Source organism: Vulpes vulpes, chromosome X (genome assembly GCF_048418805.1).
Source record: "Vulpes vulpes isolate BD-2025 chromosome X, VulVul3, whole genome shotgun sequence".
NCBI classification, from domain to species: Eukaryota; Metazoa; Chordata; class Mammalia; order Carnivora; family Canidae; genus Vulpes; species Vulpes vulpes.
Genome location: NC_132796.1, coordinates 121,194,941 through 121,339,119, shown reverse-complemented (window position 1 = coordinate 121,339,119; position 144,179 = coordinate 121,194,941). Strand labels below are relative to the sequence as shown.

At 46.5% G+C, this 144,179-nt stretch overlaps 3 pseudogenes; 2 read left to right on the top strand and 1 right to left on the bottom strand.

The window, feature by feature from the left end:
• Positions 1 to 53,066: 53,066 nt before the first annotated feature.
• On the bottom strand, positions 53,067 to 53,583 carry LOC112912304 (adenylate kinase 4, mitochondrial pseudogene; annotated as a pseudogene).
• A 22,706-nt stretch (positions 53,584 to 76,289) lies between these two features.
• LOC112912305 (NEDD8-activating enzyme E1 regulatory subunit pseudogene) lies at positions 76,290 to 78,114 on the top strand (annotated as a pseudogene).
• Positions 78,115 to 81,141: 3,027 nt separating this feature from the next.
• On the top strand, positions 81,142 to 112,279 carry LOC140596145 (olfactory receptor 3A1-like; annotated as a pseudogene).
• Positions 112,280 to 144,179: the final 31,900 nt, after the last annotated feature.

Here is a 144,179-nt window from a genome sequence, read left to right as displayed (position 1 = left end):
CCCACTAGACCAACTGAGGCTGTAAATTGAAAGCCCTAGTGAACCAGAAGTAGACTGCAACCTGGCATCAACATAGACCAGTCCTTGATTAGATAGACTATGGTTATAAGCCCCAAAATTCTGTCTACCTAGGAGAAAAAAATGCTTAGTCCTTTCTGGTGAAATATAAGTTCATTTTGAGCATCTGTAGTATTTTTATACATGTCTGACATTACTAGCCATGAGAACTGACAAGACCACATGACCAGATAACCAAGAGGAAAAACAGATAACCAAGAGAAGCAGACTTAGGGTGACCCAGGTATTAGAATGAGTAGAAAAATGCCTTTAAAATAACTATCACTAATATGTTCAGAAAAATAGAGAAGAAGGAGATTTTCACAGAGAGTTGGATGATTGGAAAAATTAAATGGGCGTCCTAGAACTGAAAATGCCAATATTTGAAATTGAAAGTCAATGGATTGGGGCGCCTGGGTGGCTCAGTTGGTTGATGTACAGCTTTTGATTTCAGTTCAGCTTGTGATCTCAGAGCCCTGGGATTGAACCCTGTGTTGGCTCTGTGCTCAGCGAGGTGTCTGCCTGAGGATTCTCTCTGTCTCTCTCCCTCTGTCCTTCCCCTTGCTCACACTCTCTCTCTAAAATAAATAAATATAAAGGAAGGGAGAAGAAATGTTGGGAAATATCAGGAAGGGAGACAGAACATAAAGACTCCTAACTCGGGGAAACGAACTAGGGGTGGTGGAGGGGGAGGAGGGCGGGTGTTGGAGGGGAATGGGTGACGGGCACTGAGGTGGACACTTGACGGGATGAGCACTGGGTGTTTTTCTGTATGTTGGTAAATTGAACACCAATAAAAATTAATTAAAAAATAAAAAATAAAAAAAATAAAAATAAAAAAAAAAAATAAATAAATATTTTAAAATCAATGGATGACTGGCCAAAAGAAAATATCTAAACTAAAACACAAAGAATTGATTTTGGAAAAACTGAACAGTGTAAAAGGCATGTAAGTCATGGTTAAGAGGTCTAATATACATGTAAGTGGAGTTACAGAAGAAGAGGAAGATAATGGAGCAGCATCAATATTAGAATTCAGATTTTTCAACCTCTGAAACTAATAATACATTAAATGTTAATTAATTGAATTTAAATTTTTAAAAAGAGGGCAGCCTGGGTGGCTCAGAGGTTTAGTGCCGCGTTCGGCCTAGGGTATGATCCTGGAGACCTGGAGTCGATGCCCATGTCAAGCTCCCTGCATGGAGCCTGCTTTGGTTCCTCTCCCTGTGTCTGTGCCTCTCTTTCTGTGTGTCTCTCATGAATAAATAAGTAAAATCTCTTAAAAATAAAGTAAATAAATTTTAAAAAAGAATTCAAATTTTTGAAATTAATGAAAGATATCAAGTCACAGATACAAGAAAGGTCAGTGAAGGTCAAGCATGATAAATACAAAGAATATGATACCTAGGCACATTGAACTAAGACTGCTACAATAGATAGACAGGGCAGCCTGGGCGGCTCAGCAGTTTAGTGCCACCCTCAGCCAGGGTGTGATCCTGGAGACCCGGGATCCAGTCCCACGTCGGACTCCCTACATGGAGCCTGCTTCTCACTCTGCCTGTGTGTCTGCCTCTCTGGGTGTCTGTCTCAGGAATAAATAAATAAAGTCTTTAGAAATAAAAAAGAAAACCAGTAATAAGATGAAGCTGAAATAAAAGTAATCAAACTGGATTTCAGGTGAAGTGACAGCAAATTGGGAAGAGATACAGAGACATTTCAAGAATCTTGGAAATTCACAAAGTCATTTAAAAAGAAAATACAATTTAGTCAATTTCAGGAAAAAAAAAAAAAAACAACCGAGACTCCTATAACTCCTGGTCCAGGCATCAATATTCTCCTAAGATACTTCCTTTGTTGAAAGAGGAACATTGAAGCTTAGGAGGGAACATCTGATAGGGAAAGATTTCAAGTATTTTCCTAGCTTTTCATTCCCTCTCGTATATATACTCCAATTAAATGTTAACTGGTAGCTGGTCATCCAGAAGCACAGACTGTCGTGGCTGTTACGTCCTTCGTGTGCCTTCCTAAATATCCATTTGTCAACTGCATCTTTAAGCTCACAAGTAAAAACTGACTGCTGTAAAATGTAAACTCACCGGTAAAAACTGATCTTCAATCAAATAGATCATGGAAACATTACGTCACTCCTACTGCCAACATAATACATACTAAAGACCCAGGGCATTTTTTTTAAAGAATCAGAATATTTCAAATTTTTATTTATTTTTTGAGGAGCGGGGGCAGAGGGAGAGAGAGTCTTTTTTTTTAAAAGATTTTATTTACTTATTTGTTCATAGATACAGAGAGAGAGAGAGAGAGAGGCAGAGACACAGGCAGAGGGAGAAGCAGGCTCCATGCAGGGAGCCCGATGTGGGAATCCATCCCGGGTCTCCAGGATCACACCCCAGGCTGCAGGCGGCGCCAAACCCCTGCGCCACCGGGGCTGCCCCTTTTATTTTTTATTTATTTATTTATTTATTTTTGAGAGAGAGAGTCTTAAATGGGCTCCACCCTGGGTATGGAGCTAGACATGGGGCTCGATGTCATAACACATGAGATCATGACCTGAGCTGAAACCAAGGCAGCTCACAATCAAATGAGTCCACCAGGTGCCCCAGGATTCTATTTTATTTCTTTCTAAAGATCCCATCCATTCACTTGAGAGAGAGAGAGCATGAGCATGACATGAGTGGGGGGTAGGCAGAGGGAGAGGGAGAAGCAGGCACCCCACAGAGCAGGGAACCCACTGTGAGGCTCGATCCCAGGACCCTGACATCGTAATCTGAGTCGAAGGCAGACACTGAGCCAACGGATCCCCCCAGGTGCCCCCCAAGATTTACTGTGAAGTGATCTCTACACCCCATGGAGGGCTCAAACCTACGGCCCAAGACCAGGAGCCGCCTGCTCCTCCGCCTGAACCAGCCGAGCTCCCCAGGACGGTTTAAGGAAGCCTCGTGACACCCTTCCCTTGAACCCGTAGCGCACCCCGACCTACCCCACCACACTCACTTCAGCAATTCCGACCCGCTTGCGTTGACACCCCGGGCTGGTTAATGCTCGCAAGAACAGGACGGCGGGTTGTTTCCCTCCTCCACGAGGACTTCCAATAAGTGACAGGGAGGGGATGAAGTGAGAGAGGGAAAGGAGAAAAGGAGAAGAAAGCAAAGGGGGCGGAGCCTGCCCGATGTCTATTAACACACACGGTCTCTCCTCCGGAACCACAGGCCATATAATAGCAGCTCGGGAAATGCGGAGCGACGGCATAAACCAGCACTCGGGGCGCCCGGGGGCCCAGCGGGTCAGCGCTGCCTTGGGCCCAGGGCGCGATCCTGGAGGCCCGGGATCGAGTCCCGCGTCGGGCTCCCTGCGTGGGGCCTGCTTCTCCCTCTGCCTGGGTCCCTGCCTCTCTGCCTCTCTCTCTCTCATGAATAAATATATTAAATCTTCAAAAACAAACACTCAGCTCCAGGCTCTTCATCTGCTCCGTGAAAGGATCATTACCCACAAGACAAAACCATGCGCCCCAGTGAGACGCCGAAGGGAATGACCTAACGGCAGCCTTGGAAGAGGACGAACTAAAGGAACCTACGGGAACATACAGATGGGAGGCGGCTATTCCATGGTCCTGGTGAGCCCGCCACTGCCGAAGCTGCCCAGTGTCCTCTGTACTGGCCCTTGCTGTGGAAAAGTGTGCAAACCGCACCGAGCTCCCTCTAGCTGCTCCCGGGAAGGCAACACTCTCATGGGATTTTAGGGGTATGGACGCTGAGGCTGCAAAAGGCCCAGTAAGGAGACGTCACATCCCCCGACAGAAGGCACATCCGACGCAGACAGCACCTCCGTCAGCAGACAGGACACCCCCTCCTGTAGCACGTCACCCTTCAGTCAGCACATCCCACAGCAGAAACGAAATTCCCAGTCACACAGCACATCCCTCAGCGGACAGCGCATCACTCGTCGGACATGGCATCCCCCGCCAGACAGCGCATCCCCCATCACACGGCACATCCCCCAACAGACAGGTCATCCCCCGTCAGACAGCGCATCCACTAACAGGCTATCCCCCGTCATTCACCACATCCCCGATCAAACAGCACATCAGCACATCCCCTGACAGACAGGTCACCCTCGGGCAGACAGCACATCATTCCCCGTCAGACAGCGCGTCCCCCGTCAGACAGTCCATGTCCCGTCAGACAGTTCATCCCGTCAGAAACGCATCTCTCATCAGACAGCGCATCCCCCGTCAGCATGTGCATTGCCTGAAAACAGGTCATCCCACATAAGACAGCGCGTCCCCCATCAGAGAGATCATCCCCCATCATACAGCGCATCCCCCATCAGATAGGTCATCCCTGGTCACACAGCTCATTCCCCGTCAGACAGTGCATTTCCTCTCAGACAGGTCATCCCACATCAGTCAGCACATCCCCCTTGAGACAAATCATCCCCCATCAGAAATGTCATCCCCCAAAAGACACCGCATGCCCCATCAGACAATCCATCCCCCTCAGACAGGTCATCTGCCGTAAGATAGGTCATCCCTCGCCAGACAGTGCACCCCCCGTCAGACAGGTCATCCAATGTCACTGCATCTCCTGACAGCAAACCCTCGTCCGTCAGAACATCCCCCATCAGACAGGTCATCCCCCATCAGAAAGGTCATTCCCGGTCAGACAGCGCATCCCCTGTCAGACAGCACATACACTGTCAGAGAGAGCATCCCCGTCAGTCAGCACATCCCGCATCAGACAGCACATCCCCCGACAGACAGGTCATCCCCCGTCACACAGCGCATCCCCCATCAGACGCCACATCCCCTGTCAGACAGCACATCCCCGTCAGACTGTCATCTCCCGACAGTAAGCACATCCCCTGTCAGAGAAGTCATCCCTTGTCAGAGAGCACATCCCCCATCAGACAGGCCATCCTCTGTCAGACAGGCCATCCCCCAGAAGACAGCTCGTCCCCTGTCAGACAGCGCATCTCACATCAGACAGGTCATCTCCTGTCAGAAACAAATCGCCCGTCAGAGAACACATCCCCCATCATACAACGCATCCACTGTCAGTCAGAACATACCCCCCCTGTCAGACAGGTCATCCTCCATCACAAAGGTCATTCCGGATCGGACAGCATATTCCCTGTCAGACAGGTCATCCCCGGTCAGACAGTTCATGCCCCATCAAACAGTACATCCCCTCTGAGACAGATCATCCCCCGTCAGTCAGCACATCCTCAATCAAACAGGTCATCCCCCATCAGAAAAGTTATGCCCGGTCAGACAGCGTATCCCCCGTCAGACAGATCATCCCCCATCAGAGAGCACATCCCCGTCAGAGCTGTGATTCCCTGTCACACAGGTCATCCCCCATCACACAGCACATTCCCTGTCAGACAGTCCATCCCCCGTCAGACAGGCCATCCACCGTCAGCCAATCCCCCATAAGACAGCTCATCCCCTGTCAGACAGCACATCTCACATCAGACAGGTCATCTCCTGTCAGAAACACATCGCCCGTCAGACAGGCCATCCTCCATCAAACAGCGCATACCCCGTCAGAAAGAACATCCTCCGTCAGTCAGCGCATCCACTGTCAGCACATTCCCCATCAGAAGGGTCATCCCCGATCCGACAGTATATCTCCTGTCAGACAGGTCATTCCCTGTCAATCAGCACATCCCCCGTCAGAGAGGTCATCCCCTGTCAGACAGGTCATCCCCTGTCAGTGCATCAGAGAGCGATTTCCCCTTCAGGCAGGTCATCACCCTAGAGTCAGCACATCCCCATCTGAGAGGTCATCCCCAGTCAGAAAGGACATCCCCCGACAGACACCACATCCTCCGTCAGACAGGGCATCCCCTGTCAGACAGGATATCCCCCTCACAGCACATCCCCCATCAAACAGGTCATCCGCTATCAGACAGCGCATCCCCCATCAGACAAGTCATCCCCGGTCAGGCAGCTCATGCCCCATCAGACAGCACATCCGCTCTCAGACAGATCATCCCCAGACAGACAGCGCATGCCCCGACACAGCACATCCCCAGTCAGTCAGCATATCCCCCGCCTGAGAGGTCATCCCCAGTCAGAAGGGACATCCCCCGTCAGTTAGGTCACCCACCGTCAGCGCATCCCCTGTCAGACAGAGCGTAGCCCTTCAAACAGCACATCACCTATGAGACAGCACATCCCCTGTCCGAGAGGTCATCCTCCGCCAGACAGGACATCCCCCGTTAGACAGCGCACCTCCCATCAGTCAGCACATGCCCCGTCAGAATGTGCATCACCCGTCAGACAGGTCATCCCTGGTCACACAACTCATTCCCCGTCAGACAGTGCATTTTCTCTCAGACAGGTCATCCCCCGTCAGACAGCACATTCCCCATCAGTCAGCACATCCCCCTAGAGACAGCACATGCCCTGTCACAGAGGTCATGCCCCGTAAGACACCGCATGCCCCATCAGACAATCCATTCCCTTCAGACAGGTCATCCCCCGTAAGATAGGTCATCCCCTGCCAGACAGCGCATCCCCCGTCAGACACGTCATCCACTGTCAGCTCATCCCCCGACAGAGAGCACATCCCCTGTCAGTCAGCATATCCCCCTTCAGACAGGTCATCCCCGGTCAGAAAGATGGTTTCCGGTCAGACACTGTATCCTCTGTCAAACAACACATCCCCCGTCAGACAAGTCATCCCCCTCAGACACCGCAACGCCCATCAGACAATACACCCCTCGTCAGACAGCGCATCCTCCCTCAGTCAGCACATCCCCCATCAGAAAGGTCAGCCCCAGTCAGACTATGTATCCCCTGTCAGACAGGTCATCCCCCGTCAGCGCATCAGAGAGCGCATTCCCCATCAGGCAGGTCATCACCCTAGAGTCAGCACATCCCATCTGAGAGGTCATCCCCAGTCAGAAAGGACATCCCCCGACAGACACCACATCCTCCGTCAGACAGGGCATCCCCTGTCAGTCAGAATACCCCCCACAGAAAGGTCATCTCCCATCAGGTTCACCCATCACACAACACATCCCCCGGAGTTCCAGGTGGCCCTGGAGGCCCAGGTGGCCCAGGGGGCACAGTGGGCCCCCAGGATGCAGCCGTCCCGATGGAGGTGGTGACAGAGAGGCGAGTACTGCAGCGCCGCAGGTGACGCAGGCAGCACAGGCTGCTGGCCCGGGCGGAGACGCCCTGCCGGGACCTGGGGCACCTGCTGCAGCAGGGCTGGGTGCACTCGATGGGCGACGCCCAGTGCACGGGCTGGGTGCGCAGCCTGCGAGCCAAGAAACCAGCCGCTCCAGCTGTGTCCTGTCTGAGAGGTGGCTGGGGGCCAGGAGAGGGGACCTGGGGAGGCCCTGGGACAGAGAGATTAGGAGGCCATCTTGGGGGTGCAGAGGAAGGAGGGGCGAGGGGGGCAGGGGCGGCCTGGAGGGGCCGGCCTGGGGCAGGGGGGCGACAGTGGGCAGCAGAGACGGTGGGACAGAGGGTCTGACACCCCGGCAGCAGGGGGCGGTCCTGGGGGCACTGAGGGCTGAGAGTGGCCAGAGGGGAGCAGGCCCTGGAGCCATCAGGAGGCCTGAGGCACAGTCGAGGTTGGCATGGGGGGGCCTGACCGAATGTCCACCAGCTTCCTCACGGTGCCTTTCCTGTCACCCCTGGAGGCAGAGGAGGCCCCCAGGACCTGGCTCCACGTGTCCAGCCGCAGCAAGGGCCCCTTGGAAAGGAGTTCGTGGTATCCGGGAACATCGTCACTGTGTTGGTTCCCAGAGGTTCCAGGGTGTGTGTAGGCGTGCAAAGGGGCTGGGGGCAGTCGCTGTTGTGCCGGGGGATTGGAGACTCCTACAGGGTCGCTGCCAGGAGGTACACGTGGCCCACGGGGCAGGCCCCACGTGAGGGGGCAGACACACATAGGGGCAGGAGGACCCCATTTCATCTGATCTGCTTGCTCGGTCCCTCGCGTGAGGCCGACTAGGGGCCGAGGACCCTGGCCACCTGCACACGGGCATGGCCTCTGTCGTGAGCAGCTTTCCCTGCTGGTGCGCACCAGGCAGCCCGTCAGGCCCCACTTTGTCCATAAGCCGAGGCCGGGAGAGGGGGCTCCCACCGACCTAGTGCCCCTCCTGGGCGGTGCGTCCTTCCCCAGGGACTGAGTCCTATGCCAGTGGCCCCTGGATTGTGGCCCTGAGGGCTCGTCCTGGGCACTGGGCCCTGTGGGCCCCGTTGGTTCCCCGGGGTTGGAGGGCAGGGGCTGCTTGCTGTTTGTTTCCTCGGGAGCCATGCGGGGAGGGGCAGAGGGGGAGAGACTCTCAAGCAGGCCCCATGCGCCACGCGGAGCTCCCACAGGGCTTGACCTCGCAACTCTGAGATCATGCCCTGAGCCAAAAGCGGGAGTCGCGCGCGTCACCGACTGAGCCACGCAGGCCCCCGTGGACGACGGCGAGCCCCAAGATCTGTTAAAACACAAAATAAAACTTAGTCGCCTCGGACTTTATGTTCGGCTACTGCGTCTCCACGTTCTCTCTGCCCTGCCCGTGCAGCACCATGGTTCTGGCGAGGCCTCCTGCTTGCGGGTGTGGAGGGACAGGAAGTGATTTCTCTGGTGCCTGTTCCTCCTCTTACAAGGACACCAGTCCTGTCGGAGTAGGGGCCCACCCTTAGGACTCCGTTTAACCCTAATGACCTCCTTAAAGTCCCTAATTCCATCCAGATGCATGCCCATAAGGGGTTAGGATTTCAACACAGGACTTTGTGGAGGCAGGGAGATACAGCTCAGCCCATAACCTACCCCAAACGGGACATTTTAAATGTTTTAAATTTTTGCCCATATGCTCACTAAAAACACACCTCAATACCTTTTCACTTTCTTTTGATCGTTAACATGGCTTGCAACCAGTCCTATGACGTTGAGCCAGGGATACCTCCTCTTCTGAGAACCGTCCATTCATATCATTTACCTGTGTTTTTTAGTTCAAATAGACAAGTTTTACTTATTGATTGATGAACGCTCTTTACATATTAAGGATACCAAATCTTGTCATCATTTGAAAATACTTTCCGTCCTAATTGCTTCCCTGCATCCTTGTTCACTTCTTCTCTAGACAGGGGTATTTCAAATTTAAAATTTAAAGGGGTATTTAAAATTTTGAGGGGTATTTCAGTGAGATATTTTTTCCCATTATGATTTCTGTAGTTTGTGTCCAATGGAAAGCCGTACCCACTGTAAAAGTGTAAAATTTGTCATCCAAAACATCTTTTGGTACTTTAAAATGTTAACACACCAGGAATTTATTTTGGTGTGATAAATGCCATTGGTCTAACATTGTCTCCTCCCTTGCCCAAGGTTAGTCAGGTGTGTCAACATCATTTATCAAATAATCCATATATCCCTACTGAATTGAAATGTCATTTTCACAAAAGTCTGAGCCCACATCTGACATTATTCTTGCACACTTGTTTCTTTGTCCAGTTCAGGTTGAGCGTTCCGGGATGGCCTCCCTGAGGAAATGGCCTGAAGGACACAGTAGAGAAAATTGGGATTGGTATGGGAGAAGGGAGAGAGACAGAGACGGAGGAAGACACACAGACAGAGAGACTGGATGGGCTCAGCTTGGATTGCCTTGGCAAGGGTGCAGGGAGAAACCTGAGGACAAGAAGGGGATGAGAGAGAAAATGTTGGGGCATCAGTGGGTAGATTAGAGGCCTGTTGCATTGGGGAAGAGCATTTGGGTTTTTCCTTTTCTTCTTCTTTTTTTTTTTTAATAAAAAGGCTTTATTAATAATGCTGTTATGAATATTTTGTTTCCAAAGACGGCATACACACAGATATGAGTAACTATACGCAGTCCTAGTTTTAGTCGTGGTAGAGATTTCAGGTTATTGAGCTCCTACATTTGTAGGGACTGTAAATTCCCCCATGGCATATTTATCCAGATTTCTGTGAGGAGAGCATATTACCCGGTTAGGGGATGAGGGAACATTCTTCTGCTATACAGTAAAGTGAAAGATAGGAGGAGAAAGGGCAAGATAGGGGGCCGCAAAACAAAGTTGATGTCCCAAATCAAGCGCAGGACCCATGTTCTCATGGGAAGGGAGGGTTTATCAGCCAGGACACAAGCAGTGTTCTAAGGATCCAAGCCAGAGATGTGACTGGAGAAAAAGATGTAAAACTACGAGTCAGGAGCCAGAGTGACACCAAGCTTGAAAGCGTCCATAAGGAACCCCTGAGTGGCTCAGTGGAGTAAGCATCTGACTCTTGGTTTTGCCTCAGGTCTTGGTTTCGGGGATGTGGGATCGAGCCCCACATCGGGTTTGGCATTCAGCGGTGGGTCTGCTTGAGGATGCTCTCCTTCTCCCTCGCCCTCAGGGCAATACATAGATCTTTTTTTAAAGAGAAAGAGTATGTAAAGAACAATGGTGAATTTATTGGGATTATTCAAGTCAGAAGAGAAAGAAAGCTGGTCTTGAACTTGCCTTTTACAGAAAAATAAATTTCCAAAAGAAATAAAGCTGAAGCAGGAGAAAAGAAATGAGAGCACACAATTAAATAGGAAATATGAAACCATTAAAATAAAGGGAGAAAGCCCTGATGAAGAAATGTATGCAGGATACAAAACCCAGAAGCCACGTGTGAACAAAAATGAACCAGTGTCTGGATACAAGGAAGTGTCAAGTGATTTGTGGTAGAGACACCATAAAAGCATCCAACTGGGACTCAGGTGAGAAATTTATTCATGAGTCAAATAGTAAAAAAGCAGGATGCAAAATCCAGAAGGAAAAATTGGATAGACAAAAAAACACCAATGTCTAATTACAAAAAGGTCCTGAGCTCTGTTATGGAAGAAAACATGTTAAATAAGATAAAACGACAAGCAACAAGTCAGGAAATCCTCAGTAACCCAAATGGTAGACTAAGGCTAATGTCTTTGAAATGCAAATAACTCCTAGAAATAAAGACATAAGAAGACAAAGAGCCCAGCAGGACATTGTACAAATGGAGGGAATGTGGAATCCGCGGGAAAAGAATCAGAAGCAGCCAATTAGGGGCACAGTACTGCTGCAGGTGGGGGAGTCTGCCTTGTGTGCACGGGGGTCTCGGTTCTCGGATCCCCCAGGAAAGAGTGACAGGAGGACCCGCGCTCACAGAAAGCCAGCCAGAAGGAAGGTGACAGCACAAAGGAGCTTATTAAGGACAGCACAGTCTCAAGGCGGGAGAGGAGGCAGGCCCTGAGCCGGTGACTGCACCTGGGCTGGGGGGGGGGGGGGGGTTCTTTGTATGTTTGCAGAGGTCACGGGTCATGGCTGGCGGCGGGGTCTCCGACCAAAGTTGTGTCCCATCATCTAAGGGGCTCCTACCGGTTGGGGTGGGGGTGAAACCCAGTGTACATCTGTGATAGTGAAGGCATCGGTGACCCTGGGGCTGAGGTGGAAGAGGAGAGCAGGGGTCTGCAGGTCTGGCTCCTGGTCTGTCATCAACTCTCTCCCTCCCCCGTCCTCCCTCTCCTCCTATGTCCTCCTTCCCCTTCCCCTTCCATCCCTTCTCCCCCTTCCCTCTCCTCCTTCCCCCTCCTCCTCCCTTCCCCTCCTCTCTCTCCCCCTCCCCTTTCCCCCTCCCCCTCTCCCCCTGCTCCCCACCTTGGAATCCCCAAGGCCAAGACATTCAAAGCCACAATCAGGATGCTGTGCCCTCAGGCTTCTAACCTGTCCCCTACTGTCACTGCCCCTGCCTGCAGCTCAGGTCTAACCTGCCTACTTTATCAGTAGGGTGCAGGTCACTATATCCTGGAGAAAAACCTGCAAGAACACACACAAAACTGTTCCTCATGGTTACCACAGACCCTGAGGTGATGAGGCATTTTTACTATCTAACAACACGCCTTGGTGTAAGGCATGAATGATTTTATAGTGAGTGTGTATCCTAGTGGGCAAAACTGCAACATGTCTAAGCCCCGGGAAGTGTGAACACCCTGTGATTCAGGATTTACTGTCCTCCCTGGAACTCTGCTCGCCCATACCTTTGTAGTTCCAAATGAAGCCTGGAAGCTCCCAGCAAAACGTTCCCAGGGGTCTCTCTGGGTGGTGAGACCCCAGAGGGCATGTTCCCGGTGTCACCTTATAAGTTTCTGGAAGTGCACAGCTCAGCCAATGACCGTGTTTCGCCTCTGAAAATAGGAAACAAAGTGTTAGGATGAAACACCAGGACGGAAATGCTTCCAGGGCACAAACAGGACCCGGGACGCGACGGCCACTGCAGAACTAGAGAAGTACAGGGCAACCTCACTGGCCCGTGTCTGGGAGCTTGGTCGGTGAGGGGGAGGTCACAGAAGAAGTGGGTGAGGAGGCGAGGCCCGCGGAGCTGGGGCAGAGTGGCCAGGGTGCCTTGGGTGAGCGCTGGCCAAGGCGAGCAGGCAGGCGGTGGCCCCAGACACTGACTCCGCACCCTGAGCTCCGAGGGCCAGGTCAGATGGAGCTCATGCGATCGGCAGCATCCTGCCTCAGTTGGTTCTGGAAGGGACAAGGAGAAGGTGGTGGCAGCTGGCCCAGGACAATGGCAGTGCAGGAGGAGCTGTAATGGAGACAGGGGAACAGGGAAGGCTTAATCTCAGGAAGGGGCGAGATGCTCCAGGACCCTTGCAGTGTGAAGGGGCAGATACACACCTCCTCCCCTCTCACTTGAATTTTATTTTGTCCTCCCTGTTAGAGGACTGACTGCTGATGATCCTGCCCAGCTCCAAGTTCCTGTCACCTCCTGCCTTGACCACCTCTCCCTGGTGATTCGGACCATGCAGCGCAGTGTACCTCCGTTTTCTGCTAAGCCGCAGCAGGCAAGAGGGGGCCAAACCCAAGTTCGTGTCCCATCCTAGGCACCCCTCGCTAGGGTACTCATTCCTGTAGTAGTTGCTGCTTTATGGGCTTGGGGTGCACATGTTCTATTTGGTGATTAAATGTTTATTAGATATAGGAAATAAAACAGCTTCCAATCTGCATCCGAGTTTAATTTTAGCTTCTCCTCCTCCGAATCTTCTTGCCTTTGTTCTCAGGTTGGAAACGAGGTCCTGGGATCCAGGTACCGTAGTATAAGGCAACTGAAGACAATTTAGGAAATGGGAGAAATAACTGTGTCATTATTCACAGTAACTAGTATCACCATGTGAGAATATTTCCTTAGTTTTATCTTTTCATTTATATATTAATGTCTAACATCAGAATACTAAGTAAGATTTTGTGGCTAATTGGCATTGATTCCGATCTGGGAAGAAAAGTGCTAGGACAACCGGTTAAGTGGGTCCCACTCCACCCTCTGGACTCACCTATTATCTGAGGCCTCATTCCCCGGGGTTCCCTGGGATTTCCCGAGCGCCTTCCTCTGTGTGGCTCTCTCTTGCATCATCTGTCCCCAAAGTGGTTTTCCAGCTCATTATGCTGCTGCCTTCTTCCCTAGTCATGACGTGGGACCTTGAGGGAAAGACAAAGGGGAACTGGTCTCCCTGAAGTGGGGAGGAGAGATGAAGTGGGGTCTTCTCCGCCTGTCCCTGCAAGATGCCCTGATTTCACAGCACAGTGGGGCTGCTCTCAAGGCACACAGTGGCCCGAGGAGGGGATGGGCAAGGCCCCAGTGCAACAGGTGAGTCTCTGGGATGGACACAGGAAGAACAAGGCATTGTCTGGGGGAGAACCACCGCTGTTGGCAGAGAGACACTGCGCTGTGCAGAACTCTGTGACGACACATTTATGAATTTGTCCCCGTCTGTGGGTCTGTGGATAGGTCTGCCGGAAGTTGGGAAAATAAAGGCAACCGTGTCTTGTCTGTGAGGAAGGCATCCAAGCAAGAGGGTGACCAGTGTCTAGAATGGCTTGTGACATTGAGCAGTGTCACCAAGGAGAGCCCCAGTCTGGGCCGCAACTGTCTCTGTCAGTCCTGTTCTTTCTGACTTTCTGCTGGGCAGGCAGCTGTCATCTCAGGTGTGTGCAGGGGGGACCCCCAGGCAGAGAACGAGGATGTTTCCACACACGCTCATCTAGAAATCTGAAACATCACCTGTTTGAGTGAAAGATAAAAATCATATGATCCATAGACGCAGAAAAAGGAATCGACAAAAGACAACATATTTTCATAGCAAAAACCTTCAATACATGGGGGATAGAATTAGCATTCCCCGATATGAAAAGCAAACCCCACAGCTAATATCATACTCAACAGTGAAAAGTGGAAAGTTTTTCCTTGAAAATGAAGAACAAGGTACGGCTGGTCAGAGGCATACTCGGTGAAATTTGGATTCTTAACTTTCAGATTTCTTGAGAATTGGTGTGTGGCCCAGCAAATGCACATCCAACATACTTGTACTGGGAAACAATGTGCAGTACACACACACGTAAAGTTTAGATTTTGAATTTAGTGTTTTAAGGACATCAAGCAAGGTAGTTGATAGTATTGATGGGATGTCCTATGTCACGGCCCAAGAATCCTCTTTTTTTTTTTTTTTTTAAGATTCTATATGTGTATTCATGAGAGACACAGAGAGAGCACAGGGACATAGGCAGCGGGAGATTTCATCTTGTTTTATCGGTTCCCTCCCCTCCCCTATGATCCTCTGTGTTGTGTCTTAAGTTCCCCGTACGAGTGAGATCATATGATAATTGTCTTTCTCTGACTTATTTTGCTTAGTATCATACCCTCTAGGTCCATCCACGTTGTTGCAAATGGCAAAGGCAAGATTTCCTTTTTTGATGGCCGAGTAGTCATCCATGGAGTGTGCGTGCGCGTCTCTCTCTCTTTATAATGCATATATATTGTCCATTTGTCTTGGCTCTTGAGGACACTGCTGCTATAAACATTGGGGTACAGGTGTCCCTTCGGATCACTGTGTTTGTATCTTTGGGGCAAGTACCGAGTGGTGCAATTCGTGGGTCATAGGGTAGCTCTATGTGTTACCTTTTGAGGACCCCCCCCCACACTGTTTTCCAGAGTGGCTGCACCAGCTGCTTTCCCATCAACAGGGTAAGAGGGTCTGCCTCCCTCCACATGCTTGTTTCCTGACTCATTAATTTTAGCCCTTCTGACCACTGTGAGGTGGTGTCTCGTCGTGCCTTTGGCTTGTAGTTCCCTGACGCCGAGTGAGGTGCAGCATTCTTTCATGTGTCTGCGGACCATGTGTAGGTCTTCTTTGAAGAAACGTCTGCTCATGTCTTCTGCCCATGTCTCAATTGGATTATGTGTTCTGTGGGTGTCGAGTTCCAGAAGTTCTTTATAGATCTTGGAGACTAGCCCTTTATCTGCTAAGACATTGGCAAACATCTTCTCCCGTTCTGATGGTTGCCTTTCGGTTTTGTGGGCTGTTTCCTTTGCTGTGCAGAAGCTTTTTATCCCGATGAAGCCCCAGCAGTTCACTCCTGCTGTTGTCTCCCTTGCCTCTGGAGACGTGTCTAGCAAGAAGTAGCTGTGGCCAAGGTCACAGAGGTCACTGCCTGTGTCCTCCTCCAGGATTGCGGTGGATTCCTGTCTCACAGGAAAGATCTTTGAGATCTTTGCCTGGTCATTATCCTGGCTGTGGTTGGGCACCTGGGCATCGTCAGCCTTACTGTCATGGACTCCCGACTTCACCCCACCCCATGTACTTCTTCTTAGCCAACCTGTTACTGCTGGACACTGCCTATATCTCCAACACAGTGCCTCGGTGCTGGCACGCCTGCTGGCGGCAGTGTGGCCTGTGCCCCACGGAGCTTGCCTCACGCAGATGTTCCTTCTCCATGTCCTGGCCTCTCGGAGTGCTTCCTGCGCACACCTGTGGCCAGCGACCGCTCTGTGGTCCTTTGCCTGCCGCTGCACTACCAAGACCTCTTCGTGGGACAGGGGACCGGCACGGGGCTTGCTGCCACCGCCTGCCTGCTCGCCTTGGCCAGCGCTTACCCACAGCACCCTGGCCGCTCTACTCCAGCTCTGCGGGCCTCGCCTTCTCGCCCACTTCTTCCGGGACCTCCCCCCACCAACCAAGCTCTCTCGCTACTGCACGCGGGCCACGGAGCTTGCCCTGTTCGTCTCCAGTTCTGCGGTGGCTGTCGTGCCCCGGACCCTCTTTGTGACCTTATGCCTGCATTGTGGCCGGGTCGTCAGGATTCGCTGGGCTGGGGGCCGAAGGAGGCCCTTTCCACCTGGCAGCTTGCATCACCCTGGCGGCGTTACCTCTGTCTCTTGGCTCCTCTGCTGCATCTGGTACGCGGCTCGCCAGCCCGCAGCCTTCCTTCTTCTCAGGTGATGCTGGGTGGCCTGACGCCTTGGGGTCACTCCAGCCACGCATGAGTCTGGACTGGCCTGTGGCCCACCCATGAGCTGAGTCCTCTCTGTGGGCTGCGTCTCCCCCCCGGCAGCGCGCATCTCCCATTACCATCGTGGTATTTGATCCTATCACGTTGTTTCCTATTTACAGAGCCGAAACACAGTCATTGGCTGAGCTGTGCACTTCCAGAGACTTATAAAGTGACACCGGGGACATGGCCTCTGGGGTCTCACCACCCAGAGAGAACCCCTGGGAACATCTTGCTGGGAGCTTCCAGGCTTCTTTGGGAACTACGAAGGTATGAGCGTGCAGAGTTCCAGGGAGGACAGCAAAACCCGAATCACAGGGTGTTCACACTTCCCGGTGCTTAGACATGTTGCAGTTTTGCCCACTAGGATACACACTCACTATAAAATCATTCATGCCTTACACCAAGGCGTGTTGTTAGAAAGTAAAAATGCCTCATCACCTCAGGGTCTGTGGTAACCACGAGGAACAGTTTCGTGTGCATCCTTGCAGGTTTTTCCCCAGAATATAGTGACCTGCACCGCTGACTCTTTTTTACATCAATAGGATCCTACTGATAAAGTCGGCAGGTTAGACCTGAGCTGCAGGCAGGGGCAGTGACAGTAGGGGACACCTTAGAAGCCTGAGGAGACAGCATCCTGATTGTGGCTTTGAAGGTCTTGGCCTCAGGGCTTCCGTGGTGGGGGAGTAGGGGGAAGGAAGGAGGAGGGGGAAAAGGGAGCAGGGGTGAGAGGGAGGGCTGCTGACAGACCAGGCTCCACAAGTGCAGGCCGCGTGCTCTGCTCTTCCACCTCAGCCCCAGGGTCACCGATGGCTTCATTATCACAGACGTACACTGGGTTTCACCCCCACCCCAACCGGGAGGAGCCCCTTAGATGATGGGACACAACCTTGGTCGGAGGCCCCGCCGCCAGCCATAACCCATAACCTCTGCAAACATACAAAGAAAACCGCCCCCCAGCCCAGGTGCAGTCGCAGGCTTGTGGCCTGCCACCTCTCCTGCCTTGAGACTGTGCTGGACTTAACAAGCTCCTTTGTGCTGTCACCTTCCTTCTGGCTGGCTTTCTGTGAGCGCGGGTCCTCATGTCCCTCTTTCCTGGGGGATCCGAGAACCGAGACGCCCGTGCACACAACGCAAACTCCCCCACCCGCAGCAGTACTGTGCCCCGAATTGGCTGCTTCTGATTCTTTTCCCGCGGATTCCAGGTTCCAGCCATTTGTACAACTTCCTGCTGGGCTCTTGGTCTTCTTCTGTCTTTATTTCTAGGAGATATTTGCATTTTAAAGACATTAGCTTTAGTCTACCACTTGGGTTACTGACGTCGTTTTCCTGACTTGTTGCTTGTCGTTTTATCTTATTTATCATGTTTTCCTCCATAACAGAGCTCAGCACCTTTGTGTAATTAGACATTGGTGGTTTTTGTTGTTTATTCGATTTTTCCTTCTGGATTTTGCATCCTGCTTTGTTTGCTATTTGACTTATGAATGCTTTGCTCACTGAATCCCAGTTAGATGCTTTTATGGTGTCTCTACCACAAATCACTTGACACTTCCTTGGATCCAGACACTGGTTCATTTTTGTTCACACGTGGCTTCTGGGTTTTGTATCCTGCATACATTTCTTCATCAGGGCTTTCTCCCTTTATTTTAATGGTTTCATATTTCCTATTTAATTGTGTGCTTTCATTTTTTTCTCCTATGTTAGGTTTGATTCTTTTGGAAATTTATTTTTCTGTAAAAGGCAAGTTCAAGACCAGCTTTCTTTCTCTTCTGACTTGAATAATCCCAATATATTCACTATTGTTCTTTACATTCTTTTTCGCTTTAAAAAAGATTTATGTATTGACTTGCGGGGGAGAGAGAAGGAGAGAATCATCAAGCAGACCCACCTCGGAATGCTGAACCCCATGTGGGGTTCGATCCCACATCCCCGAAATCATGACCTGAGCCAAAAGCAAGAGTCAGATGCTTACTCCACCGAGCCACTCACAGATTCCTTATGGACGCTTTCAAGCTTGGTGTCAATCTGTCTCCTAACTCTTAGTTTTACATCTTTTTCTCCAGTCACATCTCTGGCTTGGATCCTGCTTGTGTCCTGGCTGATAAACCCTCCCTTCCCATGAGAACATAGATCCTGCTTTTGATTTTGGACATCAACTTTGCGGCCCCCTATCTCGTCCTTTCTCCTCTTATCTTTCACTTTACTGTATAGCAGAGGAATGTTCCCTCATCCCTTAACCGGGTAATGTGCTATCGTCACAGAAATCTGGATAAATATGGCATATTTATCCAGATTTCTGGATATGCCATGGAGGAATTTACAGTCCTTACAAAATTAGGAGCTCAATAACCTGAAAACTCTAACACCACTAAAACTAGGACTGTGTATCTTTACCCATATCTGTGTGTATGCAATCTTTTGAAACAAATTATTCTTAACAGCATTATTAATAAAGGCTTTTTTTATTAAAAAAACAGAAGTAAAGGAAAAACCCTAATGCTGTTACCCAATGCAACAGGCCTCTAATCTACCCACTGATGCCCCAACCTTTTCTCTCTCATCCTCTTCTTGTCCTCAGGTTTCTCCCTGCACCCTTGCCAAGGCAATCCCAGCTGAGCCGATCAAGTCTCTCTGTCTGTCTTCTTCCGTCTCTGTCTCTCTCCCTTCTCCCATACCAATCCCAATTTTCTCTATTGTATCCTTCAGGCCATTTCCTCAGGGAGGCCATCCCAGAACGCTCTGTGAACTGGCCAGAGAAATAAGTGTGCAAAAATAAAGTCAGATGTGGGCTTAGACTTTGGTGAAGGTGACATTTCAAATCAGTAGGGATGTATGGATTATGTGATAAATGATGTTGAGACACCTGACTAACCTTGGGCAGGGGAGGAGACAAAGTTAGACCAATGGCATTTTTCACATCAAAATAAATTCCTTGTATAGCAACATTTTAAAGTGCCAAAAGATGTTATGGATGACAAATTTTACACTTTTACACTGGGTAAGGCTTTCCATTAGACACAAACTACAGAAATCATAATGGGAAAAAAATCTATCACTGAAATGCATCTCAAATTTTTAAGGACCCTCTGTGTAGAAAAGAAGTGAACAAGGATGCAAGGAAGCAATGAGGAAGGAAATGTTTTCAAACGATGACAAGATTCGGTATCTTTTTTTTTAAATTTTTATTTATTTATGATAGTCACAGAGAGAGACAGAGGCAGAGACATAGGCAGAGGGAGAAGCAGGCTCCATGCACCGGGAGCCCGACGCGGGACTTGAGGTCTCCAGGATCGCGCCCCGGGCCAAAGGCAGGCGCCAAACTGCTGCGCCACCCAGGGATCCCAAGATTCGGTATCTTTAATATGTAAAGAGCATTCACCGATCAATAAGTAAAATGTGCCTATTTGAGTTTAAAAACACAGATAAATGATATGAATGGATGGTTCTCAGAAGAGGAGATACCCCTGGCTCAACGTCATAGGACTGGTTGTCAAGCCACGTTAAAGATCAAAAGAAAGTGAAACGATATTGAGGTATGATATTAGTGAGCATATGGGCAAAGATTTAAAAGACTTAAAATGTCCTGTTTGGGGTACGTTATGGGCTGGGCTGTATCTCCCTGCCTCTGCAAATTCCTGTGTTGAAATCCCAATCCCTAATGGGCCGGCATCTGGATGGAGATAGGGACTTTAAGGAGGTCATTAGGGTTAAACGGAGTCCTTAGGGTGGGCCCCTACTCCGACAGGACTGGAGTCCTTGTGAGAAGAGGAACAGGCACCTGGGAGCTCACTTCCTCTCTCTGTACACCCTCAAGCAGGAGGCCTCCCCAGAAAGCAATGGTGCTGGCACCTTGCTCTTGGAGTTTGAGTCTCCAGAACTGAGAGAAAATACATTTCTGTTGTTTAAGGCACTTAGCATGTGGTCTTTTGTCATGGCGGCCTGAGCTGACAAATACAGGGAAGGGGGAGGTCAGAAGGTGGACACTTGCCTCTACAGTTGGTTGGAGTCGAATTGGCGCGACCTTTTTGCAGGACAATTTGGTGAGACACTTTTACAGGGCCTTCCCTCGAGGTGACTGGCTAGCTTAGGCGCTACAGCAGGCGAGTATTGACCTCAAGTTTGTGAGTTTGAGCCCCACATTGGGGTGGTGCTTATTTAGGACGGGAAGAAGGAGAGGGAGAAAACAAAAGAAAAGGGCTTATTCCATGACCCAACGCATCCTCTTCTGAAAATCTACTGCACTTAACACGTTAACCAACAACAAATGTTCCAGTTATTCATTTATTTCAGCATAGTTTATGGTACTGAAAAATTAGAAACAACCTAGAGGGAGGCCGACCTACAGGAGACCGGTTAGCACAGCCGTGGGACGTACCTTCTGCGGAAGGTCGTGCAGCCGCTGAGAATACCGTGGAGGCCGTGGGCTTCTCCGTGTCCACCCAATGGCCCCCTTCTGGGTCAATCTTGGGAACACTATCTGGAAACGGGTGGCCCTTCCACTTGTCCCTCTCCTGCATCTGCCCCCTGCTGTCCCTCCTCTCCTCCTTTGGAGTCTTACACACAAAAGACTCCTGTTTCTCCTTTTCTACCATAATGTGGCTTGTTCAGCCGGGAGCCAATCCCTTAGCAAGGAAACAGACCCATGTCTCCCTTGAGGTGAAGGAGGCCAAGTTCTCAGGTCATGGCAGGGGGGTTAAATAATGAATCAGACCATGGTTCAATAATAGGTGAGACATTCCTACTGCACGTGGGGAAAGAAAGAAAGAAAAAGAAATCCAAGAAACTGGGCAGCCCCAGTAGCCCAGTGATTTAGCGCCACCTTCAGCCCTGGTGTGATCCTAGAGACCCGGGATGGAGTCCCACGACGGGCTCCCTGCATGGAGCCTGCTTCTCCCTCTGCCTGTGTCTCTGCCTCTCTCTCCCTGTGTCTCTCAGGAATAAATAAATAAAATTAAAAAAAAAAAAAAAGGAACCGAAGCAAAGAGGACATCCACGTTTGTGGCTTTCGCCACAGGGAGTTTCTGGGTCTGTGTCTCCGAGCAGTATGGAGCCCTTTCTGTCTTCAGGCAGGGCAGGGCCCAGCCTCTTTGGTGCTTTGGAGTTCTCCTTTCTAGCCCCAGCCTACCCTCTGTCTATGCCAGCCCACCCTCTGCACCACCCCCTACGGTCTCCGCCGACCTCAAAGAAGGTCAGAAAGTGCCACATTCCAGCTCCAGGGTTTCGGGGCCCTTGTAGCTTCCCTTGCAAACCCAGTCTTCTATCTTGGCAGGAGTCAGACCTCCTGGCACAGGGACGTGGGAAAACTAGAATTCCGGTGGGTGCGTGGGGGGGCTGCTTTCTGGGCGGCAAGCAAGGACCCAAACCCACGGCCTTGAAAACGACCCAGAAAAGTACATTCTGGACTCAGCGACTGCACCTGGTGGATCCGGCTTGGTTCGGGCAACTGGCCCCGAATTCCCCGGGATCCTGCCTTCAGTGGAGAAGAGCCTAAGCGTCCAGCAGTCACAGCCGAGTCCTTCTTTTGTGCGTCCCATGTCCCACCGCTGAAGGGTCTTCAGGAAGAGGACGACCTCGGGTGTTCAACGAAAAGAATTCAGAAAGCATGGAGCGGCGAGCTTCCGGGTGGGACCTCAGCCTTGGCGGCCGGCGCCTCCACCAGAAGGGGACCCTGAAGCCCGACCCTGTGCCCCAGGCTGGGGAGTGGGGGCCCAGCGACAGGACGCAGTGCGGCTCCTCCCGTCGGGGCCCGTCTGCACCCGCCCGGCGCGGCTCCTGGGGTGTGTGCGCCCCGGGCCTCCGCCCGCACGGGCAGGGCAGAGAGAACGTGGAGACGCAGTAGCCGAACATAAAGTCCGAGGCGACTAAGTTTTATTTTGTGTGGTGACAGACCCTGGGAACCGCCCTCGTCCTCGGGGGCCTGGGTGGCTCAGTCGTTGACGCGCGACTCCCGCTTTCGGCTCAGGGCATGACCTCAGAGCTGCGAGGTCGAGCCTGTGGGGGGCTCCGCGTGGTGCGTGGGGCCTGCTTGAGAGTCTCTCCCCCTCTGCCCCTCCCCGCATGGCTCCCGAGGAAACAAACAGCAAGCAGCCCCTGCCCTCCAACCCCGGGGAACCAACGGGGCCCACAGGGCCCAGTGCCCAGGACGAGCCCTCAGGGCCACACTCCAGGGGCCACTGGCATAGGACTCAGTCCCTGGGGAAGGACGCACCGCCCAGGAGGGGCACTAGGTCGGTGGGAGCCCCCTTTCCCGGCCTCGGCTTATGGACAAAGTGGGGCCTAAGGGTTGCCTGGTGCTTTGACCTGGCTCAAGGGGAATGTGCTGTGTGATTGGGGACGTGCTGCCTGACGGGGATGCACAGCCTGACAGGGAATGTGCTGATGAGGGATGTGCTGTCTGTCGGGGGACGCACTGTGTAACAGGAAAAACCCTGAGTGACAGGGGATGCGCTCTCTCCCAGGGGATTGGTGTGTCACGGGGGATGCACTGCCTGACAAGGGATGACCTGTGTGACGGGGGGTGCACTGTCTGTCGCTGGAATTGCTGACTGAAGGGGGATATGCTGTGTGACAGGGGATGTGCCGTGTGATGGGGGATGACCGGTCGGACGTGAGATACCCTGCCTGAAGGGGGATGTGCTGACTATGGGGAATGTGTTGTCTGACAGGGGATGTGCTGTCTGACTGGCTATGTTCTGTCTGTCGGGGGATGGGCTGACGGTGAATGACCAGTCCGACGGGGATGCACTGTCTGGCGGGGGATCACCTATCTTAGGTGGGATGACCTGTATGAAGGGGGATGGACTGCCTGCTGGGCATGCGGTGTCTTATGCATGATGACCTCTCTTACAGGGGATGTGCTGACTGATTGGGGATTCGCTGTCTGATGGGCGATGACCTGTCTGACCGGGGATGCGCTGTCTGACGGGGGATGACCTCCCTGACGGGAGATGCGCTGTCTGAGGGAGAATGACTTGTCTGACCGGGGATGCCCTGTCTGACAGGGGATTGCTGTCTAATGGGGGATGAGCCCTCTGTCGACGGATGTGCTGACTGACGGGGAATGCGCTGTCTGATGGGGGATGACCTGTCTGATGGGGCCTGTGCTGTCTTACCGGGGATGTACTGTCTTATGGGGGATGCTGCGCTCTGTGAGGGGGGATGTGTTGTCTGAAGGGGGAGTTAGGAGTCTCTCATGTTCTCTCTCCCTCTCTGATATTTCCCACTCATTTTCTCTCCTTTCCCCTTTATTCCCTTTCACTATTTTTTATATTCCCCAAATGAATGAGACCATATAGTGTTTGTCCTTCTCCGACCGACTTACTTCACTCAGCATAATACCCTCCAGGTCCATCCACGTTGAAGCAAATGGTGAGTATTTGCCTTTTCTAATGGCTGAGGAATATTCCATTGTATACATAGACCACAGCTTCTTTATCCATTCATCTGTCCATGGACACCGAGGCTCCTTCCACAGTTGGGCTATTGTGGACATTGCTGCTAGAAACATCGGGGTGCAGGTGTCCCGGCGTTTCATTGCATCTGAGTCTTTGGGGTAAATCCCCAGCAGTGCAATTGCTGGGTCGTAGGGCAGGTCTATTTTTAACTGTTTGAGGAACCTCCACAGAGTTTTCCAGAGTGGTTGCACCAGTTCACATTCCCACCAACAGTGCAAGAGGGTTCCCCTTTCTCCGCATCCTCTCCAACATTTGTGGTTTCCTGCCTTGTTAATTTTCCCCATTCTCACTGGTGTGAGGTGGGATCTCATTGTGGTTTTGATTTGTATGTCCCTGATGGCCAGTGATGCGGAGCATTTTCTCATGTGCATGTTGGCCATGGCCATGTCTTCCTCTGTGAGATTTCTCTTCATGTCTTTTGCCCATTTCATGATTGGATTGTTTGTTTCTTTGGTGTTGAGTTTAATAAGTTCTTTATAGATCTTGGAAACTAGCCCTTTATCTGATACGTCATTTGCAAATATCTTCTCCCATCCTGTAGGTTGTCTTTTACTTGTGTTGACTGTATCCTTTGCTGTGCAAAAGCGTCTTACCTTGTTGAAGTCCCAATAGTTCATTTTTGTTTTGTTTCTTTTGCCTTCGTGCATGGATCTGGCAAGAACTTACTGTGGCCAAGTTCAAAAAGGGTGTTGCCTGTGTTCTCCTCTAGGAGTTTGATGGAATCTTGTCTCACATTTAGATCTCTCATTCATTTTGAGTTTATCTTTGTGTCTGGTGCAAGGGAGTGGTCTAGTTTCCTTCTTCTGCATGTCGATGTCCAATGTTCCCAGCACCATTTATTGAAGAGACTGTCTTTCTTCCAGGGGATAGTCTTTCCTCCTTTATCGAATATTAGATGACCGTACATTTCAGGGTCCACTTCTGGTTCTCTATTCTGTTCCATTGATCTCTGTGTCTGTTTTTGTGCCAGTACCACACTGTCTTCATGACCACAGCTTTGTAGAACAACCTGAAATCTGGCATTGTGGTGCCCCAGCTATGGTTTTCTTTTTTAATATTCCCCTGGCTATTCGGTGTCTTTTCTGATTCCACACAAATCTTAAAATAATTTGTTCCAACTCTCTGAAAAAAGTCCATGGTATTTTGATAGGGATTGCAGTAAACGTGTACATTGCCCTGGGTAACACTGACATTTTCACAATATTAATTCTTTTTAATAAGGCTGGCTCCGCGAGGAGCCTCCGCCCGAGCCCCTCGGAGCTGCCCCCGGCCCCGCAGCCCCCTCCGCAGGGAGCCTCTTCTTCTGCCCGAGCCCCTCCGAGCTGCTCCGGTCCTGCCATGCGCGCTGCAGCCCTTTAGGGAGCTCGGCGCACTCTCCCCAGGGCGCAGGTGCCTGTTAGTGTCCCAGGGAGCCCGAGGGCATCCCCGCCCTCCTGGGTCCTGCTCTAAACTCCCCGCGAGCCCCTTTCGTCTGGGAAGGTTGGTGCAGCTCCTGCTCCTCCGGGATGGGGCTCTCCTGTCCTGGGGACACTCGCCCCGGCCTCAGCCCGGCTCCTCGCGGGGCCCCTCCCCCTTGGAGGCCTTTTTTTTCTTTATTTCTTTTTCCCCATCTTCCTACCTTGATAGAAGCGCGAACTCTTCTCACTGTAGCATTCCAGCTGGTCTCTCTTTAAATCTCAGGCCGAATTCGTAGATTTTCAGGATGATTTGAAGGTTATCTAGGTAATTTGGTGGGGACAGGTGATTTGGAGACCCTACTCTTCCGCCCTCTTGCCCCTCCTCCTTAATAAGTTCTTAATAGATCTTGTATACTAGCTCTTCGCAGATGACATGATACTATGCATAGAAAACTAAAAAAACTACACCCCAAGATTGCTCGAACTCATACAGCAATTTGGCAGTGTGGCAGAAGTCAGTGACATTTCTATACACTAACAATGAGACTGAAGAAAGAGAAATTAAGGAGTCAATCGCATTTACAATGGCACCCAAAAGCATAAGATACCTAGGAATAAACCTAACCAAAGAGGTAAAGGATCTATACCCTAAAAACTATAGAACACTTCTGAAAGAAATTGAGGAAGACACAAAGAGATGGAAAAATATTCCATGCTCATGGATTGGCAGAAGTAATATTGTGAAAATGTCCATCTTACCCAGGGCAATTTACACATTTACTGCAATCCCTATCAAAATACCATGGACTTTCTTCAGAGAGTTGGAGCAAATTATTTTAAGATTTGTGTGGAATCAGAAAAGACACCGAATAGCCAGGGGAATTTTAAAAAAGAAAACCATAGCTGGGGGCATCACAATGCCAGATTCAGGGTGTACTACAAAGCTGTGGTCATGAAGACAGTGTGGTACTGGCACAAAAACAGACACATGGATCAATGGAACAGAACAGAGAACCCAGAAGTGGACCCTGAACTTTATGGTCAACTAATATTCGACAAAGCAGGAAAGACTATCCACTGGAAGAAAGACAGTCTCTTCAATAAATGGTGCTGGGAAAATTGGACATCCACATGCAGAAGAATGAAACTAGACCACTCCCTTGCACCAGACACAAAGATAAACTCAAAATGGATGAGAGATCTAAATGTGAGACAAGAGTCCATCAAAATCCTAGAGGAGAACACGGGCAACACCCTTTTTGAACTTGGCCACAGCAACTTCTTGCAAGATACGTCCATGAAGGCAAGAGAAACAAAAGCAAAAATGAACTATTGGGACTTCATTAAGAGAAGAAGCTTCCACACAGCAAAAGAAACAGTCAACACAACTAGAAGACAACCTACAGAAGGGGAGAAGATATTTGCAAATGACGTATCAGATAAAGGACTATTATCCAAGTATGGACATTTTAGCAATATTAATTCTTCCAATCCATGAACGTGGGTTATCTTCCCATTTATTTGTGTTGTCTTCAATTTCTTTCATTAATGTTTTATACTTTTCACTGTACAGATCTTTCACCTTCTTAGTTAAATTTAATCCTAAGTATTTTATCATGTTGATGTGATCGTCAGTGCAATTATTTATTTAATTTATGTTTTGGATAGTATGCTGTTAGCGTATAGAAACACAACAGATTTTGTAGTGTTGGTTTGGTATCCTGCAACATCACTGAATGCATTTATTAGTTCTAACAGTTTTGGGGATAATTAGGGTGGTCCTTAGGGAATAATTTTACTGCTTTCTATATGATTTGGATGCCTTTTATTTCTTTTTCTTGCTTACTTGCTCTGGACTTTCAGTAATATGTTGAATAGAAATGGAAGAGTTGGAGAGTGCCTTGGTGGCTCGGCTAAGCCTCTGACTTTGGCCCAGGTCATGATCTCAGGATCCTGGAATTGAGCCCCACATAGGACTTCACACTCAGTGGGGAGTCTGCTTCTCCCTTTTCCTCTCCCTTTCCCTTTTCCTCTCCCTCTGGCTTTCCCCCTGCTTGTACATGCTCACGCTGTCTCTCAAATAAATAAGTAAATTCTTTTAAAAAGTTGTTAAGAGTGGGCATCTTTGTCTTTTTGTTTTGCTTTGTTTCTGATCTTAAACGGAAAAACTTTCAACCTTTCACCCCTGAGTATGATGCTAGCTGTGGGCTTGTCACAGATCACCTTTATTATGTTGAAGTACATTCCTGGTATAACATAATAAGTTGAGATTTTTTTTTTTTATCATGAAAGGATGTTGAATTTTGCCAAATGCTTTTTATATATTTTTTAAAAATATTTTATTTATTTATTCATGAGAGACACATAGAGAGACGCAGAATCATAGGCAGAGGGAGAAGCAGGCTCCTTGCGGAGAGCTCCATATGAGACTCGATCCCACGAGCCTGGGATCACAACCTGAGCCAAAGGCAGATGCTCAAACATGGAACCACCCTGGTGCCTCCGTCAAAGCCTTTTTTTGCATCTATTGAGATTATGATATGATTTTAATCCTTCGTTCTGTGGGTGTGGTGTATCACATTGAATGACTTGCAGATGTGGATATCCCTGCATCTAGGGATAAATATCACTTGATCATGGTGTATGATCCTTTTAATGTGCTGTTGAATTCAGTTTGCTAGTATTTTGTTGAGGATTTTTGCATCTATGTTCATTAGAGATACAGTCCTGTAATTTTCTTTTTCTTTTGTTTTTGTAGTGTTCTTACCTGGCTTTGGTATCTGGAGAAAGCTCGCCTCCTAAAAACAGTATGGGATCACTCCTTCCTATTCATTTTTTGAAAGAGTTTGAGTAGGATTGACATGAATTCTTCAAATATTTGGTAAAATTCACCAGTGAAACTATCTGATTTAGAGCTTTTCTGTGTTGGGAGGTTTTTGATTACAGATTCAATCTCCTTACTCATTATTGATCTGCTCAGACTTTTGTTTTCTTTCTGATTCAATCTCGGTAGGTTGTGTGTTTCTAGGAATTTATCCCTTTCTTCTAGGTTACCCAATTTGTTGGCATATAATTGTTCATAGTTGTCTCTTAATGGTCCTTTGTATTTTTTTTTTTAAATTTTTTTTAATTTTTATTTATTATTTATGTATTATAGTCACAGAGAGAGAGAGAGAGGTAGAGACACAGGCAGAGGGAAAAGCAGGCTCCATGCACCGGGAGCCCGACGTGGGATTCGATCCCGGGTCTCCAGGATCGCGCCCTGGGCCAAAGGCAGGCGCCAAACCGCTGCGCCACCCAGGGATCCCTGGTCCTTTGTATTTCTGTGACATCATTTGTAATGTCTCCTCTTTCATTTCTGATTTTATTTTTTTTTGAGTCTTCTCTCTTTTTTTTGAGTCTTAGCTAAATGTTCATGATTTTTGTTTTTCTTTTTAAAAAATAGCTTTTAGTTTTGTTGATCTTTTCTGTGTTTTTTGTCTAGGCTTTGTTTCACTTATTTCTGTTCTAAGCTTTATTATTTCCTTCCTTCTGCTAACTTTGGACGTAGTTCTTTCTATAGTTCCTTGAGGTATAGAATTAGGTTATTTGAGATCTTTCCTTTTTCTTAATGTAGGTATTTATTACTAAAAGCTTCCTTCTAAGAACTACTTTTGTTGCATCCAATAAGTTTTTTACACTGTGTTTGCACTTTTGCATGCAAAACTCCACTAGGAACAAATTCTCTCACTCTTTATCTAAGGATGTCTTAAAATTTTTTCAACTTGAAAATAAATGTATTCACAACATATAGAGTTACATTCCTTTTTACCACTCCCCACAGCCCTGGCAGTGCTTCAGAAACTCTAAAAGGTCACAGTGTGGAAATATCTGCAACATGAACACAGTATGCTCTAAAAAGAAAGAAATTCTTTGACCAAAGTGTCCTCCAGATCTCCATGTGGATGTGCTTATTTTCTTTGAACATCCTTTTAAATTCTTCTTAACTCTAGTCCCAAAAGTCCTTAAAATACACCCATGTTTGAGGAGACTAACAAGCAAATACATGCAAGAATGTGTTTATTTAATTTTATTTTCAAGTCTAGTTTTTGTGGAAACAATTACTGGTTGACAGTTTTTTTCTTTCAGCACTTTGAAAATGTCAACAGTTGTCCTCTGGCTTTCCATTGAGTCTGAGGAGTTGTCAGCCATTAAGGGAAATGTTGTTCCCTTGTACACGATGAATTGCTTTTCCCTTGCTGCTTTCAAGATTGTTTTGTCTATAGCTTTTAACAGTTCAACTATGGTTTGTCTAGGTATGGATCCCTTTCTGTTTGTCCTATTTGGAGTTTGCTGAGCTTCCTGGTTCTGTAGATCAACATTTTTCATCAAATAAGGGAAGATTTCAGCCATTTTTATTTCACTAATTTTGTCTGCCTCTCTCTTTAACTCCTTTCTTTCTGGGAGTCTCATTACACTTATTTTATGACACTTGATGGCATCCACCGGTATATGCAGCTATGATAAGTCAGATTCTCTTGACTGCTTTTACCCATGGCCCAAACTTTCTATTTTCTTTGTGTCAAGTTGTCAGGTGGCTTCCAAACAGCAGCATCGTTGCTCTAGGTTTTGGCTTCCACATTTCCATAGATTCACCTGGTAAGAAAACAATGAGCGCAAATGGATTCAGAAATTTTGTTACTTACACCAAAAGTAAGATCAGTGTAGCGTCAGATCATGTGTCTGGTATCAGGATGACACCAAACCAGAGGGACCAGATGACAGGTGACCCAGGCGGTGGAACACTCTGCCATTGCGGAGTCACCTCTAAAATTACAGCCAGGCAGGTTTGTAGACTTGTATAGAATTCTGAAGCTGCAAGCTGAGGGGAGACAAGGTGAAAGTTTCGTGTGCAACTGTAACAGGGGAGATAGATGAAAATGGCCTTGTTGAAGTGTCCCATAAGATGTGGATGGGAAAATGCCTCACAGAAGCTCCATCTCAGCCTTCCCCACAACCTTGCTCCAGGAGAGTCACAGGGTAAGACACATGTCAGACTGTAATCAATTCTTGCCTGTGTATCCTATGTGGACATGTGCAAGATCATCAGGGTGCCACACAGAATTACCGTTCCCCTACACCTTATATGTTTGTTGTTGCTTTTGTTGAAAAAGGGCATTTTAGATGATGTAGCAACTCTGGCTTCTGAGTTTTTCTGAGTGTTTGTTTTTTGTTTTGTTTTGTTCTGTTTTAGTAACTTTCCGAGGCTTAAACTGCGGAATCTGTCACTCCCACAATCTGTCTTCTCCTGAAGTACAGCTGCTGTTGTTTCTCTTCAGATTTAAAAAATTCTTATTTTTATTTACTGTTCTTAACACACAGAGAGAGAAAGAGCGTGAACACAAGCAGTGGGAGTGACAAGCAGAAGGAGAGGGAGAAGTAGGCTCTTCAATAACTGTGCAGCCCAACGTGGGGTTTGATCCTAGGGCCCCGGGATCACGACCTGAGCTGAAGGCAGCAGCTCAACTGACTGAGCCACCCAGGTGCCCCTTATTTTTATTTTTATTTTATTTTTTTAAAATTTTTATTTATTTATGATAGAGAGAGAGAGAGAGAGAGAGAGAGAGAGAAAGAGAGGCAGAGACACAGGCAGAGGGAGAAGCAGGCTCCATGCACCAGGAGCCCAATGTGGGATTCGATCCCGGGTCTCCAGGATCGCGCCATGGGCCAGAGACAGGTGCTAAACCGCTGCGCCACCCAGGGATCCCTATTTTTATTTTTTTTAACCTGACTTCCTAGTGTCTGCATGGCTTTGTGGCAAGCAAGTATTTTGGCAGAGATTATGCTGAAACTTCTTGAGCCCAAAACACTTTCGCTACTTGCAGTTTGATCTGAGAGAGGGTTGGGAGTGTGGTGTCTAAATGTGGTGTCCCTTCCGATTGGATGGGGGCCCCCAATGTGGGGTGATAATCAGACGGAAGCTGGTGCCGGGAATGGTGAAAAGAATTCACCTGAAGCAGAACACAGGAAATAGGAGTTTATTGTATATACTGTAAGGGAGCCGTGGGCAGGACAGCAAAGGAGAGGCTGCCTGCAACAAGGCAGTGGGTAGTGCTGTTTCTAAAGGGGGAAGGTGAGGAGGGATGGTGACATATAGAATTCTTCCTTTTTTGGTAACTCTGCCTGGTTGTGACTACCCCACTGGATAATTAGGGCCCATGGATATATCTTGAGATGGGTCACCTGATGGGCCTATCTGTTCAGCTAGGTAGGTGGTTGCTGTGGACTTTAATGATTTAACTACTGTTATTTTCTTCCAAGATTTTAAAAAAAGATTTTATTTATGTATTCATGAGAATGCAGCGAGAGAGGCAGAGACTCAGGCAGAGGGAGAAACAGGCTCCTGAAGCAGGCTCCCTACAGGCTCCTGCCATGGGACTTAATTCCAGAACCCCAGGATTACAACCTGAGCCGAAGGTAGACGCTCAACCACTCAACCGCTGAGCCACCCAGGTGCCCCTCTTCCAAGTTTTTATTTAAATTCTAGATAGTTGCTGTATAGTATAGCATTGGTTTTAGGAGTAGAACTTAGTGATTCATTATTTGCTTATAACACCCACCCAGTGTTCATCACAAGTGCCCTCCATAAGGCCCATCACCCATTTAGCCCACCCCCCCCCACCTTCCCTCCAGCAACCCTCAGTTTGTTCTCTATAGTTAAGAGTCTCTTTTGGTTTGCTCTTTCTACATTCCATTGCTCAAGCCTGTTTGCCTAAAAGTAGCCTCTACAGGGGAGTGCATTCCAAGTTTACACAGCTTTCACAACCATTTTTTTTAAAGTAGGCCCCATGCCTAATGTGGGACCCAGTGAGGGGCTTCAACTCATGACCCTGAGATCAAGCCATGAGCTGAGATCAAGAGTAGGACGCTTCACCGACTGAGCCACTCAGGTGCCCCTTAGACAGCTTTCAAATCTCCCGTAGCTTTCACTTTCTGCTGGGCTCCCGTGGATCTCCCCGGCTCATGTATGCAATTTCCTAGTCAACTAGGGATGAGTGAAATCTTATTTTGACCGTTTTGGACTGTTAAATATCTGGGTGGCTCCCTGCTCATCTTACCCATGATCACAAAGTTATTCGAACACTGGGTTTCCCATTGGTTTCCTATCAAATTCTCCACTTTCAGCCAATGAAACCTTGACTTTTGCTCCCTTCCCCCAATTAAGACCACAACTGTCCTGTGATACCACAACTGCCTAACTAAGGGATGGGAGATTGAGAGTGGCCCTGGGCAAGAAGGCTGCAGACTCCTGCTATTCTTAACTGAAGTTTTAATAGTTTGTTGTATCTTTGGTTGCTTTTCAGAACGCTGCAATACTTTTGGCAATATTTTTGATAATAATTCTCATACCTGGACTTTGTCAAACAGCATTAGTAGCTTGGCTCGCACCAAGATACCACTTCATATCCATCGAGATGGCTATGTTTTAAAAGACAATAACAGAAACACCTGGCTGGCTCAGTCAGTGGCCCGAAAGTCTCATGTTTTTTCTGAACCTAAGCAGTAGGTTTCTGTATGTGTCAAGTTCAGATTCTCAGCATCTCTCCTTCAACTAGAGCCAGCATATCCTTTAAGCAAAAAGCAGCTGCAGTTCCTCAGCTCACATCTAAACGTTTCTCGCGGTCTTAGTTTGTTCAGGCAGCTCTAACAAAATACCACCCACTGGGTGGCTGATAATCAACAGACGTGTATTTCTCACAGCTCTTGAGGCTCGAAGTCCAAGATCAAGTGTTGGCAGATTCAGTGTCTGGCGAGGGCCTGCTTCCTGGTCCATAGATGACCATCTTCTCACTGTGTTCTCACATGGCAGCTGGGACAAGGGTGTTCTCTGGGGTCTCTTCCATAAGGGCACTAATCCCTTTCATGAGGGCTCCACCCTTATGACTTAATCATCTCTCAGAGACCTCACCTCTTAATACTATCACATTGGGAATTAGGGATCAATATATGGATTCTGGGGGGACGCAAACATTCAGACCATAGCATTCTACTCTGATTCTTCGAAATTCATGTCCCTCTTTGCACACAAAGTGCATTCATTCTATTGTAGTTGCCCCAAAAATGTTAACCAGTTACAGCAAGAACTTTAAAGTCGAAGGCCAAGTCTTATGTAGATGCCACCTAAATCAGATGTGGGTAAGACTCAAAGTATGAGCTGAGGCAAATTTCCATTGGTGAACCTGTGAAACTATACCTGTTGTGTGCTTCCAAAATACAATGGTGGGCTAGGCATAAAATAGACCTTTTCATTCTAAATGGGAGAAATAGGAATGAAGAAAACAGTGACGGATACCAAGTAAGTCCAAAGCTTAATGGGGCAAATTCCAGTAGACCTTTTTTTTTTTTTTTTTTAATTTTTTTATTTATTTTTTATTTTTTAATTTATGATAGTCACAGAGAGAGAGAGAGAGGCAGAGACACAGGCAGAGGAAGAAGCAGGCTCCATGCACCGGGAGCCTGATGTGGGATTCGATCCCGGGTCTCCAGGATCGCGCCCTGGGGCAAAGGCAGGCGCTAAACCGCTGCGCCACCCAGGGATCCCAAATTCCAGTAGACCTTAAGGCTCAAGAATAATCTTTAGCTTGATGCTCTGTCTTCCAGGTCCACTGGGATGGCAGTGTCACCACGTAGCTTGGTGGGATGGCCCTGCAGCTGCTCTCTGCTGGGGCCCTGAAGCTCTCCTGGGCTGGGATTGCATGCCTGAGGTTGTGCTGGGTAACCTTGTCTTTTAAAACCTAGGTGGAGGGACACCTGGGTGGCTCAGCAGTTGAGCCTATGCCTTTGGCCGAGCACGTGATCCTGGAATCCCGGGCTGAAATCCCTCATCGGGCTTAGTGCACGGAGCCTGCTTCTCCCTCTGCCTGTGTCTCTGCCTCTCTTGCTCTCTGTCTCTCTGGAATAAAAAAATAAAATCTTAAAAAAATAAAATAAACCTAGGTGGAAGCAGTCAAGCCCCCCAAACCCATGTACTCTGGGCTTGTAATGGGAGTCTTAGTCCTGAAGATTTCTCAAGCACCCTTGAGGTCATTCTTCCATTGTCTTAAAGAATAGTGCTTGGCTCATATTGAGATAGGTAATCCATACTCATTTCCCAATCAAATGGTCACTTGGTCACATTCTTAGTGTTGTCATTTTTTGCAACATGGTTAGGCTGAGGATTGTCCAAACCTTTTTAAAAAGATTTTATTTATTTATTCATGGGAGACACAAAGAGAGGTAGAGACATTAGCAGAGGGAGAGCAGGCTCCCTGCTGGGACTCCATTTCAGGACCCTGGGACCATGACCCGAGCTGAAGGCAGATGCTCAACCACTGAGCCACCCAGATGCCCGGATTTTCCAATTCTTTAAGTTATGCTTCCTTATTGCCTAAAAATTGTCTTTAAACCACTTCTTTCTTCTCAAGTTTTACTAAGCAATCAGGAGGGACCAAGCTGCCCTTTCAACACTTTGCTTAGAAATTTCTTCAGCTAATTATCCAATTTCATCGCTGGTAAATTCTGTCTTTCACAAAACACTAGGACACAAGCAAGATTCAACCAGGTTCATTGCCACTTTATAACAAGGATGGCCTTTCCTCCAGTGCCCAATAATATATTCCCATTTCTGTCTCAGACAACATCAGAATGACCTTTATTACCCACATTCTACCCATATCCTGCTCATGATTATGAAGACTGTGGCTTTCTCCATAGCTCTCCCCTTTTCTTTCTGAGCTCTCATCAGAATCGTCCTTGGTGGTCTGTTGTGGCAATACAGGCTTTTTCTAGTACGCACTTCAGAACTCCATCCCCTACTGATCACGCAGTTCCAAAGCTGCTTCCATATTTTTGAGATAACTTGTTACAGCAGCACTTGTCAGTACTAATTTCTGTCTTAGTCCATTCAGGCTGCTATTACCAAATGCCTCAGTCCAGGTGACTTATAATAACAGACATTTATTTCTCAGAGTTCTGAAGGCTGGAAATCCAAGATCAAGATATTGGCAGGGTTGGTATCTGGTGATGGCCTGCTTCCTTGTTCACAGACAGCCATCTGCTTGCTGTGTCCTCACATAGTGGAGGGGCTGAGGGAGCTCTTTATGGTCTCTTGTATAAGGGGACTAATCCCATTCATGGGAGTTAAACCCTTATGACTTGATGACCTCCCAAAGGCCCTGCCTCCAGATATCATCACATTGGAAATTAGGTTTCAACATATGACTTTTAGGAGGGACACAGATATTCAGCATATAGTACTCCCCTCTCTGGAATTTTACTCCTTTTAATCCTTACTGCTTCTGAAGTTCCATGCATTTAAAAATATGATTTTAGAATTTACTAGATTGTCTAATTGTTCTTACTGAGAGTGTTGTTTTGATGAGCTGTTCTGTGTAATAAACTACCTAAAATTTTTCTGGCTTAAAACAATAATCATTGTATTGTATTCTACAATATTTTGCATCAGAAATATGGTTAAGGCTACCTGACTAATTCTGTTCTTTGTGATATCAACTGTGGTGAGTTAATGATACTCAGCTGCTGGCAGGTATTGTCGAAAAGATCTAAGATGGCTTTAATGATGATCATTGCCACCGACCCATTGTCTCCCCTTCATATCTAATCCATTTAGTAGTTCTGTCTCATTTATATTCAAAATATGTCTTGAATTCACAAACTTTTCTCCATTTCCACTGCTGAAATCCTGCTTTAAGGCATCTTCATCTCTCTCCTGAAACCTATTGGCAAGAAACTTACTGGCTTCTGACTTCGACATAGTCCCCCTCAAATATATTTTCCAGATTGATCTTAAAGTTAAATAAGGTAATCTTACTGCCTTTCTTGGTATTTTCCTATGCCTTCTATTTCACTTCAAACTAAAATCCACATTCATTTCTATGGCCTATAAGGATGCACCTCATCTAGGAATTGTTCCCTCACTGAGTTCCAGCTATATTGATATATTCATACACTTATTCCACAAATATTAATTGAATATCTGCTATTGCTAAGCTCTAGGCCTGTAGCAGTAAACAATCCAGGCAGGGATTGCTGCCTCATGGAGCTTTTATTCTTGTAGAGGGGGCAGACAATAAATAAGGTAAATAAATAGTATATTAAATGGCAATGATTACTAAGGGAAAAAGAGCATGGAAAAGAGATAAGAGATGGAGGTGGGGGTTCATTATAGGTATAGAGGCCAGGGAAAAACTTCTTGAGAAGTGGGCATTTGGGATCCCTGGGTGGCTCAGCGGTTTGACGCCTGCCTTTAGCCCATGAAATGATCCCAGAGTCCCAAGACTGAGTCCCACACTGGGCTCCCTGCATGGAGCCTGCTTCTCCCTCTGCCTCTGTCTCTGCCTCTCTCTCTCTCTGTGTATCTCTGAGTCTCTCATGAATAAATAAATAAAATCATAAAAAAAGAGAAGTAGGCATCTGAGGAAAGACTTGAAAGAAGTGAAGGAGTAAACCACATGGATATTTGGGTAAGAAAATATGAACAAATCTTTTCTTTTAAGATTTTATTTATTTATTCGTGGAAAACACACACAAAGAGAGAGAGAGAGAGAGAGAGAGAGAGAAGAGAGATGAGAGAGAGAGAGAGAGAGAAGCAGAGGGAGAAGCAGGCTCCATGCAGGGAGACCCACTTGGGACTCAATCCCAGGTCTCCAGGATCAAACCCTGGAGTGAAGGTGGCCCTAAACTGCTGAGCCACCCGGCTGCCCTTGAACAAATCTTTAAGAGTAAAGAGACTGAATCCATTAAAAATATTCCCCAGTGAATGAAAATACATGACTGAAAGGCTTCACTGGACAACTCTACCAAACATTTTTTTTTCTACCAAACATTTAAAGAAGAATTAATATTGATCCTTCTCAAATTCAAAACACGGAAGAGGAGGGAACAAGTAACCCACTCTATGAGGCTAACATTACCCTGTCACCAAAGCCAAATCAAGACCACAAAAAAACTACAGATCAGCATCCCTTATGAATATATATGCAAAAATTGTCAACACAATCCTAGCAAACTGAATCCAGTAACATATTAAAAGAATTGCATACAGGGGTACCTGGGTGGCTCAGTTGGTTAAGGGGCTGACTTGATTTTAGCTCAGGTCAGGTCATGATCTCAGGGTCCTGAGACAGAGCCCCATGTCAGGCTCCCAGCTCAAGGACTCTCCTTCTCCCTCTACCCCTCCCCAACAATCACGCCCGTGCTCTCATTAGTAAATAAATAAATAAATAAATAATAAATAAATAAATAAATAAATCTTTTTACAAAAGGAATCACAAACAGAATCACCAAGTGAGATTTGTTCTAGGAATGCACGTGTGGTTCCATATGTGAAACCTACCACTGAATCAATAAAACAAAGGAAAAAACCCAATCATCTCAATTGGTAGAGATACAATTTTTGACAAAATCCAACACCCTCTCACGATAAAAACATTTAAAAACCCTAAGAATTTAAGGGAACTCTCTAGGCATGATAAAGCGAATGTATGAAAATCCCACAGCTAACATACTCAGTGGTAAAAGACTGAAAGCTTTCCCTCTAAGATCAGGAGCAAGAAAGGATGCCCACTTTCAACACTGATTTTCTTTTAAAAAATTTTTATTTTATTTAAATTGAATTTGCCAACATATAGTACAACACCCAGTGCTCATCCCATCAAGAGCCCTCCTCAGTGCCCGTCACCCAGTTACTCCATCACCCCATCCACCTCCTCTTCTGCAACCCTTTGTTTGTTTCCCAGAGTCAGGTGTCTCTCATGGTGTGTCCTCTTCTCTAATTGTTCCCGCCTCGGTTTCCCCCTTTCCCTCTAGTCCTTTTCACTACTTCTTATATTCCACATGAGTGAAACCATATAACTATCTTATTTCTATTGACTTATTTCACTCAGCATCCACATGGATGTAAATGGTAGACATTCATCCTTTCTGATGGCTGAGGAATATTCCATTGTATACATAGACCACAGCTTCTTTATCCATCATCTTTGGATGGACACCGAGGCTCCTTCCACAGTTTGGCTATTGTGGACATTGCTGCTAGACACATTGGGCCTTTCACTGCATCTGTAACTTTGGGGAAAATCTCCAGCAGTGCAATTGCTGGGTTGTAGGGTAGCCCTATTTTTAACTTCTTGAGGAGCCTCCACACAGTTTTCTAGAGTGGCTGTACCGGGTCACATTCCCACCAATGGTGCAAAATTGTTCCCCTTTCTCCACATCCTCTCCAACATTGTTGTTTCCAGTCTTAATTTTAGCCATTCTCACTGATGTAAAGTCATATCTCATTGTGGTTTTGATCCGTGTTTCCCTGATGGCAAGGGATGTAGAGCAAATCCCAATTTGCTTGTTGGCCATGTGTAGGTCTTATTTGGGGAAATTTCTGTTCACGTCTTCTGCCCATTTCTTGACTGGATTGTTTGTCTTTTGGGTGTTGACTTTGTTAAGTTCTTTATAGATCTTGGATACCAGCCCTTTTTCTGATAGGTCATTTGCAAATATCTTTTCCCATTCTGTAGGTTGCCTTTTGGTTTTGTTGACTGTATCCTTTGATGTGCAAAAGCTTTTTATTCTGATTAAGTCCCAATAGTTCATTTTTGCTTTTGTTTCCCTTGCCTTAATAGATGTGTCTGGTAAGAAGTTGCTGTAGCCCAGGTCAAAGTGGTTGCTGCCTGTGTTCTCCTCTAGCATTTTGGTGGATTCCTGTCTCAGATTTAGATCTTTTATCCATTTTGAGTTTATCTTTGTGTGTGGTGTAAGAGAATGGTCCAGTTTCATTCTTCTGCATGTGGGTGTCCAATTTTCCCAGCACCATTTATTGAGGAGACTGGCTTTTTTCCGGTGGATAGTCTTTCCTGCTTTGTCAAAGATGAGTTGACCACAGAGCTGAGGCTCAGTTTCTGCATTCTCTACTCTGTTCCATGGATCTGTGTGTGTCTGTTTTTGTGCCAGCACCACACTGTCTTCATGATCACAGCTTTGTCATACAGCTTGAAGTCAGTCATTGTGCTGCCCCCAGCTTTGGTTTTCTTTTTCAACATTCCCTCAGCTATTTGGGATCTCTTCTAGTTCCGTACAAATCTTAGGATTATTTGTTCCAACTCTGTGAAGAAAATGCATAGTATTTTGAGAGGGATTCAACTGAATGTGTAAGTTGCTTTGGGTAGCATAGACATTTTCAATATTCATTCTTCCAATCAATGAGCATGTAATATTTTCTCATCTCTTTGTGTCTTCCGCAATTTCCTTCAGAAGTGTTCTGAAGTTATTAGAATACAGATCCTTTACCTCTTTGGTGAGGTTTATTCCTGAGTATCTTATGGCTTTTGGTGCAATTGTAAATGGAATCAGTTCCTTAATTTCTCTTTCTTCAGTCTCATTGTTAGTGGATAGAAATGTCACTGATTTCTGGGCATTGATTTTTGTATCCTGCCACATTGCTGAATTGCTGTATGAGTTCTAGCAATCTCGGGGTGGAGTCTGTTGGGTTTTCTATGTCCAGTATCATATCATCTACCAAGAGGGAGAGTTTGACTTCTTTGCCAATTTGAATGCCTTTTATTTCTTTTTGTTGTCTGATTGCTGAGCTTAGGACTTCTAGTACTATGTTGAACAACAGTGGTTAGAGGGGGCATGCCTGTCGTGTTCCTGACTTTCGGGGGAAAGCTCTCAGTTTTTCTCTGTTGAGAGTTATATTCATTGTAGGCTTTTCATAGATGGCTTTTATGATACTGAGGTGTGTTCCCTCTCTCCCTACACTGTGAAGAGTTTTAATTAGGAAAGGATGCTGTATTTTGTCAAATGCTTTCTCTGCATCAATTGAGAGGATCATATGGTTCTTGTCTTTTATTAATGTGATCTATCACATTCATTAATTTATGATTGTTGAACCACCTTTGTAACCCAGGGGTAAATCCCACTTGGTCTTCAACCCTGATTTTCAACATTGTACTAGAACGTCCATCCAGAGCAGTCCGGCAAGAAGAAGAGATAAAAGACACCCATATTGAAAAGTAAAATTATTAACTGTCTGTATTTGCTGAGGCCACGATGTTGTATAGAAATCCCCCAAAGAATCCAAAAAAACTGTCAGAGCTAATAAATGAATTATGTAAAGTTTTAGGTTACAAGATCAACATGCAAAAATCAGTTGTTTTCCTGTACACTAGCAATGAGTAATTTGAACATGAAATTAAGACAGCAATTCCACTTACAATAGTCTCTAAAAGAAAAAAATACTTATAAATTTAACCAAGTGGAATATACATCAAAACTACAAAACATTGATGAAAGACATTAAAGATGACCTAAGTAAGTGGAAAACATCCCGTAGGCTGCTGATCCATCTTGATTCAATTTCTGGAACGTTGACTATATTGGACCCCTTCCCTCATGCAGAGGGCAGCAAGTCTTCGTCTCTGAAATGCAGGCTTTTTCGATATCTGTACCTGCCCTCCGTCCTGGCAGGGTTTGGCCAGCAGTACCATCTGTGGACATACGAAAGTCTCATTCAGCATCGCAATGTCCACACAAAGCCTCTGCTGAACTGGGTTTGTGGCCATTCCCTGGCCATGTGGGGCTACCTGTGCTCTGGAACCAATAAGCTAGAGGAGGTTATTGTGCTGGTCAGGGAGAGGTGTCCTGATGATCCAGAGGACAGACAATGGGTGCTCTATATTGGGGTTGGGGAGAAGTGTGCCAGAGACCCAGACAATTTGAGGGCCACCCTCCTAGTAATGCCATGCAGGAAGGTCAGATTTAATGGAAGACGACAGCAAGTCCTTATGGACAGAGCCAGAAAGGCTCAGCACCCTTAATGATGGGGGCAGGGGTCACCTCATCCTCATCAGCTGGGAAGTCGGCTGAGGGCAAAGGGAACAGAGAGGGAATGGATGCAGATGAAAGAAATGAAAAAGGCCAACTGGGGCCTATGTCTAACGTAGAGATACTCATGCCTATTTTATTTCTTTGTCATTTTACACATGTTTTAATTTGTATTAGCCAATTTTCTCCTATGCCACATTCCCCCTACTATTTTATTCCAGTTAAGTCGGTGGAAGTGACCTTTATCATGTAGCCCATAGCTTCCAGGACATCCACATGATTTTACAAACAGACTAGAGATGCAACAAACATCACCCTGAGATGGATGGGTTTGGAGTCTGCTGCTGTGGAGGGAGTGAGTGTCCTTTTATTTGTTTAAAGGACAGTCGCATTATGGTGGGCAGGAGACCGTTGTTGCTATTATTGCCCGAACACTTACATGAGGGATTAATGTATGTAAAGCACTAGAAAGAGTGGAACGTACTAAATGTTAGCCCTTAGGCCATCTTATGAGATGAGTATGAAAGTATGTGAGAAAAGTACATTTGGACGCCAAGCAGCGCAGGGAAGGTCAGTGGTGGAGTCTGTGGCTTGGCTCCACACCACCCACTGTAACCTCCCTCTGGTGACCTTCTTCTCCTGTACAATTGCTCTTACCTATGTCACTACAACCTGATAGGAAATTTCTGGGGAAAACATGTATGTAGACATCCTCCTGGGTTCCCAGGGCCAGATAAGCAGGGGAGAGAGAGGCATCGCCCAGGTCCCCGCAGTCCGGCAACGCTGGCAGGCAGCGAGGCCGGACAGCAAGTAGGGGAGCCGGGGTGGCCCCACACTGGCAAGGGACAGCTGCCGCTTGGGCCTCTCCCCTGGTGTGAGGGAAGGCTCCCGGGCTTGAGCATGCAGGGGGGCCGGGCCATCCAGCCACAGGTGGGGATCTGGCAGCCTGGGTTCGAGGACCCGTGCCCTGCTCGGGCCCCGGCCCTCACCCGTTGGAGCAGTGGTCCCTGGCCGGGGCGCCCCTTCTCCCCCCACACCCCTACCCTGGCCATCACCCCTAGCCCAGCCAGTCTCCAGTCGTACCTTTCCCGTCGACTTCACCCCCTTCCAGACACAGAAGTAGACCAGCACCCAGCAAGCCAGCAGACACAGGGTCACCTCCCATTTGAGGGCCCCCGGCACCTCCAGATCCCCGGAGAGCCACAAGACTTTGTTCCTGGGGGAGGGTGGTCCCGTGAGGGTGTGTGGACAGTGGGCAGAGCGGCTGGGGGCGGCCCCGGGGGCGGTGCAACCTGTCCAGCCCCCCCCTCCCTCTGCCTGGGTCCAGCCCACACCTCCCTCTAGGTTGTTTCTAATTTTCAGTATCATAAACTCTGCTGGAAGAAATGAATAACTGGAACATTTGTTGATGTGTAACGTGTTATGTACAGTAGATTTTCAGAAGCGGAAGTGTTGGGTCAGGGAATAAGCCCTTTTCTTTTGTTTTCTCCCTCTCCTTCTTCTCGTCTTAAGTAAGCTCCACACCCAATGTGGGGCTCAAATTCATTACCTCACGCTCTACCGCCTGAGCCAGCCAGGTGACTAGGGGAAGGCCCTGTGAAAGCGTCTGATGCATTTTACCAAATTGTCTTCCAAAAAGGTCGCACCAATTCGACTCCAACCAACTGTGGAGGTAAGTGTCCACCTTCTGACCTCCCCCCTCCCTGTATTTGCCAGCTCAGGCCGCCATGACGAAAGACCACACGCTAAGTGGCTCAAACAACAGAAATGTATTTTCTCTCAGTTCTGGAGACGCAAAGTCCAAGAGCAAGGTGCCAGCACCATTGCTTTCTGGCGAGGCCTCCTGCCTGAGGGTGTGCAGAGAGAGGAAGGGAGCTCTCTGGTGCGTGTTCCTCTTCTTACAAGGACACCAGTCCTGTCGGAGTAGGGGACCACCCTTAGGACTCCGTTTAACCTTAATGACCTGCTTAAAGTCCCTATCTCCATCCAGATGCAGGCCCATGAGGAATTGGAATTTCAGCACAGGACTTTGTGGAGGCAGGGAGATACAGCTCAGCCCATAACCTACCTCAAACAGGACATTTTAAGTCTTTTAAATCTTTGCTCATACGCTCACTAAAATCATACCTCATACAGTTTTACTTTCTTTTGATCTTTAACGTGGCTTGACAACCAGTCCTATGACGTTGAGCCAGGGGTATCTCCTCTTCTGAGAACCGTCCATTCATATCATTTATCTGTGTCTTTAAATTCAAATAGGCATGTTTTACTTATTGATCGGTGAATGCTCTTTACATATTAAAGATACTGAATCTTGTCATCATTTGAAAACACTTTCCATCCTAATTGCTTCCCTGCATACTTGTTCACTTCTTTTCTACACAGAGGGTCTTTAAAATTTTGAGATGTATTTCAGTGAGAGATATTTTTCCCATTATGATTTCTGCACTTTGTGTCCAATGGAAAGACTTACCCAGTGTAAAAGTGTAAAATTTGTCATCCATAACATCTTTTGGCATTTTAAAATGTTAATAAACAACGAATTTATTTAGGGGTGAAAAATGCCATTGGTCTAACTTTGTCTCCTCCCTGCCCAAGAGGAGTGAGGCGGGGGGGGGGGGGGGAAGGGGAGGAGGGGGAAGGAGGATGAGAAGGAATGAGGAGGGAGAAGGGGGAAGAGGGGAAAGGCAGAGGAGGAGGAAGGAGGAGGGTGGAGTGGGAGGAGGGAGAGGGGGGAGGAGGAGGAAGGGGAAGAGGAGGAAGGTAGGTGGGCAGAGGAAGAGCAAAGAGTGAAGGTCTGAAATCACTCCTTTAGAGTCAGTCTCTCATATGCCAGTTTTGGAGGAGGGTGGAGGGGGAGGAGGGGAAGGGGGAGCAGGAGGGAGGGGGAGGGCTGCTGACAGACCAGGACCCACACATGCAAGCCACGCGCTCTCCTCTTCCACCTCAGCCCCAGGGTCACCGATGGCTTCATTATCACAGATGTACACTGGGTTTCACCCCCACCCCTACTGGTAGGAGCCCCTTAGATGATGGGACACAACCTTGGTCGGAGATCCCGCCGCCAGCCATGACGCATGACCTCTCCATACATACAAAGAAAGCCCCCCCCCCCCCCAGCCCGGGTGCAGTCTCTGGCTCAGGGCCTGCCTCCTCTCCCGCCTTGAGACTGTGCTGTCCTTAATAAGGTCCTTTGTGCTGTCACCTTCCTTCTGGCTGGCTTTCTGTGAGCGAGGGTCCTCACGTCACTCTTTCCTGGGGGATTGAGAACCGAGACCCCCGTGCACACAAGGCAGACTCCCCCAACCGCAGCAATACTGTGCTCAAATTGGCTGCTGCTGATTATTTTCCCGAGGATTCCACATTCCTGCCATTTGTACAACTTCCTGCTGGGCTCTTTGTCTTCTTATGTCTTTATTTCTAGGAGATATTTGCATTTTAAAGGCATTAGCTTTAGTCTACCACTTGGGTTACTGATGTTGTTTTCCTGACTTGTTGCTTGTCGTTTTATCTTATTTATCATGTTTTCTTCCATAACAGAGCTCAACACCTTTGTGAAAATAGACATTGGTGTTTTTTGTTATTCGATTTGTCCTTCTTGATTTTGCATCCTGCTTTGTTTACTTTTTGACTTAAAAACGCTTGGCTCACCTGAGTCCCAGGTGGATGTTCTTAGGGTGTCTTTACCACAAATCACTTGACGCTTGTGATTCGGACACTGGTTCATTTTTGTTCACACGTGAGTTCTGGGTTTTATATCGTTCATACATTTCTTCATCGCCGTTTTCTCCCTTTATTTTAATGGTTTCATATTTCCTTTTTAATTATATGTTTTCAATTTTTCTCCTGCTTCAACTTTGATTCTTTTGGAAATTTGATTTTCTGTTAAAGGCAAGTTCAAGCCCAGGTTTCTTTCTCTTCTGACTTGAATAATACCAATAAATTAGCCATTGTTCTTTACATACTCTTTCTCTTTAAAAAAGATCTATGTATTGCCCTGAGGGCGAGGGAGAAGGAGAGCATCGTCAAGCAGACCCACCACTGAATGCCAAACCCTATGTGGGCCTCGATCCCACATCCCCGAAACCATGACCTGAGCCAAAACCAAGAGTCAGATGCTTGCTCACCTGAGCCACTCGGGCTCCTTATGGACGCTTTCAAGCTTGGTGTCACTCTGGCTCCTGACTTTCAGTTTTACATCTTTTCCTCCAGTCACATCTCTGGCTTGGTGCCTTAGAACACTGCTTGTGTCCTGGCTGATAAACCCTCCCTTCCCATGAGAACATGGGTCCTGCGCTTGATTTGGGACATCAACTTTGCCGCCCCCTATCTTGCCCTTTCTCCTCCTATCTTTCACTTTACTGTATAGCAGAGGAATGTTCCCTCATCCCCTAACCGGGTAATATGCTCTCATCACAGGAATCTGGATAAATATGCCATGGGGGAATTTACAGTCCCTACAATATTAGGAATTCAATAACCTGAAATCTCTATCACCACTAAAACTAGGACTGTATATAGTTACCCATATCTGTGTGTATGCAATTTTTGAAATAAAATATTCATAATAGCGTTATTAATAATGGCCTTTTTATTAAAAAAAAAAAGAGAAGTAAAGGAAAAACCCAAATGCAGTTCCCCAATGCAACAGGCCTCTAATCTACCCACTGATGCCCCAACCTTTTCTCTCTCATCCTCTTCTTGTCCTCAGGTTTCTCCCTGCACCCTTGCCAAGGCATCCAAGCTGAGCCGATCAAGTCTCTCTGTCTGTGTGTCTTCCTCCATCTCTGTCTCTCTCCCTTCTCCCATACCAATGCCAATTTTCTCTACTGTGTCCTTCAGGCCATTTCCTCAGGGAGGCCATCCCAGAGTACTCTAAGTGAACTGGTCAGAAAAATAAGTGTGCAAGGATAAAGGCAGATGTGGGCTTAGACTTTGGTGAAGATGACATTTCAATTCAGTAGGGATGTATGGATTATGTGATAAATGATGTTGAGACACCTGACTAACCTTGGGCAGGGGAGGAGACAAAGTTAGACCAATAGCATTTTTCACCCCAAAATAAATTTCTACTGTATTAACATTTTAAAGTACCAAAAGACGTTATGGATGACAAATTTTACAATTTTACGGTAGGTAAGGCTTTCCATTGGACACAAACTACAGAAATCAAAATGGATAAAATCTCCCACTGAAATACCCCTCAAAATTTTAAAGACCCTCTGTGTAGAAAAGAAGTGAACAAGGATGCAGGGAAGCAATGAGGAAGGAAAGTGTTTTCAAATGATGACAAGATTTGGTATCTTTCATATGTAAAGAGCATTCACGGATCAATAAATAAAATGTGCCTATTTGAATTAAAAAAACACAGGTAAATGATATGAATGGACGGCTCTCAGAAGAGGAGATACCCCTGGCTCAACGTCATAGGACTGGTTGTCATGCCAGGTTAACAATCAAAAGAAAGTGAAACCATATTGAGGTGTGATTTTAGCGATCATATGGGCAAAGATTTAAAAGACTGAAAATGTCCCATTTGGGGTAGTCTATGGGCTGAGCTGTATCTCCCTGCCTCCACAAAGTCCTGTGTTGAAATCCTAACCACTAATGGGCCTGCATCTGGATGGAGATAGGGACTTTAAGGAGGTCATTAGGGTTCATCAGAGTCCTTAGGGTGGGCCCCTACTCCGACAGGACTGGTGTCCTTGTGAGAAGAGGAACAGGCACCAGAGAGCTCGCTTCCTCTCTCTCCACACCCTCAGGCAGGAGGCCTCGCCAGAAAGCAATGGTGCTGGCACCTTGCTCTTGGACTTTGAGTCTCCAGAACTGAGAGAAAATACATTTCTGTTGTTTAAGGCAGTTAACGTGGTCTTTTGTCATGGCGGCCTGAGCTGACAAATACAGGGAGGGGGGAGGTCAGAAGGTGGACACTTGCCTCCACAGTTGGTTGGAGTCGAACTGGCGCGACCTTTTTGGAGGAGAATTCGGTAATACGCGTCAGATGCTTACACAGGGCCTTCCCTGGAGGCACCTGGGTGGCTGAGGCAGTAGAGCAGGCTAGTCTTGACCTCGAGGCAGTGAATTTGAGCCCCATATTGGGTGTGGAGCTTATTTAAGACGAGAAGAAGGAGAGGGAGAAAACAAAGAAAAGGGCTTATTCCCTGACCCAACACTTCCCCTCCTAAAATCTACTGTAAGTCACACGTTACACAGCAACAAATGTCCCGGTGATTCATTTCTCCCAGCAGAGTTTATGATACTGAAACATTAGAAACAACCTAGAGGGAGGCCGACCTACAGGAGACCGGTTAGCACAGCCGTGGGACGTACCTTCTGCGGAAGGTGGTGCAGCCGCTGAGAATACCGTGGAAGCCATGAGCTTCTCCATGTCCACCCAATGGCCCGCTTCTGGGCCAATCTTGGAAACAGTATCTGGAAACGGGTGGCCCTTCCTCTTGTCCCTCTCCTGCATCTGCCCCGTGCTGTCCCTCCCCTTCTCCTTTGGAGTCTTACACACAAAAGACTCCTGTTTCTCCTTTTCTACCATAATGTGGATTGATCGGCAGGGAGTTGGTCCCTTAGCAAGGAAACGGGCCCATGTCTCCCTTGAGGTAAAGGAGGCCAAATTCTCAGGTCATGGCAGGGGGTTCAATAATGAATCAGACCATGGTTCCCCAGTTCAATAATAGGGGAGACATTCGTACTGCACGTGGGGAAAGAAAGAAAGAAAGATAAATCCAAGAAACCAGGCAGTCCCGGTGGCCCAGCAGTTTAGCGCTGCCTTCGGCCCAGGGCTTGATCCTGGAGTCCCGGGATCGAGTCCCATGTCGGGGTCTCTGCATGGAGCCTGCTTCTCCCTCTGTCCATATCTCTGCCTCTCTTTCCATGTGTCTCTCATTAATAAATAAATAAAATCTTAAAAAAAAAAACACACACAAGAAACCGAAGCAATGAGCACATCCACATTATTGGCCTTCCCCACCGGGGGAGTTTCTGGGTCTCTGTCGCCGAGAGGTGTGGCGCCCTTTCTGTCTTCAGGCAGGGCAGGGCCCAGCCTCTGGTGCTCTGGAATTCGCCTTTCTGGCCCCAGCCTCCCGTCCGTCTTCGCTAGTGTGTCCTCCACAGGGGTCGACCACTGTGACGGGAGGTGCCCTCTCTGACCAGGGATGCACTGACGAAGGCTGTGCTGTCTGAAGAGGGTGACCTGGGTGATGGGGAATGGACTGTCTGACGGGGCATGCGGTGTCTTACGGGGAAAGACCTCTCTGACGGGGGTTGCGCATTCCGACGGGGGATTCGCTGTATGATCGGGATGACCTTCCTGATGGGGGATGACCTGTCTGATGGGGGAGGTGCTGACTGATGTTGGATGCGCTGTCTGACTGGGGATCTTTTTTTGTCGGGTATGCGCTGTTTTACGGAGGATCCCCTGTCTGTAGGGGATATGCTGTTTGATGGTGCATGGCCTGTCTGACAGGGGATGTTTTGTCTGATGGGCGATGTGTTTCTGACAGGAGATGACCTGTCTGATGGGGGATGTGCTGTCTGACAGGGGATGGGCTGTCTGATGGGGGATGTGCTGTGTCACGGGGGTTGTGCTGCCTGATGGGGATGCGCAGTCTGGTGGGGGAAGTGCTGTCTGACTGGGGATATTCTGACTGACGGGGAATGACCTGTCTGACAGGGGACGCGCTGTCTGATGGGTAATGTGTTGTCTCTCTGGGGATGTGCTGTTGGACAGGGGATGACCAGTCTGACCGGGGTGTGCTCTCTGAGGGGGGATGACCTGTCTGATGGGGGTTGTACATTCTGATGGGGGATATGCTGTTTGATCGGGGATGACCTTTCTGATGGATGTTGGATAATTGAGAAGACATCTGCGGATATTGGGTGTGGAGAATACGGGGCAGACCCTCCCTCCATCTGGCTTCCTGATGGAAGGAATATGTGCCTCGACTCCTGGCCTTCCCCTCCCTTCCATGAGCTCGTGTCGAAAGTAAAAACCTTAGTCCGCCTCTGTTGGAGACTGGAGGCTGGACAGAGGAGGAAAGGCCGTGAGCAGTTGGCTTACGTCTGACTTTCAGCTGCTTCAGGTCTAATTGTGTGATCAGGTTGTGTTTCCTGCTTATCCTCCTGTGCTAGCAGTTTCTGGAGTGTTGTGCAGCAGTGAAAATAATGAACTAGAGATACTCACACCAGCTTGGCTGATTCTTTCTTAGCCTTGTATTGTGAAAATACAACACACAGCCAGGTGCACAAACATAAACGTACAACTTAATACCTTGTTATAACACCAGAGTAACCCTCACCCTAGGCAAGAAGTAAAACATCGTCGGAACTCCAGAAAGCTCCTTGTACCTTGTCCCAATCATGACTCCACTTCCTTCCTAGAGGTAACCACCATCCTGACTTTCTAAAAAAGATTTTATTTATTTATTTATTTATTTATTTATTTATTTATTTATTTATGACTGAGAGAGAGAGGAGACACAGGCAGAGGGAGAAGCAGGCTCCATGCAGGGAGCCCGATGCAGGACTTGATCCCCGGACTCCAGGATCACGCCCTGAGCCAATGGCAGGCACTAAATGGCTGAGCCACCCAGGGATCCCCCGTCCTGATTTTTATGTTACTCTTTTTGTTAGTTTTGATACTGTTCTAATCATCTACTATTGTGTAATAATTCTTCATGTCTTTTTCTCCTCTTCCTTCTATTGCCTTAACAAAAAACACTGATTGAAGTATTATTGACATAAAAGCTGTACATCTTTAATATATGCAACCCATTGAGTTTGAGGACTAGTATACTTGTGAAACCAGGACCATAATCTGTGCCATACAGTTTCCTCCTGCCGCCATCATCATCATCATCATCATCATCATCATCATCATCATAATCATCATCATCACCATCATCACCATCATCATCATCATCATCATCATTGTGTGTGTTGACAACTTAACATAAGATTTGCCCTCTGAGCAAATTTTAGGTATATAATACAGTACTGTTAGCTATACTCTCTAGGATTCTTTAAAAAATATTTTATTTATTTATTCATGCGAGGCACAGAGAGAGAGGCAGAGACACAAGCAGAGGGAGAAGCAGGCTCCCTGCAGGGAGCCGGATGAGGGACTCAATCCCAGGACCCTGGATCTCAACCACTGAGCCACCCAGGCGTCCCTAATATCTTACATAACTCAAACTCTGTATCCTTTAACCATCATCCCCCCATTTCCCCCTCCCACCAGGCCCTGGCAACCACTGTTCTACTCTCTGCTTCTATGAGTGGGACTATTTCAGATCAACATATGAGATCAGATAGCAATTGTCTTTCTGTATGTGGCTTATTTTACTCAGCATAATGTCCTCCAGGTCCACCCGGGCTGTGGCACATGGCAAAATTTCCATCTTTTTTAGGCCCAGTAATATTCCACTGTATGCATATACCGTACATTCTTTTCTTTATTTTTTTTTAAAGATCTTATTTATTCATTTGAGAGAGAAACAGAGAGAAAGAACAAGCAGGGGGATGGGCAGAAAGAGGAGCATACTCCTCACCGAGTAGGAGACCCAATGCGGGGCCCGATCTCAGGCCCTCAGGACCACGACCTGAGCCGAAGGCAGACCTCAACCGCCTGAGCCACCCAGGTGCCCCTATACCATATTTTCTTCATCCATTCATCTGTTGATGGACATTTAGGTTCTTTCTGTGTCTTGGCTGTTGTGAATAATGCTGCAGTGAACCGGGGAGGGCACATATCTCTTTGGGATCCTGATTTCATTTCTTTTGGATAAATAACCAGAAGTGGGATCCTAGATCATATAGTGGTTCTACGTTTAATATTTTGAGGAATCTCATATTTTTCCCCATCTTGGCTGTACCAATTTACATTCTTACCAAATAATAGCCAACCTCAAAGGTGTGAGTTGATATCTCATTATGATTTTTATTTGCATTTCCCTAATGATTAATGATATTGAGCACGTTTTCATGTACCTATTTGCCATGTATGTCTTCCTTGGAGAAAGGTCTATTCAGGTCCTTTGCCAATTTTAAAATTGGTTTATTTATTTGTTAGTTATTGAGTTGTATGAATTCCTTACATATTTTGGATATTAACCCTTTATCAGATGTATGGTTTGCAAATGTTTTCTCCCATTCTGTAGGTTGCCTTTTCATTTTGGCGATTCTTTCCTTTGCTGTGCAGGGTTTGTTTTAGATTGATCTAATCCTGCTTGTCTATTTCTGCTTTTGTTCCCTGTGCCACATTCAAAAAACTGTTGCCAAGACCAATGTCCCGGAGCATTCCCCCTATGTTTCCTTCTCATAGTTTTATGATTAAGTCTTTAATCCATTTTGAGTTGATTTTTGAGTATGGTGGATCCAACAGGGGTCAAATGCATTCTTTTGACTGTAGATCTCCAGTTCCCAACATCATTGATTGAAGAGACCATTTGTTCTCCAGTGTGTGTTCTTGGCACCCTTGTCAAAGATTGGCCATAGAGATGGGCGTTTATTTCTGGACTCTCTATTCTGTTCCATTGATCTATGTGTTGATTTTTGCGTCAAAACTACATACTATTTTACTAATATAGCTTTTTTCTTTAATAAATGGTTTATTGATATTACATTACAAAGAATGACAAGATTGTATTATCCATATTTCTAGACTTAATGGCCACCGCATAGAAAGCATCTCATTCATCTTCATTCATGAGGCACACACACAGAGAGAGGCAGAGACACAGGCAGAGGGAGAAGCAGGCTCCACGCAGGGAGCCTGATTGTGGGACTCGATCTCGGGCCTCCAGGATCACGCCCTGGGCCGAAGGCAGGCGCCAAACCGCTGAGCCACCTGGGCTGCCCAGAAAAAAAGTTTTAAGAATTTGTTTTCCCATAATCATCAAGCTGTCATAGTGTGGGCACAGCTAGTGCAACATTTTCCTCAACCCACTGGCTCCCTTCCCTTTACCAACTATTTATATAATATCATTGGGGCACGCACAGGAGAAAAACACTGCCAGCATCAATATTTAGCAGCATTTCAAAAGACATTTTTTTGTCTTGAATAATAAGCTATTCTTTTAGTGCAGGAGTTTCATATGTTCTTATTGCTTCTAGACACACGACACAATCCTTTAACATTTATGTAGGTAAGTCCCATTTTTTTGAAGACTCCCAAAGACTTTGAGGATTTTTTTTCACAATAAAAGAAAAAGGCAGTGTCAACTCATGAGAGGCATCCCAACTACGTAAGTAGACCCTTTGCAGGACTCAGTTCCTGGTAAAGGAAGCGATTTGACACCCTCCCCTCACTCTCAGCTCTTATTAGAAAGGAACCTGAGAGGGATAAAAGCAGTAACTATCTGTATTACTTCATAGCCTAGGAAGGGAGAAAACAAATGTAAAAAAAATGCACTCTGACAAAAATAGTAGAAGCCAAATCCTTTCATCCCAGGATGTCTGCAAAGGAGAGATTCTATGGTACATGGATGCGGAAAAGGTATCACTCCTAACAGAAAAAAATGAATTGTGGACAGTCACTCAAGGCCAGAGAAGCAACCACAAAGAACAACTGGCTTCGATCGCATGGTCACCAGGAAGGGCACCTACCACAGAACTTGGGACAAGCCGCCTGGTGCTGTGGTTCAACACCCTTCGGGGGACGGGGGAACCAGAAGCCGACACCGTCACGTGTGAAAAGGCTACTGAATTAGATTCCATTTGAAATCCAGCCTGTATTGCTTTCTTGTGATGGGTGGGAGACACGCAGAGTCATCTTAGACGCATGTAGGCTGACTGCCTTCTTGTAAAAGGCAGAGAACAGCCCCTTCGGGAACTCATCCTCCTCATTCGTTTTCGTTTCAGTTCACCATTTAAACTAGAAACGACACTGCAGCAACCCCCAGGAGCTTCTCACTTGGGCACAGCACCAATACTACACATACAAAGGAATGAACAACATTTTCCCGCCTCTTCCACCGGGTGGGCTCACTGTGCTTCTTTGGACTGAATAGGTGTGGTCTTGCTCAATAAAAACGCATGAACATAGGGTGAGATTTTTGTTAGTCTCTGCTCCAGAAAGTTGGTGAAGCACTGCTCGGCTCTTATGTGATTCAATGACTGGCTTTGCCACATCCTTGTACTGCCTTAGCCTGGCAGCCACTGCTTGAGGCTTATCATCCTCCTGCTGGACTAATGGCTCCCCCATGATGTCATCAATCCCATGTACATAAGGTGGACTGAAATCCAGGGGCTATGCCCTTCCACTAGGAGGGTGAATTCAACATCCGCTGACACAATCTTTGAGTGTTTCAAATGGAATGTTTAAAGTGATCACTAGATCCAGCTCACAGATTTCGTCCAGGGCTTCAGCCTGAACTAAAGTCCTAGGAAAACCATCCAGGAGCCAGTGCTGGCCGCACCTATGCTCCAGCTCCGACATCATTAGATGTGTGCTCACGTGATCTGGAACAACAAAAGCTCCCTCTATGTACTGCTTTGCCATGTCACCAACTTTGGTGTTGGCTTTGATGTTCTCCTGCAAGAAGCGGCTGCTGGAGAGATGCTAGAGGCCAAAGCTCTGAGCGCTTCTGTGGCACATGGGGCCCTGGCCAGAGCTGGGTGGCCCAAGGATGACTGCGTGCGCGGGAATTTGGAAGCCAGTGCCTTTGCCAGGCGGGGAAGGGGTGGCCGAACAGGCAACCCAGACGGCAGCCTTGGAGAAGCTCCGGGAACTTTGTTGCTTCTGCTTCTGCCTCTGACACTCTCCACTCGCCCAGGGACTCCCGATTGCTATAGCTTTGTAATGTTATTTGAAATCAGCAAGTGTGATGCCTCTAGTTTTGTTCTTGATCGAGATCGCTTTAGCCATCTGGGGTCTTTTTTGTAGTTCCATGTAAATTTTAGGAGTGTTTTTTCTAATTCCGTGAAAAATACCATTGGAGTTCATAGAGATCGCTTTAAATCTGTACATTGCTTTGGGTAGTCCGGACATTTTAGCAGTATTAATTATTCCAATCCATGAACGTGGGTTATCTTCCCATTTATTTGTGTTGTCTTCAATTTCTTTCATTAATGTTTGATAGTTTTCACTGTACAGATCTTTCACCTTCTTAGTTAAATTTAATCCTAAGTATTTTATCATGTTGATGTGATCGTCAGTGCGATTATTTATTTAATGTATGTTTTGGATAGTATGCTGTTAGCGTATAGAAACACAACAGATTTTGTAGTGATGGTTTGGTATCCTGCAACATCACTGAATGCATTTATTAGTTCTAACAGTTTTTGGGATAATTAGGGTGGACGTTAGGGACAATTTTACTGCTTTCTATATGATTTGGATGCCTTTTATTTCTTTTTCTTGCTTACTTGCTGTGGACTTTCAGTAATATGTTGAATAGAAATGGAATTGTAGGAGAGTGCCTTGGTGGCTCGGTTAAGCATCTGACTTTGGCCCAGGTCATGATCTCAGGATCCTGGGATTGAGCCCCACATAGGGCTTCACACTCAGTGGGGAGTCTGCTTCTCCCTTTTCCTCTCCCTCTGCCTTTCCCCCTGCTTGTGCATGCTCACTCTCTCTCTCTCAAATAAATGAGGAAAGTCTTTAAAAAATGTTAAGAGTGGGCACCTTTGTCTTTTTGTTTTGTTTTGTTTCTGATCTTAAGAGGAAAAGCTTTCAACCTTTCACCACTGAGCATGATGCTAGCTGTGGGCTTGTCATAGATCACCTTTATTATGTTGAAGTACATTCCTGGTATAACATAATATGTTGAGTTTTTTTAATCATGAAAGGATGTTGAATTTTGCCAAATGATTTTTAAAGAAATATTTTATTTATTTATTCATGAGAGACACATAGAGAGGTGCAGAAACATAGGCAGAGGGAAAAGCAGGCTTCCTGCGGAGAGCTCCATATGAGACTCGATCTCACAAGCCTGGGATCACAACCTGAGCCAAAGGCAGATGCTCAACCATGGAGCCACCCTGGTGCCCCTGTCAAATGCTTTTTATGCACCTATGGAGATTATGATATGATTTTAATCCTTCGTTCTGTGGGTGTGGTATATCACATTGATTGACTTGCAGATGTGGATATCCTTGCATCTCACGTAAGAATATCACTTGATCATGGTGTATGATCCTTTTAATGTGCTGTTGAATTCAGTTTGCTAGTATTTTGTTGAGGATTTTTGCATCTATGTTCATTAGAGATACAGTCCTGTAATTTTCTTTTTCTTTTGTTTTTGTAGTGTTCTTACCTGGCTTTGGTATCTGGAGAATGCTCGCCTCCTAAAAACAGTATGGGATCACTCCTTCCTATTCATTTTTTGAAAGAGTTTGAGTAGGATTGACATGAATTCTTCAAATATTTGGTAAAATTCACCAGTGAAACTATCTGATTTAGAGCTTTTCTGTGTTGGGAGGTTTTTGATTACAGATTCAATCTCCCTATTCATTATTGATCTGCTCAGACTTTTGTTTTCTTTCTGATTCAATCTTGGTAGGTTGTGTGTTTCTAGGAATTTACCCCTTTCTTCTAGGTTACCCAATTTGTTGGCATATAATTGTTCATAGTCGTCTCTTAATGGTCCTTTGTATTTCTGTGATATCACTTGTAATGTCTCCTCTTTCATTTCTGATTTTATTTATTAGAGCCTTTTTTTTTATTAGAGCCTTTTTGTGTGTTAGCTAAATGTTTGTCAGTTTTGTTCATCTTTTAAAAAATAGCTCTTAGTTTTGTTGATCTTTTCTGTGTTTCTTTTTCGAGGCTTTGTTTCATTTATTTCTGTTCTAAACTTTATTATTTCCTTCCTTCTCCTAAGTTTGGACTTAGTTCTTTTCCTTGAGGTATAGAATTAGGTTATTTGAGATCTTTCCTTTTTCTTAATGTAGGTATTTCTTGCTAAAAGCTTCCTTCTAAGAAATACTTTTGTTGCATCCGATAAGTTTTTTACACCGTGTTTGCACTTTTGCGTGTCTCAAGATATTTTTTTAAAGATTTGATTTAGAGACAGAGATCATGAGTGGGAGGGGTAGATGGAGAAGAAGAGAGAGTCTCAAGCAGACTCTGTGCTGAGCATGGAGCCTGCCATGGGGCTTTTATCCCACAACCATGAGATAATGACCTATGCCAAAACCAAGAGTCAGATGCTTAACTGAATTTGCCACCCAGGTGCCCCTCAAGGTATTAAAAAAAATATTCTTAAGTAATCTCTACTTCCAACGTGGGGCTTGATTTACAGTCCCAAGATCAAGAGGTTGCATGGTGTACTGACTGAGCCGGGCAGGTGCCCCTCAAGAGATTTTTTGTTTTCTTCTTTGAACCATTGATGGTTCAGGAGTGTGTTGATTAATTTCCAATGGGAATACACGAATTTTCCAATTTTCTTCCTTTTATTGGCTCGTAGGTTCATACCACTGTGGTTGGAAAAGATATTAATATAATTTCAATCTTCTTTAATTTGTTAAGACTTGTTTTGTATCCAACATGATCGATTCTAGAGCATGTTCCACGTGTGCTTGAGAATAATGTATATTTTGCTTCTGTTGGATAGAATGTTCTGTATATGTCTGCTAGGTCCATTGGTCTGAAGTGTGGTTCAAGTCTAATGTTTCCTTATTGACTTTGTATCTAGATGATTATGCATTGTTTAAAGTGGAGTGTTGAAGGGTGCCTGGGTATCTCAGTTGGTCAAGCATCCAACCCCTGATTTTGGCTCAGGTCATGGTCTCAGGGTCGTGCGATTGGACCTGAGTCAGGCTCCATGCTGGGCAGGGAGCCTGCTTACACTTCTCTCTCTCCCTTTGCCTGTGCCCCTGCCCCCCATGATCTCTCTCCCTTAAAAAGTTTCTAAGTGGAGTATTGAAAGGCCTTTTTGTATTATGATTTCCTTAATTCTTTATTTCTTCACGTGGATTGATTTTGTTTTATCCTGAAAGGTTTCCCTTAGTATTTCTTATGGAATCCAGGAGGAACAAATTCTCTCACTCTTTATCTGAGAATGTCTTAAATTTTTTTCAACTTGAAAATAAATAAATTCACAACATAAAGAGTTACATTCCCCTGTAACCCCCCCCCCCCCCCACAGCCCTGGCAGTGCCTCAGAAACTCTAAAACGTCACAATGTGGAAATATCTGCAACATGAACACAGTGTGCTCTAAAAAGAAAGAAATTCTTTTTTTTTTAAATTTTTTTTTATTTATTTATGATAGTCACAGAGAGAGCGAGAGAGCGAGAGAGAGGCAGAGACACAGGCAGAGGGAGAAGCAGGCTCCATGCACCGGGAGCCCGACGTGGGATTCGATCCCGGGTCTCCAGGATCGCGCCCTGGGCCAAAGGCAGGCGCCAAACCGCTGTGCCACCCAGGGATCCCAGAAAGAAATTCTTTGACCAAAGTGTCCTCCAGATCTCCGTGTGGATGTGCTTATTTTCCTTGAACATCCTTTTTCATTCTTCTTAACTCTAGTCCCAAAGGTCCTTAAAATACACCATGTTTGAGGAGACTAACAAGCAAATACATGCAAGAATGTCTGTATTTTAATTTTATTTTCAAGTCTAGTTTTTGTGGAATCAATTACTGGTTGAAAGTTTTTTTTCTTTCAACACTTTAAAAATGTCATCAGTTGTCTTCTGGCTTTCCACTGAGTCTGAGGAGTTGTCAGCCATTAAGGGAAATGTTGTTCCCTTGTACACGATGAATTGCTTTTCTCTTGCTGCTTTCAAGATTGTTTTGTCTATAGCTTTTAACAGTTTGACTATGGTGTGTCTAGGTATGGATCCCTTTCTGTTTGTCCTATTTGGAGTTTGCTGAGCTTCCTGGTTCTGTAGATCAACATTTTTCATCAAATATGGGAAGATTTCAGCCATTTTTATTTCAGTAATTTTGTTCCGCTTCTCTCTTTAACTCCTTTCTTTCTGGGAGTCTCGTTACACTTATGTTATGACACTTGATGGCATCCACGGGTATATGCAGCTATGATAATTTTTCTTCAATGTATTTTTCTTTCTATTATTTGAATTTGGTACTTTCTGTTGGTTTATCTTTGAGTTTGCTGATTCTTTCCTCTTTCTTCTCATATGTGCTGTTGAGCCCATCTAGTGGAGTTTTCATGTCAGCTCTTTATTTTTAAACTCTAGAATTCCCATTTGGTTGTTTTATGTCATTTCTCCTTCTCCATTGAGCCTTTTTTTTTTAATGAATTGTCATATTTCCCTTTAATTATTGGAACGTAGTTTCCTATAATCTTTGAAGATATTCATCTTAGGTGCTTTGAAGCCGGTGACTATGAAATTGAATATCTAGGCCCTCTCAAAGTCAGATTCTCTTGACTGCTTTTACCCATGGCCTAAACTTTCCATTTTCTTTGTGTCAGGTTGTCAGGTGGCTCCTAAACTGCAGCACTGTGGCTCTAGGTTTTGGCTTCCACATTTCCATAGATTCAGCTGGTCAGAAAACAATGAGCACAAATGGATTCAGAAATTTTGTTACACCAAAAGTAAGATCAGTGTAGTGTCAGATCATGTGTCCGGTCTCACAGGATGACACCAAACCAGAGGGACCAGACGACAGGTGACCCCGGCAGTGGAACACTCTGCCATTGCGGAGTCACCTCTAAAATTACAGTCAAGCATATTTGTAGTCTTGTATAGAATTCTGAAACTGCAAGCTGAGGGGAGACAAGGGGAAAAGTTTCGTGTGCAGCTGTAACTGGGGAGATAGATGAAAATGGCCTTGTTGAAGTCTCCCATAAGATGTGGATGGGAAAATGCCTCACAGAAGCTCCATCCCAGCCTTCCCCCCAACCTTGCTCCAGGAGAGTCACAGGGTGTTCTGCAAAGACACATGTCAGACTGTAATCAATTCTTGCCTGTGTACCCTATGTGGACATGTGCAAGATCATCAGGGTGCCACACAGAATTACCGTTCCCCTACAGACCTTACGTGTTGTTGTTGTTGTTGTTGTTGTTGAAAATGGGCATTTTAGATAATGTAGCAACTCTGGCTTCTGAGTTTTTCTGAGTATTTGTGTTTTGTTTTGTTTTGCTCTGTTTTAGTAACTTTCCTAGGCTTAAACTGTGGAACTGTCACTCCCACAGTCTGTCTTCTCTTGAAGTACAGCTCCTATTTTACTCTTCAGATTTAAAAAATTCTTATTTTTATTTACTTTTTTTGACACAGAGAGAGAGAGCATGAGCGCAAGTGGTGGGAGTGACAAGCAGAAGGAGAGAGAGAAGTCGGCTCCCCACTGAATGTGCAGCCTGACATGGGGCTCAATCCCAGGGCCCCAGGATCACTACCTGAGCTGAAGGCAGTAGCTTCACTGACTGAGCCACCCAGGTGCCCCTAACTTTTATGTTTTAACCCGACTTCCTAGTGTCTGCATAGCTTAGTGGTAAGCCAGTGATTTTGGCAGAGATTGTGCTGAAACTTCTCGAGCCCAAAACACTTTCGCTACTTGCACGTTGATCTTTGAGAGGGATGGGAGTGTGGTATATAAATGTGGTGTCTCTTCCGATTGGATGGGGGCCCCCAAATGTGGGGTGATAATCAGACGGAAGCTGGTACCGGGGATGATGAAAAGAATTCACCTGAAGCAGAACAAAGGAAATAGGAGTTCACTGTATATACTGCAAGGGAGCCATGTGGGCAGGACAGCAAAGGAGATGCTGCCTGCAACATGGCAGTGGGTAGTGGTTGTTTTTAATGGGGGAAGGTGAAGAGGTATGGTGACATATGAAATTCTTCCTTTTTTGGTAACTACCTGGTTGGGAGTACCCCACTGGATAGTTAGGGCCCATGGGTATATCTTGAGATGGGTCACTTGATGGGCCTGTCTGTTCAGCTGCTGAACAGGGAGCCTGATGTGGGGCTCGATCCCAGGACCCTGAGATCATGACCCAAACTGAAGGCAGACACCCAACCAACTGGCCACCCAGGGATTCCATCTACTCTGCTATTTGAATAAAAATAGCCATTTTACAGTATACAATTCAGTGGCATTTAGTATACTCACAATGTTGTGCAATAATCACCACTCTCTACTTCCAGAATTTCTTCATTACTCTAAATGGAAACCTTATATCCATTAAGCAGTTACTTTCCATTTCCTTCCATCTGCCCCCCAGCTCCTAGCAACCACTAATCTGCTTTCTATCTCTATGGATTGATCTGTTCTGGATAGTTCATATAAATGGAATCATATACTATGTGGCCCTTTGTGTCTGGCTTCTTTCACTTACGATGATGTTTTCAAAATCCATCTATATTGGAGCATATATCAATACTCTACTCTTTTATGGCTGAAGAACACTCCATTGTATGGATATACTACATATTGCTTACTCATCAGTTATTGATATTTGAGGTATTTTTACCTTTGGCTATTGTCAGTAGTGCTGCTATGGATATTGTTATACAAGTTTTTGTTTGAGTATCTATTTCCAATTATTTTTAGTATATACCTAAGAGTGAAATTTGGGGGCCATATGGTAATTCTGTGTTCAACTTATTGAGAAACTGCCAAACTGTCTTCCATTAGTGGTTGCACTATTTTATACGCCTACCAGAAATGCATGAGGGTTCTAGTTGATCCTTATCCTAACTAACATTTGTTATTGTCTTTTTGAAAAATTTGATTTCTTTTTTTAAATAAGCTCTACTCCCAACATGGGGCTTGAACTCACAACCACAAGATCAAGGGTCCCACACTCCCCTGACTGAGCCAGCCAGGCACCCCCAAAAAACCAAATTTTATTTTAAAAAATATTGATTTATTTATTCATGAGAGACACAGAGAAAGAAAGAGGCAGAGGCATAGGCAGAGGGAGAAGCAGACTCCCCTCAAGAAGCCTGATGTGAGACTCAATCCTCGACCCCGGGATTACGCCCTGAGCCAAAAGTAGACGCTCGACTGCTGAGCCACCCAGGTGTTCCACAACCTAATTTTAAATGGAGAAAAATGTCTGAATAGACACTTCTCCAAAGAGGACCTACAAATGTCCAATAACCACATGAAAAGAAGCTCCAAATAACTAGACGTCAGAGAAATGTAAACGAAAACCAGAATCAGATACTGCCGGAGTCCAGCTCCAACTGGGGTGGGTCTCTTGAAGGAAAGGTCGGCGTTCACGAATGAGGAGATGCGCACACATAGAGGCAGGGTGCACACATCTCCTCCGGAGAATTTCGGAGGGGCTCTATTTCTATCATTTTACATTGCCTTGTTTTTCCAGTTAGTAGGTAATTACATTTTGCATTTTATCGCAAGCATCTTAGATCATTCTAAACCTCTTTTTCAAACGAAATGTTTTTCCTTTCAGCTTCTACTGCTATAATTAAGATGACCTTTTTTTTAAAGATTTTATTTATTTATTTTTGATAGGCATAGAGAGAGAGAGAGAGAGAGAGAGAGAGAGAAAGGGGCAGAGACACAGGCAGAGGGAGAAGCAGGCTCCACACAGGGAGCCCAACACGGGACTCGATCCCGGGTCTCCAGGATCGCGCCCCGGGCCAAAGGCCGGCACCAAACCGCTGAGCCACCCAGGGATCCCCAACGCGACCTTTATTGATTTCTTGAGAAAGCAGCGAATGCAACACAAAAGACAAAGGTGCTAGACAGAGCGTGACCTACTCTAGTGGAAGAACAAGTCTATGGTACTATGGTTACATGAAATGGGTTAGTATAGTCTAGAGGTCATATGCAGGAGTGTTTGACTTTCTTTTGTCAGTTTACGATACCTACAAACTACCTACGACCTATTTTATCAAAATATTTGTTCCATTGGTTAATTAACTGTCATCTCCTTGTCTTGACGCTTAAGAGGTGCCTGAAGGACTTCTTCCGTGACAGCCTTAACTGGGCTAGGTTCTCAGATCTCTTTTACCTTAACTGATTAAAATACTCAGCATTTCTCATAGTAGAGAAATTACAGAGCCGGGGACATTGGGTTTTATTCTAAGAAGCATGTTAGAGATTTTGATTATTTTTAGACTCCATATTTATTTTATGAAAATTCCCCAATAATATTATAATGATGCTGAAGATGGCCCAAAACAAAGTGAAAGGAATCAGTGGGAGCCAGCTGTGGCTTCTCCCGATTTTTCAGGATTAACCCTCATGCTTGGACTTTGTCAAACAGCATGAATAGCTTGGCTCACATCAAGATACCACTTCATATCCATCGAGATGGCTATATTTAAAAAGACAATAACAGAAACACCTGGCTGGCTCAGTCTGTGGCCTCACATTGGGTGTAGAGATCACGTAAAATAAAATACTAAAAAAAATTAATTAGGAAATTTTATTTTTTAAAAAGTGAGTTGTATTAGTTCTTTATATTCTGCATAGTAGACCCTTATTAGATATATGATTTGCAAGATGATCCACCATCCTGTAGATTGTATTTTCATTTTTTGATGATGTCCGTTGAAGCAGAAAAATTATTAATTTTGATGATGTGTAGTTTATATTTCTTTTTGCTTGTACCTATGGTGTCATATCTAAGAAACCATCATCCAATCCAAGATCATGATTTTATACTTTTGTTTTCTTCTAATTTAATTTTTGAATTTAATTTTTGGATTTAATTTTTGTGCATGGTATGAGGTAGGGGTCCAAGTTCATTCTTTTGTATGTGGATATTCAGTTATTCCTGAAAAGATAGTTGTTTCCTAATTGAATTGTCTTTCTTGGCATCCTTGTTGAAAATCAAATGACCATAAATATGGTTTATTTCTGGATCCTCAATTCTGTTGCAATTGAGCTTCATGTCTGTCCTTATGCCAGTACCCAACCGTCTTGATTACTGTACCTAGTCCTCTAACTTTGTTCTTTTTCTTTTTTAAAAAAGATTTTATTCATTTATTTGAGAGACAGAGGAGAGAGAGAGAGAGAGAGAGAGAGAGAGAGAGAGAGACAGGCAGAGGGAGAAGCAGCAGGCTCCGTGCAAGGATCCCGACACAGGACTAGATCCCAGGACCCCAGGATAACGCCCTGGGCCAAAGGTAGGCGCCAAACTGCCGAGTCACCCAGGGATCCACACTTTGTTCTTTTTCAAGATTGTTTTGGATATTCTCATTTTCCTTATTTACCATATGAATTTTTAAAAAGATTTTACTTATTTATTGATGAGAAACAGAGAGAGAGAGAGAGAGAGAGGCAGAGACACAAGCAGAGGGAGAAACAGGCTCCATGCAGGGAGCCCAATGTGGGACTCGATCCCAGAATCCCAGGATCATGACCTGAGCTGAAGGCAGACGCTCAATCACTGAGCCACCCAGGAGTCACCATATGCATTTTTGAATCTGTTGTCTATTTCTGCAAAGAATTCAGCTGGCATTTTGATAAAAATTGCACTGAAGCCTATATTAATTTGGGGAGTTTTGCCATCTTAACAATATTAAGTCCTTCACTTCATGAACATAGGATGTCAATTTATTTAGATCTTATTTACTTCCTTTCAACAATATTTTGTAGTTTTCAAAGTGTAAGTTTTTTATTTCCTTTGTGAAATTTCCTCATACATTTTTTGGGAAAGAAAGAGAGAGCAGAGGGAAGGGGCAGCGGGAGAGGGAGAGAGAGACTCTTGAGCAGGCACCATGCCCAGCACGGAGCCCGATATGGGGCTTGATCTCACAACTCTGAGATCATAAACTTAGCTGAAGTCAAGAGTTGGATGCTTAGCAAAGTGAGCCACCCAGGTGCCTCAATTGCTCATAAATATTTTATCGTTTTTGATGGTATGTGAAAGGAATAGTTTTCCTATATAATTTTCAGATTGTTCATTGCAAGTGTATAGAAATATAATTGATTTTTGTATATTGATCTTGTATCCTGTTAACTTGCTGAACTCATTTATGAGCTTTAATAGTTTTTTAATTTCAAAGCATTATGGTCTGAAAATACACAGGGGAAGATCCCAATATTTTGGAATCGGTTAAGACCTGATTTTTGACCCAGTACGTGGTCTATTCTGGAGAAAGTTCCATGTGCACTTGAGAAGAATGTGTATTCAGTTGCGTTTGGATGTAAAGTTTTGTAAATATCTGTGAAATCCATCTGGTCCAGTGTATCATTTAAAGCTCTTGTTTCTTTAGAGATGTTGTGGTTAGAAAACCTATCGATTGTAGAAAGCACTAGGTTGAAGTCACCAAGTATAAGTGTATCATTATCTAATTAGGTCTTAACTTTGGTTATTAATTGATATACCACGTTTGGGACATATGTGTTGATGATTGTTAAGTCCTCTTGTTGGATAGATCCTTTAAGTATGAGATAGTGTCCCTCTTCATCTCTCACTATAGTCTTTGGGGTAAATTTAGTTTATCTGATATAAGGATGGCTACCCCTGCTTTCTTTTGAGGACCATTTGAATGGCACATGGTTCTGCAGCCTTTTATTTTCAGGCTGTAGGTGTCCTTCTGTCTAAAATGAGTCTCTTGTAGACAGCAAATAGATGGGTCCTGCTTTTTTATCCAGTGTGAAACCCTGCGCCTTCTGATGGGGTCATTAAGCCCGTTCACGTTCAGAGTTACTATTGACAGATATGAGTTTATTGTTATCATGATACCTATTCAGTCCCTGTGTTTGGAAATTGTTCCCTTGGACTTCCTCTTTCTTTTACAGTCCCCCTTAAAATTTATTGCAGAGCTGGCTTGGTGGTAAAAAATTCCTTCAGTTTCTGTCTATTTTGGAAGCTCTTTATCTGTCTTTGTATTCTGAATGAGAGCCTTGCTGGATAAAGTATTCTTGGCTTCATGTTCTTCTTATTAAGGACCCTGAGTATATCCTGCCAGCAGTTTCTGGCTGCCAGGTGTCTATGGAGAGGTCTGCTGTTAATGTAATATTTCTCCCCATAAAAGTTAGAGATTTCTTGTCTCTTGCTGCTTTAAGGATCTTCTCTTTATCTTTGGAATTTACAAGCTTCACTATTAAGTGTCGAGGTGTTGAACGGTTTTTATTGATTTTAGGGGGGGATCTCTCTATTTCCTGGATCTGAATGCCTGTTTCCCTTCCCAGATTAGGAAAGTTTTCAGCTATGATTTGTTCAAATACATATTCTGGAGCTCTGTCCCTTTCGGTGCCCTCAGGAGCCTCAATTAAACATAGATTTTTGTTCCTGAGGCTGTCATTTATTTCCCTTAATCTATCATCATGATCTTTTAATTATTTTTCTCTTTTTCCTCAGTTTCCCTCTTTGCCATCAACTTGTCTTCTATGTCACTCCCTCGTTCTTCCACATCATTAAACCTCGTCGTTAAGACCTCTAGTTTGGGGATCCCTGGGTGGCGCAGTGGTTTGGCGCCTGCCTTTGGCCCAGGGCGCGGTCCTGGAGACCCAGGATCGAATCCCACATCAGGCTCCCGGTGCATGGAGCCTGCTTCTCCCTCTGCCTGTGTCTCTGCCTCTCTCTCTATCTCTCTGTGACTATCATAAATAAATAAAAAAAAAATTAAAAAAAAATTAAAAAAAAAAAAAAGACCTCTAGTTTGGATTGCATCGCATGTAATTGATTTTTAATTTCTACCTGATTAGATCTAAATTTTGCAGTCATGAAGTCTCTTGAGTCCTTTATGCTTTTTTCTAGAGCCTCCAGTAGCTTCATAATTGTGCTTCTGAATTGGCTTTCTGACATTGAATTGTAATGCAAGTTATGTAAGTCTGTGGGACAGAGGACTGTTTCTGATTCTTTCTTTTGAGGTGACTTTTTTCTTTTAGTCATTTTGCTCAGTGCAGAGTGGCCAAAAACAAGTTGTATTGGGAAAAGGAGAAAAGAGAGAAGAGAAAGAAAATAAGAAAAAGAGAAAAAAAAAAGGAAAAAAAAGAAGAAGAAAAAAGAGAAGAAAAGAAAAAAGGGGGGGGAACAAACAGAAAACAAAACACAAGGGGGAGTATCTTCTGATTCTATATACTGTAAGTCCCTTGACTTCCCCTGGAACTTTCCAGTGCTGCTTGGTCAATAACTTGCTTTTCCCCTGTCCGTCTAGCTGGTCTTCTGGGGGAGGGGCCTGCTGTGCTGATTTTCAGGTGTTAGCACTTGGGGGAGCTGCTCTGCCCCTGCCTGGTGCAGGGCTCAGTGGGGGTTGTTCACCCCGTGAGGCCCCAGGAGGAACAGCCACAGTGGCGGGGCCAGCTCTGGAGCCCTGGAGTCAGCCCCCGCAGTAGCTCCAGGGCTCTCCGTCTGCAGGGCCTGGAGGCTCCGGGGCGGGGCCGCTGATGTGCTCAGCTCGGGGCAGGAGCGTCCTCGCTGTCCTGGGCCCTCCCGGCCTCTGCCTGTCCCGGGGGAGGCCGGATCCTGGGCTGTGTCCCGGCGCCCTGTGCTCCGGGGCCTGCGCTGTTGGATTCGCGCTCCCGCCCCGCAGCCCCCTCCGCGGAGCCACCGCCCGAGCCCCTCCGAGCTGCTCCCAGAGCCGCGCAGCCCCCTCCGCGAGGAGCCTCTTCCTCTGCCCGAGCCCATCTCAGCTGCTCCCGGAGCGTGGGGCGCGCGCTGCAATCCCTATCAAAATACCATATGGACTTTCTTCACAGAGTTAGAACATATTATTTTAAGATTTGTGTGGAATCAGAAAAGACCCCGAATAGCCAGGGGAATTTTAAAAAAGAAAACCATAGCTGGGGCCATCACAATGCCAGATTTCAGGTTGTACTACAAAGCTGTGGTCACCAAGACAGTGTGTTCCTGGCACAAAAACAGACACATAGATCAATGGAACAGAATAGAGAACCCAGAAGTGGACCCTCAACGTTATGGTCAACTAGTATTCGACAAAGGAGGAAAGACTATCCACTGGAAGAAAGACAGTCTCTTCAGTAAATGGTGCTGGGAAAATTGGACATCCAAATGCAGAAGAATGAAACTGGACCACTCTCTTGCACCAGACACAAAGATAAACTCAAAATGGATGAGAGATCTAAATGTGAGACAAGATTCCATCCAAATCCTAGAGGAGAACACAGGCAACGCCCTTTTTGAACTTGGCCACAGCAACTTCTTGCAAGATACATCCAGGAAGGCAAAAGAAACAAAACCAAAAATGAACTATTGGGACTTCATCAAGATAAGAAGCTTTTGCACAGCAAAGGATACAGTCAACACAACTACAAGACAACCTACAGAATGGGAGAAGATATTTGCAAATGACGTAGCAGATAAAGGGCTAGTTTCCAAGATCTATAAAGAACTGATTAAACTCAACACCAAAGAAACAAACAATCCAATCATGAAATGGGCAAAAGACATGAAGAGAAATCTCACAGAGGAAGACATGGCCATGGCCAACATGCACATGAGAAAATGCTCCGCATCATTTGCCATCAGGGAAATAGAAATCAAAATCACAATGAGATCCCACCTCACACCAGTGAGAATGGGGAAAATTAACAAGGCAGGAAACCACACATGTTGGAGAGGATGCGGAGAAAAGGGAACCCTCTTGCACTGTTGGTGGGAATGTGACCTGGTGCAGCCACTCTGGGAAACTTGTGGAGGATCCTCAAAGAGTTAAAAATAGACCTGCCCTACGACCCAGCAATTGCACTGCTGGGGATTTACTCCAAGGACACACATGCAAAGAAACGCCAGGACAGGGATCCCTGGATGGCGCGGCGGTTTAGCACCTGCCTTTGGCCCAGGGCGCGATCCTGGAGACCTGGGATTGAATCCCACATCGGGCTCCCGGTGCATGGAGCCTGCTTCTCCCTCGGCCTGTGTCTCTGCCTCTCTCTCTCTCACCGTGTACCTATCATAAATACATAAAATAAAATGAAAATTAAAAAAAAAAAGAAACACCATGACACCTGCACTCAGCTTTCTAATTTGTCCCCTATTGTCACCTCCCCTGCCTTCAGCTCAGGTCTAACCTGCCTTCTTTATCAGTACAATCCTATTGATGTAAAAAAGAGTCACAGATGCAGGTCACTATATCCTGGGGAAATCCAGCAAAAATGCACATGGAACTGTTCCTCGTGGTTACCACAGACCCTGAGGTGATGAGGCATTTTTACTCTCTAACAACAAGCCTTGGTGTAAGGCATGAATGATTTTATAGTGAGTGTGTATCCTAGTGGGCAAAACTGCGACATGTCTAAGCACCGGGAAGCGTGAACACCCTGTGATTAAGGTTTTGCTGTCCTCCCTGGAACTCTGCACGCTCATACCTTCGTAGTTCCAAATGAAGCCTGGAAGCTCCCAGCAAGATGTTCCCAGGGTTCTCTCTGGGTGGTGAGACCCCAGAGGGCATGTTCCCGGTGTCACTTTATAAGTTTCTGCAAGTGCACAGCTCAGCCAATGACCGTGTTTCATCTCCGTAAATAAGAAACAACGTGTTAGGATGAAACACCACGACGGAAATGCTTCCATGGCACAACCACGGCCCGGAGCGCGACGGCCACCGCAAAACTGAAGAATAACAGGGCACCTCAGGCCGGCGTGTGGAAGTGAGAGAGCTTGGTTGGCGGGGGGAGGTCCCGGAAGAAGTGGGTGAGGAGGCAAGGCCCACAGAGCTGGAGCAGGGCGGCCAGGGTGCTGTGGGTGAGCGCTGGCCAAGGTGAGCAGGATGTTTCCACACACGCTCATCTAGAAATGTGAAACATCACCTGTTTGAGTGAAAGATAAAAATCATATGATCCATAGATGCAGAAGCAGCATTCGAGAAAAGACAACATATTTTCTTTTTTTTTTTTTGACAACATATTTTCATAGCAAAAACCTTCAATAAATGGGGGATAGAATTAGCATTCCTCGATATGAAAAGCAAACCCCACAGCTAATATCATACTCAACAGTGAAAAGTGGAAAGTTTTTCCTCGAAAATGAAGAACAAGGTACGGCTGGTCAGAGGCATACTCGGTGAAATTTGGCTTCTTAACTTTCAGATTTCTTGAGAATTGGTGTGTGGCCCAGCAAATGCACATCCAACATACTTGTACTGGAAACAATGTGCAGTACACACACATCTAAAGTTTAGATTTTGAATTTAGTGTCATAAAGACATCAAGCAAGGTAGTTGATAGTATCCATGGGATGTCCTATGTCAGGGCCCAATAAACCTTTTTTTTTTTTTTTTAAGATTCTATATGTGTATTCATGAGAGACACAGAGAGGGCACAGGGACATAGGCAGGGGGAGATTTCATCTTGTTTTATCGGTTCCCTCCCCTCCCCTATGATCCTCTGTGTTGTGTCTTAAGTTCCCCGTACGAGTGAGATCATATGATAATTGTCTTTCTCTGACTTATTTTGCTTAGCATCATACCCTCTAGGTCCATCCATGTTGCTGCAAATGGCAAAGGCAAGATTTCATTTTTTGATGGCCGAGTAGTCATCCATGGTGTGTGCCTGTGCGTCTCTCTCTATATATAATGCATATATATTGTCCATTTGTCTGTCAATAGATATCTGGGCTGCCCCCACAGCTTGGCTCTTGAGGACACTGCTGCTATAAACATTGGGGTACAGGTGTCCCTTCGCATCACTATGTTTGTATCTTTGGGGCAAGTACCGAGTGGTGCAATTCGTGGGTCATAGGGTAGCTCTATGTGTTACCTTTTGAGGACCCCCCCCACTGTTTTCCAGAGTGGCTGCACCAGCTGCTTTCCCATCAACAGGGTAAGAGGGTCTGCCTCCCTCCACATGCTTGTTTCCTGACTCATTAATTTTAGCCCTTCTGACCACTGTGAGGTGGTGTCTCGTCGTGCCTTTGGCTTGTAGTTCCCTGACGCCGAGTGAGGTGCAGCATTCTTTCATGTGTCTGCGGACCATGTGTAGGTCTTCTTTGAAGAAACGTCTGCTCATGTCTTCTGCCCATGTCTCAATTGGATTATGTGTTCTGTGGGTGTCGAGTTCCAGAAGTTCTTTATAGATCTTGGAGACTAGCCCTTTATCTGCTAAGACATTGGCAAACATCTTCTCCCGTTCTGATGGTTGCCTTTCAGTTTTGTGGGCTGTTTCCTTTGCTGTGCAGAAGCTTTTTATCCCGATGAAGCCCCAGCAGTTCACCTCTGCTGTTGTCTCCCTTGCCTCTGGAGACGTGTCTAGCAAGAAGTAGCTGTGGCCAAGGTCACAGATGTCGCTGACTGTGTCCTCCACTAGGATTGTGGTGGATTCCTGTCTCACATTTAGGTCTTTTCTCCATTCTGAGTCCATTTTTGTGTCTGGTGTAAGAGAATGGTCCAGATTCATTCTTCTGCATGTGGCTGTCCTGGTCTCCCAACACCGTTTGTTGGTGAGGCAGTCTTTTGTCCGTGAGCTACTCTTCCCTGTGGTGAGTGTGAATTTACCTTTATTAGAAACCGAAGAACTGTTTTCCAATATGATTGCACCTCTCTCTCTCTATGTCTATCATGAATAAATAAATAAATAAATCTTTAAAAAATACACGTAGACGTTTCTGAGTGATTGACTGACACCCTCACGGGAGGTGGGTGCACCACGGCTTTCCAGGTCACGCACCTCTCTGGGTGTGGGTTTGCCGTTCTTGCTCCCCTGGCCTCCACCTCACTACTGGCCTTCCGAGCCTAACCTCAGTCCTTCCATTCCAAGTCTCATTGTCCTAAGCTTGGAACCTGTCTTCTTTGTCTCTGGACCTTCCCTCGTCCCCACTCCCTCTTGTGAATTGGAATCTCGGAACTTTGATCCTCATGTGACTCTGAGTCGGACTCTACAGTTTCCGTGCATGGCTCCATGCAGATGGGGAATGAGACTGTAGGGTCCCGGTTTCTTCTGGAAGGGCTGGCTGGCACAGAGTTGAGGCCCTTGCTGTTTGAGATCTTTCTGCTGGTCTACATCGTGGCTGTGGTTGGGCACCTGGGCATCGTCAGCCTTACTGTCCTGGACTCCCAACTCCACCCACCCATGTACTTCTTCTTAGCCAACCTGTCGCTGCTAGACGTTGCCTATATCTCCAACATAGTGCCTCGGTGCTGGCACGCCTGCTGGCGGCAGTGTGGCCTGTGCCCCACGGACCTTGCCTCACCCAGATGTTCTTCCTCCGCGTCCTGGCCCCTGGGAGTGCCTCCTGCGCACTGCTCTACGGTCCTCTGCCAGCCAGTGCACTACCGACACCTCATGGGCCACGGAACCCACACGGGGCTGGCCGCCACCGCCTGCCTGCTCGCCTTGGCCAGCGCTCACCCACAGCACCCTGGCCGCTCTACTCCAGCTCCACGGACCTCAACTCCTCGCCCACGTCTATGGGACCTCCCCCCACCGACCAAGCTCTCTAGCTCCTGCACACAAGGCCACCGAGCTTGCCTTGTTCTTCTTCAGTTCTGCAGTGGCCATCGTGCCCCGGGCCCTCTTTGTGACCTTATGCCCACGTTGTGGATGCGTCGTCAGGATTCGCTGCGCTGGGGGCCGAAGGAGGCCCTTTCTACCTGGCTGCTTGCGTCACCCTGGTGATGTTGCCTCCGTCTCTTGGCTCCTCTGCTGCATCCTCCCCAGCTCTGCATGCCCGCCCGTGGGGCCGGTGCTCTCTGTGCCCTGAGTGGTGCTCAGTCACGTGCCCACGCCGTTGTCTACAGCATGCGGGACAAGGAGGTGAACAGGGCCTCGTTCAGGGCCCACGGGCCAGAGTGCGCCTCCTGGTACGCGGCTCGCCAGCCTGCAGCCTTCCTTCTTCTTGGGTGAGACTGGGTGGCCTGACGCCTTGGGGTCACTCCAGTCACGCACGAGTCTGGACTGGCATGTGGCCCACCCATGCACTGAGTCCTCTCTGTGGGCCGCGTCTCCCCCCCTGCAGCGCACAACGCGCATTTCTGTCGTGATGTTTCATCCTAACACGTTGTTTCCTATTTACGTAGGCGAAACACAGTCATTGGCTGAACTGTGCACTTCCGGAAAATTATAAAGTGACACCCGGAACCTGCCCTCTGGGGTCTCACCACCCAGAGAGAACCCTGGGAATATCCTGCTGGGAGCTTCCAGGCTTCTTTGGGAACTACGAAGGTATGAGCGTGCAGAGTTCCAGGGAGGACAGCAAAACCCGAATCACAGGGTGTTCACCCTTCCCGGTGCTTAGACATGTTGCAGTTTTGCCCACTAGGATACACACTCACTGTAAAATCATTCATGCCTTACGCCAAGGCTTGTTGTTAGAGAGTAAAAATGCCTCATCACCTCAGGGTCTGTGGTAACCATAATGAACACTTTTGTGCGTTCTTGCAGATGTTTCCCCAGGATATAGTGACCTGCACCCGTGGCTCTTTTTACATCAATAGGATCCTACTGATAAAGTAGGCAGGTTAGACCTGAGCTGCAGGCAGGGGTAGTGACAGTAGGGGACACCTTAGAAGGCTGAGGGCAAAGCATCCTGATTGTGGCTTTGAAGGTCTTGGCCTCAGGGCTTCCGGGGTGGAGAAGGAGGAAGGAAGGAGAAGGGGGAAGAGGGAGCAGGGGTGAGAGGGAGGGCTGCTGACAGACCAGGCTCCACAAGTGCAGGCCGCGTGCTCTCCTCTTCCACCTCAGCCCCAGGGTCACTGATGGCTTCATTATCACAGATGTACACTGGGTTTCATCCCCACCCCAACCGGTAGGAGCCCCTTAGGTGATGGGACACAACCTTGGTCAGAAACCCCTCCGCCAGCCATGACCCATGACCTCTGCAAACATACAAAGAAAGCCCCCGCACCCCGGGTGTAGTTACTGGCTAGGGGCCTGCCTCCTCTCTTGCCTTGAGACTGTGCTGTCCTTAATAAGCTCCTTTGTGCTGTCACCTTCCTTCTGGCTGGCTTTCTGTGAGCGAGGGTCCTCATGTCACTCTTTCGTGGGGGATCCGAGAACCGAGACGCCCGTACACACAAGGCAGACTCCCCCACCCGCAGCAATACTGTGCCCCAAATTGGCTGCTGCTGATTCTTTTCCCCTGGATTCCTGGTTCCAGCCATTGTAGACCTTCCTGCTGGGCTCTTTGTCTTCTTAAGTCTTTATTTCTAGGAGATATTTGCATTTTAAAGGCATTAGCCTTAGTCTACCATTTGGGTTACTGATGTTTTCCTGACTTGTTGCTTGTCCTTTTATCTAACTTATCATGTTTTCTTCCGTAATGGAGCTCAGCACCTTTGTGTAATTAGACATTGGTGGTTTTTGTTGTTTATTCGATTTTTGCTTCTGGATTTTGCATCCTGCTTTGTTTTACTATTTGACTCATGAATGCTTTGCTCACCTGAGTCCCAGTTGGATGCTATTATGTTGTCTCTACTACAAATCACTTGACACTTCCTGGGATGCAGACAGTGGTTCATTTTTGTTCACACGTGGCTTCTGGATTTTGTATCCTGCATACATTTCTTCGTCAGGGCTTTCTCCTTTGACTTTAATGGTTTCATATTTCCAATTCAGTTGTATGCTTTCATTTTTTTTTTCCTACTTCAGCGTTGATCCTTTTGGAAATTTATTTTTCTGTAAAAGGCAAGTTCAAGACCAGCTTTCTTTCTCTTCTGACTTGAATAATCCCAATAAATTCACCATTGATCGTTACATACACTTTCTCTTTAAAAAGATTTATGTATTGGCTTGAGGGGGGGGAGAAGGAGAGCATCTTCAAGCAGACCCACTGCTGAATGCCGAACCCCCTGTGGGGCTCGATCCCACATCCCCAAAACCATGACCTGAGCCAAAACCAAGAGTCAGATACTTACTCAACTGAGCCACTCAGAGGCTCCTTATGGACGCTTTCAAGCTTGGTGTCACTCTGGCTCCTGACTCTTAGTTTTACATCTTTTCCTCCAGTCACATCTCTGGCTTGGTGCCTTAGAACACTGCTTGTGTCCTGGCTGATAAACCCTCCCTTCCCATGAGAACATGGGTCCTGCGTTTGATTTTGGACATCAACTTTGCAGCCCCCGTATCTTGTCCTTTCTCCTCATATCTTTCACGTTACTGTATAGCAGAGGAATGTTCCCTCATCCCCCAACCAGGTAATATGCTCTCGTCACAGAAATCTGGATAAATATGCCATGGAGGAATTTACAGTCCTTACAAAATTAGGAGCTCAATAACCTGAAAACTCTATCACCACTAAAACTAGGACTGTGTATCTTTACCCATATCTGTGTGTATGCAATCTATTGCAACAAATTATTCTTAACAGCATTATTAATAAAGGCTTTTTTTTTAATAAAGGCTTTTTATTAAGAAAAAAGAAGTAAAGGAAAAACCCAAATGCTGTTCCCCAATGCAACAGGCCTCTAATCTACCCACTGATGCCCCAACATTTTCTCTCTCATCCCCTTCTTGTCCTCAAGTATGTCCCTGTACCCTTGCCAAGGCAATCCAAGCTGAGCCGATCAAATCTCTCTGTCTTTGTGTCTTCCTCCGTCTCTTTCTCTCTCTCTTCTCCCATACCAATCCCAATTTTATCTACTGTATCCTTCAGGCCATTTCCTCAGGGAGGCCATTGCAGAGCAATCGACATGAACTGGCCAGAGAAATAAGTGTGCAAGAATAAAGTCAGATGTGGGATAGACTTTGGTGAAGATGACATTTCAATTCAGTAGGGATTTATGGATTATGTGATAAATGATGTTGAGACACCAGACTAACCTTGGGCAGGGGAGGAGACAACGTTAGACCAATGGCATTTTTCATACCAAAATACATTTCTACTGTATTAACATTTTAAAGTACCAAAAGACATTACGGATGACAAATTTTACAATTTTACGGTAGGTAAGGCTTTCCATTGGACACAAACTACAGAAATCAAAATGGATAAAGTCTCCCACTGAAATACATCTCAAAATTTTAAAGACCCTTTGTGTAGAAAAGAAGTGAACAAGGATGCAGGGAAGCAATGAGGAAGGAAAGTGTTTTCAAATGATGACAAGATTTGGTATCTTTAATATGTAAAGAGCATTCACGGATCAATAAGTAAAATGTGCCTATTTGAATTAAGAAACACAGGTAAATGATATGAATGGACGGTTCTCAGAAGAGGAGATTCCACTGCCTCAACATCATAGGACTGGTTGCAAGTCTCGTTAAAGATCAAAAGAAAGTGAAACGATATTGAGGTGTTATTTCAGGGAGCATATGGGCAATGATTTAAAAGACTGAAAATGTCCTGTTTGGGGTGGGTTATGGGCTGAGCTGTATCTCCCTGCCTCCACAAAGCCCTGTGTTGAAATCCTAACCTCTAATGGGCCTGCATCTGGATGGAGATAGGGACTTTAAGGAGGTCATTAGGGTTCATTGTAGTCCTAATTGTGGGCCCCTACTCCAAAAGGATGCATGTCCTTGTAAGAAGAGGAACAGGCACCAGAGAGCTTGATTCCTCTCTCTCCACACCCTCAAGTATGAGGCCTCCCCAGAAAGCAATGGTGCTGGCACCTTGCTCTTGGACTTTGAGTCTCCAGAATTGAGGGAAAATACATTTCTGTTGTTTAAGGCACTTGGCGTGTGGTCTTTTTTCATGGTGGCCTGAGCTGACAAATACAGGGAGGGGGGAGGTCAGAAGGTGGACATTTGCCTACACAGTTGGTTGCAGTCAAATTGGTGCGACCTTTTGGAAGGACCGTTTGGTAATACGCGTGAAACGCTTTCGCAGGGCCTTCCCCCGAGGTGCCTGGCTGGCTCTGGTCTGGCAGTAGAGTGCGCAAGTCTTGACCTCGAGGATTAGTCTGATATTGGGTGTGGACCTTACTTAAGAAGAGAAGAAGGAGAGGGAGAAAAGAAAAGAAAAGGGCTTATTCCCTGACCTAACACATCCCCTTCTGAACATCTACTGTACGTAACACGTTACACAGCAACAAATGTCCCGGTGATTCATTTCTCCCAGCAGAGTTTATGATACTGAAACATTAGAAACAACCTAGAGGGAGGCCGACCTACAGGAGACCAGTTAGCACAGCCGTGGGACGTACCTTCTGCGGAAGGTGGTGCAGCCGCTGAGAATACCGTGGAAGCCATGAGCTTCTCCATGTCCACCCAACGGCCCGCTTCTGGGCCAATCTTGGAAACAGTATCTGGAAACGGGTGGCCCTTCCTCTTGTCCCTCTCCTGCATCTGCCCCGTGCTGTCCCTCCCCTCCTCCTTTGGAGTCTTACACACAAAAGACTCATTTTTCTCCTTTTCTACCATAATGTGCCTTGACCGGCAGGGAGCCGATCCCTTAGCAAGGAAACAGGCCCATGTCTCCCTTGAGGTGAAGGAGGCCAAGTTGTCAGGTCATGGCAGGGGGTTCAATAATGGATCAGACCCGGCGCCTGCGCGCTCGTGGAGGTGGCGGCGGCGCTCGGCGCGGCTCGGCTGTTCGCGCGGCGGGTGCGGCCATGGCGCAACCGGGGAAGCTGCTCAAGGAGCAGAAGTACGACCAGCAGCTGAGCCACGTTAAAAAAAGAAGAAGAAACAGGTTGCAGGGTGATCATGGGCAAGAGGCTTTAGAATCTGCTCATGTTTGCCTAATAAATGCAACAGCGACAGGAACTGAAATTCTTAAAAACTTGGTACTACCAGGTATTGGTTCATTTACAATTATTGATGGAAATCAGGTCAGCGGAGAAGATGCTGGAAATAATTTTTTCCTTCAAAGAAGCAGCATCGGGAAGAACCGAGCTCAAGCTGCCATGGAATTCTTACAAGAATTAAATAACGATGTCTCTGGGAATTTTGTGGAAGAGAGTCCAGAAAACCTTCTAGACAATGATCCTTCTTCATTTTTCTGTAGGTTTACCATTGTGGTTGCAACTCAGCTTCCTGAAAGTACATTACTACGTTTAGCGGATGTCCTCTGGAATTCACAAATACCTCTTCTGATCTGTAGGACATATGGACTAGTTGGTTATAGGAGGATCATTATAAAAGAACACCCAGTAATAGAATCTCATCCAGATAATGCATTAGAGGATCTACGACTGGATAAGCCATTTCCTGAACTGAGAGAACATTTTCAGTCTTATGATTTGGATCGTATGGAAAAAAAGGATCATAGCCATACTCCATGGATTGTGATCATAGCCAAATATTTAGCACAGTGGGATAGTGAGACAAATGGACGAATACCTAAAACATATAAGGAAAAAGAAGACTTCAGAGATTTGATTAGACAAGGAATTCTAAAGAATGAAAATGGGGCTCCGGAAGATGAAGAGAATTTTGAGGAAGCTATTAAAAATGTGAACACAGCCCTAAATACAACTCAGATCCCAAGCAGTATTGAAGATATATTTAATGATGATCACTGCATAAATATCACCAAACAGACTCCATCATTTTGGATTTTAGCTCGTGCCTTAAAGGAATTTGTGGCCAAAGAGGGTCAAGGAAATTTACCTGTTCGAGGCACAATTCCTGATATGATTGCAGATTCAAGCAAATATATAAAGCTGCAAAATGTTTACCATGAAAAAGCAAAGAAAGATGCTGCTGCTGTGGGTAATCATGTTGCCAAATTGTTGCAGTCTATTGGCCAGGCACCAGAGTCCATTTCAGAGAAAGAATTAAAATTACTCTGCACCAATTCTGCATTTCTTCGAGTGGTAAGATGTCGATCCTTAGCTGAAGAATGTGGCTTGAATACAATTAACAAGGATGAAATAATTTCCAGCGTGGACAATCCAGATAATGAAATAGTATTATATTTAATGTTATGGGCTGTTGATAGATTTCATAAACAACATGGTAGATATCCAGGAGTATCTAACTACCAAGTTGAAGAAGATATAGGAAAGCTGAAGTCTTGTCTCACTGGCTTCCTTCAGGAATATGGATTATCTGTAATGGTGAAAGATGATTATGTCCGTGAATTTTGCCGATATGGAGCTGCTGAGCCACACACCATTGCTGCATTCTTAGGGGGAGCTGCTGCTCAGGAGGTTATCAAAATAATCACCAAACAATTTGTAATTTTTAATAATACTTACATTTATAGTGGCATGTCACAAACTTCAGCAACTTTCCAGTTATAGAATAAGCACCCCATGTAGTGTGTTAATGATTTAAACTGTACTTGCCTTCAGTTTGTGCTCTAGTCTGTAAACTTCTAGTAAGGGAGAACTGTTAACTTGTTTCCTTAATAAACATTTTTCTCATTTGTAAAAAAAAAAAAAATGGATCAGACCCTGGTTCCTCAGTCCAATAATAGGGGAGACATTCTTACTGCATGTGGGGAAAGAAAGAAAGAAAAAGTAACCCAAGAAACCGGGCAGTCCCGGTGGCCTAGAGGTTTAGCGCCACCTTCAGCCCAGGGCGTGATCCTGGAGACCCGAGATTGAGCCCCACGTCGGGCTCCCTGCATGGAGCCTCCTTCTCTCTCTGCCTGTGTCTCTGCCTCTCCATGTGTGCTCTATGTGTGTGTGTCTCTAATGAATAAATAAATAAAATCTTTAAAAAAAAAAAAAAGCAAGAAACCAAAGAATGAGAACATCCACGTTTGTGGCCTTCGCCACAGGGGGATTTCCTGGGTCTGTGTCCCATAAAGGTGTGGCGCCCTTTCTGTCTTCAGGCAGGGCAGGGCCCAGCCTCTGGTGCTCTGGAACTCGCCTTTCTGGCCCCAGCCTCCCCTCCGTCTACACCAGCCCGCCCTCTGCAGCGCCCCCCCTCCCGATGGTCTTCAGAGACCTCAAACAAGGTCAGTAAGTGCCACATTCCAGCCCCAGTGTTTTGGGGCCCTTGGAGCTTCCTCTGCAAACCCAGTCTTCTATCTTGGCAGGAGTCACACCTGCTGGCTCAAGGAGGCGAGGAAACTAGAATTCCGGTGGGGGGGGGGGCTGCTTTCTGGGCGGCAAGCGGGGACCCTAGACCCACGGCCTTGAAAACGACCCAGAAAAGTACATTCTGGACTCAGCGACTGCACCTGGTGGATCCGGCTTGGTTCGGGCGAGGCTGGCCCCGAATTCCCCGGGATCCTGCCTTCGGTGGAGAACAGCCTAAGCGCCCAGCAGTCACAGCCGAGTCCTTCTTTTGTGCGTCCCATGTCCCACCGCTGAAGGGTCTTCAGGAAGAGGACGACCTCGGGTGTTCAACGAAAAGAATTCAGAAAGCATGGAGCGGCGAGCTTCCGGGTGGGACCTCAGCCTTGGCGGCCGGCGCCTCCACCAGAAGGGGACCCTGAAGGCCGACCCTGTGCCCTAGGCTGGGGAGTGGGGGCCCAGCGACAGGACACCGTGCGGCTCCTCCCGTCGGGGCCCGTCTGCACCCGCCCGGCGCGGCTCCTGGGGTGTGTGCGCCCCGGGCCTCCGCCCGCACGGGCAGGGCAGAGAGAACGTGGAGACGCAGTAGCTGAACATAAAGTCCGAGGCGACTAAGTTTTATTTTGTGTGGTGACAGACCCTGGGAACCGCCCTCGTCCTCGGGGGCCTGGGTGACTCAGTCGGTGACGCGCGACTCCCGCTTTTGGCTCAGGGCATGACCTCAGAGCTGCGAGGTCGAGCCCGTGGGGGGCTCCGTGTGGCGCGAGGGGCCTGCTTGAGAGTCTCTCCCCCTCTGCCCCTCCCCGCATGGCTCCCGAGGAAACAAACAGCAAGCAGCCCCTGCCCTCCAACCCCGGGGAACCAACGGGGCCCACAGGGCCCAGTGCCCAGGACGAGCCCTCAGGGCCACACTCCAGGGGCCACTGGCATAGGACTCAGTCCCTGGGGAAGGATGCACTGCCCAGGAGGGGCACTAGGTCGGTGGGAGCCCCCTTTCCTGGCTTCCACTTATGGACAAAGTGGGGCCGACGGGCTGCCTGGTGCACACCAGCAGGGAAAGCTGCTCACGACAGAGGCCATGCCCATGTGCAGGTGGCCAGGGTCCTCGGCCCCCAGTCGGCCTCATGCGAGGGACCGAGCAAGCAGATCAGATGAAATGGGGTCCTCCTGCCCCTATGTGTGTCTGCCCCGACACGTGGGGCCCAGCCCGTGTGCCACGTGTACCTCCTGGCACCGACCCTGTGGGAGTCTCCAATCCCTCGGCACAACAGGGACTGTCCCCAGCCCCCTTGCTCCCCCACCAGCACCCCGGCACCTCTGGGAACCAACACAGTGACGATGGTGCCGGATACTACAAACTCCTTTCCAAGGGGCCCTTGTTGGGGCTGGACTTGTGCGCCAGGGCCTGGGGGCCACCTCTGCCTCCAAGGGAGACGGGAAAGGCACCGTGAGGAAGCTGGTGGACATTCGGTCAGGCCCCCCCCATACCAATCTCGTCTGCGCATCAGGCCTCCTGATGGCTCCAGGGCCTGCTCCCCTCTGGCCACTCTCAGGCCTCAGTGCCCCAGGCCTGCTCCCTGCTGCTGGGCGTCAGACACTCTCTCCCACTGTCTCTGCCACCCTCCGCCGCCCCCCTACCCCAGGTCGGCCCCTCCAGGCCGCCCATACTCCCTCTCCCCTCCTTCATCTGCACCCCAAGTCTGGCCCCCTAACCTCTCTGTCCCAGGGCCTCCCCAGGTCTCATCCCCTGGCCCCCAGCTACCCCTCAGACAGGACACAGCTGGAGCGGCTGGCTTCTTGGCTCCCTGGCTGGGTACCCAGCCTCGGTGCAGAGTGCATTGGGCTCGGTGCATTGGGCATCAACTGGCGGGAGCCCCTGGCCCTGCCACAGCAGGTGACCCAGGTCCCGGCAGGGCGTCTCCGCCCAGGCAGCAGCCTGTGCTGCCTGCATCACCTGCGGCGCTGCGATGGCTACAGCACTCGCCTCTCCCTCACCACCTCCATCGGGGCCACCTGTGCCTTCCGGGCCACTTGAGACTCCGACACCACCTGCACCCCCGGGGCCACCCGTGCCTCCAGGGCCACCTGCACCCCCGGTACCTCCTGTTCCCCCCGGGCCACCTGTGCCTCCGTGACCACCTACACCCCCAGGGTCATGCGGGCCACCCTGACCCCTACACTGCTGGCCATGCCACCTGGGCCTCAGTCTGTGTCCTGCATGGCTCCAAGGGTTTCCTTTACCTCCCCAGCCCTACAGCCCTTACCTCCCCCCTGAGCATCCCGGTTAGAGGCCCCTGGCACGTGACTGCCTCCCGGCCCGGCCCGCACCTGAGCCGCCGCCCCGTGTGTCCCCAGCCCGCTGATCACCTGATCAGGGTCCTCGAGCTTCGAGAGGCGGTCGGGCAGGTCCCCCCAACAGGCCCTGCCTGTCCCCACCATGGGCTCTACATATGCCCGGAGGCTGCGTGCGCTGGGGCCCGGCCTGTCTTCGGGGAGCCCCCAGCACAGCCCAAAGAGGACCGGGAATCGGTAGACCTGCCTCCTTCATGTCTCAGTCCCAGGCATTGTCACTCCATCATGCCCGCCAGCCTGGGAGGGGGTGGCTCGTGGGCACGCTGTGGGTGCTGTGGGTGCTGCGGGGTCAGGCTCCCAGCCCTAAGGCCTCGGGCCCGGGCCACTCAGGCTTCAGGCTCACACCCTGCAGCACCTCCGGGCCCCAAGCATAGGCAGGGCCCAGGCCGACTGTAGGGAGGGAGGCTGAAGGGTGGGAGACTGGACAGGGCGCACCGCCCCCGAGGCCGCCCCCAGCCGCTCTGCCCGCTGCCCACACACACTCATGGGCAATCCCTCCCCCAGGAACAAAGTCTTGCGGCTCTCTGGGAGCTTGGAGGTGCCGGGGGCCCTCAACTGGGAGGTGACGCTGTGTCTGCTGGCCTGCTGGGTGCTGGTCTACTTCTGTGTCTGGAAGGGGGTCAAGTCGACGGGAAAGGTACAGCCAGAGGCTGGCAGGGCTGGGGGGGATGGCCGCAGTGGGGGTGTGGGGGGAGGAGGGGCGCCCCTGCCAGGGACCACTGCAGCAACGGGAGGGGGCCCAGGGCCCGAGCAGGGCGCGGGTCCTCGATCCCAGGCCGCCGGATCCCCACCTGTGGCTGGATCGCCTAGACCCCTGCACGCTCAAGTCCGGGAGCCTTCCCTCCCACGGGGGGAGAGGCCCAGGCGGCAGCTGCCCCTTGCCAGTGTGGGGCCACCCCGGCTCCCCAACTTGCTGTCCGGGCCTCACTGGCTGGCTGCGTTGCTGGCCTGTGGGGACCCAGGCGATTGCTGTCTCTCCTGTGCTTATCTCCTCTCAGAACCCAGGAGGATGTCTACATACATGCTTTCCCCAGAAATTTCTAATCAGGTTACACTGACATAGGTAAGAGCAATTGTACAAGACAAGGTCACCAGAGGGAGGTTCCAGTGGGTGGTGTGGAGCCAAGCCACAGACTCCACCACTGACCTTCCCTGTGCTGCTTGGCGTCCAAATGTACTTTTCTCACATACTCTCATACTCATCTCATAAGATGGCCTAAGGGCTAACATTTAGTACGTTCCACTCTTTCTAGTGCTTTACATACATTAATCCCTCATGTAAGTGTTCGGGCAATAATAGCAACAACGGTCTCCTGCCCACCATAATGCGACTGTCCCTTAAACAAATAAAAGGACACTCACTCCCTCCACAGCAGCAGAGACTCCAAACCCATCCATCTCAGGGTGATGTTTGTTGCATCTCTAGTCTGTTTGTAAAATCATGTGGATGTCCTGGAAGCTATGGGCTACATTATAAGGTTCACTTCCACCGACTTAACTGGAATAAAATAGTAGGGGGAATGTGGATTGAGGAGAAAATTGGCTAATACAAATTAAAACATGTGTAAAATGACAAAGACATAAAATAGGCATGAGTATCTCTACGTTAGACACAGGCCCAAGTTGGCCTTTTTCATTTCTTTCATCTGCATCCATTCCCTCTCTGTTCCCTTTGCCCTCAGCCGACTTCCCAGCTGATGAGGATGAGGTGACCCCTGCCCCCATCATTAAGGGTGCTGAGCCTTTCTGGCTCTGTCCATAAGGACTTGCTGTCATCTTCCATTAAATCTGACCTTCCTGCATGGCATTACTAGGAGGGTGGCCCTCAAATTGTCTGGGTCTCTGGCACACTTCTCCCCAACCCCAATATAGAGCAGCCATTCTCTGCCCTCTGGATCATCAGGACACCTCTCCCTGACCAGCACAATAACCTCCTCTAGCTTATTGGTTCCAGAGCACAGGTAGCCCCAATGGCCAGGGAATGGCCACAAACCCAGTTCAGCAGAGCCTTTGTGTGGACATTGCGATGCTGAATGAGACTTTCGTATGTCCACGGATGGTACTGCTGGCCAAACCCTGCCAGGACGGAGGGCAGGTACAGATATCGAAAAAGCCTGCATTTCAGAGACGAAGACTTGCTGCCCTCTGCATGAGGGAAGGGGTCCAATATAGTCAACGTTCCAGAAATTGACTCAAGATGGATCAGCAGCCTACGGGATGTTTTCCACTTACTTAGGTCATCTTTAATGTCTTTCATCAATGTTTTGTAGTTTTGATGTATATTCTTCTTGGTTAAATTTATAAGTATTTTATTCTTTTTGAGACTATTGTAAGTGGAATTGCTGTTTTAATTTCATGTTCAAATTACTCATTGCTAGTGTACAGGAAAACAACTGATTTTTGCATGTTGATCTTGTAACCTAAAACTTTACATAATTCATTTATTGGCTCTAGCAGTTTTCTGTGGATTCCTTGGGGGTATTTCTATATAAGATCGTGTCCTCAGCAAATACAGATAGTTATGCTTTTTCCTGTTCAATGTGGGTGTCTTTTATCTCTTCTTCTTGCCTGACTGCTCTGTATGGACCTTCTAGTACAATGTTGAAAATCGGGGTTGAAGACCAAGTGGGATTTACCCCTGGGATGCAAGGGTGGTTCAACATTCATAAATTAATCAATGTAATAGATTCCATTAATAAAAAAACAAGAGCCATATGATCCTCTCAATTGATGCAGAGAAAGCATTTGACAAAGTACAGCATCCTTTCCTAATTAAAACTCTTCACAGTGTAGGGTGAGAGGGAACACACCTCAATATCATAAAAGCCATCTATGAAAAGCCCACAATGAATATAATTCTCAACAGGGAAACACTGAGAGCTTTCCCCTGAAAGTCAGGCACAGGACAGGGATGCCCACACTCACCACTGTTGTTCAACATAGTAGTAGAAGCCCTAAGCTCAGCAATCAGAAAACAAAAAGAAATAAAAGGCATTCAAATTGGCAAAGAAGAAGTCAAAGTCTCCCTCTTCGCAGATGACATGATAGTGGTCATAGTAAACCCAAAAGACTCCATCTCGACATTGCTAGAACTCATACAGCAATTCAGCAATGTGGCAGGATACTAAATCAATGCCCGGAAATAAGTGGCATTTCTATACACTAACAATGAGACTGAAGAAAGAGAAATTAAGGAATTGATCCCATTTACAATTGCACCAAAAACCGTAAGATACCAAAGAATAAACCTCACCAAAGAGGTAAATGATCTGTATTCCAGTAGCTACAGAACACTTCTGAAGGAAATTGTGGAAGACAAAGAGAAGGGATAACATTCCATGCTCATGGTTTGGAAGAATTAATATTGAAAATGTCTATGCTACCCAAAGTAACTTACACATTCGACGCAATTCCTATCAAAATACTATGCATTTTCTTCACAGAGTGGAACACATAATCCTAAGATTTGTACGGAACCAGAAGAGACCCCGAATAGCTGAGGGAATGTTGAAAAAGAAAACCAAAGCTGGGGCATCACAATGCCTTGACTTCAAGCTGTATGACAAAGCTGTGATCATCAAGGCAGTGTGGTGCTGGCACAAAAACAGACACACATAGGTCCATGGAACAGAGTAGAGAATGCAGAAATGGACTCTCAACTCTATGGTCAACTCATCTTTGACAAAGCAGGAAAGACTATCCACCGGGAAAAAGCCAGTCTCTTCACTAAATGGTGTTGGGAAAATTGGACACCCACATGCCGAGGAATGAAAGTGGACCATTCTCTTACACCACACACAAGGATAAACCGAAAACAGATGAAAGATCTACGTGTGAGACAGGTGTCCACCAAAATGCTAGAGGAGAACACAGGCAGCAACCTCTCTGACCTCGGCCACAGCAACTTCTTGCCAGACACATCTATTAAGGCAAGGGAAAGAAAAGCGAAAATTAACTATTGGGACTTAATCAGGATAAAAATGTTCTGAACAGCAAAAGAAACAGTCAACAAAACTGAAAGGGAACCTCCAGAACGGAAGAAGATTTTTGCAAATGACCTATCAGATAAAGGCCTAGTGTCCAAGATCTATGAAGAACTTACCAAACTCAAGATACAAAAAACAAACAATCCAGTCAAGAAATGGGCAGAAGACATGAACAGAAATTTCCCCGAATAAGACCTACACATGGCCAACGAGCAAATGTAAAAATGCTCCACATCCCTTGCCATCAGGGAAACACAGATCAAAACCACAATGAGATATCACTTTACACCAGTGAGAATGGCTAAAATTAAGACTGGAAACAACAATGTTGGAGAGGATGCAGAGATAGGGGAACCCTCTTGCACCATTGGTGGGAATGTGACCTGGTGCAGCCACTCTGGAAAACTGTGTGGAGGCTCCTCAAGAAGTTAAAAATAGGGCTATCCTACGACCCAGCAGTTGCACTACTAGGTATATACCCTACAGATACAGATGTAGTGAAACAATGGGATACCTGCACCCCAATATTCATACCAGCAACGCTCACAATAGCCAATCTGTGGAAGGAGCCTTGGTACCCATCGAAAGATGATGGATAAAGAAGCTGTGGTCTATGTATACAATGGAAAATTTCTCAGCCATCAAAAAGGATGATTGCCTACCATTCACATCGATGTGGGTTCTGAGTGAAATAAGTCAATAGGAAAAGGACAATTATATGGTTTCACTCTTGTAGAATATAAGAAGTAGTGAAAAGGACTAGAGGGAAGGAGGGAAAACCGAGTGGGGAACATTTATAGAGGAGGACACACCATGAGAGACTCCTGACTCTGGGAAACAAACAAAGGGTTGCAGAAGGGGAGGTGGATGGAGTGATGGAGTAACTGGTGACAGGCACTGAGGAGGACACTTCATCGGATGAGCACTGGGTGTTGTACTATATGTTGGCAAGTTCAATTTAAATAAAATTTAAAAAATTTAAAAGAAAATCAGTGTTGAAAGTGGGCATCCTATCTTGCTCCTGATCTTACAGGGAAAGCTTTCAGTCTTTTACCACTGAGTATGATGTTAGCTGTGGGTTTTTCATACATTCCCCTTATCGTCTCTAGGAATTTCCCTTAAATTCTTAGGGTTCTTTGATGTCTTTATCATGAAAGGGTGTTGAATTTTGTCAAAAACTGTATCTTACCAATTGAGATGATTGGGGTTTTCCTTTGTTTTATTGATTCACTGATAGGTTTCACATATGGAACCACATTTGCATTCCTAGAACAAATTTCACTTGGTGATTCTGCGTGTGATTTTTTAAAAAATATTTATTTATTTATTTATTTATTTATTTATTTATTTATTTATGAGAGCATGGACGTGATTGGTGGAGAGGGGTAGAGGGAGAGGGAGAATCCTTGAGCTGGGAGCCTGAAATGGGGCTCTGTCTCAGGACCCTGAGATCATGACCTGACCTGAGCTAAAATCAAGTCAGCCCCTTAACCAACTGAGCCACCCAGGCACCCCTGTATGCAATTCTTTTAATATGTTACTGGATTCAGTTTGCTAGGATTGTGTTGAAGATTTTTGCACATATATGTTCATAAGGGATGTTGATCTGTAGTTTTTTGTGGTCTTTGATTTGGCTTTGGGATCAGGGTAATGTTAGCCTCATAGAGTGGGTTACCAGTTCCCTCCTCTTCTGTTTTTTGAATTTGAGAAGGATCAATATTAGTTCTCCTTTAAATGTTTGGTAGAATTCTCCTGTGAAGCCTTTCGGTCATGTATTTGCATTTACTGGGGAATTTTTTTAGTGGATTCAATCTCTTTACTCTTAAAGATTTATTCAAGGGCAACCCAGGTGGCTCAGCCGTTTAGCGCCACCTTCAGCCCAGGGTGTGATCCTGAAGACCCTGCATTGAGTCCCATATCCCTGCATGGAGCCTGCTTCTCCCTCTGCCTGTCTCTCTGCCTGTCTCTCTCTATCTCTCTCTGTGTGTGTGTCTTCCATGAAGAAATAAATAAAATTTAAAAAAAAAAAAGGTTTGTTCATATTTTCTTACCAAATATCCATGTAGTTTATTCCTTCACTTCTTTCAAGTCTTTCCGCAGATGCCTACTTCTCTTTTTTTAAAGATTTTATTTATTTATTCATGAGAGACACACAGACACATAGAGAGAGAGGAAGAGACAGAGGCAGAGGGAGAAGCAGCCTCCATGCAGGGAGCCCGATGTGGGACTCAGTCTTGGGACTCTGGGATCAAGTACTGGGCCAAAGGCAGGTGCCAAACCGCTGAGGCACCCAGGGATCCTAAATGCCGACTTCTCAACAAGGCTTTCCCTGGCCCCTATATCTATAAGGAACCCCCACCCCCATCTTCTGTCTCTTTCCCATGCACTTTTTCCCTTAGTAATCATTGCCATTTAATATACTATTTATTTACCTTATTTATTGTCTGCCCCTATACAAGAATGTAAGCTCCATGAGGCAGCAATCCCTGCCTGGATTGTTCACCACTTCAGGCCTACTGCCTAGCAATAGCAGATATTCAATTAATATTTGTGGAATAAGTGTATGAGTATATCAATATAGCTGGAACTCAGTGAGGGAACAATTCCTGGATGAGCTGGAGCCTTATAGGCTATAGTATTGAATATGGATTTTAGTTTGAAGTGACATAGAAGGCATAGGAAGGTACCAAGAAAGGCAGTAAGATTATCTTATTTAACTTTAAGATCAATCTGGAAAATATATTTGAGGGGGACTATGTTGAATTCAGAAACCAGTAACTTTATTGTCAATAGGTTTCAGGAAAGAGATGAAGATGCCTTGAGCTAGGATTTCAGCAGTGGAAATGGAAAAAAGTTGATGAATTCAAGACATGTTTTGAATATAAATGAGACAGAACTAGTAAATGGATTAGATATGAAGGGGAGAAAAAAGGGCCGGTGACAATCATCATCATTAAAGCCATCTTAGATATTTTGGACAAGACCAGCCAGCAGCTGAGTATCATTAACTCACCACACTTGATAGCACAAAGCACAGAATTAGTCAGGTGAGCCTTAACCAAATTTCTGATGCAAAATATTGTAAAATACAATGCAATGATTATTGTTTTAAGCCAGAATATTTTTTGGTAGTTTAGTACACAGATCAGCTCATCAAAACAACACTCTCATCAAGAAAATTAGAAATGCAAGTAAATTCTAAAATCATATTTTTAAATGCATGGAACTTCAGAAGCAGTAAGGATTAGAAGGGGTAAAATTCCAGAGAGGGGAGTACTATATGCTGAATATATGTGTCCCTCCTAAAAGTCATATGTTGAAACCTAATTCCCAACGTGATGATATTTGGAGGCCGGGCCTTTGGGAGGTCATCAACCCATACGAACTAGGGGTGGTGGAAGGGGAGGAGGGCAGGGGGTGGGGGGTGAATGGGTGACGAGCACTGATGGGGGCACTTGACAGGATGAGCACTGGGTGTTATTCTGTATGTTGGCAAAATGAACACCAATAAACAATAAATATATATATTTTAAAAAGTCATAAGGGTTTAACTCCCATGAATGGGATTAGTCCCCTTATACAAGAGACCATAAAGAGCTCCCTCAGCCCCTCCACTATGTGAGGACACAGCAAGCAGATGGCTGTCTGTGAACAAGGAAGCAGGCCATCACCAGATACCAACCCTGCCAATACCTTGATCTTGGATTTCCAGCCTTCAGAACTCTGAGAAATAAATGTCTGTTATTATAAGTCACCTGGACTGTGGCATTTGGTAATAGCAGCCCGAATGGACTAAGACAGAAATTAGTACTGACAAGTGCTGCTGTAACAAGTTATCTCAAAAATATGGAAGCAGCTTTGGAACTGGGTAATCAGTAGGGGATGGAGTTCTGAAGTGCGTACTAGAAAAAGCCTATATTGCCACAAACAGCCCATCAAGGACACTTCTGGTAAGAGCTCAGAAAGAAAAGAGGAGAGCCATGGAGAAAGCCATAGTCTTCATAATCATGAGCAGGATATGTGTAGAATGTGGATAATAAAGGTCATTCTGGGGATCCCTGGGTGGCGCAGCGGTTTGGCGCTTGTCTTTGGCCCAGGGCGCGATCCTGGAGACCCGGGATCGAATCCCACATCGGGCTCCCGGTGCATGGAGCCTGCTTCTCCCTCTGCCTGTGTCTCTGCCTCTCTCTCTCTCTCTGTGACTATCATAAATAAATAAAAATTAAAAAAAAAATTACATTAAAGGTCATTCTGATGTGATATCAGACAGAAATGGGGAATATATTATTGGGCACTGGAGGAAAGGCCATCCTTGTTATAAAGTAGCCAAGAGCATGTTTGTGTCCTAGTGTTTTGTGAAAGACAGAATTTACCAGCAATGAAATTGGATATTTAGCCAAAGAAATTTCTAAGCAAAGTGTTGAAAGGGCAGCTTGGTCCCTCCTGATTGCTTAGTAAAACTTGAGAAGAAAGAAGTGGTTTAAAGACAATTTTTAAGCAATAAGGAAGCATAACTTAAAGATTTGGAAAATCCGGGCATCTGGGTGGCTCAGTGTTTGAGCATCTGCCTTCAGCTCGGGTCATGATCCCAGGGTCCTGGGATTGAGTCCCTGCAGGGAGCCTGCGTCTCCCTTTGCTTATGTCTCTGCCTCTCTGTGTGTGTCTCCCATGAAGAAATAAATAAAATCTTAAAAAAAAAGATTTGGACAATCCTCAGCCTAACCATATTGCAAAAAATGACAACACTAAGAATGTGGCCAAGTGACCATTTGATTCGGAAATGAGTATGGATTAGCGATCTCAATATAAGCCAAGCGCTATTCTTTAAGACAATGGAAGAATGACCTCAAGGGTGCTTCAGAAATCTTCAGGACTAACCCTCCGATTACAAGCCCAGAGTACAGGGGGTTTGGGAGGCTTGACTGCTTCCACCTAGGATTTATTTTTTAAAGATTTTATTTATTTATTCCAGAGAGACACAGAGTGAGAGAGGCAGAGACACGGGCAGAGGGAGAAGCTGGCTCCATGCACGAAGCCTTATGTGGGATTTGAACCTGGGATTCCAGGATCATGCCCTCAGCCAAAGGCATAGGCTCAACTGCTGAGCCACCCAGGTGTCCCTCCACCTAGGTTTTAAAAGACAAGGTTACCCAGCACAACCTCAGGCATGCAATCCCAGCCCAGGAGAGCTTCAGGGCCCCAGCAGAGAGCAGCTGCAGGGCCATCCCACCAAGCTACGTGGTGACACCACCATCCCAGTGGACCTGGAAGACAGAGCATCAAGCTAAAGGTTATTCTTGAGCCTTAATGTCTACTGGAATTTGCCCCATTAAGCTTTGGACTTACTTGGGATCTGTCAGTCTTTTCTTCATTCCTATTTCTCCCACTTAGAATGAAAAGGTCTATTTTATGCCTAGCCCACCATTGTATTTTGGAAGCACACAACATGTATAGTTTCACAGGTTCACCGATGGAGAGGAATTTGCCTCAGCTCATACTTTGAGTCTTACCCACATCTGATTTAGGTGGCATCTACATAAGACTTGGCCTTCGACTTTAGAGTTCTTGCTGTAACTGGTTAACATTTTTGGGGCAACTACAATAGAATGAAAGCACTTTGTGTGCAAAGAGGGACATGAATTTCGAAGAGCCAGAGTAGAATGCTATGGTCTGAATGTTTGCGTCCCCCCAGAATCCATATATTGAACCGTAACTCCCAATGTGATAGTATCAGGAGGTGAGGTCTCTGAGAGATGATTAAGTCGTAAGGGTGGAGCCCTCATGAAAGGGATTAGCGCCCTTATGGAAGAGACCCCAGAGAACACCCTCGTCCCAGCTGCCATGTGAGAACACAGTGAGAAGATGGTCATCTATGGACCAGGAAGCAGGCCCTTGCCAGACACTGAATCTGCCAACACTTGATCTTGGACTTTGAGCCTCAAGAGCTGTGAGAAATACACGTCTGTTGATTATCAGCCACCCAGTGGGTGGTATTTTGTTAGAGCTGCCTGAACAAACTAAGACAGGGAGAAACGTTTAGATGTGAGCTGAGGAACTGCACCTGGTTTTTGCTTAAAGGATATGCTGGCTCTAGTTGAGGGAGAGATGCTGAGAATCTGAACTTGACACATACAGAAACCTACTGCTTAGGTTCAGAAGAAACATGAGACTTTCCGGTCCTCAAACCAATAGCTGCTCTCCCCCAAGGCATGTGCATAGATCTAAAGCTGCACAGGGTTAGAGGCTACAGACCTAAGCTGAGCAGTGGTGGGCATTTTCTGTAGTCTCACTGTGCTAGGGAAACAACGGCCTGCTAAGTGGGAGGCCCTGAAACACAAGAATCAAAATGAAAGCCCTGGAAGGAGTGATGAATTTACACTGTTCATCGGCAACCACTTTTTCCCCAGGAAAAATTTCAGATCAATGCAGATAGAGGCTGACGGTTGCTGTTAGTGGGTAGAAAAATCAGCAGAACTTTAAGTGGTCAAGTGGAACTGAAGTGACAACATTGGAGAGTTGGAGGATATATTAGTTTGCTAAGGTGCCGTGACAAAGTACAACAAACTTACTGTCTTATAACAATAGAAATTGATTCGCTCACATTCCACAAGGTCAGAAGACCAAAATCAAGATGTCTGCAGGCCATTCTCTCTGTGAAAGCTCTAGGAAATGATCTGTTTCATGCCTTTCTCCTAGTTTCCGATGGTTGCCAACAATCCTTGACATTCCTTGGCTTATAGATGCATCGCTTCAATCTTTGCCTCCATCTTCACGTGGCCTTCCTCTTTCTGTGTCAGTGTCCATTTCTCTTCCTTCTTTTTTAAAGATCTATTTATTTGATAGAAACTGCATGTAGGGGGAGGGGCATAGGGAGAGAATCTCACCCAGTCTCTCCACTGAGTCCAGAGTCTGACATGGGGCTGAATCTTGTGAGCCCAAGATCACAACCTGAGCCGAAATCAAGAGTCACACCCTCAACCAACTGTGCCCACTCACGTGTCCCTGTTCTTCTCTAATAAGTGTATCAGTCATATTGGATTTAGGGCGCATTGTACTCCAGCATGAGCTTGCCTTCTTTCCTTGATTACATGTACAAAGACCCTATTTCCAAATAAGGTAATACTCACAGGTAACAGGGGTTAGAACTAGAGCATATTTTTTGGGAGGGGGGGGGGTCACAATTTAGATCATAACAAGGGGCCTCAAATGCTCAGTTGGTCCTCAGCTCAAGACATATTTATATTTACTACGTATCAATAAAATGGAGGAGATAAATCACATGATGATCGCAATAAACACAGGAAAAGCATTTGACAAAATCCAACATCCTTCATGATAAAAATACTCACCAACCTAAAGATAGGGGTGCCCAGTGGGCTAAGTCGGTGGAGCATGTGACTCTTGATCTCCAGATCATGAGTTCATGCCCCCCGTTAGGAGTAGAGATTACTTTAAAACAGAATTAAAATAAAAAAAAAAAACAGAATGTTTTAAAAAATAGAAAGGAAGTTCATCAACATTATAAAGTGCACGCGTGAAAAACTCACAGCTAACATCGTACTTAATAATGAAAGACTGAAATCTTTTTCCTTAAGACCAGAAACAAATAAAGGATGTCAGGACTTGTTTTCTATTAAACATTGTACTCGAGGTTCCAAGCCGTATAGTCAAGCTAGGAAAAGAAATAAAAGTCAGCCATAATGGAAAAGAAGATGTAAAATTTTCTCTATTTGCAGATGACCTCATTCAGCATGTGGAAAATTCTAAGGAAAACACTAAAAAACTATTAAAGCTAATAAATGAGTTAATAAATTTATTAAAATAAATTTTTAAATTAATTTATTTATTAAATAAATAAATAAATTGCAATGAACAATCTGAAAATTACATGGGAAATCTATTCCTTTCACATACCATCAGAAACAATAAAATACTTATGAGCAGTTGAGGCACCTGGGTGGCTCCCTTTGTTAAGCATCCAACTCTTGATTTCAGCTAAGTTTATGATCTCAGGCTTGTGAGATCAAGCCCCGTATCAGGCTCCGTGCTGGGCATGGTGCCTGCTCAAGAGTCTCTCTCTCCCTCCCCCTCTGTGCCTCCCCTCTGCTCTCTCTTTCTCTCTCTCCAAAAAAATGTATGAGCAAATTTGTCAAATTAAATGAAAAACTTACTCTGAAAACTACAAAATACTGTTGAAAGGAAGTAAATAAGATCTAAATAAATTGACATCCTATGTTCGTGAAGTGAAGGACTTAATACTGTTAAGATGGCCATACGCCCCAAATTAATATAGGCTTCAGTGCAATTTTTATCAAAATGCCAGCTGAAATCTTTGCAGAAATGGACAACTGATTCAAAAATGCATATGGTGACTCCTGGGTGGCTCAGTGATTGAGCGTCTGCCTTCAGCTCAGGTCATGACCCTGGGGTTCTGGGATCAAGTCCCACATTGGGCTCCCTGCATGGAGCCTGTTTCTCCCTCTGCCTGTGTCTCTGCCTCTCTCTTTCTCTCTCTCTCTCTCTCTCTCTCTCTCTCTCTGTCTCTGTTTCTCATCATTAAATAAGTAAAATCTTTTTAAAAATTCATATGGTAAATAAGGAAAAGGAGAATGTCCAAAACAATCTTGAAAAAGAACAAAGTGGGGACCCCTGGGTGGCTCGTGATCCCGGGGTCTAGCATTGAGTCTCACATCAGGCTTCGTGAGGGGAGTCTGCTTCTCCCTCTGCCTATGTCTCTGCCTCTCTCTTTCTCTATGTCTCTCATGAATAAGTAAATAAAATATTTAAAATAAAATTCGGTTGTTTGGGGGTGCCTGGCTGGCTCAGTCAGTAGAGTGTGGGACCCTTGATCTTGGGGTTGTGAGTTCAAGCCCCATGTTGAGAATAGAGATTATTTAAAAAAAGAAATCAGGGGATCCCTGGGTGGCGCAGCGGTTTAGCGCCTGCCTTTGGCCCAAGGCGCGATCCTGGAGACCCTCCACGTCGGGCTCCCGATGCATGGAGTCTGCTTCTCCCTCTGCCTGTGTCTCTGCCTCTCTCTCTCTCTCTCTCTCTCTCTCTCTCTCTCTGTGTGTGTGACTATCATAAATAAATAAAAATTTAAAAAAAGAAATCAAATTTTTCAAAAGGACAATAACAAATGTTAGCTAGGATAAGGATCAACTGGATCCCTCATGCATTGCTGGTAGGCATATAAAACGTGTCTCTCATGAATAAATAAATAAAATATTTCTTTAAAAATCTAAAAGAAGCATTTGGCAAAATTCAACATCCTTTCATGATAAAAAAAAAATCTCAACATATTATGTTATACAAGGAATGTACTTCAACATAATAAGGATGATCTATGACAAGCCCACAGCTAGCATCATGCTCAGTGGTGAAAGGTTGAAAACTTTTCCTCTTAAGATCAGAAACAAAACAAAACAAAAAGACAAAGATGCCCACTCTTAACAATTTTTTAAGACTTTACTTATTTATTTGAGAGCGAGAGAGACCATGAGCATGACATGAGTGGGGGGGTAGGCAGAGGGAGAGGGAGAGGCAGGCACCCCACAGAGCAGGGAGCCCACTGCGGGCTCGATCCCAGGACCCTGACATCGTGATCTGAGCCGAAGGCAGACACTGAGCCAACGGATCCCCCCAGGTGCCCCCCAAGATTTACTGTGAAGTGATCTCTACACCCCATGGAGGGCTCAAACCTACGGCCCAAGACCAGGAGCCGCCTGCTCCTCCGCCTGAACCAGCCGAGCTCCCCAGGACGGTTTAAGGAAGCCTCGTGACACCCTTCCCTTGAACCCGTAGCGCACCCCGACCTACCCCACCACACTCACTTCAGCAATTCCGACCCGCTTGCGTTGACACCCCGGGCTGGTTAATGCTCGCAAGAACAGGACGGCGGGTTGTTTCCCTCCTCCACGAGGACTTCCAATAAGTGACAGGGAGGGGATGAAGTGAGAGAGGGAAAGGAGAAAAGGAGAAGAAAGCAAAGGGGGCGGAGCCTGCCCGATGTCTATTAACACACACGGTCTCTCCTCCGGAACCACAGGCCATATAATACGCAGCTCGGGAAACGCGGAGCGACGGCATAAACCAGCACTCGGGGCGCCCGGGGGCCCAGCGGGTCAGCGCTGCCTTGGGCCCAGGGCGTGATCCTGGAGGCCCGGGATCGAGTCCCGCGTCGGGCTCCCTGCGTGGGGCCTGCTTCTCCCTCTGCCTGGGTCTCTGCCTCTCTCTCTCTCTCTCTCATGAATAAATATATTAAATCTTCAAAAACAAACACTCAGCTCCAGGCTCTTCATCTGCTCCGTGAAAGGATCATTACCCACAAGACAAAACCATGCGCCCCAGTGAGACGCCGAAGGGAATGACCTAAGGGCAGCCTTGGAAGAGGACGAACTAAAGGGCCTACGGGAACACCCAGACGTGCAACGGCCGTACCCGGCCCTGATGAGCCCGCCACTGCCGAAGCTGCCCAGTGTCCTCTGTACTGGCCCTTGCTGTGGAAAAGTGTGCAAACCGCACCGAGCTCCCTCTAGCTGCTCCCGGGAAGGCAACACTCTCATGGGATTTTAGGGGTATGGACGCTGAGGCTGCAAAAGGCCCAGTAAGGAGACGTCACACCCCCCGACAGAAGGCACATCCGACGCAGACAGCACCTCCGTCAGCAGACAGGACACCCCCCTCCTGTAGCACGTCACCCTTCAGTCAGCACATCCCACAGCAGAAACGAAATTCCCAGTCACACAGCACATCCCTCAGCGGACAGCGCATCACTCGTCGGACATGGCATCCCCCGCCAGACAGCGCATCCCCCATCACACGGCACATCCCCCAACAGACAGGTCATCCCCCGCCAGACAGCACATCGCCCATCACACAGCACATCCACCATCAGACAGGTCATCCCCAATCAGACAGCGTATCCCCCGTCAGACAGGTCATCCCCCGTCGTACAGGATATGCCCCCTCACAGCCCAACCCCCGTCAAACAGGTCATCCCGGGTCAGAAACGCATCGCCCGTCAGACAAGCCATCCTCCTTCAAACAGCACATCCCCGGCAGACAGGTCATCCCCTCTCAGACAGCGCATTCCCTGTCAGTCAGCGCATTCCCCATCACACAGGTCATCCCATCAGACAACGCATCTCCTGTCAGACAGCCCATCCCCCATCAGGTCATCTTCCGTCAAACAGCACATCTTCCGTCAGACAGATCATCCCCCATCAGCATATCCCCCGTCAGTCTGTACATCCCTGTCAGGCCTCACATCTCCCATAAATAAGCACATCCCCATCAGACATCGCATCCCCTTCAGACAGCCCATCCCACGTCAGACCGGTCATCCCCTGTCAGAGACACATACCCCGTCAGACAGGTCATACCGGTCACAGAAGTCATCCCCCATCAGATAGCGCATCCCCCATCAGTCAGCACAACCCCCTTGAGACAAGTCTTCCCCCGTCACACAGGTCATCCCCCGTCAGACAGCACATCCTTCGTCAGACAGCGCATCCCTCTTCAGACAGCACATCCCCCGTCAGACAGTGTATCTCCCGTCAGGTCATCCCCCGTCAGACTGAATATCCCTTGTCAGACAGTACATCCCCCGTCAGACAGGTCATCCCCCATCAGACAGAGCATACATAGCCCGTCGGACAGCAGATCCTCCATCAGTCAGCACATCCCCCGTCAGAGAGGTCATCCCCTGTCAGACAAGTCATCCCGTCAGACAGCACATCCCCATCAGACAGTCCATACCCTGTCAAACAGGTCAACTGCCATCAGACAGCACATCCTCTGTCAGACAGGTCATCCCCGGTCAGACAGCTCATGCCCCATCAGACTGATTCCCTCTCAGGCAATCTTCCCCTGACAGACAGCGCATCCCTCGTCAAACAGCACATCCCCCGTCAGACAGGTCATCCCGTCAGAAACGCATCGCTCATCAGACAGCACATCCCCCGTCAGACAGCTCATCCACCGTCAGCGCATCCCCCGTCAGACAGCCCATCCCCCATCAAAGAGATCATCCCCCATCATGCAGTGCATCCCCCGTCAGACAGGTCATCCCTGGTCACACAGCTCATTCCATGTGAGACTAGTGTATTTCCTCTCAGACAACTCATCCCCCCTCAGACAGCGCATCTACGTCAGATAGCAAATGCCCGTCAGACATCGCATCCCCCCTCAGTCAGTGTATCCCCCGTCAGTCAGCACATCTCCCTCAGTCAGCTCATCACCCATCAGACAGCAGATCCCCCGTGAGATAGCGCATCCCCCGCCAGTCAGCACAACCCCCTTGAGACAGGTCATCCCCCATCACACAGGTCATCCCCCGTCAGACAGCACATCCCTCGTCAGAGAGCCCATCCGCTGTCAGACAGGTCATCCACCGTCAGCGCCTCAGATAGTGCATCCCCCGTCAGGCAGCTCATCACCCGTCGGCATATCCCCCGTCTGAGAGGTCATCCCCAGTCAGAAAGGATATCCCCAGTCAGACAGGTCATCCACCGTCAGCGCATTCTCCGTCAGATAGAGCGTAGCCCGTCACACAGCAAATCGCCCGTCAGACAAGTCATCCCCCATCAGACAGTACATCCCCGGTCACTCAGCACATCCCCCATCAGACAGGTCATCCCCGCTCAGACAGGTCATCCCTCGTCAGGCAGTGCATCCCCTGTCACATCCCACATCCCACGGGAGACGATGCATCCCCTGTCACTCAGGTTTTCTCCCGTTACACAGTGCATGCTCTGACAGACAGCGCATCCCTCGAAGTCGGCACATTCCTCCTTAGCGAGAGCATCCCCCGTCAGACAGATCATCCCCGTCAGAGAGTTCATCCCCCCTCAGTGCATACCCTGTCAGGCTGCACATCCCCGATTAGACAGCGCATACCTTTAGTCAGCAAATCCCCCGACAGACAGCACATCTGCCGTCAGACAGCACAACCCCCTTGAGACAGGTCATCCCCCGTCAGAAAGGTCATCCACCATCAGACGGCACATCCCCCGTCAAATGGGTCATCACCCATCTGACAACACATCCCCCGTCAGGCAGCTCATCCCCCATCAGACAGGATATCCCCCGTCACACAGCACATCCCCTGTCACATGGTCATCCCCCGTCAGACAACACATTCCCAGTCAGACATCGCATCCCCCGTCAGTCAGCGCATCCATGTCAGACAGGTCATCTCCGTCAACAGTTCATCACCCGTCAGCGAATCCCGCATCAGACGGCACATCCCCATTCAGGAAGCACATCCCTCATCAGTCAGCACATTCCCCATCAGACAGGTCATCCCCATCAGACAGGTCATCCCTCGTCAGGCAGCCCATCCCCCGTCACACACCACGTCCCCCGGGAGACAGCACATCGCCTGTCACTCAGGTTTCTTCCCATTACACAGCGCATCCCCGACAGACGGAGCATCCCTCGTAGTCAGCACATTCCCCTTCAGACAGCGCATCCCCGGCAGGCAGCACATCCCACGTCAGTCAGTACAACCCCCTTGAGCCGGGTCATCCCCCATCAGAAAGATCGTCCCACGTCAGGCTGCGTATCCCCCGTCACACAGCACATGCCCCGTCATACAGGTCATCCATGTCAGACGGGTCATCCCGCCACAGATAGCGCATCCACCCTCGGACAGTGTATCCCCCATCAGACACATCATCCCCCTTCAGTCAATACATCCCCCGCAGTGACTACAACCCCCTTGAGCCAGGTCATCCCCTGTCAGAAAAGCCATCCCACGTTAGGCAGCGAATCCCCCTCAGAAAACACATCCCCTGTCAGACAGGTCATCCCCCGTCAGGCGGCCCATCCCCGTCAGGCAGGTCATCCTCCATCAGGCAGCACATCCCCCATCAGTGAGCATACATCCATCAGACAAGTCATCCCCAGTCAGAAACGTCATCCCCGTCAGACAGCGCATCCCGTGTGAGTCAGAATGCCCCCGACAGAGAGGTCATGCCCTGTCAGACAGGTCACCACCCATCACACAACACATCCCCCGGAGTTCCAGGTGGCCCTGGAGGCACAGGTGGCCCCCAGGATGCAGCTGTCCCGGTGGAGGTGGTGAGGGAGAGGTGAGTGCTGCAGCCATCGCAGCGCCGCAGGTGACACAGCCAGCACAGGCTGCTGGCCCTGGCGGAGACGCCCTGCCGGGACCTGGGGCACCTGCTGCGGCAGGGCCGGGTGCTCAACCGGGCGATGCCCAGTGCACGGGCTGCACCGGGTAAGGGTGCGCAGCCGGGGAGCCAGGGAGCCAGCCCCTCCAGCTGTGTCCTATCCGGGAGGTGGCTTGGGACCAGGGGAGGGGACCTGGGGAGGCCCGAGGACAGGGAGGGCAGGGGGCAAGCCTGGGGGTGCAGAGGAAGGAGGGGCGGGGGGTACAGAGGGCCTGGAGGGGCCGGCCTGCGACAAGGGGGCGGTGATGGGTGGCAGAGATGGTGGGAGAGAGGGTCTGACCCACCGGCAGCAGGGAGCAGGCCTGGGGGCACTGAGGGCTGAGTGGCGAGAGGGGAGCAGACCCTGGAGCCATCAGGAGGCCTGAGGCACAGTCGAGGTTGGCATGGGGGGGCCTGACCGAATGTCCACCAGCTTCCTCACGGTGCCTTTCCCGTCAGCCCTGGAGGCAGAGGTGGCCCCAGGCCCTGGCTCCACGAGTCCAGCCCCAGCAAGGGCCCCTGGGAAAGGAGTTCGTGGTATCCGGCACCATCGTCACGGTGATGGTTCCCAGAGGGCCGGGGTGCTGGTGGGGGTGCAAGGGGGCTGGGGGCAGTCGCTGTTGTGCCGAGGGATTGGAGACTCCCACAGGGTCGCTGCCAGGAGGTACACGTGGTGCACGGGGCAGGCCCCACGTGAGGGGGCAGACACACATAGGGGCAAGAGGACCCCATTTCATCTGATCTGCTTGCTCGGTCCCTCGCGTGAGGCCGACTGGGGGCCGAGGACCCTGGCCACCTGCACACGGGCATGGCCTCTGTCGTGAGCAGCTTTCCCTGCTGGTGCGCACCAGGCAGCCCGTCGGGCCCCACTTTGTCCATAAGTCGAGGCCAGGAAAGGGGGCTCCCACCGACCTAGTGCCCCTCCTGGGCGGAGTGTCCTTCCCTACGGACTGAGTCCTATGCCAGTGGCCCCTGGAGTGTGGCCCTGAGGGCTCGTCCTGGGCACTGGGCCCTGTGGGCCCCGTTGGTTCCCCGGGGTTGGAGGGCAGGGGCTGCTTGCTGTTTGTTTCCTCGGGAGCCATGCGGGGAGGGGCAGAGGGGGAGAGAGACTCTTAAGCAGGCCCCTCGCGCCACGCGGAGCCCCCCACGGGCTCGACCTCGCAGCTCTGAGGTCACGCCCTGAGCCAAAAGCAGGGATCCTGCACGTCACCGACTGAGCCACCCAGGCCCCCTTGGACGAGGGTGGTTATTAAGGTCTGTACCACACAACATAAAACTTATGTTCAGCTACTGCGTCTCCACATTCTCTTTTCCTGCCCGTGCAGCACCATTGCCTTCTGGAGAGGCCTCCTGCTTGAGGGTGTGGAGAGAGAGGAAGTGATTTCTCTGGTGCCTGTTCCTCTTCTTACCAGGACACCAGTCCTGTGAGAGTAGGGGCCCACCCATAGGACTCCATTTAACCTGAATGACCTCCTTAAAGTCCCTAATGGTGCGGGCCCATTAGTGGTTAAGATTTCAACACAGGACTTTGTGGAGGCAGGGAGATACAGCTCAGCCCATAACCTACCCCAAACAGGACATTTTCAGTCTTTTAAATCTCTGCCCATATGCTCACTAAAATCACACCTCAATATGGTTTCACTTTCTTTTGATCTTTAACGAGGCTTGACAACCAGTCCTATGACGTTGAGCCAGGGATATCTCCTCTTCTGAGAACGGTCCATTCATATCATTTACCTGTGTTTTTTAATTCAAATAGGCACATTTTACTTATTGATCGTGAATGCTCTTTACATATTAAAGATACCAAATCTTGTCATCATTTGAAAACACTTTCCTTCCTCATTGCTTCCCTGCATCCTTGTTCACTTCTTTTCTACACAGAGGGTCTTTAAAATTTTGAGATGTATTTCAGTGAGAGATTTTTTTCCCTTTAATGGTGTCTGTAGTTTGTGTCCAATGGAAAGTCTTACCCACTGTAAAAGTGTACAATTTGTCATCCATAACGTCTTTTGGCACTTTAAAATGTTAATGAACCAGGAATTTATTTTGGTGTGAAAATTGCCATTGGTCTAACGTTGTCTCCTCCCCTGCCCAAGGTTAGTCAGGTGTCTCAACATCATTTATCACATAATCCATATATCCCTAAAATTGAGATGTCATCTTCACCAAAGTCTAAGCCCACATCTGACTTTATTCTTGCACATTTATTTCTCTGTCCAGTTCACGTTGAGCACTCTGGGATGGCCTCCCTGAGGAAATGGCCTGAACGATACAGTAGAGAAAATTGGGATTGGTATGGGAGAAGGGAGAGAGACAGAGACGGAGGAAGACACACAGACAGAGAGACTTGATGGGCTCAGCTTGGATTGCCTTGGCAAGGGTGCAGGGACATACTTGAGGACAAGAAGGGGATGAGAGAGAAAAGGTTGCGGCATCAGTGGGTAGATTAGAGGCCTGTTGCATTGGGGAACAGCATTTGGGTTTTTCCTTTATATATTTTTTAATAAAAAGCCTTTATTAATAATGTTGTTACAAATATTTTGTTTCAAGAGACGGCATACACACAGATATGGGTAACTATACACAGTCCTAGTTTTAGTGGTGATAGAGATTTCAGGTTATTGAGCTCCTAATATTGTAGGGACTGTAAATTCCTCCATGGCATATTTATCAAGATTTCTGTGACGATAGTGTATTACCCGGTTAGGGGATGAGGGAACATTCCTCTGCTATGCAGTAAAGTGAAAGATAGGAGGAGAAAGGACAAGATAAGGGGCCGCAAAGTTGATGTCCAAAATCAAGCGCAGGACCCATGTTCTCATGGGAAGGGAGGGTTTATCAGCCAGGACACAAGCACTGTTCTAAGGCACCAAGCCAGAGATGTGACTGGAGAAAAGATGTAAAACTAAGAGTCAGGAGCCAGCGTGACACCAAGCTTGAAAGCGTCCATAAGGAGCCCCTGAATGGCTCGGTTGAGTAAGCATCCGACTCTTGGTTTTGGCTCAGGTCATGGTTTCGGGGATGTGGGATCGAGCCCCACATGGGGTTCGGCATTCAGGGGTGGGTCTGCTTGGCGATGCTCTCCTTCTCCCTCTCCCTCAAGCAAATACATAAATCTTTTTTTAGAAGAAAAAGAGTATGTAAAGAACAATGGTGAATTTATTGTGATTATTCAAGTCAGAAGTGAAAGAAAGCTGGTCTTGAACTTGTCTTTTACAGAAAAATAAATTTCCAAAAGAATCAAAGCTGAAGTTGAAGAAAAAAATGAAAGCACACAATTAAATAGGAAATATGAAACCATTAAAATAAAGGGAGAAAGCCCTGATGAAGAAATGTATGCAGGATACAAAACCCAGAAGCCACGTGTGAACAAAAATGAACCAGTGTCTGGATACAAGGAAGTGTCAAGTGATTTGTGGTAGAGACACCACAGAAGCATCCAACTGGGACTCAGGTGAGCAAAGCATTCATGAGTCAAATGGTAAAGCAGGATGCAAAATCCAGAAGGAAAAATCGAATAAACAACAAGAAACACCAATGTCTGATTACACAAAGGTGCTGAGCTCTGTTATGGAAGAAAGCATAATAAATAAGATAAATCCACAAGCAACAAGTCAGGAAAACGTCAGTAACCCAAATGGTAGACTAAAGCTAATGCCTTTAAAATGCAAATAACCCCTAGAAATAAAGACAGAAGAAGACAAAGAGCCCAGCAGGAAGTTGCACAAATGGCCAGAGGGAAGGTGGAATCCGCGGGAAAAGAATCAGAAGCAGCCAATTTGGGGCAAATATTGCTGCGGGTGGGGGAGTCTGCATTGTGTGCACGGGGGTCTCGGTTCTCGGATCCCCCAGGAAAGAGTGACAGGAGGACCCGCGCTGACAGAAAGCCAGCCGGAAGGAAGGTGACAGCACAAAGGAGCTTATTATGGACAGCACAGTCTCAAGGCGGGAGAGGAGGCAGGCCCCAAGCCAGTGACTGCACCCGGGCATGGAGGGGGCTTTCTTTGTATGTTTGCAGAGGTCACGGGTCATGGCTGGCGGCGGGGCCTCCGACCAAGGTTGTGCCCCATCATCTCAGGGGCTCCTACCGGTTGGGGTGGGGGTGAAACCCAGTGTACGTCTGTGATAGTGAAGGCATCCGTGATCCTGGGGCTGAGATGGAAGAGGAGAGCAGGTGGCCTGCTGATGTGTCTCCTGGTCTGTCAAAGGCCCTCCCCCTCTGCCCTCCTCCCTCTCTTCCATTCTCCTACTCCCCCTTCCCCTTATCCCTCCCCACTGCTCCCCCTTCCCTCTCCTCCTTCCTCCCCCTTCCCCCTGCCCCTTACTCCCCCTACCCCCTCCTCCTTCTTCCCCTTCTTCCTCCCCCTCCCCCTCCCCCTTCCCCCTCCTCCCCTCCTCTTCCTCCCCCACCCCTTTTAAACCCCTAGGCCCAGACATTCAAAGCCACAATCAGGATGCTGTCTCCTCAGCCTTCTAACCTGTCCCCTACTGTCACCCACCCTGCCTGCAGCTCAGGTCTAACCTGCCTACTTTATCAGTAGGATCCTATTGATGTAAAAAAGAGTCGCGGATGCAGGTCACTATATCCTGGGGAAAAACCTGCAAGAACGCACACAAAACTGTTCCTCGTGGTTACCACAGACCCTGAGGTGATGAGGCATTTTTACTTTCTAACAACAAGCCTTGGTGTAAGGCATGAATGGTTTTATAGTGAGTGTGTATCCTAGTGGGCAAAACTGCGACATGTCTAAGCCCCGGGAAGTGTGAACACCCTGTGATTCGGGTTTTGCTGTCCTCCCTGGAACTCTGCACGCTCATACCTTCGTAGTTCCCAAAGAAGCCTGGAAGCTCCCAGCAAGATGTTCCCAGGGGTCTCTCTGGGTGGTGAGACCCCAGAGGGCATGTTCCCGGTGTCACCTTATAAGTTTCTGGAAGTGCACAGCTCAGCCAACGACCGTGTTTCGCCTCTGAAAATAGGAAACAACGTGTTAGGATGAACAACCACGACGGAAATGCTTCCAGGGCACAACCAGGACCCGGGACGCGACGGCCACTGCAGAACTAGAGAAGTACAGGGCAACCTCACTGGCCTGTCTCTGGGAGCTTGGTTGGTGGGGGGAGGTCACAGAAGAAGTGGGTGAGGAGGCGAGGCCCCCAGAGCTGGGGCAGAGCGGCCAGGGTGCCGTGGGTGAGCGCTGGCCAAGGCGAGCAGGCAGGCGGTGGCCCCAGACACTGACTCCGCACCCTGAGCTCCGAGGGCCAGGTCAGATGGAGCTCATGCGATCGGCAGCATCCTGCCTCAGTTGGTTCTGGAAGGGACAAGGAGAAGGTGTTGGCAGCTGGCCCAGGACAATGGCAGTGCAGGAGGAGCTGTAATGGAGACAGGGGAACAAGGAAGGCTTAATCTCAGGAAGGGGCGAGATGCTCCAGGACCTTTGCAGTGTGAAGGGGCAGATACACACCTCCTCCCCTCTCACTTGAAATTTATTTTGTCCTCCCTGTTAGAGGACTGACTGCTGATGATCCAGCCCAGCTCCAAGTTCGTGTCCCATCCTAGGCACCCCTCGCTAGGGTACTCATTCCTGTAGTAGTTGCTGCTTTATGGGCCTGGGGTGCACATGTTCTGTTTGGTGATTAAATGTTTATTAGATATAGGAAATAAAACAGCTTCCATTCTGCATCCGGGTTTAATTTTAGCTTCTCCTCCTCCGAATCTTCTTGCCTTTGTTCTCAGGTTGGAAACGAGGTCCTGGGATCCAGGTACCGTAGTATAAGGCAACTGAAGACAATTTAAAATGGGAGAAATAACTGTGTCATTATTCACAGTAACTAGTATCAGCATGTGAGAATATTTCCTTAGTTTTGTCTTTTCATTTATATATTAATGTCTAACATCAGAATACTAAGTAAGATTTTGTGGCTAATTGGCATTGATTCCGGTCTAGGAAGAAAACTGCTAGGACAACCGGTTACGTGGGTCCCACTCCACCCTCTGGACTCACCTATTATCTGAGGCCTCATTCCCCGGGGTTCCCTGGGATTTCCCGAGCGCCTTCCTCTGTGTGGCTCTCTCTTGCATCATCTGTCCCCAAAGTGGTTTTCCAGCTCATTATGCTGCTGCCTTCTTCCCTAAAGTCATGACGCGGGTCCTTGAGGAAAAGACAAAGGGGAACTGGTCTCCCCGAAGTGGGGAGGAGAGATGAAGTGGGGTCTTCTCCGCCTGTCCCTGCAAGATGCCCTGATTTCACAGCACAGTGGGGCTGCTCTCAAGGCACACAGTGGCCCGAGGAGGGGATGGGCAAGGCCCCAGTGCAACAGGTGAGTCTCTGGGATGGACACAGGAGGAACAAGGCATTGTCTGGGGGAGAACCACCGCTGTTGGCAGAGAGACACTGCGCTGTGCAGAACTCCGTGACGACACATTTATGAATTTGTCCCCGTCTGTGGGTCTGTGGATAGGTCTGCCGGAAGTTGGGAAAATAAAGGCAACCGTGTCTTGTCTGTGAGGAAGGCATCCAGCAAGAGGGTGACCAGTGTCTAGAATGGCTTGTGACATTGAGCACTGTCACCAAAGAGAGCCCCAGCCTGGGCCGCAACTGTCTCTGTCAGTCCTGTTCTTTCTGACTTTCTACTGGGCAGGCAGCTGTCATCTCAGGTGTGTGCAGGGGGGACCCCCAGGCAGAGAACGAGGATGTTTCCACACACGCACATCTAGAAATGTGAAACATCACCTGTTTGAGTGAAAGATAAAAATCATATGATCCATAGACACACAAAACGCATTCGACAAAAGACAGCATATTTTTATAACAAAAACCTTCAATAAATGGGGGATAGAACTAGCGTTTCCCAATATAAAAAACAAACCCCACAGCTAATATCATACTCAACAGTGAAAAGTGGAAAGTTTCCCTCAAAATCAAGAAGAAGGTACAGCTGGTCAGAGGCATACTCAGTGAAATTTCGATACTTAAATTTCAGATTTCTTGAGAATTGGTGTGTGGCCCAGCAAATGCACATCCAACATAGTTGTACTGGGAAAGAACGTGCAGTACACACACATCTAAAGTTTAGATTTTGAATTTAGTGTCGTAAAGACATCAAGCAAGGTAGTTGATAGTATCCATGGGATGTCCTATGTCAGGGCCCAATAAACCTTTTTTTTTTTTTTTCAGATTCTATATGTGTATTCATGAGAGACACAGAGAGGGCACAGGGACATAGGCAGGGGGAGATTTCATCTTGTTTTATCGGTTCCCTCCCCTCCCCTATTGTCCTCTGTGTTGTGTCTTAAGTTCCCCGTACGAGTGAGATCATATGATAATTGTCTTTCTCTGACTTATTTTGCTTAGCATCATACCCTCTAGGTCCATCCACGTTGCTGCAAATGGCAAGGGCAAGATTTCCTTTTTTGATGGCCTAGTAGTCATCCATTGAGTGTGCGTGCGCGTCTCTCTCTCTATATAATGCATATATATTGTCCATTTGTCTGTCGATGGACATCTGGGCTCCTCCCATAGCTTGGCTCTTGTGGACTCTCTTGCTATAAACATTGGGGTACAGGTGTCCCTTCAGATCACTATGTTTGTATCTTTGGGGCAAGTACCGAGTGGTACAATTGCTGGGTCGTAGGGTAGCTCTATGTTCTACTTTTTTAGGACCAGCTTGCTTTCCCGTCAACAGGGTAAGAGGGTTTGCCTCCCTCCACATGCTTGTTTCCTGACTCATTAATTTTAGCTTCACGAGAAACAGAGAGAGAGACAGACAGACAGACAGAGAGGCAGAGACACAGAGGAGAAGCAGGCTCCATGCAGGGAGCCAGACATGGGACTTGATCCTGGGACTCCAGGCCCACGCCCTGGGCTGCAGGTGGCGCTAAACCGTTCCGCCACTGGGGCTGTACCTCTTGGTATTTTTTTTTTTTAAAAAGCTTTCAGTTTCATGGATTTTTCTCTATTGTTTTTCCATCTGACATTGTATTCACATCTGCTCTTATCTTCCGTATTTCTTTCCCACTGTGTATTTAGATTTTAATTTGCTCTCCTCTGTCTGATTTTCTTTTTTTTAATAAATTAATTTTTATTGGTGTTCAATTTACCAACATACAGAATAACACCCAGTGCTCATCCCGTCAAGTGTCCCCCTCAGTGCCCGTCACCCATTCACCCCCACCCCCCGCCCTCCTCCCCTTCCACCACCCCTAGGTCGTTTCCCAGAGTTAGGAGTCTCTCATGTTCTGTCTCCCTTCCTGAAATTTCCCACACATTTCTTCTCCCTTCCCTTATATTCCCTTTCACTATTATTTATATTCCCCAAATGAATGAGGACATACACTGTTAGTCCTTCTCCGATTGACTTACTTCACTCAGCAAAATACCCTCCAGTTCCATCCACATCGAAGCAAATGGTGGGTATTTGTCGTTTCTAATGGCTGAGGAATATTCCACTGTATACAGAGACCACAGCTTCTCTATCCATTCATCTTTCGATGGACACCGAGGCTCCTTCCACAGTTTGGCTATTGTGGACATTGCTGCTGTGAACATCGGGGTGCAGGTGTCCCGGCGTTTCATTGCATCTGAATCTTTGGGGTAAATCCCCAGCAGTGCAATTGCTGGGTCGTAGGGCAGGTCTATTTTTAACTCTTTGAGGAGCCTCCACACAGTGTTCCAGAGTGGCTGCACCAGGTCACATTCCCACCAACAGTACAAAAATGTTCCCCTTTCTCCGCATCCTCTCCAACATTTGTGGTTTCCTGCCTTGTTAATCTTCCCCATTCTCACTGGTGTGAGGTGGGATCTCATTGTGGTTTTGATTTGTATTTCCCTGATGGCAAGTGATACGGAGCATCTTCTCATGTGCATGTTGGCCATGTCCGTGTCTTCCTCTGTGAGATTTCTCTTCATGTCTTTTGCCCATTTCATGATTGGATTGTTTGTTTCTTTGGTGTTGAGTTTAATAAGTTCCTTATAGATCTTGGAAACTAGCCCTTTATCTGATACGTCATTTGCAAATCTCTTCTCCGATTCTGTAGGATGTCTTGTAGTTGTGTTGACTGTATCCTTTGCTGTGCAAAAGCTTCTTGTCTTGATGAAGTCCCAATAGTTCAGTTTTGCTTTTGTTTCTTTTGTCTTCCTGGATGTATCTTGCAAGAAGTTACTGTGGCCACGTTCAAAAAAGGGTGTTGCCTGTGTTCTCCTCTAGGATTTTGATGGAATCTTGTCTCACATTTAGATCTTTCATCCATTTTGAGTTTATCTTTGTGTATGGTGAAAGGGAGTGGTCTAGTTTCATTCTTCTGCATGTGGATGTCCAATTTTCCCAGCACCATTTATTGAAGAGACTGTCTTTCTTCCAGTGGATAGTCTTTCCTCCTTTGTCAAATATTAGTTGACCATACAGTTCAGGGTCCACTTCTGGGTTCTCTATTCTGTTCTGTTCCATTGACCTCTGTGTCTGTTTTTGTGCCAGTACCACACTTTCTTGATGACCATAGCTTTGTAGTACAACCTGAAATCTGGCATTGTGATGCCCCCAGCTATGGTTTTCTTTTTTAAAATTCCCCTGGCTATTCGGGGTCTTTTCTGATTCCACACAAATCTCAAAATAATTTGTCCCAACTCTCTGAAGAAAGTCCGTGGTATTTTGATAGGGATTGCAGTAAACGTGTAAATTGCCCTGGGTAACATTGACATTTTCACAATATTAATTCTGCCAATCCATGAGCACGGAAGCACTGGGAGCCTTTCCCCTAAGATCAGGAACAAGACAGGGATGTCCACTCTCACCACTGCTGTTCAACAGAGTACTGGAAGTCCTCACCTCAGCAATCAGACAACAAAAAGACATTAAAGGCATCAAATTGGCAAAGAAGAAGTCAAACTCTCCCTCTTCGCCGATGACATGATACTCTACATAGAAAACCCAAAAGCCTCCACCCCAAGATTGCTAGAACTCATACAGCAATTTGGTAGCGTGGCAGGATACAAAATCAATGCCCAGAAATCAATGGCATTTCTATACACTAACAATGAGACTGAAGAAAGAGAAACTAAGGAGTCAATCCCATTTACAATTGCACCCAAAAGCATAAGATACCTAGGAATAAACCTAACCAAAGAGGTAAAGGATCTATACCCTAAAAACTATAGAACGCTTCTGAAAGAAATGGAGGAAGACACAAAGAGATATGTCTGATTTTCTGCAACATTGTTCTATCAATTATGTAAAAGGAGTGTGAAAATGTTTCTCCATTTGTGGATTCATCTATTTCTCCTTTCTTTTCTGTGAGTTTTGTTTCATGTATTTCGGAGCCCTGTTATTAGTAGTGCACACATATTTAGAGTTTTAGGTTTTCTTCACAAAGTGACCTCTTTATCATTAGCAAACGTCCTCCATCCCGTCATCTCCCTTGTCCCGAAGCCTACTCTGCCTATAGGTACAGCCACTCAAACTTTCTTATGATGAGAGTCTACGCGGTATATATCTTATCCATCTTTTCCCTTATATCGTGCTTCACATTTGAGGCAGATTTCTTATGCTTAGCATATAGTTTTGCTTTGCCTTTTTTTATCCAGTCTGGCAATCTCTGCTTTTTAGTTGCACCAGTAGATCATTTACAATAAATGTAAGTAGTGACACGGCTGAGTTTAAATCTACCATCCTGCTATTTACCTTCTCTTTGTCCCATGTGTTCTGTGTTCCCCTCTCCATCTTTTCATGCCTTCTTTCAGATGAGTAATTTATAGAATTTCACTATATGTGTATAGATTTTATATCTAGGGTTTCTAATACGTATTTGACCTTATTATGGACTGCGTTAAAATAATTCCCAATCCATTCCCATATAAGATGAGAACATGACAACAGTATACCTCCAATTACCCACTCCTGTGCTTTGTGCTATTGTTGTCATCCATTTCATTCCCTATGGAGGTTATAAACCCCACATCATGTAGTGAATACTTTTGCTTTAAATGGTTTGCTATGGTCGAAAGACATTTTAAAGAGAGAAAAATATTTTATATTCACTCACGTACTTTCCATGCCTGGAACTGTGCGTTCCTGCCCGTAGATCCAAGGTCCCATCTGGTATCACCCTTCCTCGTGGACAATGTTCTTTAGCATTTCTCGTACTGCAGGCTTTCTGCTGACAACAAAGGATCTCAGCTTCTGTATGTCGGGGAAAAAAACCTTTATTTTGCCCTCTCTTCTTGCTGAAGGTGGTGGACTGTTGTATTGTATGATAACTCCATTAACATACAATTAGCCATTAACTTACAAGAAGACTTAACATACAATAAGCCATTTTAAGTGAAAATTCCGTGGCATTTAGTACGTTCACATGTGAAACGATTGCCTAGCAGGGCTGGCACCCTGAGAGCAGCCAGAGAAACGGGGTCAGGTCACCGCGGGCGGGAGGGCAGAGCCGTCTCCTGCGGAGGCAGGCAACGGGCCAGGGTGTCTTCTGCTGCGGGTCCATGTGCAGATGTGATTCGGGGCACGGAGCTGCCGGAGTTGTTGCCTGATGACAGAGGAGAGGAGAGAGAGTATCACAGAGGGCCCAGGGCGCATCGGGCAGGACTGTGGCTTTGACCCCGTTTGACATGGGAGGCACCAGGAGGTCCAGAGCAGGAGAAGGAGGGACCCGACAAATGTCTTATCACTGATCTCGGGTTGGGGTTCTGCTGTGTGGGCGCTGGGGAAGTAGGGGGACCGTTGCGGATGATTACAGGGTGTAGGCTCCTCATCCAGTTAGGCGTTTCTGGGGGATTGCCTGACACCCTCACAGGAGGTGGGTGCACCATGGCTTCCAGGTCACACACCCCTCTGGGTGTGGGGTTGCCCTTACCCTCCCCTGGCCTTCACCTCACCACTGTCCTCCCAAGCCTAACCTCAGTCCTTCCATCCGTCCGAGTCTCATTGTCCTAAGCTTGGAACCTGTCTTCTTTGTCTCTGGACCTTCCCTCGTCCCCACTCCCTCTTATAAATTGGAAGCTCGGGACTTAATTCCTCATGTGACTCTGACTTGGCCTCTACAGGTTTCTGTGTGTGACTCTATGCGGCTGGGAAATGACACCCTAGGTGTCATTCTGGAAGGGCTGGCTGGCACAGAGTTGAGGCTTTTGCTCTTTGAGATCTTTCTGCTGGTCTACCTCGTGTCTGTGGTTGGGCACCTGGGCATCGTCAGCCTTACTGTCCTGGACTCCCAACTCCACCCACCCATGTACTTTTTCTTAGCCAACCTGTCACTGCTGGACGCTGCCTATATCTCCAACTTGGTGCCTCGGTGCTGGCATGTCTGCTGGCGGCAGTGTGGCCTGTGCCTCAGTGAGCTTGCCTCACCCAGATATTCTTCTTCCACGTCCTGGCTCGGGGGAGTGCTTCCTGCGCACAGCTGTGTCTGGCGACCACTTTGAGGCACTCTGCCAGCTGCTGGACTACCGAGACCTCATGGGCCAGGGGACCCACACGGGGCTGGCCGCCACCGCCTGCCTGCTCGCCTTGGCCAGCGCTCACCCACAGCACCCTGGCCGCTCTACTGCAGCTCCACGAGCCTCGCCTTCTCGCCCGCTTCTTCCGGGACCTCAGCCCGCCAACCAAGCTCTCTTGCTCCCACACACAGGCCACCGAGCTTGCCCCATTCTTCTTCAGTTCTGCGGTGGCTGTCACACCCCGGGCCCTGGTTGTGACTTTATGCCCGCGTCGGGGCCGCGTTGTCAGGATTCGCTGCATTGGGGGCCAAAGGAGGCCTTTCCACCTGGCTGCTCGGTTCACCTGGGCGGCGTTGCCTCCATCTCTTGGCTCCTCTGCTGCATCCTCCCCGGCTCTGCCTGCCCACCTGCGGGGCCAGTGCTCTCTGTGCCCGGAGTGGCGCTCAGTCCCTTGCAACCCCCTCGTCTACAGCACGCGGGACAAGGAGGTGAACAGGGCCTTGTTCAAGGCCCGTGGGCCAGAGCGCACTTCCGGGGCATGCAGCTTGCCAGCTCCCGGCCTTCCTTCTTCCCGGGTGAGGCTTGGCAGCCTGATGGCTTGGGGTCACTCCAGTCACACATGAGTCTGGACTGGCGTGCGGCCCACCTGAGTGTTGAGTCCTCTGTGGGCCATGTCTACCCCACCCCCACCCACAGTCCATATGGAGCATTTCCCTCGTGCTGTTTGATCCTAACACGTTGTTTCCTATTTACGGAGGCGAAACACGGTCATTGGCTGAGCTGTGCACCTCCGGAAACTTATAAAGTGACACCGGGGACATGCCCTCTGGGGTCTCACCACCCAGAGAGAACCCCTGGGAACATCTTGCTGGGAGCTTCCAGGCTTCTTTGGGAACTACGAAGGTATGAGCGTGCAGAGTTCCAGGGAGGACAGCAAAACCCGAATCACAGGGTGTTCACGCTTCCCGGGGCTTAGACATGTCGCAGTTTTTCCCACTAGGATACACACTCACTATAAAATCATTCATGCCTTACACCAAGGTGTGTTGTTAGAAAGTAAAAATGCCTCATCACCTCAGGGTCTGTGGTAACCACAATGAATAGTTTTGTGTGCATTCTTGCAGGTTTTTCCCCAGGATATAGACCTGCATCTGTGACTCTTTTTTAGGTGAATAGGATCCTACTGATAAAGTAGGCAGGTTAGACCTGAGCTGCAGGCAGGGGCGGTTACAGTAGAGGACAGGTTAAAAGGCTGAGGGCACAGCATCCTGATTGTGGCTTGGAAGGTCTTGGCCTCTAAACTTCCAAGGGGGGAGCAGTGGGAGAGGGAGAAGGTGAGGAGGGGGGAGGAGGAGGAGGGAGGAGGGGGAGGAGGGGAAAGGGGGAGGAGGAGGAATGAGGAGGGAGAAGGGAGAGGAGGAGGACAGAGAAGGGGGAGGAGGGGGGAGGGAGAGGGCTGCTGACAGACCAGGAGCCACACGTGCAGGCCCCCCCCCACCCCCGCCGCCCTCGCTCTCCTCTTCCATTTCAGCCCCGGGGTCACCGATGGCTTCACTATCACAGATGTACACTGGGTTTCACCCCCACCCCAACCTGGAGGAGCCCCTTAGATGATGGGACACAACCTGGGTCGGAGACCCTACTGCCAGCCATGACCAATGACTTCTGCAAACATACAAAGAAAGCTCCCCCCCCCCCCCCCAGCCCGGGTGCAGTCACAGGCTCGGGGCTGTCGCCTCGCGGCCTGTCGCCTCTCCTGCCCTGAGACTGTACTGTCCTTAATAAGCTCCTTTGTGCTGTCACCTTCCTTCTGGCTGGCTTTCTGTGAGCGCGGGTCCTCCTGTCACTCTCTCGCGGGAGATTGAGAACCGAGACCCCCGTGCACACAAGGCAGACTCCCCCACCCACAGCAATACTGTGCCCCAAATTGGATGCTTCTGATTATTTTCCCTTGGATTCCTGGCTCCCGCCATTTGTACAACTTCCTGCTGGGCTCTTTGTCTTCTTATGTCTTTATTTCTAGGAGATATTTGCATTTTAAAGGCATTAGCTTTAGTCTATTATTTGAGTTACTGACGTTTTCCTGACTTGTTGCTTGTTGTTTTATCTTCTTTATTATGTTTTCTTCCATAACAGAGCTCAGCACCTTTCTGTAATCAGACATTGGTGTTTTTTGTTGTTTATTCGATTTTTCCTTCTGGATTTTGCATCCTGCTTTACCATTTGACTCATGAATGCTTTGCTCACCTGAGTCCCAGTTGGATGCTTTTGTGGTGTCTCTACCACAAATCACTTGACACTTCCTTGGATCCAGACACTGGTACATATTTGTTCACACGAGGCTTCTGGGTTTTGTATCCTGCATACATTTCTTCATCAGTGTTTTCTCCCTTTATTTCAAGATGTGGGCTTAGACTTTGGTGAAGATGACATTTCCATTCAGTGGGGATATATGGATTATTTGATAAATGATGTTGAGACACCTGACTACTGACTAACCTTGGGCAGGGGAGGAGACAAAGTTAGACCAATGACATTTTTCACACCAAAATTAATTCGTGGTGTTGTAACATTTTACAGTGGCAAAGGTGTTATGGATGACAGATTTTACAATTTACAGTGGGTAAGGCTTTCCATCGGACACAAACTACAGAAATCATAATGGGAGAAAAATCTCTCACTGAAATACATCTCAAAATTTTAAAGACCCTCTGTGTAGAAAAGAAGTGAACAAGGATGCAGGGAAGCAATGAGGAAGGAAAGTGTTTTCAAATGATGACAAGATTTGGTATCTTTAATATGTAAAGACCATTCACAGATCAATAAGTAAAACGTGCTTATTTGAATTAAAAAAAAAACAAAGATAAATGATATAATTGACGGTTCTCAGAAGAGGAGATACCCCTGGCTCAATGTCATGGGACTGGTTGTCAAGCCACGTTAAAGATCAAAAGAAAGTGAAACCACATTGAGGTGTGATTTTAGTGAGCATATGGGCAAAGATTTAAAAGACTGATATGTGTCGTTTGAGGTAGTCTATGGGCTGAGCTGTATCTCCCTGCCTCCACAAAGTCCTGTGTTGAAATCCTAAACCCTAATGGGCCTGCATCTGGATGGAGATAGGGACTTTAAGGAGGTCATTAAAGTTAAACGGAGTCCTAAGGGTGGGCCCCTACTCCGACAGGACTGGTGTCCTTGTGAGAAGAGGAACAGGCAGCAGAGAGCTCGCTTCCTCTCTCTCCACACCCTCAGGCAGGAGGCCTCGCCAGAAAGCAATGGTGCTGGCACCTTGCTCTTGGACTTTGCGTCTCCAGAACTGAGAGAAAATATATTTCTATTGTTTAAGGCAGTTAACGTGGTCTTTTGTCATGGCCGCCTGAGCTGACAAATACAGGGAAGGGGGAGGTCAGAAGGTGGACACTTGCCTTCACAGTTGGTTGGAGTCGAACTGGCATGACCTTTTGGAAGGACAGTTTGGTAATACGCGCGTCAGACGCTTTCACAGGGCCTTCCCCCGAGGCGCCTGGCTGAGTCTCGTGGTAAAGCGGGTGAGTCTTGACCTCAGGTTAGTGAGTTTGAGCCCATATTCCGTGTGGAGCTTACTTAATATGGGAAGAAGGAGAGGGAGAAAACAAAAGAAAAGGGCTTAATCCCTGACCCAGCACTTTCCCTTCTGAAAATCTACTGTACTAACACATTACAGATCAACGAATATTCCGGTTATTCATTTCTTCCAGCAGAGTTTATGATACTGAAAAATTAGAAACAACCTTGAGGGAGGCCGACCTACAGGAGACCGGTTAGGGTGCCACACAGAATTACCATTTCCCTACACCTTAAACGTCTGTTGTTGTTGTTGTTGTTGAAAATGGGCATTTTAGATGATGTAGCAACTCTGGCTTCTGAGTTTTTCTGAATGTCTGTGTTTCGTTTTGTTTTGCTCTGTTTTAGTGACTTTCCTAGGCTTAAACTGTGGATCTGTCACTCCCACAATCTGTCTTCTCTTGAAGCACAGCTGCTGTTTTTACTCTTCAGATTTAAAAAATTCTTATTTTTAAGTACTTTTTTTGACACAGAGAGATAGAGCATGAGCACAAGCGGTGGGAGTGACAAGCAGAAGGAGAGGGAGAAGTAGGCTCCCCACTGAGTGTGCAGCCCAACATGGGGCTCAATTCTAGGGCCCCAGCATCACGACCTGAGCTGACTGCAGTAGCTCCACTGACTGAGCCACCCAGGTGCCCCTTATTTTAATTTTTTTTAACCCGACTTCCTAGTGTCTCCATAGCTTAGTGGTAAGCCTGTGATTTTGGCAGAGATTGTGCTGAAACTTCTTGAGCCCAAAACACTTTCGCTGCTTGCAGTTGATCTCTGAGAGGGTTGGGAGTGTGGTGTCTAAATGTGGTGTCTCTTCCCGTTAGATGGGGGCCCCCCAATGTGGGTTGATAATCAGACGGAAGGTGGTGCCGGGGATGGTGAAAAGAATTCACCTGAAGCAGAACACAGGAAATAGGAGTTTATTGTATGTACTGTAAGGGAGCCGTGGGCAGGACAGCAAAGGAGAGGCTGCCTGCAACAAGCCAGTGGGTAGTGGTTGTCGTTAAGGGGGGAAGGTGAGGAGGGATGGTGACATATGGAATTCTTCCTTTTTTGGTAACTCTGCCTGTTTGTGAGTACCCCATCTGTTAGTTAGGGCCCATGGATATATCTTGACATGGGTCACCTGATGGGCCTGTCTGCTCAGCTAGGGGGTCTCTGTGGACTTTAATTAATTAATTTACTACTATTATTTTCTTCCAAACTTTTTTTTTTAACATTTTATGTATGTATTCATGAGAGATGCAGAGACACAGGCAGAGACACAGGCAGAGGGAGAAGCAGGTTCCCTACAGGGAGCCTGATGTGGGACTTAATCCCAGAACCCCAGGATTACAACCTGAGCCGAAGGTAGACGCTCAACCGCTGAGCCACCCAGGTGCCCCTCTTCCAAGTTTTTATTTAAATTCAATAGTTGCTGTATAGTACAGCATTGGTTTTAGGAGTAGAATTTAGTGATTCATTACTTACATATAACACCCACCCAGTGTTCATCACAAGTGCCCTCCTTAAGGCCCGTCACCCACCTCCCAACTCACCTTCCCTCCAGCAACCCTCAGTTTGTTCTCTATAGTTTAGAGTCTTTATAGTTTTTGCTCTTTCTACATTCCATTGCAAGGGGAAGGACAGAGGGAGAGGGAGAGACAGAATCCTCAGTCAGACACCTCACTGAGCACGGAACCAACACAGGGTTCAGTCCCAGGGCCCTGAGATCACAACCTGAACTGAAATCAAAAGCTGTACATCAACCAACTGAGCCACCCAAGCGCCCCAATCCATTGACTTCAATTTCAAATATGGCATTTTCAGTTCTAGGATGCCCATTAAATTTTTTTATCATCCAACTCTCTGTGAAAATCTCCTTCTTCTCTATTTTTCTGAACATATTAGTGATAGTAATTTTAAAGCCATTCTTCTGCTCATTCTAATACCTGGGTCACCCCTAAGTCTGCTTCTCTTGGTTATCTGTTTTTCCTCTTGGTTATCTGGTCATGTGGTCTTGTCAGTTCTCATGGCTAGCAATTTTAATTGAGTCTCAAACATGTATAAAAATACTACAGATGCTCAAAATGAACTTATATTTCACCAGAAAAGATTAAGCATTTTTTTCTCCTAGGTAGATAGAATTTTGGGGCTGATAACCATAGTCTATCTAATCAAGGACTGGTCTATGTTGATGCCAGGTTGCAGTCTACCTATGGGTCACCAGGGCTTTCAATTTACAGCCTCAGTTGGTCTAGTAGGTGTGGGTCTTTGTCTACTCAGTACTGACAAGACTGTAGGAATTTCTACTCTGATATTTTTTTTAAGTTTTATTTTTTTAAAGATTTTATTTATTTATTCCTGAGAGACAGAGAGAGAAAGAGAGAGGCAGAAGGACAAGTAGGCTCCATGCAGGGAGTCCGATGTGGGACTCGATCCCAGGACTCCAGGATCACACCCTGGGCCAAAGGCAGGTGATAAACCACTGAACCACGCACGGATCCCCAATAAAAAAGTTTTATTTTTTTATTTTAAAATTTTTTATTATTCATTTGAGATAGAGAAAGAGGGAGAATGAGCGCATGAGTGGCATGAAGGGCAAAGGGAGAAGCAGGCTCTGCTATTTAGAAAAAATTAGCCATTTTACAGTATACAATTCAGTGGCATTTAGTATACTCACAATGTTGTGCAATAATCACCACTCTCTACTTCCAGAATTTTTTCATTACTCTAAACGGAAACCTTATATCCATTAAGCAGTTACTTTCCATTTCCTTCCACCTGCCCCCCAGCTCCTAGCAACCACTAATCTCCTTTCTATCTCTATGGATTGATCTGTTCTGGATAGTTCATATAAATGGAATCATATACTATGTGGCCCTTTGTGTCTGGCTTCTTTCACTTACCATGATGTTTTCAAAATCCATCTATATTGCAGCATATATCAATACTTTACACTTTTTTATGGCTGAAGAAAATCCATTGTATGGATATACTACATATTGCTTATCATTCATCAGTAATTGACATTTGAGGTATTTTTACCTTTTGGCTATTGTAAGTAGTGCTGCTATGAATATTCTTATACAAGTTTTTGTTTGAGTATCTCTTTCCACGTATTTTCAGTATATACCTAGGAGTGAAATTTGGGGGCCATATGGTAATTCTGTGTTCAACTTATTGAGAAACTGCCAAACTGTCTTCCATTAGTGGTTGCACTATTTAATATGCCTACCAGCAATGCATGAGGGTTCCAGTTGATCCTTATCCTAGCTAACATTTGTTATTGTCTTTTTGAAAAATTTGATTTCTTTTCCTAAATAAGCTCTACTCCCAACATGGAGTTTGAACTCACAACCCCAAGATCAAGGGTCCCACACTCCCCTGACTGAGCCAGCCAGGCACCCTTAAACAACTGAATTTTATTTTTAAAAAATTTATTTATTCATTAATGAGAGACACAGAGAAAGAGAGAGGCAGAGAGATAGGCAGAGGGATAAGCAGACTCCCCTCAAGAAACCTGATATGAAACTCAATCCTAGACCCCAGGATCACGCCCTGAGCCAAAAGAAGACGCTCAACTGCTGAGCCACCCAGGTGTTCCACAACCTAATTTTAAATGGAGGAAAAGGTCTGAATAGACATTTCTCCAAAGAAGACCTACAAATGTCCAATCAATAAACACATGAAAAGATGCTCCAAATAACTAGACGTCAGAGAAATGTAAACGAAAACCAGAATCAGATACTGCCGGAGTCCAGCTCCAACTGGGGTGGGTCTCTGGAAGGAAAGGACAGTGTCGGTGAGTGAGGAGACGCACACACACAGTCAGGGTGCATACGTCTCCTCTGGATCATTTCGGAGGGGCTCTATTTCTATCATTTTACATTGCCTTGTTTTCCCAGTTAGTAGGTAATTACATTTTACATTTTATCAAAAGCATCTTAGATCATTCTAAACCTCTTTTTCATACAAAATGTTTTTCCTTTCAGCTTCTACTGCTATAATTAACATGACCTTTATTCATTTCTTGAGAAAGCAGTGAACGCGACACAAAAGACAAAGGTGCTAGACAGAGCGTGACCTACTCTAGTGGAAGAACAAGTCTATGGTACTTTGGTTACATGAAATGGGTTAGTATAGTCTAGAGGTCATATGCAGGAGTGTTTGACTTTCTTTCGTCAGTTTACGATGCCTACAACCCACCTACAACCTATTTTATCAAAATATTTGTTCCATTGGTTAATTAACTGTCATCTCCTTGTCTTGACACTTAAGAGGTGCCTGAAGGACTTCTTCCGTGACAGCTTTAACTGGGCTAGGTTCCCAGATCTCTTTTACCGTTAGCTGATGAAAAAACTCAGCATTTCTCAAAGAAGAGAACTTACAGAGCCGGGGACATTGGGTTTTATTATAAGAAGGACGTTAGAGATTTTGATTATTTTTAGACTCCATATTTATTTTATGAAAATTCCCCAATAATATTATAATGATGCTGAAGATGGCCCAAAACAAAGTGAAAGGAATCAGTGGGAGCCAGCTGTGGCTTCTCCCGATTTTTCAGGATTAACCCTCATGCTTGGACTTTGTCAAACATATGAATAGCTTGGCTCGCATCAAGATACCACTTCATATCCATCGAGATGGCTATATTGAAAAAGACAATAACAGAAACACCTGGCTGGCTCAGTCAGTGGCCTCACGTTGGGTGTAGAGATTACTTAAAATAAAATACTAAAAAAAATTAATTAGGTCATTTTCTTTTTTTAAACGTGAGTTGTAATAGTTCTTTATATTCTGCATAGTAGACCCTTATTAGATATAGGATTTGCAAGATGATCCACCATCCTGTAGATTGTATTTTCATTTTTTATGATGTCCCTTGAAGCAGAAACTTTTTTAATATTGATGATATATATTTTATCTATATTTCTTTTTGCTTGTACCTATGGTGTCATATCTAAGAAACCATCATCCAATCCAAGATCATGATTTTACACTTTTGTTTTCTTCTAAGAGTTTTATAGTTTTAACTCTTAAATTTTTGGTCCACAATCATTTAGGATTTAATTTTTGTGCATGGTATTAGGTAGGGGTCCAAGTTCATTCTTCTCTATTTGGATATTCAGTTACCCCAGTATTATTTGTTGAAAGATAGTTATTTCCTCATTGAATTGTCTTGACATCCTTGATGAAAATCAATTGACCTTAAATATGATGGTTTATTTCTGGATTCTCATTTCTATTCCAATTGATTTTCTTGTCTATTCTTATGCCAGTACACAACAGTCTTGATTACTGTACCTAGTCCTCTAACTTTGTTCTTTTTCTTTTTTTAAAAGATTTTATTCATGAAAGACAGAGGGGGAGAGAGAGAGAGAGAGAGAGAGAGAGAGAGAGAAGCAGAGGGAGAAGGAGCAGACTCCATGCAAGGAGCCCGACATTGGACTCCATCCCAGGACCCCAGGATCGCGCCCTGGGCCAAAGGTAGGCGACAAACCACTGAGGCACCAGGGATCCCCACTTTCTCCTTTTTCAAGATTATTTTGAATATTCTCTGTTTCTTTATTTACCATATGAATTTTTAAAAGATTTTACTTCTTTACTGATGAGAGAGAGAGAGAGAGAGGCAGAGTCACAGGCAGAGGGAGAAACAGGCTCCATGCAGGGAGCCGAGTGGGGGACTCGATCCCAGAACCCCAGGATCATGACCTGAGCTGAAGGCAGACGCTCAATCACTGAGCCACCAAGGAGTCACCATACAGATTTTTGAATTAGTTGTCTATTTCTGCAAAGAATTCAGCTGGCATTTTGATAAAAATTGCACTGAAGCCAATATTAATTTGGGGAGTTTTGCCATCTTAACAATATTAAGTCACTTCACGAACATAGGATGTCAGTTTATTTAGATATTATTTAATACCTTTCAACAATATTTTCTGGTTTTCAGAGTGTAAGTTTTTAATTTCCTTTGTCCAATTTGCTCATACATTTTTTTGGAGAGAGAGAAAGAGAGAGCAGAGGGGAGGGGCAGAGGGAGAAGGAGAGAAAGAATCTTGAGCAGGCATGCCCAGCACAGGGCCCGATATGGGGCTTGATCTCACAACCCAGAGATCATAAACTTAGCTGAAATCAAGAGATGGATGCTTAACAAATGAGCCACCCAGGTGCCTCAATTGCTCATAAATATTTTGTTGGTTTTGATGGTATGTGAATAGTATAGATTTCCTATATAATTTTCAGATTGTTCATTGCAAGTGTATAGAAATAGAATTGATTTTTGTATATTGATCTTGCTGCTGTCTTGCTGAACTCATTTAGTAGCTTTAATAGTTTTTTAGTGTTTTCCTTAGATTTTTCCACATGCTGGATGATGTCATCTGCAAATAGAGATAATTTTAAATCTTCTTTTCCATTATGGCTGACTTTTATTTCTTTTCCTAGCTTGACTATACTGGCTGGAACCTGCAGTACAATGTTTAACAGAAAACAAGTCCATTGGGGGAATATAAAAAGTAGTTAAAGGGAATAAAGGGGAAATGAGAAAAAATGAGTGGGAAATATCAGAAAGGGAGACAGAACATGACAGACCCCTAACTCTGGAAAATGAACTAAGGGTGGGGGAAGGGGAGGTAGGCAGGGGGAGGGGGTGACTGGATGACTGGCACTGAGGGAGGCACTTGATGGGATGAGCAATGGGGGTTGTTCTATATGTTGGCAAATTGAACACCAATAAAAAATAAATTTATAAATAAAAAAAAGAAAACAAGTCCTGACATCCTTTGTTTGTTTCTGGTCTTAAGGAAAAAGATTTCAGTCTTTCATTATTAAGTATGATGTTAGCTGTGAGTTTTTCACGCGTGCACTTTATAATGTTGATGAACTTCCTTTCTATTTTTTAAAACATTCTTTTTTTTTTTTTTTTCTTTTAACATTCTGTTTTAAAGTAATCTCTACTCCTAACAGGGGGCATGAACTCATGATCTGGAGATCAAGATTCACATGCTCCACCCACTTCACCAGCCATGCACCCCTATTTTTAGGTTGGTGACTATTTTGATCATAAAGGGTGTTGGACTTTGTCAAATGCATTTCCTGTGTTTACTGCGATCATCATGTGATTGCTCTCCTCCATTCTATTGATATGTAGTAAATATAAATATGTCTTCAGCTGAGGACCAACAGAGTATTTGAGGCTCCTTGTTATGAACAAAATTGTAACCCCCCGTCCCAAAAAATATGCTCAATTCTAACCCGTTACCTGTGAGTATGACCTTATTTGGAAATAGGGTCTTCGCAGATGTAATCAAGTAAGAAGGCAAGCTCAGGCTGGAGTACAACGCGCCCTAAATCCAACATGACTGATACCCTTATTAGAGAAGAAGAGGGGCACGAGAGGGGCACGAGAGGGGCACAGTTGGTTGAGGGTCTGACTCTTGATTTAGGCTCAGGTTGTGATCTTGGGCTCACAAGATTCAGCCCCATGTCAGACTCTGCACTCAGCGGAGAGACTGCGTGGGGTTCTCTCCCTATGCCGCTCCCCCTACATACACTCTATCAAATAAATAGATCTTTAAAAAAAGAAGGAAGAGACATAGACACTGACACAGAAAGAGGAAGGCCACGTGAAGATGGAGGCAAAGATTGAAGCGATGCATCTATAAGCCAAGGAGTGTCAAGGATTGTTGGCAACCATCGGAAACGAGGAGAAAGGCATGAAACAGTTTCCTAGAGCTTTCATAGAGAGTATGGCCTGCAGACATCTTGATTTTGGCCTTCTGGCCTTGTGAAATGGGAGCGAATCAATTTCGATTGTTATAAGACAGTAAGTTTGTTGTACTTTTTTTTTTTTAGATTTTACCCATTTATTCATGAAAGACACACACACACACACACACACACACACACACAGATAGAGAGAGAGAGGCAAAGACACAGGCAGAGGGCGAAGCAGGCTCCATGCAGGGAGCCCCACATGGGACTTGATCCCGGGACTCCAGGATCAGGCCCAGGGCTGAGGGCGTCACTAAGCAACTGAGCCACTAGGGCTGCCTTCCTTGTACTTTGTCACGGCACCTTAGTAAACTAATATATCCTCCAAGTCTCCAATGTTGTCACTTCAGTTCCACTTGACCACTTGAAGTTCTGCTGATTTTTCCACCTGCTGACAGCAACTGTCAGCCTCTATCTGCATTGATCTGAAATTGTTCCTGGGGAAAAAGTGGTTGCCGATGCACAGTGTAAATTCATCACTCCTTCCAGGGCTTTCAATTCTGTTTGTTGTGTTTCAGGGCCCCTCACTTAGCAGGCCGTTGTTTCCCTAGCACAGCGAGACTACAGAAAATGCCCACCACTGCTCAGCTTAGGTCTGTAGCCTCTAACCCTGTGCAGCTTTAGATCTATGCACATGCCTTGGGGGAGAGCAGCTCTTGGTTTGAGGACCCGAAAGTCTCATGTTTCTTCTGAACCTAAGCAGTAGGTTTCTGTATGTGTCAAGTTCAGATTCTCAGCATCTCTCCCTCAACTAGAGCCAGCATATCCTTTAAGCAAAAAGCAGCTGCAGTTCCTCAGCTCATATCTAAACGTTTCTCCCGGTCTTAGTTTGTTCAGGCAGCTCTAACAAAATACCACCCACTGGGTGGCTGATAATCAACAGACGTGTATTTCTCACAGCTCTTGAGGCTCAAAGTCCAAGATCAAGTGCTGGCAGATTCAGTGTCTGGCGAGGGCCTGCTTCCTGGTCCATAGATGACCATCTTCTCACTGTGTTCTCACATGGCAGCTGGGACGAGGGTGTTCTCTGGGGTCTCTTCCATAAGGGCAGTAATCGCTTTTATGAGGGCTCCACCCTTATGACTTAATCATCTCTCAGAGACCTCACCTCCTGATACTATCACATTGGGAATTAGGGATCAATATATGGATTCTGGGGGGACGCAAACATTCAGACCATAGCATTCTACTCTGGCTCTTCGAAATTCATGTCCCTCTTTGCACACAAAGTGCTTTCATTCTATTGTAGTTGCCCCAAAAATGTTAACCAGTTACAGCAAGAACTCTAAAGTCGAAGGCCAAGTCTTATGTAGATGCCACCTAAATCAGATGTGGGTAAGACTCAAAGTATGAGCTGAGGCAAATTCCTCTCCATCGGTGAACCTGTGAAACTATACATGTGTGTGCTTCCAAAATACAATGGTGGGATAGGCATAAAATAGACCTTTTCATTCTAAATGGGAGAAATAGGAATGAAGAAAAGACTGACAGATCCCAAGTAAGTCCAAAGCTTAATGGGGCAAATTCCAGTAGACCTTAAGGCTCAAGAATAATCTTTAGCTTGATGCTCTGTCTTCCAGGTCCACTGGGATGGTGGTGTCACCACGTAGCTTGGTGGGATGGCCCTGCAGCTGCTCTCTGCTGGGGCCCTGAAGCTCTCCTGGGCTGGGATTGCATGCCTGAGGTTGTGCTGGGTAACCTTGTCTTTTAAAACCTAGGTGGAGGGACACCTGGGTGGCTCAGCAGTTGAGCCTATGCCTATGGCCGAGCACGTGATCCTGACTGAAGTCCCGGGTTCAAATCCCACATCGTGCTTTGTGCATGGAGCCTTGCTTCTCCCTCTGCCCGCGTCTCTGCCTCTCTCTGGAATAAATAAATAAAATCTTTAAAAAATAAAACCTAGGTGGAAGCAGTCAAGCCCCCTAAACCCCATGTACTCTGGACTTGTAATCGGAGGGTTACTCCTGAAGATTTCTGAAGCACCCTTGAGGTCATTCTTCCATTGTCTTAAAGAATAGTGCTTGGCTTATATTGAGATCGCTAATACACACTCATTTCCTGATCAAATGGTCACTTGGCCACATTCTTAGTGTTGTCATTTTTTGCAATGTGGTTAGGCAGAGGATTGTCCAAATCTTTTTTTTAAAGATTTTATTTATTTCTTCATGGCAGACACACACAGAGAGGCAGAGACATAAGCAGAGGGAGAAGCGGCTCCCTGCAGGGACTCGATCCCAGGATCCTGGTACCATGACCCGAGCTGAAGGCAGATGCTCAACCACTGAGCCACCCAGGTGCCCAGATTCTCCAAATCTTTAAGTTATGCTTCCTTATTGCTTAAAAATTGTCTTAAACCACTTCTTTCTTCTCAAGTTTTACTAAGCAATCAGGAGGGACCAAGCTGCCCTTTCAACACTTTGCTTAGAAATTTCTTCGGCTAAATATCCAATTTCATTGCGGGTAAATTCTGTCTTTCACAAAACACTAGGACACAAACACGCTCTTGGCTACTTTATAACAAGGATGGCCTTTCCTCCAGTGCCCAATAATATATTCCCCATTTCCGTCTGATATCACATCAGAATGACCTTTATTATCCACATTCTACCCATATCCTGCTCATGATTATGAAGACTGTGGCTTTCTCCATAGCTCTCCTCTTTTCTTTCTGAGCTCTCAACAGAATTGTCCTTGATGGTCTGTTTGTGGCAACATAGGCTTTTTCTAGTACGCATTTCAAAACTCCATCCCCTACTGATTACCCAGTTCCAAAGCTGCTTCCACATTTTTGAGATAACTTGTTACAGCAGCACTAGTCAGTACTAATTTCTGTCTTAGTCTATTCAGGCTGCTATTACCAAATGCCACAGTCCAGGTGACTTATAATAACAGACATTTATTTCTCAGAGTTCTGAAGGCTGGAAATCCAAGATCAAGGTATTGGCAGGGTTGGTATCTGGTGATGGCCTGCTTCCTTGTTCACAGACAGCCATCTGCTTGCTGTGTCCTCACATAGTGGAGGGGCTGAGGGAGCTCTTTATGGTCTCTTGTATAAGGGGACTAATCCCATTCATGGGAGTTAAACCCTTATGACTTGATGACCTCCCAAAGGCCCTGCTTCCAGATATCATCACATTGGGAATTAGGCTTCAACATATGACTTTTAGGAGGGACACAGATATTCAGCATATAGTACTCCCCTCTCTGGAATTTTACTTCCTTTAATCCTTACTGCTTCTGAAGATCCATGCATTTAAGAATACAATTTTAGAATTTACTAGCTTTTCTAATTGTTCTTTTTTTTTTTTTTAATTTTTATTTACTTATGATAGTCACAGAGAGAGAGAGAGGCAGAGACACAGGCAGAGGGAGAAGCAGGCTCCATGCACCGGGAGCCCGATGTGGGATTCGATCCTGGGTCTCCAGGGTCGCGCCCTGGGCCAAAGGCAAGCGTCAAACTGCTGTGCCACCCAGGGATCCCCTTTTCTAATTGTTCTTGATGAGAGTGTTGTTTTGATAAGCTGATCTGTGTAATAAACTACCTAAAAATATTCTGGCTTAAAATAATAGTCATTGTATTGCATTCTATATTATTTTGCATCAGAAATATGGTTAAGGCTCACCTGACTAATTCTGTTCTTTGTGATATCAACTGTGGTGAGTTATTGATACTCAGCTGCTGGCTGGTCTTGTCAAAAAGATCTAAAAAGGCTTTAATAATGATCATTGTCATTGACCCTTTTTTTCTCCCCTTCATATCTAATCCATTTACTAGTTCTGTCTCATGTATATTCAAAATATGTCTTGAATTCATCAACTTTTCTCCATTTCCACTGCTGAAATCCTAGTTCAGGCATCTTCATCTCTCTCCTGAAACCTATTGACAATAAAGTTACTGATTTCTGACTTCGACATAGTCCCCCTCAAATATATTTTCCAGATTGATCTTAAACATACATAAGATAATCTTACTGCCTTTCTTGGTACCTTCCTATGCCTTCTATGTCACTTCAAACTAAAATCCATATTCAATACTATAGCCTATAAGGCTCCAGCTCATCCAGGAATAGTTCTCTCACTGAGTTCCAGCTATATTGATATATTCATACCCTAATTCCACTAATATTTATTGAATATCTGTTATTCCTAGGCACTAGCCCTGCAGTGGTGAACAATCCAGGCAGGGATTGCTGCCTCATGGAGCTTATATTCTTGTAGAGGGGGCAGACAATAAATAAGGTAAATAAATAGTATATAAAATGACAATGATTCCGAGGGGGAAAAAGAGCATGGAAAAGAGATAAGAGTTGGAGGTGGGGGTTCATTATAGATATAGGGGCCAGGGAAACCTTGTTGAGAAGTCAGCATTTGGGATCCCTGGGTGGCTCAGCGGTTTGGCGCCTGCCTTTGGCCCATGACATGATCTCAGAGTCCCAAGACTGAGTCCCACATCGGGCTCCCTGATTGGAGCCTGCTTCTCCCTCTGCCTCTGTCTCTGCCTCTCTCTCTCTCTCTGTGTGTGTATCTCTGAGACTCTCATGAATAAATAAATAAAATCTTTAAAAAACGAGAAGTAGACATCTGAGGAAAGACTTGAAAGAAGTGAAGGAGTGAACCACATGGATATTTGGATAAGAAAATATGAACAAATCTTTTCTTTTAATATTTTATTTTTTTATTCATGGAAAACACACACACATACAGAGAGAGAGAGAGAGACAGAGAGACAGAGGCAGAAAGACAGACAGAGGAGAAGCAGGGTCCATGCAGGGAGCACCACATGGGACTGGATCCTGGGTCTCCAGAATCACACCCTGGGCTGAAGGTGGCGCTAAACCGCTGAGCCACCCGGGCTGCCCTTGAACAAATCTTTAAGAGTAAAGAGATTGAATCCATTAAACAATTCCCCAGTGAATGAAAATACATGATGGAAAGGCTTCACAGGAGAATTCTACCAAACATTTATTTTTTTTTCTACCAAACATTTAAAGAAGAATTAACATTGATCCTTCTCAATTTCATACAACAGAAGAGGATGGAACAGGTAACTCAGTCTATGAGGCTAACGTTACCCTGTCACCAAAGCCAAATCAAAGACGACAAAACAACTGCAGATCAACATCCCTTATAAATATATGTGCAAAAATCTTCAACACAATCCTAGCAAACTGAATCCAGTAACATATTAAAAGAATTGCATACAGGGGTGCCTGGGTGGCTCAGTTGGTTAAGTGGCTGACTTGATTTTAGCTCAGGTCAGGTCATGATCTCAGGGTCCTGAGACAGAGCCCCATGTCAGGCTCCCAGCTCAAGGATTCTCCCTCTCCCTCTACCCCTCCCCACCAATCACGTCCGTGCTCTCATAAATAAATAAATAAATAAATAAATAAATAAATAAATAAATCTTTTTACAAAAGGAATCACGCACAGAATCACCAAGTGAGATTTGTTCTAGGAATGCAAATGTGGTTCCATATGTGACACCTACCAGTGAATCAATAAAACAAAGGAAAAAACCCAATCATCTCAATTGGTACAGATACAATTTTTGACAAAATCCAACACCGTTTCATGTTAAAAACATTTAAAAACACTAAGAATTTAAGGGAACTTCCTAGACATGATAAAGGGAATTTATGAAAAGCCCACAGCTAACATCATGCTCAGTGGTAAAAGACTGAAAGCTTTCCCTGTAAGATCAGGAGCAAGAAAGGATGCCCACTTTCAACATTGATTTTCTTTTTTAAAGTTTTTATTTTATTTAAATTGAACTTGCCAACCTATAGTACAACACCCAGTGCTCATCCGATCAAGTGCCCTCCTCAGTGCCCGTCACCCAGTTACCCCATCTCCCCATCCACCTCCCCTTCTGCAACCATTTGTTTGTTTCCCAGAGTCAGGAGTCTCTCATGGTTTGTCTTCCTAATTGTTCCCCACTCGGTTTCCCCCCTTCCCTCTAGTCCTTTTCACTATTCTTATATTCCACATATGAGTGAAACCATATAATTTTCTTATTCCTATTTACTTATTTGACTCAGCATCCACATTGATGTAAATGGTAGGCAATCATCCTTTCTGATGGCTGAGTAATATTCCATTGTATACATAGACCACAGCTTCTTTATCCATCATCTTTTGATGGACACCGAGGCTCCTTCCACAGTGTGGCTACTGTGGACATTGCTGCTAGAAACATCGGGGTGCAGGTGTCCCGGCGTTTCACTGCATCTGTATCTTTGGGGTAAATCTCCAGCAAGGCAATTGCTGGGTCGTAGGGCAGGTCTATTTTTAACTCTTTGAGGAGCCTCCACACAGTTTTCCAGAGTGGCTGCACCAGTTCACATTCCCACCAATAGTGCAAGTGTTCCCCTTTCTCCACATACTCTCCAACATTTGTTGTTTCCTGTCTTAATTTTAGCCATTCTCACTGGTGTAAAGTGATATCTCATTGGGGTTTTGATCTGTGTTTCCCTGATGGCAAGGGATGTGGAGCATTTTTTCCTTTGCTCGTTGGCCATGTGTAGGTCTTATTTGGGGAAATTTCTGTTCATGTCTTCTGCCCATTTCTTGACTGGATTGTTTGTCTTTTAGGTGTTGAGTTTGATAAGTTCTTTATAGATCTTGGACACTAGGCCTTTATCTGATAGGTCATTTGCAAATATCTTCTCCTGCTCTGTAGGTTGCCTTTCGGTTGTGTTGACTGTTTCTTTTGCTGTGCAGAAGCTTTTTATCCTGATTAAGTACCAATAGTTCATTTTCACTTTTGTTTCCCTTGCCTTAATAGATGTGTCTGCAAAGAAGTTGCTGTGGCCGAGGTCCGAGAGGTTGCTGCCTGTGTTCTCCTCTAGCATTTTGATGGACACCTGTCTCACACGTAGGTCTTTCATCTGTTTTCGGTTTATCCTTGTGTGTGGTGTAAGAGAATGGTCCACTTTCATTCCTCGGCATGTGGGTGTCCAATTTTCCCAACACCATTTATTGAAGAGACTGGCTTTTGCCGGTGGATATTCTTTCCTGCTTCGTCAAAGATGAGTTGACCACAGAGTTGAGGGTCCATTTCTGCATTCTCTACTCTGTTCCATGGACCTATGTGTGTCTGTTTTTGTGCCAGCACCACACTGTCTTGGTGATCACAGCTTTGTCGTACAGCTTGAAGTCAAGGCATTGTGATGCCCCAGCTTTGGTTTCCTTTTTCAACATTCCTCTGGCTTTTCGCGGTCTCCTCTGGTTCCATACAAATCTCCGGATTCTTTTTTTCCAACTCTGTGAAGAAAATGCATACTATTTTGATAGGGATTGCATTGAATGTGTAAGTTTCTTTGGGTAGCATAGACATTTTCAATATTAATTCTTCCAATCCATGAGCATGGAATGTTTTCCCATCTCTTTGTGTCTTCCTTCATTCCTTTCAGAAGTGTTCTGTAGTTATTAGAATACAGATCTTTTACCTCTTTGGTAAGGTTTATTCCTTGGTATCTTATGGCTTTTGGTGCAATTGTAAATGGGATCAATTCATTAATTTCTCTTTCTTCAGTCTCATTATTGGTGTATAAAAATGCCACTGATTTCTGGGCATTGATTTTGGATCTTGCCACATTGCTGAATTACTGTATGAGTTCTAGCAATCTTGGGGTGGAGTCTTTTGGGTTTTTTACATACAGTACTCCAGGATCACGTCCGGGCTGAAGGAGGAATGTCTCACCTATTATTGGCCTGAGAAACCATGGTTTGGTTCATTATTTCACCCCCTGCCATGATTCCTTATTTAAGCCCCTGCCAAGACCTGAGAACTTGGCCTCCTTCACTTCAAGGGCGACATGGGTCTGTTTCCTTGCTAAGGGATCGGCTCCCTACCAACCAAGCCACATTATGGTACAAAAGGAGGAAACAGGAGTCTTTTCTGTGTAAGACTCCAAAGGAGGAGGGTAGGGACAGCACAGGGCAGATGCAGGAGAGGGACAAGAGGAAGGGCCATCCGTTTCTAGATAGTGTTTCCAAGATTGGCCCAGAAGCGGGCCGTTGGGTGGACATGGAGAAGCCCACGGCTTCCACGGTATTCTCAGTGGCTGCACCACCTTCCGCAGAAGGTACGTCGCACGGCTGTGCTAACCGGTCTCCAATAGGCCTGCCTCCCTCTAGGTTGTTTCTAATTTTCAGTATCATAAACTCTGCTGGGAGAAATGAATAACTGGGACATTTGTTGTTGCGTAATGTGTTACGTACAGTAGATGTTCAGAAGGGGATGTGTTAGATCAGGGAATAAGCCCTTTTCTTTTGTTTTCTCCCTCTCCTTCTTCTCTTCTTAAGCTCCACACCCAGTGTGGGCTTAAACTCACTACCTCGAGGTCAAGACTCCCGCGCTCTACTGCCTGAGCCAGCCAGGCACCTGGGGGAAAGCCCTGTGAAAGCATCTGACCATATTACCAAATTCTCCTCCCAAAGGGTCGCGCCAAATCGCCTCAACCGACTGTGGAGGCAAGTGTCCATCTTCTGACCTCCCCCATCCCTGTATTTGTCAGCTCAGGCCGCCATGACGAAAGACCACACGCTAAGTGCCTTAAACAAGAGAAATGTATTTTCCCTCAGCTCTGGAGACTCCAAGTCCAAGAGCAAGGTGCCAGCACCATTGCTTTCTGGCAAGGCCTCCTGCTTGAGGGTGTGCAGAGAGAGGAAGCGAGCTCTCTGCTGCCTGTTCCTCTTCCTGCAAGGACACCAGTCCTGTCTGGGTAGAGGACCACCCTTAGGAGTGAATTTAACCAGGGAGGGGCAAGATGGCGGAAGAGTAGGGTCCCCAAGTCACCTGTCCCCACCAAATTACCTAGATAACCTTCAAATCATTCTGAAAATCTACGAATTAGGCCTGAGATTTAAAGAGAGACCAGCTGGAACGCTACAGTGAGAAGAGTTCGCGCTTCTATCAAGGTAGGAAGACGGGGAAAAAGAAACAAAGACACAAAAGGTCTCCATGGGGGAGGGGCCCCGCGAGGAGCCGGGCTGAGGCCGGGGCGAGGGTCCCCAGGACAGGAGAGCCCCGTCCCGGAGGAGCAGGAGCTGCACCAACCTTCCCCGCGGAAAGGGGCTCGCAGGGAGTTAGAGCAGGACCCAGGAGGGCGGGGATGCCCTCGGGCTCCCGGGGACACTAACAGGCACCTGCGCCCCGGGGAGATGCTCCGAGCTCCCTAAGGGCTGCAGCGCGCACGGCGGGGCCCGGAGCAGCTCGGAGGGGCTCGGGCGGAGGAAGAGGCTCCGCGAAGGGGGGCTGCGGGGCGGGAGCGCGAATCCAACAGCGCAGGCCCCGGAGCACAGGGCGCCGGGACATAGCCCAGGATCCGGCCTCCCCCGGGACAGGCAGAGGCCGGGAGGGCCCAGGACAGCGAGGACGCTCCTGCCCCGAGCTGAGCACATCAGCGGCCCCGCCCCGGAGCCTCCAGGCCCTGCAGACGGAGAGCCCTGGAGCTACTGCGGGGGCTGACTCCAGGGCTCCAGAGCTGGCCCCGCCACTGTGGCTGTTCCTCCTGGGGCCTCACGGGGTGAACAACCCCCACTGAGCCCTGCACCAGGCAGGGGCAGAGCAGCTCCCCCAAGTGCTAACACCTGAAAATCAGCTCAGCAGGCCCCTCCCCCAGAAGACCAGCGAGACGGACCAGTTCCAGAGGAAGTCAAGGGACTTAAAGTATACAGAATCAGAAGGTACTCCCCCGTGTTTTTTTTTTGTTTGTTTTTTTTTTTTGTTTTGTTTTGTTTTGTGCTTTTTTTTCTTTGTTTCTTCTTGATTTCTGATTGCTTCCCCCACCCACCCCTTTTTTTTCCTCCTTTCTTCTTCTTTCTCTTTTTCTTCTCTTTTTCCCTTTTTTTCTTCTTTCTCTTTTTTCTTTTTCTCCTTTCTTTCCTTCTCTCTCTCTCTTTTTCTCCTTTTCCCAATACAACTTGTTTTTGGCCACTCTGCACTGAGCAAAATGACTGGAAGGAAAACCTCACCTCAAAAGAAAGAATCAGAAACACTCCTCTCTCCCACAGTTACAAACTTTGGATTACAATTCAATGTCAGAAAACCAATTCAGAAGCTCTATTATAAAGTGACTGGTGGCTCTAGAAAAAAGCATAAATGATTCAAGAGACTTCATGACTGCAGAATTTAGATCTAATCAGGCAGAAAATAAAAATCAATTGAATCAGATGCAATCCAAACTAGAAGTCCTAACAACGAAGCTTAACGAGGTGGAAGAACGAGGGAATGACATAGAAGACAAGTTGATGGCAAAGAGGGAAACTGAGGAAAAAAGAGACAAACAATTTAAAGACCATGAGGATACATTAAGGGAAATAAACGACAGCCTGAGGAAAAAAAACCTACATTTAATTGGGGTTCCCAAGGTGCCAAAAGGGACAGAGGTCCAGAATATGTATTTGAACAAATCATAGCTGAAAATATTCCTAATCTGGGAAGGGAAACAGGCATTCAGATCCAGGAAATAGAGAGATCCCTCCCAAAAATCAATACAAACCCTGCAGACCTTGACATTAAATAGTGAAGCTTGCAAATTCCAAAGATAAAGAGAAGATCCTTAAAGCAGCAAGAGACAAGAAATCCCTGACTTTTATGGGGAGGAATATTAGGGTAACAGCAGACCTCTCCACAGAGACCGGGCAGGCCAGAAAGGGCTGGCAGAATATAGTCAGGGTCCTAAATGAGAAAAATATGCAACCAAGAATACTTTACCCAGCAAGGCTCTCATTCAGAATAGAAGGAGAGATAAAGAGCTTCCAAGGGAGGCAGGAACTGAAAGAATATGTGACCTCCAAACCAGCTCTGTAAGAAATTTTAAGGGGGACTCTTCAAATTCCCCTTTAAGAAGAAGTTCAGTGGAACAATCCACAAAAACAAGGACTGAATAGATATCATGATGACACTAAACTCATATCTTTCAATAGTAACTCTGAATGTGAACAGGCTTAATGAACCCATGAAAAGGCGCAGGGTGTCAGACTGGATAAAAAAACAGGACCCATCGATTTGCTGTCTACAAGAGACTCATTTTAGACAGAAGGACACCTACAGCCTGAAAATAAAAGGTTGGAGAACCATTTACCATTCAAACGGTCCTCAAAAGAAAGCAGGGGTAGCCATCCTTATATCAGATAAACTAAAATTTACCCCGAAGACTGTAGTGAGAGATGAAGAGGGACACTATATCATACTTAAAGGATCTATGCAACAAGAGGACTTAACAATCCTCAATATATATGCCCCGAATGTGGGAGCTGCCAAATATATCAATCAATTAATAACCAAAGATAAGACATACTTAGATAATAATACACTTATACTTGGTGACTTCAATCTAGCGCTTTCTACACTTGATGGGTCTTCTAAACACAACATCTCCAAAGAAATGAGAGCTTTAAGTGATACACTGGACCAGATAGATTTCACAGATATCTACAGAACTTTACATCCAAACTCAACTGAATACACATTCTTCTTACGTCCACATGGAACTTTCTCCAGAATAGACCACATACTGGGTCACAAATCAGGTCTGAACCAATACCAAAAGATTGGGATCGTCCCCTGCATATTCTCAGACCATAATGCCTTGAAAGTAGAGTTAAATCACAACAAGAAGTTTGGAAGGACCTCAAACACGTGGAGGTAAAGGACCATCCTGCTAAAAGATGAAAGGATCAACCAGGAAATTAAGGAAAAATTTAAAAGATTCATGGAAACTAATGAGAATAAAGATACAACTGTTCCAAATCTTTGGGATGCAGCCAAAGCAGTCCTGAAGTGGAAATACATCGCAATACAAGCATATATTCAAAAACTGGAAAGAACTCAAATACAAAAGCTAATCTTACATGTAAAGGAGCTAGAGAAAAAAAAGATCCTACACCCAGCAGAAGAAGAGAGTTAATAAAGATTCTAGCAGAACTCAACAAAATCGAGACCAGAAGAACTGTGAAACACATCAACAAAACCAGGAGTTGCTTCTTTGAAAGAACTAATAAGATAGATAAACCATTAGCCCACCTTATTTAAAAGAAGAGAGAGAAGACTCAAATTAATAAAATCATGAATGAGAAAGGAGAGATCACTACCAACACCAAGGAAATACAAACTATTTTAAAAATATATTATGAGCATCTATACGCCAATAAATTAGGCAATCTAGAAGAAATGGACGTATTTCTGGAAAGTCACAAACTACCAAAACTGGAACAGGAAGAAATAGAAAACCTGAACAGGCCAATAACCAGGGAGGAAATTGAAGCAGTCATCAAAAATCTCCCAAGACACAAGAGTCCAGGGCCAGACGGCTTCCCAGGGGAATTCTATCAAACGTTTAAAGAAGAAACCATACCTATTCTACTAAAGCTGTTTAGAAAGATAGAAAGAGATGGAGTACTTCCAAATTCGTTCTATGAGGCCAGCATCACCTTAATTCCAAACCCAGACAAAGACCCCACCAAAAAGGAGAATTACAGACCGATATCCCTGATGAACATGGATGCAAAAATTCTCAACAAGATACTAGCCAATAGGATCCAACAGTACATTAAGAAAATTATTCACCATGACCAAGTAGGATGTATCCCCGGGACACAAGGCTGGTTCAACACTTGTAAAACAATCAATGTGATTCATCATATCAGCAAGAGAAAAACCAAGCACCATAGGATCCTCTCATTAGATGCAGAGAAAGCATTTGACAAAATACAGCATCCATTCCTGATCAAAACTCTTCAGAGTGTAGGGATAGAGGGAACATTCCTCGACATCTTAAAAGCCATCTACAAAAATCCCACAGCAAATATCATTCTCAATGGGGAAGCGCTGGGAGACTTTCCCCTAAGATCAGGAACAAGACAGGGATGTCCACTCTCACCACTGCTATTCAACATAGTCCTGGAAGTCCGAGCCTCTGCAATCAGACAACAAAAAGACATTAAAGGCATTCAAATGGGCAAGGAAGAAGTCAAACTCTCCCTCTTCGCCGATGACATGATACTCTACATAGAAAACCCAAAAGCCTCCACCCCAAGATTGCTAGAAGTCATACAGCAATTTGGCAGGGTGGCAGGATACAAAATCAATGCCCAGAAATCAATGGCATTTCTATACACTAACAATGAGACTGAAGAAAGAGAAATTAAGGAGTCAATCCCATTTACAATTGCACCCAAAAGCATAAGATACCTAGGAAGAAACCTAACCAAAGAGGTAAAGGATCTACACCCTAAAAACTATAGAACACTTCTGAAACAAATGGAGGAAGACACAAAGAGATGGAAAAATATTCCATGCTCATAGATTGGCAGAATTAATATTGTGAAAATGTCAATGTTACCCAGGGCAATGTACACGTTTAATGCAATCCCTATCAAAATACCATGGACTTTCTTCAGAGAGTTAGAACAAATTATTTTAAGATTTGTGTGGAACCAGAAAAGTCCCCGAATAGCCAGGGGAATTTTAAAAAAGAAAACCATAGCTGGGGGCATCACAACGACAGATTTCAGGTTGTACTACAAAGCTGTGGTCAAGACAGTGTGGGACTGGCACAAAAACAGACACATAGATCAATGGAACAGAATAGAGAACCCAGGGATCCCTGGGTGGCGCAGCGGTTTAGCGCCTGCCTTTGGCCCAGGGCGCGATCCTGGAGACCTGGGATCAAATCCCACGTCGGGCTCCCGGTGCATGGAGCCTGCTTCTCCCTCTGCCTCTCTCTCTCTCTCTCTCTCTCTCTCTCTCTCTGTGTGTGTGTGTGTGTGTGTATGACTATCATAAATAAATAAAAATTTAAAAAAAAGAAGAAGAAGAAAAAAAAAAAGAATAGAGAACCCAGAAGTGGACCCTGAACTTTATGGTCAACTAGTATTCGACAAAGGAGGAAAGACTATCCACTGGAAGAAAGACAGTCTCTTCAATAGATGGTGCTGGGAACATTGGACATCCACATGCAGAAGAATGAAACTAGACCACTCTCTTGCACCAGACACAAAGATAAACTCAAAATGGATGAAAGATCTAAATGTGAGACAAGAGTCCATCAAAATCCTAGAGGAGAACACAGGCAACACCCTTTTTGAACTCAGCCACAGTAACTTCTTGCAAGATACATCCACAAAGGCAAAAGAAACAAAAGCAAAAATGAACTATTGGGACTTCATCAAGATAAGAAGCTTTTGCACAGCAAAGGACACAGTCAAGGAAACTCAAAGACAACCTGCAGATGGGAGAAGAGATTTGCAAATGACGTATCAGATAAAGGGCTAGTTTCCAAGATCTATAAAGAACTTCTTAAACTCAACACCAAAGAAACAAACAATCCAATCATGAAATGGGCAAAAGACACGAACAGAAATCTCACAGAGGAAGACATAGACACGGCCAACACGCACATGAGAAAATGCTCTGCATCACGGGCCATCAGGGAAATACAAATCAAAACCACAATGAGATCCCACCTCACACCAGTGAGAATGGGGAATATTAACAAGGCAGGAAACCACACATGTTGGAGAGGATGCGGAGAAAGGGGAACCCTCCTGCACTGTTGGTGGGAATGTGACCTGGTGCAGCCGCTCTGGAAAACTGTGTGGAGGTTCCTCAAAGAGTTAAAAATAGACCTGCCCTACGACCCAGCAATTGCACTGCTGGGGATTTACCCCAAAGATACAGATGTAATGAAACACCGGGACACCTGCACCCCGATGTTTCTAGCAGCAATGTCCACAATAGCCAAACTGTGGAAGGAGCCTCGGTGTGCCCACCTCCATAAGGGTGTCAGTCAATCCCTCAGAAATGCCTATCTGTTTTGTTTTTTGAAAGATTTATTTGTTTACTTAATCATGAGAGACATATATATAGAGAGAGGCAGAGGCACAGGAGGAGGGAGAAGCAGGCTCCATGTCGGGAGCCCAACGTGGGACTCGATCCCAGGACTCCAGGATCATGCCCTGGGCCAAAGGCAGGTGCTAAACCGCTGAGCCACCCAGGAACCCCCCAGAAACGCCTATCTGAATGAAGAGCCTAGACCCTGTAATCATCCGCAGCAGTCCCCTTACATCCCCAGTGCCCACCCAGCAGAGCCCCAACCCGGGATCAGTGATAAGACATTCGTCGTGTCCCTCCTTCTCCTGCTCTGGACCTCCTGGTGCCTCCCATGTCACACAGGGTCAAAGCCACAGTCCTGCCCGAGGCCCACCGGGCCCTCTGTGATACACTCTCTCCTCTCCTCTGTCATCAGGCAACAACTCCGGCAGCTCCATGCCCTGAATCGCATCTGCACATGGACCCGCAGCAGCAGACACCCTGGCCTGTTGCCTGCCTCCACAGGAGACGGCTCTGCCCTCCCGCCCGCGGTGACCTGACCCCGTTTCTCTGGCTGCTCTCATGGTGCCAGCCCTGCTAGGCAATCGTTTCACCTTTGAAACGGGAATCCACCACCCTCAACAAAAAGAAAAGGCAAAATAAAGGTTTTTCCCGACATACAGAGGCTGAGATCCTTTGTTGTCAGCAGAAAGCCTGCACTACGAGAAATGATAAAGAACATTCTCCACGAGGAACGGTGATACCAAATGTGAGATTGGATCTACGTGCAGTAATGCACAGTACCAGACACAGGAAGTATGTGGGTGAATATAAAATATGTTTTCTCTTTTTAAAATTTCTTTCAACCATAGCAAACCATTTAAAGCAAAAGTATTCACCACATGATGTGGGCTTTGTAACCTCCAGAGGGAATGAAATGTACGACAGCAATAGCACAAACATGACTGACTGGGTAATTGGAGGTATACTGTTGTCATGTTCTCATCTTATATGGGAAAGGATTGGAAATTATTTTAACGCAGTCCATAATAAGGTCAAATACATGTTAGAAACCCTAGATATAAAATCTACACAAAAAAATCTAGAAATTCTAAAAAAAATTCTAGAAATTACTCATTTGAAAGAAGGCATGTAAAGATGGAGAGGGGAACACAGAACACGTGGGACAAAGAGAAGGTAAATAGCAGGATGGTAGATTTAAACTCAGCCGTGTCACTACGTATATTTATTGTAAATAGTCTACATGGTGCAACTAAAAAGCAGAGATTGCCAGACTGGATAAAAAAGGCAAAGCAAAACTATATGCTAAGCATAAGAAATCTGCCTCAAATGTGAAGCACGACACAAGGAAAAAGATGGATAAAGTTATACAGCGACTCTCATCATAAGAAAGTTTGAGTGGCTGTACCTATAGGCAGAGTAGACTTTGGGACAAGGGAGATGACGGGATGGAGGACGTTTGTTAATGATAAAGGGGTCACTTTGTGAAGAAAACCTAAAACTCTAAATATGTGTGCACTACTAATAACAGGGCTCCAAAATACATGAAACAAAACTCACAGAAAAGAAAGGAGAAATAGATGAATCCACAATTGGAGAAACATTTTCACACTCCTTTTTCATAACTGATAGGACAATATTGCAGAAAATCAGACATAGAGGAGCAAATTAAAATCTAAATACACAATGGGAAAGAAATAATGAAGATAAGAGCAGATGTGAATACAATGTTAAATGGACAAACAATAGAGAAAAATCCATGAAACTGAAAGCTTTTAAAAAAAATACCAAGAGGGACAGCCCCAGTGGTGCAGCAGTTTATGCCACCTGCAGCCCAGGGCGTGGTCCTGGAGTCCCAGGATCAAGTCCCATGTTGGGCTCCTGCATGGAGCCTGCTTCTCCTCTGAGTCTCTGCCTCTCTCTCTCTCTCTCTCTCTCTCTCTCTCTCTCTGTGTCTCTCATGAATAAATAAATAAAATCTTCAAAAAAACAAGAAAACTGATTTTATAAAAAAGAATGTAACCAGGGATTATCAGGAATAGTATTTGTGGATATGTTTTCCAACATAAGGGAAATGGACAAATTCTTTGAATAACACAAATTACCTAAACTGACTGGAGAAGAAATAGAAAACCTGAATATCCCGAAGTCTATGGGAGAAATGGAACAGAAAACTCCAGGCCCACATGGCTTTACTGGCAGATCCAACCAAATACTTAACGGAGAAATATTACCAATCCTATCCAAATTCTTTCAGAAAGCAGAGGAGGGGAAACCCTTCCCAAATCATTTTATGAGGGCAGCATTACACAGCACTAACACCAGATGAAGACATTGCTAAGAAAAGAAAACCCTAGATCAAAGTCCTTCATGAAGTGACACAGAAAAAACTTGATTAAATATTAGCTAATTCAGTCCAACAATATATAAAGAGGATCATACAATCGTGACCTTATCCCAAAAATGAAAGATTGGTTATCACCAGAAAAATAAAATCAGGGTCATTCATCATATTAAGAAAACAAAGGAGAGAGAACATGCCATCATTTCAATAGATGCAGAAGAAATGCATTAGACACAATCCAGCAACCACTCAGGAGAAACGCTCTCAGAGAACTAGGCCTGGAGGGAAACTTTCTTAATCTGATAAAGGGAATCTACAAACGTCCCACAGCTAACATGATACCTAATGGTGAAAGATGCACACACACACACACACACACGCACGCACGCACGCACGCACGCGCGCCTTCCCCCACCCAACCCCACTTCACCCCGAGCAAAGTTTGAGAAACAAGGTATGGATGTTCACCACTTCTATTCACACCCTCCTGGAAATCCTAGGCAGTGCACGAGGCAAGAAAGAGAAATAAAAGTGTTGCAGATTGAAGGAAAAGAGAGGTAGAATCATCTTGATTCACAGACGTGTATGTAAGAAACCCTAAGTAATGTACAAAAGGAAAGGGGTGAAAATAAAAAACAAATCACTATCGTTGACACTAGCATGCCCAAACCTGACATGCTTGGTGACACCTTTAATAACGTGTGCAAAAGGTTTACAGTGAGGCTCAAAGCTATTGGTAAGAGGCATCAAAGAAAACCTACATGAATGGAGAAGCAGATCATGCGCTCGGATCGGAAGCCGCAGCGTTCTTCACATGGAGAGAGAGACAGACGCGCACGCACACACCATGGATGACTACTCGGCCATCAAAAAAGGAAATCTTGCCCTTGCCATTTGCAACAACGTGGATGGACCTAGAGGGTATGATGCTAAGCAAAATAAGTCAGAGAAAGACAATTATCATATGATCTCACTCGTACGCAGTGTCTCTCTGCCAACAGCGGTGGTTCTCCCCCAGACAGTGCCTTGTTCCTCCTGTGTCCATCCCAGAGACTCACCTGTTGCACTGGGGCCTTGCCCATCCCCTCCTCGGGCCACTGTGTGCCTTGAGAGCAGCCCCACTGTGCTGTGAAATCAGGGCATCTTGCAGGGACAGGCGGAGAAGACCCCACTTCATCTCTCCTCCCCACTTCAGGGAGACCAGTTCCCCTTTGTCTTTCCCTCAAGTTCCCACGTCATGACTAGGGAAGAAGGCAGCAGCATAATGAGCTGGAAAACCACTTTGGGGACACATGATGCAAGAGAGAGCCACACAGAGGAAGGCGCTCGGGAAATCCCAGGGAACCCCGGGGAATGAGGCCTCAGATAATAGGTGAGTCCAGAGGGTGGAGTGGGACCCACGTAACCGGTTGTCCTAGCAGTTTTCTTCCCAGACCGGAATCAATGCCAATTAGCCACAAAATCTTACTTAGTATTCTGATGTTAGACATTAATATATAAATGAAAAGATAAAACTAAGGAAATATTCTCACATGCTGATAGCAGTTAATGTTGAAAAATGAGACAGTTATTTCTCCCATTTCCTAAATTGTCTTCAGTTGCCTTATACTACGGAATCTGGATCCCAGGACCTCCTTTCCAACCTGAGAACAAAGACAAGAGTATTCGGAGGTGGAGAAGCTAAAATTAAACTCGGATGCAGAATGGAAGCTGTTTTATTTCCTATATCTAATAAACATTTAATCACCAAGCAGAACATGTGCACCCCAAGCCCATAAAGCAGCAACTACTACAGGAATGAGTACCCTAGCGAGGGGTGCCTAGGATGGGACACGAACTTGGAGCTGGGCTGGATCATCAGCAGTCAGTCCTCTAACAGGGAGGACAAAATAAAATTCAAGTGAGAGGGGAGGAGGTGTGTATCTGCCCCTTCACACTGCAAAGGTCCTGGAGCATCACGCCCCTTCCTGAGACTTAAGCCTTCCCAGTTCCCCTGTCTCCATTACAGCTCCTCCTGCACTGCCATTGTTTCCTGTGTGTTCTTGCAGCTTTTTCCCCAGGATATAGTGACCTGCACCCGTGACTCTTGTTTACATCAATAGGATCCTACTGATAAAGTAGGCAGGTTAGACCTGAGCTGCAGGCAGGGGCGGTGACAGTAGGGGACATGTTCCAAGCCTGAGGGCACAGCATCCTGATTGTAGCTTTGAACATCTTGGTCTCCAGGCTTCCAAGGGGTAAATGGGGGAGAAGGAGGAAGGGAGGGAGGAGGGAGGACTGCAGGAGGGGAAGGGGGAGGAGGGGGGAGGGGGAAGGCTGCTGACAGACCAGGAGCCATACGTGCAGACCCCTGCTCTCCTCTTCCATCTCAGCCCCGGGGTCACTGATGGCTTCATTATCACAGACGTACACTGGGTTTCACCCCTACCCCTAACAGTAGGAGCCCCTCAGATGATGGGACACAATCGGGGTCGGAGACCCCGCGGCCAGCCATGACCTGTGACCTCTGCAAACATAGGAAGAAAGCCCCTTTCCCCAGCCCCTGTGCAGTCCTTGGCTCCTGGCCTGCCTCCCCTCCCGCCTTGAGACTGTGCTGTCCTTAATAAGCTACTTATATAGTGCTGTCACCTTCCTTCTGGCTGGCTTTCTGTGAGCGCGGGTCTTCATGTCACTCTTTCATGGGGGATCTGAGAACTGAGATCCCCATTCACACAGTGCAGACTCCCCCACCCGCAGCAGTACTGTGCCCCAAATCGGATGCTTCTGATTCTTTTTCATGGATTCCACGTTCCTGTCTTTTGTACAACTTCCTGCTGGGCTCTTTGTCTTCTTATGTCTTTATGTCTAGGACTTACTTGCATTTTAAAGGTATAAGCCTTAGTTTACCACTTGGGTTACTGACATTCTCCTGACTTGTTGCTTGTCGTTTTATCTTATTTATCATGTTTTCTTCCTAAACAGAGCTCAGCACCTTTGTGTAATTAGACATTGATGTTTTCTGTTGTTTATTCGATTTTTCCTTCTTGATTTTGCATCGTGCTTTGTTTCCTATTTGACTCATGAATTGTTTTCTCAACTGAATTGGATGCTTTTATGGTGTCTCTACCACAGATCACTTGACACTTCCTTGTATCCAGACACTGGTTCATTTTTGTTCACACGTGGCTTCTGGGTTTTGTATCGTGCATACATTTCTTCAGCAGGGCTTTCTCCTTTGACTTTAATGGTTTCATATTTCCTATTTAATTGTGTGCTCTCATTACTTTTCTCCTACTTCAGCTTTGATTCTTTTGGAAATTTATTTTTTGTAAAAGGCAAGATCAAGCCCAGCTTTTTTTCTCTTCTGACTTGAATAATCCCAATAAATTCGCCATTGTTCTTTACATACTCTTTCTCTTTAAAAAAAAAAGATTTATATATTTGTTTGAGGGGCAGGGAGAAGAAAAGCATCATCAAGCAGACCCACCGCTGAATGCCGAACCCCATGTGGGGCTCGATTACACTTCATATCCTGAGCCGAAACCAAGAGTCAGATGCTTACTCCACTGAGCCACTCAGGGGCTGCTTATGGACGCTTTCAAGCTTGGTGTCATGCTGGCTCCTGACTCCTAGTTTTACATCTTTTTCTCAAGTCACATCTCTGGCTTGGTGCCTTAGAACACTGCTTGTGTCCTGGCTGATAAACCCTCCCTTCCCATGAGAACATGGGTCCTGCTTCTGATTTTGGACTTCAACTTTGCGGCCCATATCTTGCCCTTTCTCCTCCTATCTTTCACTTTACTGTATAGCAGAGGAATGTTCCCTCATCCCCTAACCGGGTAATATGCTCTCATCACAGAAATCTGGATAAATATGCCATGGAGGAATTTACAGTCCCTACAATATTAGGAGCTCAATAACCTGAAATCTCTATCACCACTAAAACTAGGACTGTGTATAGTTGCCCATATCTGTGTGTATGCCGTCTTTTGAAACAAAATATTTGTAACAG